Here is a 144,179-nt window from a genome sequence, read left to right on the forward strand (position 1 = left end):
AAGAGGGTGAGTTAGTTATATTCCTTCACTAGGTGCTTTCACATAGATGATGGGACAAGACTCACCATCCGTCTTTGCTTAGTGTGCCCACTTCTGTCGAGGCCCAACTTCTTTCTTCGCTCGTGTACAGGGGTGGGGAGGCTTCCTTCTGGGGTGCAAGAGTCAGAGTGTAGGTAGGAGCTTCACCTAGGTCACCTCAGGCAGCCACTCTGGCTGTTTTGTCGGCCAGGTGATTTCCTTGATTTATGGGGGCATCTCATTTCTGAGGTCCCTTACAGTGTAGGATAGCTACTTTGTCTGGTAGCCATATGGTCTCAGGAAGCTTTAGTGTTTCTTCCTCATTTTTGATAGTTTTCTCTGAAGTGGTAAGGAGGCCTTTTTCTTTACAGATGGCCCCATGTACATGCACAGTAGCAAAGCCATACCAGGGATCGATGTAGATGTTAACTCATTTACCTTTGCTAAGGATGATGGCTCAGGTTAAGGCATACTGAGTCCAGCCCATTGTGCCGACCATCCTTCCGACAAGGCCTTGGCTTCCCGAACTTCCGTGGTTGTGATTACCGTGTACCCTGCTCTTTAGCTGCACTCCTCTAAATAGCTGCTCCCACCGCTGAACAGGGTGATCTCTGGGCTTGTTATACCCTGGTCTTGGAGGTCTGGGAAGCTGGCGAAGACTTCATCCACTACTCCAGAACAGTCATGGTCAGGTTCTCCCTCCTCTGTGGGAAGGAAAGTGGCCAGGTTTAGTGTTCTTATACTGTTTCGAGAGTGAGCCTTGGGTTCTCATAGAGAAGGCCTTGAGATTGTGTCAGCTGAGAAATGGAGAGGAAATGATATCCTTGGGTGCTTGTGAGCCACACGACCGTGTGTGGGAACTTAACATTAAAGGTTTGGCCCAGTGTGAGCTTGTCTGCATCCTTGATGAGCAGGACTGTGGCTCTGATCTCTGAGGTACAGGGGCCATCCTACAGCCACAGGATCAAGTTTTTTTTGACAGCTAGAACACTGGCCATTGCCAAGGCACCATGCTCTGAGTGAGCACTCCTTTTCGTGTATGAAGAAGTTAAAGGGCCTTTCTATGTCAGGCAAACCAAGGGCTGGGGCTTGCCCCAGAGCCAACTTTATTTCTGTGAAAGCGGCCCTCACCTCCTCAGTCCATGCGAGGGTCTCCGAGTTTTGTTCTCCCAACAGGTCATAGTGGGACCTCACTATGGCTGAGCATCTGAGGATTCCCAATGCGACAGAACCCTCCGGCCCCTAAACATTCACACAAGCCTCGTTTGGTTTGGGGCTGAGGCAGTGTGGTGCCACACTTTCTTCCTTTCCGGTCCTCGTTCTCTTTTTCCTTTTGTGAGGAGGGAGCCTAAGTATTGGACCTGCTGCTGACAAATCTGTGCCTTTTTCCACGAGGCCTGGTATCCCAAGTAGGATCAGAGCTGTAGGAGGGCCTGTGTACCTTTCATACAGTCTTCCTGGGTGTCACTGGAAAGGAGGAGGTCTTCTATTGGAGAAGGACATCCCCTGTGGTTTCCTTTGGAAAGTCAGCGAGATCTGAACCTAGGGCTTCCCCCAGAAGAATGGACGAGTTGTTGTAACCTTGGGAAAGTAGTGTCCAGGTCAGCTGCCTCTGACGCTCTGTAACGGGCTTAGTGCATTCAAAGGCAAACAATGATTGACTTTGCGGAGCCAGGCAGAGGCAGAAGAAAGCATCCTTTAGATCAAAGCACGCAACCCTTCTGGCTGACCACGGAATTTGGCTGAGGAGAGTATACTGAGGGTTCGGAATGACTGGGTGTAAGGAAACAGTCACTTTGCTAATGGCCGTCAAATCCTGTACTGGTTGGTGTCCTCCTGGCTTCTTGCCTGGCAAGAGTGAGGTATTCCAAACTGATTGGCACTCAGTTAGAATACCTCTTTCTCTGAGCTTGGTCAGGTGCTCTTGTATGCCCATTCTAGCCTCTAGTGGAATGGGGTACTGCCTTGGTGTCTGAGGTTGAGCTTCAGGGATCAGGTCAACAATGATTGGGACCTGATTCCAAGCTATTTCAGGCGGGCTTTCATCAGCCCATAGCGAGCTGATGTAAGCCTGAATTCTTAGGGGCTACCAGGTAAGGCCTGGGCACAGAACAGTCTCCATTCTTCTTCCCTTGGCAGGGGTATCGCCAAGACCAGGGTTTCCTTCTGCCTGGGGTTTTATTGGAGGCTAGTGTGTTCAGTGGGTTCAAAAGGTATCTGTGCCCCAAGTTTGGAGAGTAGATCCCGGCCCAGGAGAGGAATCGGGCAGTCACGTAAGTAGAGGAACTCATGCCCGACCTTGTGACCCCCAAGTGCACCTTTTTGAGCTTGAGAGAAGGGCCGTTGCATTGCCTGTATACCAGTAGCCCCAAGTATGGTTGCCGTCTTTTGGCCTAAGGGTGCTACCAGGGAAGTAACAAAGGAGTATTCAGCCCCAGTGTCAACCATGAAAGTTATTGTTTAGCCCACCACCTCATTTCAAACATGGGCTCATGGGGGACAAGAAACAAAGAGTCTGGTCCCCCTCAGTCCAATTCTACCCCGGCCAGATCAAGAAGGTTCTCACCTCAAGGTTCCTCCAGATATTGGCTGGGTTTTGAGGTCCCCATCTAATTCGGACATTCTTACAGTTTCCCTTACCTTTGCAGTATGCACACTGGTCCCTTGCTAAGGGGGCTATGGGCTTCCCCCCTTTTTGTAGTTGGGGTTTTCCCATCTTTGCAGCATCTGTTCTTTAGTTCTGCTGTGAGAAAGGTGGCCTTCTTTTTTAGTCTTCACTTCTCTTTCAGCTGCAAATTTCTGTTCGTGAAAACTGTACTGATGACCTGTAACAGCTGAGTGATATTCATCTGGCAAGCCCTCCAACTTCTGGAGCTTTCGTCGGATATCTGGGTAGCCTGTGCCACAACAGAGATATTTACCATCTGTTGACTTTCTGGTCCCTCGGGGTCAAACGGGGTGTATACATGGTACACTTCACATAATCTTTCATAGTAGTCTCCAGGAGACTCCCCAGGGTGCTGTGTGACTGACGATATTTTAGTCATGTTCATGGGATTGTTGACTCCAGCTCAGACTCCCTGAAGGAGGGCTTCCAGGTATCATCAGACGTGGCCCTGTCCTCCTTCTGTGGTGAAATCCCATGTTGGGCGTTCTTCATGCATGCGGCTTGAGCCCAGACAATAGGGTCATTGATTCCTGGAGATGTGTGATCTTCTAGGTACTGTCATGTTTCTGTCATTCTTATTTTTAATTAAACAAAGTATGGAGTAACTGTTGACAATCTTCCCAAGTCTGTCAGTAGGTCTGGAAGAGGGACTCCATCAAGTCAACCATTGCTTGTGGCTTTTCGGAGTATGGTGGAGTGTTGTGTTTCCAATTGAGGTGGTCGGTTGTAGAGAAAGGTAGATAACCCATCATGGAATGGCTGGTCTGGACTGGTCCATCCTCATTCTGTCTTTCAGGCTCTCTTGTCTCCGTTACATGCGTTTGGAGAGTTTTAGGTCTGGGTCTGGGGCACAGTTTGGCTGCTGGCCCATGTGAGGGTGGGTTATCTGGGTCTGAGAGGGGCGGGGAGATGGGCGGCACTGACTGCAGTGGCAAGTGAACTGACTCTGGCTGTGGCTGGAGAGACAGATGCAGGAGGAGTCTCAAGCTCAGGGGGAGGGGGGAGGGAGCTTGAAGGGTTATAAGGAGGTGGAAAGGCAATATCTTCCTCCATATCTCTTTTAAATATTAGAGGAGCAGTGGATCACTTCTTTGGCTCCCTGGTGAGCCTCCAGATAAAGTGGCTAAAACCTTTGCCTGGCTCTGTTTGCTAATGATGAATCACCTTCAAGGCAGGAAATCTGGGGCAATTTCAAGCCAGGAGTCGATGTACGTAAATGGATCAGGGTGGCCTGGGTTCCCAGTGACTATTAGCCAAACCTGCTGCACTATTTGAACATCTAATGTCCCTTCTGGAGGCCATCCTACATTGAATATGGGCCATTCTAGTTCACAAAATTTCCTTAACTTCCTGGGTGTCATTGTCACCCCATGGTAACCTGAAAACACCTGTTAACCTTTTTTTCATCATGACCTCAAAAATCGTAGGCTTACTCTGTTTTCATCCCATTATTAATTTCTTTCTCATATTTGGTGTCACAAAGACAGACAAAGTTAGGGTATACCGCCAGATGAGAGGACTATTCACATACTCCTCTGGTCGCATTCCTGAGGGAAAGTTTAGGTGAGGTTTGGCTATAGTGGACTCGGCTTTGTGACTTGTAATGGGAATCTGATCTGATACCGCCCTAGACCTTATACTCTCACAATGACACAGGGGAGCCCATTCAGACTCCATAGACCTTTGGGGACCTTAAGGGTGCCTGTCCATGAAGCCACAAACTCTAACTCGACTGGCAACCCTGGCTTAGCTGCACATTCTCTCTTTCTTTCTCTCTCTCTCTCTCTCTCTCTCTCTCTCTCTCTCTCTCTCACACACACACACACACACACACACACACACACACACACACACACACATACACACACACACATGCACACGCACACGCACACCAGTGTCTATTACATTTCCTTCCACAAAATTTTCTACCTCTGGGGATTGATCATGTCCCCCTTCCACTCTTTTGGGTATGCCTGACTTCTTCAGGGCCCTGGCCTTACCAGTTCCATGGAGCAGGACCTGCCCAAGACAGCGGAGAAGGAGGCTGCTGAAATTCAGGCAGAGCATGCACTTTCTCCCTTGGGAGCCTTTGGTTTGCCACCACTTCACCATTCTCCCAAACCAGTGGCAACAATGGGCCAGTGCGGTTGGGTTTCCTGGTCAGCAATCTAGTATGTTATGGAACCAGGCTGGAACACTGGAGGAAAAACCAAGTGGCACTCAGAGAGTTTGGTCAGAGAGTTTGAGAGGCCTGAGAAAACTGAAACTTAAAAGCTTAAGTTATGGGAAACTGAAACCTAACCAAGCCTAACTAGTTTGTTCTGCTTCTGTACAATTGCTTGGCGCGCCCATGTATTCCTGATCAATCATTGTTGCTTGGCATATCCGTGTATTCCTGATCAATCATTGTGATACCCGTACCCCCGGTTGTGGTCTGACCTCAAGGCAGGAACCAATCGAATACTGCTAAGTGTCCAACTTTAAACACCAACCAATCGCAGCTCTGTAACTGTGGAAAATTCCTGATTTCCCCATGACTTTTTTGTACCTGTCTATAAAATGGGTGTAAAAACTTCTCTCGGGGCCTCTCAGCGTCACCGGCAATGAGTGCGCAGAGGTCCTGTTTCGAACCTGCAATAAAAGACCCTGTTGCTTAGCTTTGACTCTGGACTCTGGTGGTTCATTTTTGGGGGTCTCTTGGACTCTGGGCGTTTCAAGTTTGGCTCACCAAAGGTCTGAGCGTGGAGTCCAGTGGGGAGGGTAATTTGTAGTCGTCAGCTTCCATATCTGTGGGGGTTTTCGCACATGCACCAAACAAAGGAAGAAGAACCCAGAGGAGAGGTCTCCAAGCTAGAGACCAGAGTCTGAGCCCCGTTGACCATCTTTGGAGTACTTTATTCACTTCTCCAACAAGAGTAGAGCTCTAAATATCACATAGTATATGCTCATTAAATCTTATTAAGTGAATGAGTTCTATTGCTTTTGTGTCGGACATATAACAAGATTTTTGGCAATCTATATAGTAAGAGTCCCCAGACCATCACATTATAGGGATTTCAAGGTTTTCTATCTTCACACAATATTAAGGTTTTGTTACAACCACCATACGCTAACCCTACAACCTCCCATCCTGGATCATATAATGCCCCTGTCTCCTCCTCATTCACAATCTTTTGCCACTGAGTGCAGACAATTCAATAATGTAGTCTTGGTTCAGAAAGCCAAATTCCTCAGTTTTTCTCACTCAGACAGAATTAAATCTGACTGTGAACGTCTGCCAGTAATGTTGCAATAGAGATGAAGAAGATCAATTCAAGTTGACTCCCTGAGCTGATCCTTATAATCTCTTTAGGGCATGAGTACAGTTAAATAGAAATGCTGCACTCAGAAATATGTCTACTGCTTATCCAAGGAACAAAAAGCAAGCATTAAAAAAGTAAGCCGTTTCCCTGCAGAGCAGCTTAATCAGGGAGAGTGAGTGGTGCAAAGTGGGTGAATACTTCTCTAGGGCCTTAACTATTGCAGAGACACAGTTCAACCTATGGGGGTGTATAACAGAAACGTGAAACCTGAGAGCTGCCATTGTTGGGTAACAATGTTCTCTAACTGTGCCTTAGGCATTGACATGATAATCCAAGGGAGACAAGCACTAATTATAAGTGGCATAGACGTGGACAATTTCTACATGATTCAACACCTCTAGATAATAATTAATCCTGTCTGCTCTTTGCACGTGAACATTCCGTTGTTGGTCATTTTCCCCATGACAGAAATAGTCCCCTGTGTTTCCGTGGGCTTGTAAACTTAGCCTTCCTGAATAGGGTTGGAGACATCAAAAGGGCATCTCTTGGTACCTGTTGTTTCATTTTGTTCGATAGTTATGGACCTACCCCTATAAAAGGATTCAGAATTTTCTTAGTATGTCTTAAGACTGAATTGGAAGCCCATTTTCTGTATTCAATTCAACTTAACAAAGAGGGTATTACATGTCAGACATTGTGAAACATATAACTGAAGGAATATTACTTCCCAAAGATTGACCCTCAAAATCAGTACGCCTTACTAATGATGCCTTGTTTTTTGGAAGGTCATGAAGGTGTGGATCAAGGTAAGAATGGATTAAAATTAAATAGAACCAATAAGAAAATATAAAAGGACATTTACACTTAGTAAGGATAACCAAAATTCATGAAATGTTGTTTACCTCATTTATTTATATGTATGTGTATGTGTATGCTTATACTGGGTTGTGGTTAAATATGTGTTCCTTACAGTAGGTTGGGGATAAAATATTTGAGAGACGCTGTGCTAATGCACCTTATCAGGCTGCCTGGTGCCTCTGTACCTTGGGTTCTTGATAGGGCTTAGGTTCATCCGCTTCATGTGCTTGCATGAAATTTGGAAGATATGATGGCTAGTTTTATGTGTCAACTTTACTGGGCCACAGAGGTCCAGATGCTTGGTCAAACATTTTTCTGGTGTTTTGTGATGGGACATACTTGAGTCTGTACAGTGAGTAAAACAGATTATTTTCGTAATATAAGTGCGCCTTGTCTAATCAATTGAAGGCCTGAATAGAATAAGGATGATTCTCCCATGGATACTAGGGAATTACTCTTGCCTGCCTGAATGTCTTTAAACTGGGACATTGGCCTCTTCCCCAGATTCAAACTGAAACAGCAGCTCTACCTGAGATTCAAGCCTGCCAGCCATTGGACAAGAACCACGCCATCAGATCTCGTGTGTTTCCAGCTAGCCAACTCATCCTGCAGATCTTGGGACTTGTCACCGTCCACATTTATGGGAGCCAATTTCTTATAAGAAATAAATAAATAAATAAATAAATTAATTAATTAATTAATTAACACATAAATATAAATATATGTTTATTTAATAAATTCATATTCATATGAATATATAAATATAAATGTAAATATATAAATAAATAAAAATATATAAATATATTATATACTATAATATACATTATATATATATGAGAAAGAGAATTTTTCTCTGTTGAATCTTACTAAATCAGAAGGTGAAAACTATTATCTATTGGTTCTACAGCTGTTTTTTTTTTGTTTTTTTTTTTTTACAAACAGAATGTGGTAGACATTATTCTAAAAGAAAAAAAATAGCACCCAACGTTCCATACCTTAATGCTGACAACCCATGAAAATGAAGACATACCATTTCTATAGTCGTGTTGTATTATAGAGAGAGATTTTCTGGATCAACCTAGTATCATCATGAACCCATGCATCATACACCCATGCAAAGCAGAGAGTTTTCTCTGGCTGGCCATCCCACAATCTGAAAATAAAGACCTCAGTTGTATGACTGCAAGGAACTTAATTGTCCAAAACCCAAATAATCTCAGAAGTAGATTTCTCCAGATAAGAACCCCACCTACTGACACTTGACTCTTACCTAGTGATATCCTAGGCCCAGAACACCAGTGAGTCTGCCTGGACAGACCAGTGAGTCTGCTGGGGTTATTCTGGCAAGACAATTCTGCAGTGCTGTCTTTGGATTCTGGGAGTGCAGTGTACACCCCACTTAACTAACACTTCTCCTGATGTTTTGAACACACAATTCCTCATACTAAGTCACTGCTTGGATAGAAGGTAATTTCTGCCATATGCTACTGAAATTTGACGATTGTACTTCCACGTATCTCCTACTAGTTAAATGCAACGATACCTGTAGCTTATTTCAAACTCAAGTAAAGCAAAACACAAAACTCTAAAGAACGGACCACTCCTTACTTCTTGAAAATACCTCTTCTTTTGTTTTTGATAACATTTGACTCTCCTGGTTTCTCTTATATATTCCCTCTACTAATTTTCATTCTATTTTCCTGCCTGATTTCCATTCATCAAGCATGCCTTGAGCACGTACTAGGTTGTAGGCACTGTATACAAAGAACAGAGGTCTTATCTAGAACTAATAATGGACCTTGTTACCCAGGGATTTGCCACTGTGCAAACAAATTAACTATACTGAGTTGATAACATCTGTAATAGAGGTGGATAAATGTACCCTGGAATTGCAAAGAAGAAAACACATGAGTCTCTGGGGCACCCAGGGAGTGCTTTACAAAAATGAGAGTCACTTGAAGTGAGTCTTCTAGAGAAGGCATATTTCAAATCGACAGAGTAAGGAAGGGCATTGCAGGCAGGAAAAATAAAAAATAAAAAAAAGAGCAAGACACGGAAGTTTGAAAATGTGACACATTAAAGGAGTAGCAAAGTTTCCTTTGGATGGATTTCTTGTGGGAATGGGAGGTTGGTAAAGAGTGAGGATTGGTGTAGAAGGTGACATATGAATTGGATCCTAGACAGTTTACAGGAGATAGTTATTGTGCCCGAATGACTTTGATGACTACCCATTGTATTCAAATAAACCTGAAGACACTTCTTGGCTTAGTTAGAAGGTTGCTCATCATCTGTTTAATTCAATAAGGTTAATCTCATCCTATATTCCTATTCTCTACCAACCATACACTCATTTCCTCATTTATTTATTCAGTCAGAGAGGGTATGTGTGGGGTGCATATCACGAAGAATTTGAAAGTCATTATAAGGACTTTGACTTTTATTTTCAATGAGATGGAAAGTCAGTTGAGTAGTCTAACCAAGTTCATATTTTAGTTTTATTTATTTATTTATTTATTTATTTATTTATTTATTTATTTATTTATTTACTTACTTACTTATTTACTTATTTATGTATTTGTGTATGTATGTTTGTATGTATGTATGTATGTACGTATGTATTTATTTATTTATTTATTTATCTATCTATCTGTTTATCTATTTATTTATTTATTTATTTATTTAATGAGAGTGCCCACAGGGGGATAGAGAGACAGAGAGACAGAGAGACAGAGACAGAGACAGAGAGAGAGTGAGAGAGGGAATCTCAAACAGGCTTCATGCCTAATTCATGCCTAGCACAGATCCTAATGCACGTTCTGACCCCATGAGCTCATGATTTCTGGATCATGACCTGAGCCAAAATCAAGAGTCAGATGTCTAACCACCTGAGCCACCCAGGTGGTTAAACAAATCACTCTGACTACTGTCTGGGGAGCAGGATGGAGTGGGAAGCAAGCATACAAGCAACAACAACAACACAATAAGGAGGTTACCATAGTAATCTTGAAATAACTGTCGCTTGAATAAGGATGCAAGGAGGGCACATAGAAAATTATGATCATGTGTATATTATAAATGTGGATCAAGTAGGATTGCTTGTGGTTTGAATATAAGGTATGAGAAAAACAGATATAAAAGATGATACCAAGTTTGTTTTTGTTTTTGTTTTTGTTTTTGTTTTTGTTTGTTTGTTTCTTTGGGCTGGACCACAGGTTTGTGGTAGTTTTAAGTTGTCTGTTAGCGATCGTGGGTTTTAGGGGAAACATCAGGACTTGCTTTTTTTAACATTGTGAGTTTGAGATGCTTATCAGACATCCAAGCTGCATTTTTGTGAATGCAGTTAGATATAGGCATCTGGAGTTTAAACTAAGAAGTTTCGTGTGGACTCTAGGCTGGATTACTTAGTATGAGATCGCATGAGATCAGCTAGGGAGTGAGAATGGATGAGAGAGAAGACATGCAAGGACTGAGCTCTGGGGTCTCTAACTCTTAAAGTACTGCAAGATGTGGAAAAACTAGCGAAGGAAACTAGACACAGTGGCCACTGAAGGAGTAGGCGAGACGTGAGGAGGGTCTCGAGTCCAGGAAGCCTGGTAAGGAATGTGTTTCAAGGAAGGAGGTATCAAATTGGTCAAGTGGTGATGGCAAGTCAAATAGGATGAGGTCAAATAAATGATCATCAGGGTCACATGGGGGGGGGGGTCACTTGGTTAAGTGTCTGACTCTTGGTTTTACCTCAGGTCATGATCTCATGGTTTGTGAGTCCAAGCCCCAGGTGGGGCTCCATGCTGACAGTGTGGAGTCTGTTTAGGATTCTCTCTATGCCTCCATCTGTCTCATATCCTCCCCTGCTCACTCTCCCTTTCTTTCAAAATGAATACCTACACTTTAAAAACTACTAAAATATAAATAATCACTGTGTTTTGCAAAGTGGATGTCATTGACCTGTGATGAGAACCGTTTCCGTAGCACCGGCGAAAAGCCGAATTGGAGTGGATTCAACAGAGAATTGGAGGAGAATGACTGTAGACAGGGAGGAAGGCAATTCTTTCAAGGAGCATTGTGACAAAATGTGGGAGGAAAATGAGGCAGCAGTGGGAAGGGAAGGGAGCAGGGTCAAGAGAGGGCTTTGGTTTTTCTTTCTAAAATTTGAGAAATAAAAGCATTTTTGTAATTTCCATATTGCTGATGGAAATGATGATATGGCAGAGTGGTGGAGAACTGCTGACAGAAATGTTCTTAACAGGGCGAGAGTGACTTCAGTCTAGTGTCCAAAAGATAATTGGCCCGGAGAGGAATGAACAGATCCTTCATATTAATGTTGGTGAGAGCAGAGCACAAGGGAATAGGTGTAGATGGAATGGTAGATGCGATAGGTGATTTTGCAAATTCTCTTTTCACTGACCTGGTTTTCTCAGTGCGGTAATAGGCAAAGTTATAAGACCAGAGTGAAGAAGCGTTGGGAACAGTTGGAAGTTTGCGGAGAAGGAAGTTGAGAAATAGAGGTCTAGGGGTGTGAGTAAGTAGCCTTCTGACCTCACTTTGGTCAGTGGCCATCAAGTAACTTTTGTGCTGCTTTTCTCCAATTACATTGGATGTTGCTATGCGTAGGAAGTAGATTGAACTCCCTGCGGTTCCCCACTACTTTACCTTTGCATAGGTAAGTTTGCATCTGCCTGAGAAGCCCTGTCTACCCTAATCACTCATATTTCAAATTTGCCTCAACCATTACTTACTTAATCCCACCAGGCAGAGTGAATTAGTCCCTTCTTGGTACTCTTGTGGTACCATGTGCAGTACCCTGTACTGTAATTTTTGCCATATTGTAATAATTTGCGTCCCTGTCTCCCTAGATAATTTGGCCACTCCTTGAGGGTGTCAATTTGGTCATTGCACTTCCTAGTATACAGTTTGACTTGTGGTTAGCCTTTGTTAATTGCCAATTGAATTGAATTGAATTGAGTTGAATTGAATTGAGTTGAATTGAATCGAATGTATTGAATTGAATGTACTGAATTGAATTGAATTGAATTGAATTGAATTGACTTGCATGAGAGAATTAGCAGAAGGGTTTGGCAGGTAGGAAGGGCAGAGCCTAGAAAGAGTGGTGACATTTAGAACAAGACTTGTCTGATCTATAAGGAGGGGAACTCTTGCTCATGAGAGTGGGAAAGGTAACTGTTTACCCACCTGTAGTGGTGGAGTGAATGGAGCCGAAACCCCAAATGGACTTCTGTAAATTGCGTCAACAATTCTTACTTCTATAGTGTTTGCGTTGAGGACCAAAAGAGTTCATATATGCAGAAGGATTTTGTACATAAAAATGTGCTGCATAATGTAAGATACTCTTTCTCACAACGCTCTGTGCCAAGATTAAAGAAATGTGTTGAGTTTACATATTTTCCTAAAAGATAGCATGTATAACAGAGGAAGAGAAGGATGGGTTTAAAAAAATGATTATAGTTATACTCGTCTTGTTGACCTTTCTACTCTTCAAAGTCTCTTTGGAAGATATCATCCTGGTCTCTTTCAGTTACAGATGCCTCTTATTGTCTCTGAGACAATAGCCCTAATATGATCTAATTTGCTAAGCCAGGTGGTGTGGAAGACAGAGAAAACGGCCAGCTCATTCTGCAGGAAGCAGCATATAAGGAGCCCACTGATCTGACAGGCTTGTGTCACAATGCACCAGTGTGGGAATTGCCCAGGCTCAGAAAAGGCCAGTTTTTCGCAACATTATACAACTCAAGAGAACTTTCTAACACAGAGGCAATGTTCACAGTTGCACAGAAATCACATGTCTGATTCTTGATGCTGACTAGAAGTCAGCCAGTTATTTTAACACAGGTTATAACTCTTACTGGTTTCACTTCACTTTCCCTTAAGGTTCAGGTTTCTTAAGGGCAGGGACCATGTTCTGGGCTTTATAACCTCTGCCCACACATGTCTACCATGGTATTTCATGGGCGCTCCGTTATCATCTGTTATTCATTGGGTTTTTTAGTAGGTGTCAGGCAGCTTTCATGGTGACCACGTATTGGCAGATCATCAAGAGAGTGGCAATAGTGGAGCTTTCTCTACTATATGAACCACATGTTACTTATCTTAAAATTCCTGGAACATATGTATGATGTCCTGTATGAATGATTGTGAGTTTATGACACTCATATTCTACTCCTTTTTCCCAACAGTTTAAAATACGTTAATGGCAGTTTACCTTCCTTTCATTCCCTAACTTAAAATATTTTACTTCTTTGTCTTTGGACTACCTGCCTACATGCTAAAAGATGCAGCACTAGAAACCATGATTGCATTTTGATGTGTTCTTAGCAGGCTGCCTTAATTGCCAGCTCTGTTGGGTGGGTTGGGTATTACTGTTGCTTCTGGGAGGATCTTCTGAGATACAAGTATATTTCTTGGGCAAAGTAGCATGTTGAGTCCATCATCATTTGGAGTGAAACTCAGTCTACGTCCAGTAGAGTTAGTCCTATTGGTCACATGAAGGAATGAAAAACAGGCCATATTCGTTTCGATGTCATAACATTCTGGGACGTGTAGTGATGCCCATGAGAAAAAAAAAAAAAAAAAAGAATCAGACAGGGGACTCCATTTAAGAGACGTCTCAGCAAGCAGAATCAAGATGCCAGAATGAGGAACAAAGATAAATGCTGTCTAGGTTGTAGAGGTTGGAGACATTGCTCCAGCAGAGAGAAAGTTCCTTCAGGGTTAAGGGAGAGGCTGGATAGTGATCCTCAGGCCCCTTGTTACCACCTCCAGGCCATGATCTTTCTACTCCCCTGAAATTCCTGCCTTCACCTCCTTAGTCCATCTATTCAATCCCAGAGCGCCACCCTTTTTTTCATGGACATTTCTGGAATCCCTTCCTACTCTTCTTTCTCCTCATGTTGCTCCTGCCTCTGTTGTGGGCAATTTCAGAATCCTGGTAAAATTGCTCTAGCAATGTAGCTTCAGTGTTCTTTAAATTCTCTGGCTCCCACAACCTTAAGAGTCAGTTTCTTCCAGTAGCTAACTTCTGTGATGGTGCTCTGAGCTCTATGATCATCCAGATGTCTCCTGCTAGAATGTGAAACTTAACGTGCCAATATCTCAGAAGATAACCTCCCCTAACCAGGTGTCTCACTACTTGACTTCACAACTTCTCTTCTTCAGCCTGATAGAGACTTGTGGTCCCTACTTCCTCCCTCTCATTTCCCTGTATATCATCCCTTGTGGCTCCACTTCCCTTCCTAATGCAGTGTATACACCTCAGTATGTCACTTTGTGTTGGAACCTCCTAGTCCTCTGCTGCATCGGCTTAGGTGGCCTTGAAGCTTGGATGAGTCCTCCACTCTGTCAGCCCATCCTCTGTCTCACTCAGCCCAGTGGACTGTTACAGGGACTCACAGTCACTAGGGTCACTCACTATGATTTTATGGTTGCTGATGGCAACCTACCCCCAGAGCTTCTTGCCAATCTTAAGCGGTCTTCTCCCCACAGCAGCTATTCCATACCTCCATCATTTCCCTCAACCTATCTTTTTCACCTTTCCCTGGGAAATGACTCTTATTTCATACATAGAACTTAGATTGTAGACACCTTCAAACTCTCACTCAGACCTCATAATCACACCTTTCAACAAAAATTTCAACCCCAACCCCAGTATGAGAGACAAAAATGTTCCTATTCCTACTCTAGATTCATTAATACATTCGGCAGTCACGGAGAGCCAACTGAGTCCTACGAAGCACTGTGCTATATGCTTGGGACATTAGAGATGAGGAGGTAGACCCTACTCACAAGGCGCTTACAGTCACAAGGAGCTTACAATCATGTAGGGGAGACAGATATTATGGTGTAATGATCCCAAGATGCATGGAGCATTAGGAGGGTGTGAAGGGAAAATCCATGTAACTCAGCCTTCAGGGGAAGGAGATGAAGTGTTGTAAGGGACTTTTCATGTGGTGTGCTATCTTGAACTAATCCTTAAAGAGTGAGTAGGTATTAATTAGGCAAGGTTGGAGTAGGAAGGACACAAGAGGTTCAGGCATTACACAGTAGAGAAAAATCACACTGAATATAGGGAGAGTGTATAAATAGGGTAAAAATAGGAAATTGAGTCATTCCGATTCTTGACTGGGTCCTACACTTTGTAAAGAGGTCATCTCACAAAGAACCTCAAACGATCACATTTTCCCAAAATTTCCTTCTGCACGTTTTATTCTTTATCCTAGTGTAATTCCTCTCCTTCCCTCACCAGTATGATTCAATTAGTAACTCACTTCTGTGGATACTATGGCAACCACATTTCCTCTATGCCGCACTCTTCTGTATCTTTGCTTGGCATCAGTGGAGACTCACGATGGAGCTCGTATCTCTACTCCCCTTAGAGTGGACTTTGTAACATGCAAAAGTTATTACATCACTGCCTTCCAAGCTGTGGTTCCCCCACACTGCAGCATGATAGAAAACACCTTTCCCATCCACATCCTGCCCCCAACTTTGCATCCTTACTGGTCCTGGGCCAATTGCTCATGCCCTTAGACCCCCGCATGATCAACTATCAGCAAATTCCTTAATATGCCCTATTGTTTCATACCTAGATGTCTTCCCCATCACCATGGGTATGTTTTGATGCAGCATCTTAATTGGTACATATTTCAATGCAGGCTAAAATAACTATGAAATATCTAACCTATTCTCTTTTTTTTTAATTTCCCAGATAACAAGGGTAATAGATGTTGTTTTTTTTTTTTTTTCATTTTTAAAAGTCTATTATTGAAGTATAGATTACATACAGTTATTTTAGTTTCAGGTGTGTAAAATGGCGATTTGATAATTCTATACATTATTCAGTGCTCACCATGGTAAGTGTAATCACCATTTGTCACCATATCATGTTGTTATAATATCAACTATATTTCCTGTGCTGTACTTTTCATCTCTGTAAGTTATGTACTTTATGACAGGAAGTTTGTAACTCTTAGTCGCCTTTCCCTATCTTACACACCCCACCCACTTCTCTTCTTGTAACCACAAGTTTGTTCTCTGTATTGAAGAATCTGTCTGTTTCTTTTTTTGTTTTGTTTTTTAGCTTCTACATAAAAGTGAAATTATATGGTATTTCCTTTTATCGGAATAATCCCATGTAGCATAATATCCTCTACCTCTAGGTTCACACATATTGTTGCAAACGGCAACGTTTTATTCCTTTTTTTACAATTAAATTATATTCCATTCTATGAACACTACATTTCTTTATGTATTCATCTGTTGACAGACACTGGGGCTGCTTCCATAGCTGGGCTATCATAAATAATGCTTTAATAAACACAGAGGTGCATGCATCTTTTCAAATTGGGGTTTCCCTTTTCTTTGGGTAAATACCCAGTAGTGGAATTATTGGATGATGTAGTATTTCTGATTTAATTTCTTGAGGAACCTGCATTCTGTTCCCTAGAGTGGCTGCACCTATTTACATCCCCACCAAGAGTGCAGTGGTGTTACTTTTTCTCTTACCTTCTCACCAATACTTGTTATTTCTTGTCTTGCTGATACCAGGCATTCTGTCAGGTGTGAATTGGTGTGTCATTGTGGTTTTGATTCAGGTTTCTCTGATTAGTGATGTTGAGCATCTTTAATGTGTCTGCTGATGTAGTAGACACTCTTAATTCATCCCTTTCCCCTTCCCTTTTGATTCTTTCCAGGGTGATGATGACACCGATGACCTCTGACAGCTTAACTCACCATTTTAATCTTCTATCAACAGTCATACATTACTTCAAGTGTCCTGCTTTCCTGCTTCAAGTTACATTGTTTCTAATGCTTTACATGACGTCCCTTTCACGAGTCTTCCTAGGGCACCCCTACTCACCTTGTATTACTACCCACCATCACTCATACTCTTAGAAAGTTGCTCTAGTTACTTATCCTGATCCAACACTCTCTTTCTATGCCCTACTCTAATCTCTATACACACTTTAATTGACACCTCTTACACTTAATTTTTTTCCTAATATTTGTTTGTTTGTTTGTTTGTTTGTTTGTTTGTTTGTTTATTTATTTATTTATTTATTTTTGGATGAGAGAGAGACAGAGCATCAGTGGGTGAGAGGCAGAGAGACAAGGACATGCAGAATCCCAAGCAGCCTCCAGCTCTGAGCTGTCAGCACAGAGTGCCACATGGATCTTGAACTCACAAGCTGTGAGATAATGGCCCAAGCTGAAGTCGGCCACTTAAGCAACTGAGCCACCCAGGTGCCCCAACACCTCTTACACTTTCATGTCTCCAACATAGGACTTAATATATCTGAGGACCGGGACTATCCATTCATTAATTTCTAGCACTTCCTACCGTTTGGGAATAAAGTAGACACTCAATAAAAATTGATGCTCAATTGACAAATAAAGGAAGGAATGGGTCTGAAGACAAAGGGCTCAATAAAGACTTTCGTTCCTATGAATTCAACCCAGAGTAACACTAGAGCATTTGAATTCAACTGGAGGGTCCTTTAGCCAATCATGGGAGAATTTACCATATTCTAAGAGTTGTAAGCTGAGAGACTAAGATTTTTTTGAAGAAATATTAAAGGTAATTTAATTTCCTAAGAGGCCAAGCCTTGAAACCTTAGCTATAAGGACTATAAGATGTAAGAAGATTCTGGATCATGGTGAAACTCAAGTGCAGTGAGAGCCGTGACAACACGGGGAACACACAGTAAGGACCACAGTAGTCCCAGGAAGTGTTGTCCTGTATGAGAAAAGAGGGTTTAATGACCCTGTATGGTGGGAGGGGATAAAGGGTGGGCAGAGTAGAGAGGGGAGGAAGTTGGGATCCAAATTGCAATATTGAAATATCGGAGGAATGTCATTGTCATATTCATAAACTTCCCTATACGTATCCTAAGGAAAACTTTTTTTTCTTTAATGAGCTTTTTAAAGGTAATATACGCATGGTAAAAATTCATATAGTAGCAAAAAAATGTTATTCAATGAAAGTAAATAACATTTATTGAGTGTTTGGCATGTTGGACAGACACTGACCTCTTTCACATATTTTAGTTTAATTATTCCTCATAACAACAAAATGGAGTGCTTTATATTACTACCCCTCTGAGAAATCAGAGGCACAAGAAGATTAAGTCATGTGTTGTGAATGGAGTAGCTGAATTCAAAGTCAGTATTAAAAATTCAGTTCAAAATACCAAACTTGACAAAACCCATAAATATTCAAACTATTTATACCTGTTATCTGTATACCTTCATGAGGGTTAGGTTTTTCCCTACAACACAGAACAAGGAAGAACTATGATTTCAATAGGGTACAAGTGGATTTCTCTCCCAAATAAGTGAAATTTGGAGGTATACAGCTCAAGTCTGATTGGGCAGCTATATTCTATGAAGTGCAAAGAAATCTAGTTCCTACCAGCTCTTGCTGGAAGAATCTCAGTTCACTTTCCATCCAAATGGTTTGGCCCTGGAGTTCAGGATCCAAGGCAGCATGTGAATGACATCAAAGAAAAAATAAAGGTCACAAGACACACAGCTGTCTCAACTTTCTCAGAAAAGCTGCCACATGACACTTCCTCTTATATTGCTTTGGCTGCAAGGGAAGCTGGGGTATGTAGTCCTAATTCCGAGTGCCCGTAGGCACAGCTAAGCGCTGGTAATAACCAGCAAAGGAAGGAGGTGGAGGAATGGATGTGGAAGAGGTTCTTTCTGTCCTACTGATACCACAATTCCAGTTCTAGGAAATTTCCCAAGATTTTTACATTACAAATCATCCTTGATTTGGGATGGAGTCACCTCTAGATAAAACCATTGTGAGTTGAAATTATGCTAAGTCAAAAATGCATTTAACACACATAATGTGCTGAATATCATAGTTTAGTCTAGCCTCTATTATGTGTGTTCAGAATAGTTGCATTAGCTGAAACTATGAGACATCATCTAACACACAGCCTATGTTACATTAAAGTTTAACTGTCTCATGTATTTCAGTGAATACTGTGTTGAAAGCATAAACACAACGGTTGTGTGAGTACAGAATGGCTGTAAGCATATAGATTGTTCACCACCATGATCATGTGGTGGACTGGGAGCTGTGGCTGGCTGCTCTGCCAGGCATCACAGGAGAGGGTCGTATCGCCTCTCATTAGCACTGGGAGAGGTCAAAAATTTAAATTTGAAGTACAACTTATCTTTTAAACCGTTTAATGTTTATTCAAGTTTTGGAGACAAAGAGAGACAGAAAGAGTGCGAGCAGGGGAGGGGCAGAGAGACAGAGAGAGACACAGAATCTCAAGTCAGCCCCAGGATGCAAGTTGTCAGCATAGCCTGAGGCAGGCTTGAACTCATGAACCGTGAGATCTTGACATGAACTAAAGTCAGATGCTTACACCACTGAGCCAGCCAGATGCTCTTGAAAGTACAATTTGTAAACAATGCTATCATTTTCACACCCTTGTGAAGTCCAATAACTATAAGTCAAACAATATTAAGCCAGCGACTGCTAATCCTCCATTCATCCTTGCAGATATATTTTTGATCATCTTATGACTGTCAGTAAGCTGACCTCCATGGACTGCATCGTTTAGGCTTTCTTGTCCTCTGGCTTCCATCCATAGTTGGCAGGTATACTAATAGGTAGCCAGAGAGCAAAAGAAAAGCAGTCATTATATGTACTGTGAACTCTGGAATTTTGGCAGAGGCTTATTCCTCAGTCTATGGCCACATCTCCTGTTAGGTGGCTTCTCTCCCAGCTGTGGGCTCATTGGCTTCTAGTAACACTTGTCCTTTCCTTGTCCCTTGGTGCCTGGGAGAGGTGAAGTCTTCTCTTGCTAGTCCCCAAGAACTCGACCACTTAGATTTGAGCCCGTTTAACTCGCCAGCACCTGTGTTCACAGTTCCTCCATTAAACTCTTTCCAGGTAATATTTTAGAGGCAACACCCACACTCTGCTGGACTCTGGCAGGCAAACATATGTACAAGGACTTTCACTGCAGCATATATAGTCTATAGTCGTAGACTAGAAACAAATTAAATACACATAAACAGGGGACAGATTAAATACCTCCAATGCAGCCAGGGTAGGAATACCATGAAGTATATTTAAAAAATAATGTCCCATTGGACCAGGCACTTTAATTTTTAAGAGGGGAAATGGCATGTCATACCTTTTAACAATCACAAAAATAATGTATCTATAAAAGGGAGAGCTGTAGATAATATCTTGGTACCAGCTATATATATATATTTTTTTTCATGTGAGGTAGGCATATACCATAATATGCATATTATATACTTTGAGACTCTGGAAAAAAAAACCCTACAACCTGTTAAAAGTGGTCTTCTGGGGAAGGATAATGGAGGCCTAGAGAAGACATAGATTTACTTTCATTGAATAACATTTTTTTGCTATTATATGAATTTTTACCATGTGTATATTACCTTTAAAAAGCTCGTTAAAGAAAAAAAAGTTTTCCTTAGGATACGTATAGGGAAGTTTATGAATATGACAATGACATTCCTCCGATATTTCAATATTGCAATTTGGATCCCAACTTCCTCCCCTCCCTACTCTGCCCACCCTTTATCCTCTCCCTCCATACAGGGTCACTAAACCCTCTTTTCTCATACAGGACAGCACTTCCTGGGACTACTGTGGTCCTTACTGTGTGTTCCCCGTGTTGTCACGGCTCTCACTGCACTTGAGTTTCACCATGATCCAGAATCTTCTTACATCTTATAGTTCTTATAGCTAAGGTTTCAAGGCTTGGCCTCTTAGGAAATTAAATTACCTTTAATATTTCTTCAAAAAAATCTTAGTCTCTCAGCTTACAACTCTTAGAATATGGTAAATTCTCCCATGATTGGCTAAAGGACCCTCCAGTTGAATTCAAATGCTCTAGTGTTACTCTGGGTTGAATTCATAGGAACGAAAGTCTTTATTGAGCCCTTTGTCTTCAGACCCATTCCTTCCTTTATTTGTCAATTGAGCATCAATTTTTATTGAGTGTCTACTTTATTCCCAAACGGTAGGAAGTGCTAGAAATTAATGAATGGATAGTCCCGGTCCTCAGATATATTAAGTCCTATGTTGGAGACATGAAAGTGTAAGAGGTGTTGGGGCACCTGGGTGGCTCAGTTGCTTAAGTGGCCGACTTCAGCTTGGGCCATTATCTCACAGCTTGTGAGTTCAAGATCCATGTGGCACTCTGTGCTGACAGCTCAGAGCTGGAGGCTGCTTGGGATTCTGCATGTCCTTGTCTCTCTGCCTCTCACCCACTGATGCTCTGTCTCTCTCTCATCCAAAAATAAATAAATAAATAAATAAACAAACAAACAAACAAACAAACAAACAAACAAACAAATATTAGGAAAAAAATTAAGTGTAAGAGGTGTCAATTAAAGTGTGTATAGAGATTAGAGTAGGGCATAGAAAGAGAGTGTTGGATCAGGATAAGTAACTAGAGCAACTTTCTAAGAGTATGAGTGATGGTGGGTAGTAATACAAGGTGAGTAGGGGTGCCCTAGGAAGACTCGTGAAAGGGACGTCATGTAAAGCATTAGAAACAATGTAACTTGAAGCAGGAAAGCAGGACACTTGAAGTAATGTATGACTGTTGATAGAAGATTAAAATGGTGAGTTAAGCTGTCAGAGGTCATCGGTGTCATCATCACCCTGGAAAGAATCAAAAGGGAAGGGGAAAGGGATGAATTAAGAGTGTCTACTACATCAGCAGACACATTAAAGATGCTCAACATCACTAATCAGAGAAACCTGAATCAAAACCACAATGACACACCAATTCACACCTGACAGAATGCCTGGTATCAGCAAGACAAGAAATAACAAGTATTGGTGAGAAGGTAAGAGAAAAAGTAACACCACTGCACTCTTGGTGGGGATGTAAATAGGTGCAGCCACTCTAGGGAACAGAATGCAGGTTCCTCAAGAAATTAAATCAGAAATACTACATCATCCAATAATTCCACTACTGGGTATTTACCCAAAGAAAAGGGAAACCCCAATTTGAAAAGATGCATGCACCTCTGTGTTTATTAAAGCATTATTTATGATAGCCCAGCTATGGAAGCAGCCCCAGTGTCTGTCAACAGATGAATACATAAAGAAATGTAGTGTTCATAGAATGGAATATAATTTAATTGTAAAAAAAGGAATAAAACGTTGCCGTTTGCAACAATATGTGTGAACCTAGAGGTAGAGGATATTATGCTACATGGGATTATTCCGATAAAAGGAAATACCATATAATTTCACTTTTATGTAGAAGCTAAAAAACAAAACAAAAAAAGAAACAGACAGATTCTTCAATACAGAGAACAAACTTGTGGTTACAAGAAGAGAAGTGGGTGGGGTGTGTAAGATAGGGAAAGGCGACTAAGAGTTACAAACTTCCTGTCATAAAGTACATAACTTACAGAGATGAAAAGTACAGCACAGGAAATATAGTTGATATTATAACAACATGATATGGTGACAAATGGTGATTACACTTACCATGGTGAGCACTGAATAATGTATAGAATTATCAAATCGCCATTTTACACACCTGAAACTAAAATAACTGTATGTAATCTATACTTCAATAATAGACTTTTAAAAATGAAAAAAAAAAAAAAAACAACATCTATTACCCTTGTTATCTGGGAAATTAAAAAAAAAGAGAATAGGTTAGATATTTCATAGTTATTTTAGCCTGCATTGAAATATGTACCAATTAAGATGCTGCATCAAAACATACCCATGGTGATGGGGAAGACATCTAGGTATGAAACAATAGGGCATATTAAGGAATTTGCTGATAGTTGATCATGCGGGGGTCTAAGGGCATGAGCAATTGGCCCAGGACCAGTAAGGATGCAAAGTTGGGGGCAGGATGTGGATGGGAAAGGTGTTTTCTATCATGCTGCAGTGTGGGGGAACCACAGCTTGGAAGGCAGTGATGTAATAACTTTTGCATGTTACAAAGTCCACTCTAAGGGGAGTAGAGATACGAGCTCCATCGTGAGTCTCCACTGATGCCAAGCAAAGATACAGAAGAGTGCGGCATAGAGGAAATGTGGTTGCCATAGTATCCACAGAAGTGAGTTACTAATTGAATCATACTGGTGAGGGAAGGAGAGGAATTACACTAGGATAAAGAATAAAACGTGCAGAAGGAAATTTTGGGAAAATGTGATCGTTTGAGGTTCTTTGTGAGATGACCTCTTTACAAAGTGTAGGACCCAGTCAAGAATCGGAATGACTCAATTTCCTATTTTTACCCTATTTATACACTCTCCCTATATTCAGTGTGATTTTTCTCTACTGTGTAATGCCTGAACCTCTTGTGTCCTTCCTACTCCAACCTTGCCTAATTAATACCTACTCACTCTTTAAGGATTAGTTCAAGATAGCACACCACATGAAAAGTCCCTTACAACACTTCATCTCCTTCCCCTGAAGGCTGAGTTACATGGATTTTCCCTTCACACCCTCCTAATGCTCCATGCATCTTGGGATCATTACACCATAATATCTGTCTCCCCTACATGATTGTAAGCTCCTTGTGACTGTAAGCGCCTTGTGAGTAGGGTCTACCTCCTCATCTCTAATGTCCCAAGCATATAGCACAGTGCTTCGTAGGACTCAGTTGGCTCTCCGTGACTGCCGAATGTATTAATGAATCTAGAGTAGGAATAGGAACATTTTTGTCTCTCATACTGGGGTTGGGGTTGAAATTTTTGTTGAAAGGTGTGATTATGAGGTCTGAGTGAGAGTTTGAAGGTGTCTACAATCTAAGTTCTATGTATGAAATAAGAGTCATTTCCCAGGGAAAGGTGAAAAAGATAGGTTGAGGGAAATGATGGAGGTATGGAATAGCTGCTGTGGGGAGAAGACCGCTTAAGATTGGCAAGAAGCTCTGGGGGTAGGTTGCCATCAGCAACCATAAAATCATAGTGAGTGACCCTAGTGACTGTGAGTCCCTGTAACAGTCCACTGGGCTGAGTGAGACAGAGGATGGGCTGACAGAGTGGAGGACTCATCCAAGCTTCAAGGCCACCTAAGCCGATGCAGCAGAGGACTAGGAGGTTCCAACACAAAGTGACATACTGAGGTGTATACACTGCATTAGGAAGGGAAGTGGAGCCACAAGGGATGATATACAGGGAAATGAGAGGGAGGAAGTAGGGACCACAAGTCTCTATCAGGCTGAAGAAGAGAAGTTGTGAAGTCAAGTAGTGAGACACCTGGTTAGGGGAGGTTATCTTCTGAGATATTGGCACGTTAAGTTTCACATTCTAGCAGGAGACATCTGGATGATCATAGAGCTCAGAGCATCATCACAGAAGTTAGCTACTGGAAGAAACTGACTCTTAAGGTTGTGGGAGCCAGAGAATTTAAAGAACACTGAAGCTACATTGCTAGAGCAATTTTACCAGGATTCTGAAATTGCCCACAACAGAGGCAGGAGCAACATGAGGAGAAAGAAGAGTAGGAAGGGATTCCAGAAATGTCCATGAAAAAAAGGGTGGCGCTCTGGGATTGAATAGATGGACTAAGGAGGTGAAGGCAGGAATTTCAGGGGAGTAGAAAGATCATGGCCTGGAGGTGGTAACAAGGGGCCTGAGGATCACTATCCAGCCTCTCCCTTAACCCTGAAGGAACTTTCTCTCTGCTGGAGCAATGTCTCCAACCTCTACAACCTAGACAGCATTTATCTTTGTTCCTCATTCTGGCATCTTGATTCTGCTTGCTGAGACGTCTCTTAAATGGAGTCCCCTGTCTGATTCTTTTTTTTTTTTTTTTTTCTCATGGGCATCACTACACGTCCCAGAATGTTATGACATCGAAACGAATATGGCCTGTTTTTCATTCCTTCATGTGACCAATAGGACTAACTCTACTGGACGTAGACTGAGTTTCACTCCAAATGATGATGGACTCAACATGCTACTTTGCCCAAGAAATATACTTGTATCTCAGAAGATCCTCCCAGAAGCAACAGTAATACCCAACCCACCCAACAGAGCTGGCAATTAAGGCAGCCTGCTAAGAACACATCAAAATGCAATCATGGTTTCTAGTGCTGCATCTTTTAGCATGTAGGCAGGTAGTCCAAAGACAAAGAAGTAAAATATTTTAAGTTAGGGAATGAAAGGAAGGTAAACTGCCATTAACGTATTTTAAACTGTTGGGAAAAAGGAGTAGAATATGAGTGTCATAAACTCACAATCATTCATACAGGACATCATACATATGTTCCAGGAATTTTAAGATAAGTAACATGTGGTTCATATAGTAGAGAAAGCTCCACTATTGCCACTCTCTTGATGATCTGCCAATACGTGGTCACCATGAAAGCTGCCTGACACCTACTAAAAAACCCAATGAATAACAGATGATAACGGAGCGCCCATGAAATACCATGGTAGACATGTGTGGGCAGAGGTTATAAAGCCCAGAACATGGTCCCTGCCCTTAAGAAACCTGAACCTTAAGGGAAAGTGAAGTGAAACCAGTAAGAGTTATAACCTGTGTTAAAATAACTGGCTGACTTCTAGTCAGCATCAAGAATCAGACATGTGATTTCTGTGCAACTGTGAACATTGCCTCTGTGTTAGAAAGTTCTCTTGAGTTGTATAATGTTGCGAAAAACTGGCCTTTTCTGAGCCTGGGCAATTCCCACACTGGTGCATTGTGACACAAGCCTGTCAGATCAGTGGGCTCCTTATATGCTGCTTCCTGCAGAATGAGCTGGCCGTTTTCTCTGTCTTCCACACCACCTGGCTTAGCAAATTAGATCATATTAGGGCTATTGTCTCAGAGACAATAAGAGGCATCTGTAACTGAAAGAGACCAGGATGATATCTTCCAAAGAGACTTTGAAGAGTAGAAAGGTCAACAAGACGAGTATAACTATAATCATTTTTTTAAACCCATCCTTCTCTTCCTCTGTTATACATGCTATCTTTTAGGAAAATATGTAAACTCAACACATTTCTTTAATCTTGGCACAGAGCGTTGTGAGAAAGAGTATCTTACATTATGCAGCACATTTTTATGTACAAAATCCTTCTGCATATATGAACTCTTTTGGTCCTCAACGCAAACACTATAGAAGTAAGAATTGTTGACGCAATTTACAGAAGTCCATTTGGGGTTTCGGCTCCATTCACTCCACCACTACAGGTGGGTAAACAGTTACCTTTCCCACTCTCATGAGCAAGAGTTCCCCTCCTTATAGATCAGACAAGTCTTGTTCTAAATGTCACCACTCTTTCTAGGCTCTGCCCTTCCTACCTGCCAAACCCTTCTGCTAATTCTCTCATGCAAGTCAATTCAATTCAATTCAATTCAATTCAATTCAATTCAGTACATTCAATTCAATACATTCGATTCAATTCAACTCAATTCAATTCAACTCAATTCAATTCAATTCAATTGGCAATTAACAAAGGCTAACCACAAGTCAAACTGTATACTAGGAAGTGCAATGACCAAATTGACACCCTCAAGGAGTGGCCAAATTATCTAGGGAGACAGGGACGCAAATTATTACAATATGGCAAAAATTACAGTACAGGGTACTGCACATGGTACCACAAGAGTACCAAGAAGGGACTAATTCACTCTGCCTGGTGGGATTAAGTAAGTAATGGTTGAGGCAAATTTGAAATATGAGTGATTAGGGTAGACAGGGCTTCTCAGGCAGATGCAAACTTACCTATGCAAAGGTAAAGTAGTGGGGAACCGCAGGGAGTTCAATCTACTTCCTACGCATAGCAACATCCAATGTAATTGGAGAAAAGCAGCACAAAAGTTACTTGATGGCCACTGACCAAAGTGAGGTCAGAAGGCTACTTACTCACACCCCTAGACCTCTATTTCTCAACTTCCTTCTCCGCAAACTTCCAACTGTTCCCAACGCTTCTTCACTCTGGTCTTATAACTTTGCCTATTACCGCACTGAGAAAACCAGGTCAGTGAAAAGAGAATTTGCAAAATCACCTATCGCATCTACCATTCCATCTACACCTATTCCCTTGTGCTCTGCTCTCACCAACATTAATATGAAGGATCTGTTCATTCCTCTCCGGGCCAATTATCTTTTGGACACTAGACTGAAGTCACTCTCGCCCTGTTAAGAACATTTCTGTCAGCAGTTCTCCCCCACTCTGCCATATCATCATTTCCATCAGCAATATGGAAATTACAAAAATGCTTTTATTTCTCAAATTTTAGAAAGAAAAACCAAAGCCCTCTCTTGACCCTGCTCCCTTCCCTTCCCACTGCTGCCTCATTTTCCTCCCACATTTTGTCACAATGCTCCTTGAAAGAATTGCCTTCCTCCCTGTCTACAGTCATTCTCCTCCAATTCTCTGTTGAATCCACTCCAATTCGGCTTTTCGCCGGTGCTACGGAAACGGTTCTCATCACAGGTCAATGACATCCACTTTGCAAAACACAGTGATTATTTATATTTTAGTAGTTTTTAAAGTGTAGGTATTCATTTTGAAAGAAAGGGAGAGTGAGCAGGGGAGGATATGAGACAGATGGAGGCATAGAGAGAATCCTAAACAGACTCCACACTGTCAGCATGGAGCCCCACCTGGGGCTTGGACTCACAAACCATGAGATCATGACCTGAGGTAAAACCAAGAGTCAGACACTTAACCAAGTGACCCCCCCCCCCATGTGACCCTGATGATCATTTATTTGACCTCATCCTATTTGACTTGCCATCACCACTTGACCAATTTGATACCTCCTTCCTTGAAACACATTCCTTACCAGGCTTCCTGGACTCGAGACCCTCCTCACGTCTCGCCTACTCCTTCAGTGGCCACTGTGTCTAGTTTCCTTCGCTAGTTTTTCCACATCTTGCAGTACTTTAAGAGTTAGAGACCCCAGAGCTCAGTCCTTGCATGTCTTCTCTCTCATCCATTCTCACTCCCTAGCTGATCTCATGCGATCTCATACTAAGTAATCCAGCCTAGAGTCCACACGAAACTTCTTAGTTTAAACTCCAGATGCCTATATCTAACTGCATTCACAAAAATGCAGCTTGGATGTCTGATAAGCATCTCAAACTCACAATGTTAAAAAAAGCAAGTCCTGATGTTTCCCCTAAAACCCACGATCGCTAACAGACAACTTAAAACTACCACAAACCTGTGGTCCAGCCCAAAGAAACAAACAAACAAAAACAAAAACAAAAACAAAAACAAAAACAAACTTGGTATCATCTTTTATATCTGTTTTTCTCATACCTTATATTCAAACCACAAGCAATCCTACTTGATCCACATTTATAATATACACATGATCATAATTTTCTATGTGCCCTCCTTGCATCCTTATTCAAGCGACAGTTATTTCAAGATTACTATGGTAACCTCCTTATTGTGTTGTTGTTGTTGCTTGTATGCTTGCTTCCCACTCCATCCTGCTCCCCAGACAGTAGTCAGAGTGATTTGTTTAACCACCTGGGTGGCTCAGGTGGTTAGACATCTGACTCTTGATTTTGGCTCAGGTCATGATCCAGAAATCATGAGCTCATGGGGTCAGAACGTGCATTAGGATCTGTGCTAGGCATGAATTAGGCATGAAGCCTGTTTGAGATTCCCTCTCTCACTCTCTCTCTGTCTCTGTCTCTGTCTCTCTGTCTCTCTGTCTCTCTATCCCCCTGTGGGCACTCTCATTAAATAAATAAATAAATAAATAAATAGATAAACAGATAGATAGATAAATAAATAAATAAATAAATACATACGTACATACATACATACATACAAACATACATACACAAATACATAAATAAGTAAATAAGTAAGTAAGTAAATAAATAAATAAATAAATAAATAAATAAATAAATAAATAAATAAATAAATAAAACTAAAATATGAACTTGGTTAGACTACTCAACTGACTTTCCATCTCATTGAAAATAAAAGTCAAAGTCCTTATAATGACTTTCAAATTCTTCGTGATATGCACCCCACACATACCCTCTCTGACTGAATAAATAAATGAGGAAATGAGTGTATGGTTGGTAGAGAATAGGAATATAGGATGAGATTAACCTTATTGAATTAAACAGATGATGAGCAACCTTCTAACTAAGCCAAGAAGTGTCTTCAGGTTTATTTGAATACAATGGGTAGTCATCAAAGTCATTCGGGCACAATAACTATCTCCTGTAAACTGTCTAGGATCCAATTCATATGTCACCTTCTACACCAATCCTCACTCTTTACCAACCTCCCATTCCCACAAGAAATCCATCCAAAGGAAACTTTGCTACTCCTTTAATGTGTCACATTTTCAAACTTCCGTGTCTTGCTCTTTTTTTTATTTTTTATTTTTCCTGCCTGCAATGCCCTTCCTTACTCTGTCGATTTGAAATATGCCTTCTCTAGAAGACTCACTTCAAGTGACTCTCATTTTTGTAAAGCACTCCCTGGGTGCCCCAGAGACTCATGTGTTTTCTTCTTTGCAATTCCAGGGTACATTTATCCACCTCTATTACAGATGTTATCAACTCAGTATAGTTAATTTGTTTGCACAGTGGCAAATCCCTGGGTAACAAGGTCCATTATTAGTTCTAGATAAGACCTCTGTTCTTTGTATACAGTGCCTACAACCTAGTACGTGCTCAAGGCATGCTTGATGAATGGAAATCAGGCAGGAAAATAGAATGAAAATTAGTAGAGGGAATATATAAGAGAAACCAGGAGAGTCAAATGTTATCAAAAACAAAAGAAGAGGTATTTTCAAGAAGTAAGGAGTGGTCCGTTCTTTAGAGTTTTGTGTTTTGCTTTACTTGAGTTTGAAATAAGCTACAGGTATCGTTGCATTTAACTAGTAGGAGATACGTGGAAGTACAATCGTCAAATTTCAGTAGCATATGGCAGAAATTACCTTCTATCCAAGCAGTGACTTAGTATGAGGAATTGTGTGTTCAAAACATCAGGAGAAGTGTTAGTTAAGTGGGGTGTACACTGCACTCCCAGAATCCAAAGACAGCACTGCAGAATTGTCTTGCCAGAATAACCCCAGCAGACTCACTGGTCTGTCCAGGCAGACTCACTGGTGTTCTGGGCCTAGGATATCACTAGGTAAGAGTCAAGTGTCAGTAGGTGGGGTTCTTATCTGGAGAAATCTACTTCTGAGATTATTTGGGTTTTGGACAATTAAGTTCCTTGCAGTCATACAACTGAGGTCTTTATTTTCAGATTGTGGGATGGCCAGCCAGAGAAAACTCTCTGCTTTGCATGGGTGTATGATGCATGGGTTCATGATGATACTAGGTTGATCCAGAAAATCTCTCTCTATAATACAACACGACTATAGAAATGGTATGTCTTCATTTTCATGGGTTGTCAGCATTAAGGTATGGAACGTTGGGTGCTATTTTTTTTCTTTTAGAATAATGTCTACCACATTCTGTTTGTAAAAAAAAAAAAACAAAAAAAAAACAGCTGTAGAACCAATAGATAATAGTTTTCACCTTCTGATTTAGTAAGATTCAACAGAGAAAAATTCTCTTTCTCATATATATATAATGTATATTATAGTATATAATATATTTATATATTTTTATTTATTTATATATTTACATTTATATTTATATATTCATATGAATATGAATTTATTAAATAAACATATATTTATATTTATGTGTTAATTAATTAATTAATTAATTTATTTATTTATTTATTTATTTCTTATAAGAAATTGGCTCCCATAAATGTGGACGGTGACAAGTCCCAAGATCTGCAGGATGAGTTGGCTAGCTGGAAACACACGAGATCTGATGGCGTGGTTCTTGTCCAATGGCTGGCAGGCTTGAATCTCAGGTAGAGCTGCTGTTTCAGTTTGAATCTGGGGAAGAGGCCAATGTCCCAGTTTAAAGACATTCAGGCAGGCAAGAGTAATTCCCTAGTATCCATGGGAGAATCATCCTTATTCTATTCAGGCCTTCAATTGATTAGACAAGGCGCACTTATATTACGAAAATAATCTGTTTTACTCACTGTACAGACTCAAGTATGTCCCATCACAAAACACCAGAAAAATGTTTGACCAAGCATCTGGACCTCTGTGGCCCAGTAAAGTTGACACATAAAACTAGCCATCATATCTTCCAAATTTCATGCAAGCACATGAAGCGGATGAACCTAAGCCCTATCAAGAACCCAAGGTACAGAGGCACCAGGCAGCCTGATAAGGTGCATTAGCACAGCGTCTCTCAAATATTTTATCCCCAACCTACTGTAAGGAACACATATTTAACCACAACCCAGTATAAGCATACACATACACATACATATAAATAAATGAGGTAAACAACATTTCATGAATTTTGGTTATCCTTACTAAGTGTAAATGTCCTTTTATATTTTCTTATTGGTTCTATTTAATTTTAATCCATTCTTACCTTGATCCACACCTTCATGACCTTCCAAAAAACAAGGCATCATTAGTAAGGCGTACTGATTTTGAGGGTCAATCTTTGGGAAGTAATATTCCTTCAGTTATATGTTTCACAATGTCTGACATGTAATACCCTCTTTGTTAAGTTGAATTGAATACAGAAAATGGGCTTCCAATTCAGTCTTAAGACATACTAAGAAAATTCTGAATCCTTTTATAGGGGTAGGTCCATAACTATCGAACAAAATGAAACAACAGGTACCAAGAGATGCCCTTTTGATGTCTCCAACCCTATTCAGGAAGGCTAAGTTTACAAGCCCACGGAAACACAGGGGACTATTTCTGTCATGGGGAAAATGACCAACAACGGAATGTTCACGTGCAAAGAGCAGACAGGATTAATTATTATCTAGAGGTGTTGAATCATGTAGAAATTGTCCACGTCTATGCCACTTATAATTAGTGCTTGTCTCCCTTGGATTATCATGTCAATGCCTAAGGCACAGTTAGAGAACATTGTTACCCAACAATGGCAGCTCTCAGGTTTCACGTTTCTGTTATACACCCCCATAGGTTGAACTGTGTCTCTGCAATAGTTAAGGCCCTAGAGAAGTATTCACCCACTTTGCACCACTCACTCTCCCTGATTAAGCTGCTCTGCAGGGAAACGGCTTACTTTTTTAATGCTTGCTTTTTGTTCCTTGGATAAGCAGTAGACATATTTCTGAGTGCAGCATTTCTATTTAACTGTACTCATGCCCTAAAGAGATTATAAGGATCAGCTCAGGGAGTCAACTTGAATTGATCTTCTTCATCTCTATTGCAACATTACTGGCAGACGTTCACAGTCAGATTTAATTCTGTCTGAGTGAGAAAAACTGAGGAATTTGGCTTTCTGAACCAAGACTACATTATTGAATTGTCTGCACTCAGTGGCAAAAGATTGTGAATGAGGAGGAGACAGGGGCATTATATGATCCAGGATGGGAGGTTGTAGGGTTAGCGTATGGTGGTTGTAACAAAACCTTAATATTGTGTGAAGATAGAAAACCTTGAAATCCCTATAATGTGATGGTCTGGGGACTCTTACTATATAGATTGCCAAAAATCTTGTTATATGTCCGACACAAAAGCAATAGAACTCATTCACTTAATAAGATTTAATGAGCATATACTATGTGATATTTAGAGCTCTACTCTTGTTGGAGAAGTGAATAAAGTACTCCAAAGATGGTCAACGGGGCTCAGACTCTGGTCTCTAGCTTGGAGACCTCTCCTCTGGGTTCTTCTTCCTTTGTTTGGTGCATGTGCGAAAACCCCCACAGATATGGAAGCTGACGACTACAAATTACCCTCCCCACTGGACTCCACGCTCAGACCTTTGGTGAGCCAAACTTGAAACGCCCAGAGTCCAAGAGACCCCCAAAAATGAACCACCAGAGTCCAGAGTCAAAGCTAAGCAACAGGGTCTTTTATTGCAGGTTCGAAACAGGACCTCTGCGCACTCATTGCCGGTGACGCTGAGAGGCCCCGAGAGAAGTTTTTACACCCATTTTATAGACAGGTACAAAAAAGTCATGGGGAAATCAGGAATTTTCCACAGTTACAGAGCTGCGATTGGTTGGTGTTTAAAGTTGGACACTTAGCAGTATTCGATTGGTTCCTGCCTTGAGGTCAGACCACAACCGGGGGTACGGGTATCACAATGATTGATCAGGAATACACGGATATGCCAAGCAACAATGATTGATCAGGAATACATGGGCGCGCCAAGCAATTGTACAGAAGCAGAACAAACTAGTTAGGCTTGGTTAGGTTTCAGTTTCCCATAACTTAAGCTTTTAAGTTTCAGTTTTCTCAGGCCTCTCAAACTCTCTGACCAAACTCTCTGAGTGCCACTTGGTTTTTCCTCCAGTGTTCCAGCCTGGTTCCATAACATACTAGATTGCTGACCAGGAAACCCAACCGCACTGGCCCATTGTTGCCACTGGTTTGGGAGAATGGTGAAGTGGTGGCAAACCAAAGGCTCCCAAGGGAGAAAGTGCATGCTCTGCCTGAATTTCAGCAGCCTCCTTCTCCGCTGTCTTGGGCAGGTCCTGCTCCATGGAACTGGTAAGGCCAGGGCCCTGAAGAAGTCAGGCATACCCAAAAGAGTGGAAGGGGGACATGATCAATCCCCAGAGGTAGAAAATTTTGTGGAAGGAAATGTAATAGACACTGGTGTGCGTGTGCGTGTGCATGTGTGTGTGTGTATGTGTGTGTGTGTGTGTGTGTGTGTGTGTGTGTGTGTGTGTGTGTGTGAGAGAGAGAGAGAGAGAGAGAGAGAGAGAGAGAGAGAGAGAAAGAAAGAGAGAATGTGCAGCTAAGCCAGGGTTGCCAGTCGAGTTAGAGTTTGTGGCTTCATGGACAGGCACCCTTAAGGTCCCCAAAGGTCTATGGAGTCTGAATGGGCTCCCCTGTGTCATTGTGAGAGTATAAGGTCTAGGGCGGTATCAGATCAGATTCCCATTACAAGTCACAAAGCCGAGTCCACTATAGCCAAACCTCACCTAAACTTTCCCTCAGGAATGCGACCAGAGGAGTATGTGAATAGTCCTCTCATCTGGCGGTATACCCTAACTTTGTCTGTCTTTGTGACACCAAATATGAGAAAGAAATTAATAATGGGATGAAAACAGAGTAAGCCTACGATTTTTGAGGTCATGATGAAAAAAAGGTTAACAGGTGTTTTCAGGTTACCATGGGGTGACAATGACACCCAGGAAGTTAAGGAAATTTTGTGAACTAGAATGGCCCATATTCAATGTAGGATGGCCTCCAGAAGGGACATTAGATGTTCAAATAGTGCAGCAGGTTTGGCTAATAGTCACTGGGAACCCAGGCCACCCTGATCCATTTACGTACATCGACTCCTGGCTTGAAATTGCCCCAGATTTCCTGCCTTGAAGGTGATTCATCATTAGCAAACAGAGCCAGGCAAAGGTTTTAGCCACTTTATCTGGAGGCTCACCAGGGAGCCAAAGAAGTGATCCACTGCTCCTCTAATATTTAAAAGAGATATGGAGGAAGATATTGCCTTTCCACCTCCTTATAACCCTTCAAGCTCCCTCCCCCCTCCCCCTGAGCTTGAGACTCCTCCTGCATCTGTCTCTCCAGCCACAGCCAGAGTCAGTTCACTTGCCACTGCAGTCAGTGCCGCCCATCTCCCCGCCCCTCTCAGACCCAGATAACCCACCCTCACATGGGCCAGCAGCCAAACTGTGCCCCAGACCCAGACCTAAAACTCTCCAAACGCATGTAACGGAGACAAGAGAGCCTGAAAGACAGAATGAGGATGGACCAGTCCAGACCAGCCATTCCATGATGGGTTATCTACCTTTCTCTACAACCGACCACCTCAATTGGAAACACAACACTCCACCATACTCCGAAAAGCCACAAGCAATGGTTGACTTGATGGAGTCCCTCTTCCAGACCTACTGACAGACTTGGGAAGATTGTCAACAGTTACTCCATACTTTGTTTAATTAAAAATAAGAATGACAGAAACATGACAGTACCTAGAAGATCACACATCTCCAGGAATCAATGACCCTATTGTCTGGGCTCAAGCCGCATGCATGAAGAACGCCCAACATGGGATTTCACCACAGAAGGAGGACAGGGCCACGTCTGATGATACCTGGAAGCCCTCCTTCAGGGAGTCTGAGCTGGAGTCAACAATCCCATGAACATGACTAAAATATCGTCAGTCACACAGCACCCTGGGGAGTCTCCTGGAGACTACTATGAAAGATTATGTGAAGTGTACCATGTATACACCCCGTTTGACCCCGAGGGACCAGAAAGTCAACAGATGGTAAATATCTCTGTTGTGGCACAGGCTACCCAGATATCCGACGAAAGCTCCAGAAGTTGGAGGGCTTGCCAGATGAATATCACTCAGCTGTTACAGGTCATCAGTACAGTTTTCACGAACAGAAATTTGCAGCTGAAAGAGAAGTGAAGACTAAAAAAGAAGGCCACCTTTCTCACAGCAGAACTAAAGAACAGATGCTGCAAAGATGGGAAAACCCCAACTACAAAAAGGGGGGAAGCCCATAGCCCCCTTAGCAAGGGACCAGTGTGCATACTGCAAAGGTAAGGGAAACTGTAAGAATGTCCGAATTAGATGGGGACCTCAAAACCCAGCCAATATCTGGAGGAACCTTGAGGTGAGAACCTTCTTGATCTGGCCGGGGTAGAATTGGACTGAGGGGGACCAGACTCTTTGTTTCTTGTCCCCCATGAGCCCATGTTTGAAATGAGGTGGTGGGCTAAACAATAACTTTCATGGTTGACACTGGGGCTGAATACTCCTTTGTTACTTCCCTGGTAGCACCCTTAGGCCAAAAGACGGCAACCATACTTGGGGCTACTGGTATACAGGCAATGCAACGGCCCTTCTCTCAAGCTCAAAAAGGTGCACTTGGGGGTCACAAGGTCGGGCATGAGTTCCTCTACTTACGTGACTGCCCGATTCCTCTCCTGGGCCGGGATCTACTCTCCAAACTTGGGGCACAGATACCTTTTGAACCCACTGAACACACTAGCCTCCAATAAAACCCCAGGCAGAAGGAAACCCTGGTCTTGGCGATACCCCTGCCAAGGGAAGAAGAATGGAGACTGTTCTGTGCCCAGGCCTTACCTGGTAGCCCCTAAGAATTCAGGCTTACATCAGCTCGCTATGGGCTGATGAAAGCCCGCCTGAAATAGCTTGGAATCAGGTCCCAATCATTGTTGACCTGATCCCTGAAGCTCAACCTCAGACACCAAGGCAGTACCCCATTCCACTAGAGGCTAGAATGGGCATACAAGAGCACCTGACCAAGCTCAGAGAAAGAGGTATTCTAACTGAGTGCCAATCAGTTTGGAATACCTCACTCTTGCCAGGCAAGAAGCCAGGAGGACACCAACCAGTACAGGATTTGACGGCCATTAGCAAAGTGACTGTTTCCTTACACCCAGTCATTCCGAACCCTCAGTATACTCTCCTCAGCCAAATTCCGTGGTCAGCCAGAAGGGTTGCGTGCTTTGATCTAAAGGATGCTTTCTTCTGCCTCTGCCTGGCTCCGCAAAGTCAATCATTGTTTGCCTTTGAATGCACTAAGCCCGTTACAGAGCGTCAGAGGCAGCTGACCTGGACACTACTTTCCCAAGGTTACAACAACTCGTCCATTCTTCTGGGGGAAGCCCTAGGTTCAGATCTCGCTGACTTTCCAAAGGAAACCACAGGGGATGTCCTTCTCCAATAGAAGACCTCCTCCTTTCCAGTGACACCCAGGAAGACTGTATGAAAGGTACACAGGCCCTCCTACAGCTCTGATCCTACTTGGGATACCAGGCCTCGTGGAAAAAGGCACAGATTTGTCAGCAGCAGGTCCAATACTTAGGCTCCCTCCTCACAAAAGGAAAAAGAGAACGAGGACCGGAAAGGAAGAAAGTGTGGCACCACACTGCCTCAGCCCCAAACCAAACGAGGCTTGTGTGAATGTTTAGGGGCCGGAGGGTTCTGTCGCATTGGGAATCCTCAGATGCTCAGCCATAGTGAGGTCCCACTATGACCTGTTGGGAGAACAAAACTCGGAGACCCTCGCATGGACTGAGGAGGTGAGGGCCGCTTTCACAGAAATAAAGTTGGCTCTGGGGCAAGCCCCAGCCCTTGGTTTGCCTGACATAGAAAGGCCCTTTAACTTCTTCATACACGAAAAGGAGTGCTCACTCAGAGCATGGTGCCTTGGCAATGGCCAGTGTTCTAGCTGTCAAAAAAAACTTGATCCTGTGGCTGTAGGATGGCCCCTGTACCTCAGAGATCAGAGCCACAGTCCTGCTCATCAAGGATGCAGACAAGCTCACACTGGGCCAAACCTTTAATGTTAAGTTCCCACACACGGTCGTGTGGCTCACAAGCACCCAAGGATATCATTTCCTCTCCATTTCTCAGCTGACACAATCTCAAGGCCTTCTCTATGAGAACCCAAGGCTCACTCTCGAAACAGTATAAGAACACTAAACCTGGCCACTTTCCTTCCCACAGAGGAGGGAGAACCTGACCATGACTGTTCTGGAGTAGTGGATGAAGTCTTCGCCAGCTTCCCAGACCTCCAAGACCAGGGTATAACAAGCCCAGAGATCACCCTGTTCAGCGGTGGGAGCAGCTATTTAGAGGAGTGCAGCTAAAGAGCAGGGTACACGGTAATCACAACCACGGAAGTTCGGGAAGCCAAGGCCTTGTCGGAAGGATGGTCGGCACAATGGGCTGGACTCAGTATGCCTTAACCTGAGCCATCATCCTTAGCAAAGGTAAATGAGTTAACATCTACATCGATCCCTGGTATGGCTTTGCTACTGTGCATGTACATGGGGCCATCTGTAAAGAAAAAGGCCTCCTTACCACTTCAGAGAAAACTATCAAAAATGAGGAAGAAACACTAAAGCTTCCTGAGACCATATGGCTACCAGACAAAGTAGCTATCCTACACTGTAAGGGACCTCAGAAATGAGATGCCCCCATAAATCAAGGAAATCACCTGGCCGACAAAACAGCCAGAGTGGCTGCCTGAGGTGACCTAGGTGAAGCTCCTACCTACACTCTGACTCTTGCACCCCAGAAGGAAGCCTCCCCACCCCTGTACACGAGCGAAGAAAGAAGTTGGGCCTCGACAGAAGTGGGCACACTAAGCAAAGACGGATGGTGAGTCTTGTCCCATCATCTATGTGAAAGCACCTAGTGAAGGAATATAACTAACTCACCCTCTTAGGGAAAACTGCTCTAGAGGTCCTCTTCAAAAAGAACTACAATATCAGCCAGCTGCTGGCATTATGTCAGGCTGTCAGTGAATAATGTGTAACATGTGCCAAAAACAATGCTTGCTCTGCCCCACAGCCCCTGCCTGGCTCACAAAGGATGGACTTAGGGGTGGACTTTACCAACATACAACCAAATAAAGGGTTTAGGTACCTTCTTGGAACAATCTGCACCAATTTGGGATGCGTCCAAGCATTGCAGACCAGAATGGAATGAAGTCACGCGGTGGCCAAAGTACTTCTATGGGAGATTGGGCTTAACCACACACAGTAATAACGGACTTGCATTTGGAGCGGACATTATACAAACCCTAACAAAGTCCCTTAACATTGCCTGGTAACTGCACACTATTTAACGCCCCCAGAGCTCAGGGAAACGTAGAGCGGATGAATTGCACCCTCAAGGAAACCCTGACCAAGTTCCACCAAGAGACTCACCCCCTATGGCCAGATTTACTTTGCCTGGCCCTCCTGTGTGCCCAATGCCCGCCTGGGGCACTGGATTCTCCCCTTTTGAGTTATTATATGGACGACCCTCCCCCCCCCTCCCACACACACGTTTAGGAAAGCTCCCAGGAGACCTACACCAGATTGCAGATGGAAATGAGTGAGGTTGCACCCTTGGGGTGTTCTATCTGTATTCTAATTCAACCTATCGATGCTTAGAGGCCAACTGGACTCAGAAATGTTATTCCATCTTCTGGACCCCAGGGATATTTGTATACACTGAAGATCAGTTCCTAACAACCTTTAGCCCCAAGTCTCAGGCAAAACGGGCCGTCCTGCTAGCCATTCGGATAGGCTCAGAAATTGTGACAGGAATAGGAACTGGATAAGGGGGCATAGGTTTATGCATAGGACTGTACCATAGACTATCTCAAGAGCTAAATGAAGACATGGAACGGGTGGCTGAACTCTGGTAACCTTAGAAAACCAAATAAACTCTCTGGTGGCAGTAACCCCCCAAAATAGACAAGCCCCCGACCTCCTCACTTCAGAAAATGGAGGGACTCGCATCTTTTTGGGGGAGGAATGTTGCTATTTTTTAAACAGTCAGAAATACTTACAACTAAGGTTAAGGAACTAAAAATGATTAATAATAATAATAATAATAATAATAATAATAATTCAACATTGACAACAGGAAAGTGCCAATCAATGGAACAAATGAGATCTCACAAATTGGGATCCTGGCTTCCTGCCCTGGCAGGGCCCCTCTTCTCCCTAATTTTACTTGTATCCATTGGCCCCTGTATACTGAATACCATGGTACATTTTATTGAAAACACTGTTGCTCGCCAAAGTACTGCAGGCATCTTAGCCTTCTGAGGGTACCAACCTAAAAAACTGAAAGGTGATACCTACTAAAAAGGTGTTTTAAAAGGCAAAAAATAGGATAACGTTGGAGAAGTGAAAGATGGCCAGTGGGACTAAAACGAACTCTGGTCTGTATCTTAGAGACCCCTCCTCCTGATTCTTCTTCCTTTGTTTTCTGTGTGCAGGAAAACCCCCACAGATATGGCAGCTGATGATTGTAAATTTCCTGCTCCACTTGCATTCAGCGCTCAGAAGTTTGGAGAAACAGGGTCCTCTGAGCCCGCCGTTCCACCAAGTTCTGCAACCCAAAGAAGATCTCTGAGTGCCGCTTGGTTTTTCGGCCAGCGTTCCAGCCTGGTTTTGTAACATTATAAACACAGAAGTGACCAAGGCAGACCAAGTCCCTTCTTATACAGTATAAGGAGGCAGAGGACCATTAACTGGTAAACAAGTAATTAACAAGTGTACAAGGGTAATGGGGTGCTGGGACTCAACCAGCTCCAAGTTGTCTAAAGGAAACATATGTTATATCACCCACCTCATATATGGATCATAGTTCTAAGTGTTGTGATGTTTATAATTGATACACGTGATAACTGCCAGGGTATTTCCCCTTTTCCCAAGTTACATTTATTTTGAAGAACTTATGTGAGTTAATGAAAGATACTGGGGATTCCGAGAATCAGTAGATGCTGGTGGACCATGTTTGAAATAGCAGCCCCAGAGGTCAAAAGACACAATATCTAATCATGTTTTTTTTTTTTAACAACTTCATTAATGTTTAACTGATATACACAAACTGTACATATTTAAAGTACGTAATTAGTGGAGCACCTGGGTGGCTCAGTCACTTGAACATCAGACTCTTGATTTTGGCTCAGGTCATGACCCCAGGTTCGAGCAAGCCCTTTATTGAGCTCCATGCTAAGCATGGAGTCTGCTTAAGATTCTCTCTTTCTCCCTTGCCTCTCTCCCCCAGTTATGAATGCTTCAGCTCTCTCTCTGAAAAAAAAAAGCCCTATGGGGCGCCTGGGTGGCTTAGTCAATTAAGCGTCCGACTTCGGCTCAGATCATGATCTCACGGTCCGTGGGTTCGAGCCCCGTCGGGCTCTGTGCTGACAGCTCAGAGCCTGGAACCTGTTTCAGATTCTGTGTCTCCCTCTGTCTCTGCTCCTCACCTGTTCATGCTCTGTCTCTCTCTGTCTCAAAAATAAATAAACGTTAAAAAAATTTTTTAAAAAGCCCTAATAAATAAATTACTTAATTAATAATTAATACTAATACTAATAAATACAATTGCATAATTTGGTAAATTTTGGTTACATATACACCAATGTATACATAACAACAAGGAAAAGAATATGTGTGTCACCACTAAAAATGTCCTTGTATCTGTTAGATATTCCTCCGTCCCCCACATCTTCCCGATTCCCATTCCTAGGCAATCTCTAGTCTGTTTTCTGTCCCTACATATTATCTTGCATTTTCTAGAATAGTATACAAATAAAATTATATAAGACATACTCCTTATTTTTTAGGGGTGGGGAGTTGACTTCTTTCACTTGGTATTTTGAATATTATCCATAGTGTTATGTGTTCCAATAGTCTGTTACTACTTGTTTATCCGTTGTTCACATTTCAGTGGACATTTGTATTATTTCCACATTTGGCGTATTTATTTCTTTTTATTAGAGAGTGAGGGGGGAGGAGAAGGAGAGGGGAGGGTGGAAGGAGAGGTGGGGGAGAGATAGGGAAAGGGAGATGGAGAGGAAGAGGGAGATAGAGAGGGAGAGGGAGAGGGGGAGGGAGAGAGAAAGAGAAAGAGAGAGCAGAGGGAAAGAGAAAAAGAATCTTAAGCAGCCTCCATGCTTAGTGTGGAGCTCAATGTGAGTCTCAATAACACGACCCTGGGATGATGACCCAAGCAGAAATCAAGAAATCAAGAAATCTACCAACTGAAGCACCAGCTGCTCCTTATCCTATTAAAAACAAAGCTTCTATAAACATTCATTTTTTTCTTTTCTTTCATCTCTCTCTCTCTCTCTCTTTTTTTTTTTTTTGTTTGTTTTTGTATGATCGTAAACTTTGATCTCTCTAGGGAAAATATTTGAGAGTAGTTTTGGCTGAATCATAGAATAGGTTGCATGTTCAGCTTTTTAGGATACTGTCAAAGTGTTTGCCAGGGTAGTTTTATCACTTTTACATTCTCATCAGCAGTATGTGAGAATTCCAGTTCTTTCATATCCTAGCTAACACTTTGGAGCCCTGTCTTTTGATTTTAGACATCTCGTAGGTATGACGTAGTAGTTGATCTCATTGTATCTCATTTATCTCATTGTAGTTTATATTTGCATTTCCCCTCATGATGCTCAACACATTTGCATGTGTGTATCTGCTGTACATATGTCTTTTTTGGTAATGTGTCTTTTCAAATCTTTTGCCTTTTTTTGGATTATTTCGCTTCAGAATATTGAATCTTGCGGATTGCCCATATGTTCTAGATATAAGTCCCATTTCACATAGGTGATTTGTAACTATATTCTCCCAGTCTCAGTCTTCTATTTCACACTCTTTGTTCTTTGAAAAGCAAAAGTTTTGGTTTGATAAAATCCAATCAATCATATTTTTTTCTTGTAATGAGTCATATTGTTGGTGGTGTAGCTAAGAAATGTTTGCCTAATCCAAGATCATAATGGTTTCCTACTTTAGGTACTTTTAAAAAGCTATCGTACTGTATTCTAGATCGCATTGGTTCTGATGAGAAGTCTTTTTCCTCCCTTTCTCTGGATTAAAGCAATTTGATTGTGGGGTGCCTTGGTGTAGTTTTCCTCCTATTTCCTGTCCTTGAGGTTCATTGAATTTATTGGAACTATATATTTTTAGTTTGCATCAACCTTAACAACTATAAATTCAAATTAGTTTCATTATTTACTGAAATTAGTTTTCTTGTCTGTGTTCCTTGGAGATACAATTACATGTATATGGGATGATTTGCAGTCACATTTTCTCCGTGTGTTTCATTTCAGATGATTTCCATTGCTATGTCTTTAGGTTCATCAAACTTTTTTTTTTCCTTCACTGTCTATATGCCTTTAATTCCATTCAGTAATCATAGACCAGATTTCTTATTTTAGTCATTGCTTTTGTCATGAGAAGTTTGGTTTAGGTCTTCCATATCACTTGCATGTCTCTATTTAACATGCTCATTCTGCCCTATAATTTCTTGGATATACTGATAATAGTTATAATAACTATTTGAATGTTCTTATGTATGAATTATATCATTTGTGTAATTTCTGGGTCAGTGTCAGTTGAGTTCCCCTTCCTTACGTGTCTTAGTTTCCTGCTTCTTTGCATGCCTGATAATTTTTATGGGTTGCCAAACATGGTCAGTTTTAGCCTGTCAGAGGCTGGATACTTCTAGATGCCTAAAAACATTCTTGGTTTTTGTTTTGGGACATAGTTTAGTTACTTACAAATAGCTTGATCCTTTCAGGTCTTTCTTTAAATATACTTTGGGCAAGGCACAGGCAGCACTTAGTTTAGGGATAATTTTTGTCCAGTACTGACACAAAAATCAAGTATTTTCCAAATGGCATGTACATTGTGAGGTCTTCCACACTGGCTGTCAGGCATTATTCCTGACCCTGTATGGCAGTGGGTATTGTTCCTTCCCCTGGTCTCAGTTTCCTCATACACAAGAGTTTATCAATATCCAATTGAATACTCAAGACAGGCAATCTGTTGATCTCTGGAGTTCTCTCTGTGAACAACTTTCTCTTCTTTGGTACTCTGCTCTGTGAAATATAGCAGTCTTCCTGAATCAGTGACTACCCCCTCCACAATTCAGGGAAAATGTTGGGCTATGCCAGCTTCCTCCTCTCTAAACCACAGACTCAAATCCCCGCCTAGTCAATAAGCTAGGACACTGTAGGAACCATTTCATTTATTTCCCAATATCAGGGATCACTGCTCTTCACTGCCTGATGTCTGATGTTTTGAGAACAGCTTCTTATATATTTTGTCTACGCTTTTAGCTGCTTCCATAAGGAGTATAAATCTAGTTTTTGTTATTGCATTTGACTGGAAGTAGAAGTGTTAACACCAATTTACATTTTAGTATTGAGTCTTACTTCTCTGGCTTTGTTCTTTTATCTTTTTATTCTTCTTTGATGATAGATTTAATGTGGACATATGGAGAATGGCCATTGCTAGACATAGGGAGAAACTAGGGATGAGCTGGCAGATTGCAAGTATAGTTAAAAAAGAAAAAAAAGGAAAGAGTGAGAATATGCAGTCAAATCTTGAAGAAAGGAATTGATGGCGATTGTCAAAGCCATGTGAAATCCCAGCTTCCACTTTAACACCCACAATATGAGAATTCAAACTAATGTCTTCAACTTGGAAACCTTAATCTGCCAGTGAGCTTTACTAATTTCTACTGGTCTTCATAACTCCGTAACAAAGGCCGAGGTTTGGAATTTCTCACCTTTGTTTCTCAGAGAGAAAACACACCAAATTCACCCAGAAAGCAGTGCTTGGGTGAAAACTAGACGTCTTAAATGATTTTTTTTTTTTTTTTTACTGCTTTGCTCAAATGATTCTTTAGCAGTGTTCGCCTTGGAAGAGAACAAACTGTGGCACAGAAGAAGACACATTGGACATGGAGTAGAGTCTAGGGTTGTTGTCTAACACAGTCATAAACAAGTTATGGGGAAGGCACTTGACTTTCCTAGGTCTCAATTTCCTCACCTGGAAATTGGAATAAGGACTCCCATATGAAGGGCCATTGTGAGATTAAATGAGATGATGCATGTGCCAGTTTTACAGAGCCTAACACTTAATATTACATGCAAGCGACTGTGTATTATTTCTTCTAGAGGGAGGGATTTGCATTTCTTTTAGTGGAAGGAAAGAGATGAATATACAACTGGACTATCAAATAAGAGGTGGATAGAGGACTGGCTTACTGGTGTACCTCCTTGTACTCATTCAGCCATCCTGGCCCTGGGCTCCCTCCAAATTAAAGAATCAGTGTCAGAAGACCTGAGATCCACCCGTAGGTATCTGACCCCACACAGAATATTAGCCTGTCTTAGCTGTTCAAATGAGGATAATGATGGCTATCATCGGTGGAGCACTTGTTCCGTGTTGTCAGGTGTTGGATTAAGCACCTTGCCAATACTGTCATTTAAACTTTTTGACGCTTTGTTATTATTTCCATTTTATAAATTAGGCAGCTGACTTTCAGATATGTTAAGTAATTGGTCCAAGGTAACACAAACACAAGTGGTGTGGCTGGGATGGGCACCAGCTCTGCTCCTATGCCAACATGCATGCTCTCACCCATGTTACACTGCCTTCCCATTAGCATGTTAAGGGTTTGGAAAGCTGAGGGCCAACCCTGATAAAGTACCATGGAGTATGTTGGTGCCCTAGCTAAGATCTTTTTCCCTTACCTGACCGGAAACATTTTCATATTAACTGAAACACTAGTCCCTGCATAAGACAAGTTTCCTCAAATTTCTCTTAACGTTATACACTGGTCAGAATATAAAAAGCAACGACTTCAGAACTTGAAAGTTAGCAATAGGAGGTGAATGAGGGAAGGGAAGCAAAACAGGAATGACCGTGTGATGGTTATTATTACGTGTCTACTTGAGTTGGCCGTGGGGTGCCCCAGACTAAACATTTTTTCTCTGGATATTTGTAGAGTGTTTCTGGGTGAGACTAGCGTTTGATTTGGTGGACTCAGTAAAGCAGACTATCGTCGCCAGTGAGTGTGGGCAGCATTCAATGTCCTGAGGTCCTGAAGAGAACACAGGGTAGAAAAAGGAGGAATCCATGCCCCACCGCTTCTTTTCTCAGCCTCAGAAGGTGATCCCGCTTAGAGGCAGAGCAGTGGGTAGGGTTAGGGTTGGTTCTCCGGAATTGCCTTTGCTCCAACAACCCACAGTGATGTGATTTCCCTGCAGGACTGAAATGAGGCCCCATGTGCAGTTATGGGTCAGGGGTAGCGTTGGAAGAGCAGAGCCAAACATATGGGTGGGCCAGACTGAAACTGTCTCAGGATCTCCTCCTCCATCTCCATCATGGCCATGGAAATGTCATGGAGAGAGTGTGACTTCCACACAGCATTTTCCCCAATGGTAATTGGCCCCAATCCGTTATTTCTCTCAGACGTCCATGCTAAGTCCCTTTAGGGCCAGAGCCCAGGCCAGCGTTAGGGTTAGGTCCTAGCTACCTGCATGTAGATCTCCTGGTTTCCCAATACCATTTGTTGAAGAGACTGTCTTTCCCCCATTGTTTATTCTTGCCTCCTCTGTTATGATGTTATGATAGTTATGAGTAATATGGACATTTTAATGATATTGATTCTTCCAATCCATGATCATGGGATAGGTTTCCGTTTGTTTGTGTCATCTTCAATTTCATCATTAACTTATGGTTTTCACACTACAGGTCTTTCACTTCTTTGGATAAGTTTAGTCCTAGCTATTTTACTCTCTCTTTTTTTGGTGTGATTAGGAACGGTGTTGTTTTCTTAATTGCTCTTTCTGTGACTTCATTATTATTATATAGAAACCCTACCAATTTCTGTGTATCAATTCCGTATCTGCAACTTTACTGAATTCGTTTATTACTTCTCGTAGTTTTGGGGGAAAGTTTTAGGGTTTTCTAGCATATTCTTATGTCATCTGTAGATAGTGACAGTTCAGCTTCTTTACAAAGGTAGATGACTTTAACTTCTTTTTTCTTATCTGATTCCTGGGGCTAGGACTTCTAGTGTTATATTAAACAAGAGTGGCAAAAGTAGACATATTTATCTTGTTCTTGATCTTAGGGGGAAAGCTCTCAGTTTTTCACCATTGAGATGTTAGGTGTGAACTTAATATAAACAATATATAAAATAATATTTTTATGTGTTGAGGCATGTCCGCCCCCCTGACTTTGTTGAGAACTTTTACCATGAATACCTGTTAAATTTTGTCATATGTTTTTTCTGCATTTATTGGTATAAACATATGATTTTTACCCTTCGTTTTGTTGAGGTGGGATATTATGTTGATTGATTGGATGAGCCATCTTTGTTTCCCTGGAATAAAAGCCACTTAATCATTTTAGTGTGTTGTTGAGAGGAGTTTGCTAATATTTTATTGAGGATTTTAAAGTCTACTTGGTTTGATATAGGTGTTGCTACCTGGTTCTGAGGTGTTGTTGTTGTTTGATGTTGTTTTTGTTGTTCTTGTTGTTGTTTGCTTTCATTTGCACGGGAAATGTATCTCCATCCCTTCACTTTCAGTCTGTATGTGTCTAGGTCTGAAGGGAGTCTGTGCTAGGCAGCATACGGATGAGGGTGGTTTTTTGTCCATCCTGTTACCCTATGTACTTGGACTGGAGCACTTCAGCCATTTTTTTTTTTTTTTTTAATTTTTTTTTTCAACGTTTTTTATTTATTTATTTTTGGGACAGAGAGAGACATAGCATGAACGGGGGAGGGGCAGAGAGAGAGGGAGACACAGAATCGGAAACAGGCTCCAGGCTCCGAGCCATCAGCCCAGAGCCTGACGCGGGGCTCGAACTCATGGACCGTGAGATCGTGACCTGGCTGAAGTCGGACGCTTAACCGACTGCGCCACCCAGGCGCCCCCAGCCATTTATTTTTAAAGTAATTGTTGACCGTTATGTACTAATTGTAATTTTGTTATTTGTTTTCCGGTTGCTTTTGTAGGTCTCTGTTTCTTTTTTTCCTTACTCTCTTTCTTTCTCATAGATGGATTTGTGTTGTGCTTTACGTGGCTTTCTTTTTCTTTATTTTTCATGTATTTTGTGTTTTGAGTTTGTTATCACAAGGCTTACATATAACATCCCAAGGAAAAGGCAGTCTATGTTAATTTGGCGGTCACTTAAATATAAACACATTTGAGAAATTTAAAAAGACTAACCTTTGGGGCAAGTGAGTGGCTCAGTCAGTTAAGTGTGCGATTTGGACCTCAGGTCATGATCTCACAATACGTGAGTTTGAACCGCACGTTGGACTTTGTGCTGACAGCTCAGAGCCTGGAGCCTGCTTCAGATTCTGTGCCTCCCCTTCTCTCTGTCCCTCCCTGTTAACACTCTGTCTCTCTCTCTCAAACATGAAATAAAACATATATTTTTTTGTAAAATAAAATACAAAGAGTAACTTTTTTAAGTCCCTCCTCCAAATTTTATGTGTATGGTATCATATTTTACATCTTTTTATTCATAATTCTGTAATATCTAATTATGATTTTCCCCCATTAACATTTGTTGCATTGCTGATTAGTGGTGATAAACTTCTTTATCTTCTGTCTGAGAAACTCTTTATCTCTTTTTTTTTTTCAAATCTTAATGATAATCTTTTCAGGTAAAGTTTTCTTGGCCATGGGATTATCCTTTCAGGCCTTTGAAGAAATCATGTCACTCTTTCCCAGCATGCCAACTTTCTGCTGAAATATCAGCTGACAGCTTTAGGTGTTTGTTTGTTCTGATTTGTTTTTTAAATCATAGGTAACTTTGCTTCTCTCTTACAACTTTTGAAATTCTTCATTAATCTTTAAACTTTGACGTTTTAATTCTGATGTGTCATAGTGTGGGGCTCCTTGGTTTCATCATGTTTGGAACTCGGTGCTTCTTGTCCTAGATGTCTGTTTTCTTCTCTAGTTTTGGAAAGTCTTCAGTTATCTTTTCTTCGAATAATTTTGGTCCTTTTTTTCCTTCTGGTGGAATCCCTATTATGTGGATTTTTGCTCACTTGATATTTCCAAAGTATCCCTTAAACTATACTCAATAAAAAAAAAAAAAAATCTTTCTGCTGTTTGTTTTGGGTGCTTTCCCTTAATCTCTCTTCCATATCACTGATATGTCCTTCCGCATGCCATCTTCTACTGTTGATTCCCTCTAGTGTTTTTTTTTCCAGCTATTATATTCTTGAACTCTGATTTTGTGTGTGTTTGCTATCTCTTAATTAAGGGTCTCACTTAGTTCTTCCTTTTCTCTGCAGCCCGGCGAGCATCTTGACCATCATTAGTTTATATTCTTTATTTAATTGAGGCACAATGCTTACCTGCATTTCAGCTCTTTTCTGGGTTTTTTATTGTTCTTTCTTTTGGAGCATATTTCCCTGTCTCTCCTTTTGCTTACCTTTCTGCATTTGTCTCTATAGATGATGCAGAGCAGCTACTGCTCCTACACTTGAAGGAATTGTCTTATATATGATTGTCCCCCTAGGTAGACTCTGTGTGCTAGTTGGTGACATTGGCTGGCTGGCGGAAGCCGTGGCTTGCATGGACTGGGGATCCTGGGGCTTTCTACATAACAGGCGCCCTGTCAGGATACTTAAAGCTGAAGTGAAGGCAGACTGGGGTGTCCCAGGATTCTGTGTGTTGAGGGTACCCTGGCAGGACAGGTGAAGCTGAAATTATTGCAAGTTGAGGCATGCTGGGGTGCTGTGTATAGGTGCCCTGTACAGGGTGGCTAGAACATAAGCAGTCTGGGGGACAGGTTGTCCTTGATCTCTCTATGCAGATGGTTCCTGGGCATGATAGGTGAAGCTAAAGTGGGTACAAGCTGAAGGCACCTGGGGCTGTATATGCAGAGGATACCTTGCCAATATAGTTGAAGCTGAAGTGAATATAAACTAGGGTGTACCAGGACTTTCCACTGAGAGGGTGCCCTGAAGGGGCCGTGGGAGCTGAGGTGGGTTACAGTCCAGGAATGGCTCATTTTATATGCTAGTTCCTCTTTAAAGTGCATTGTTTAAGGGGGGAAAGCATGCCATGGGTGTGTGTGTGTCCAGTGCAATTGGGGCTGGTGTGTATTGTGGGCCTGGAACTTACTGAGGCACCAGGCCAGCTACAGCAACTGGACCCTGCTCTGGTCTATGCTTTTAAAGTGGAAGGAGAATGTGGGGCAGCTGGGTGGCTCAGTGGATGGAGTATCTGACTTCAGCTCAGGTCATGATTTCACAGTTCATGAATTTGAGAACCACATTGGGCTTGATGCTGTCAGTGTAGAGCCTTTCCTGAATCTTCTTTCCCCCTCTTTCTGCCCCTGCTCTGCTTGTATTCTCTGCTTCTCAAAAATAAGTAAACATTTAAAAATGTGGATGTAAAATGTAACCCTGCCATTCTTCCATCTCTATGACCCGGAGAGAACTCCTGTGGCTCCTCTGTCGTTGACAGACTTCTAATGCTCTCTTTTATATGACAGTTGCTCTTTTCAAACTGCAGTGTTTTTTTTTTCTTTCTTTTTTCTGCCCAAAGACAGAGGAGTCTGTTCCTGGTCCTTCCCCAACTGCCCTTTGCAACGTTAGGGGTGAGTGTTTCCTTTGTTACTGTCTCTCTGTCTTGCTGTTGTCTTTCAATTTTCTATGTTTTGTTAGGCACAATCTGTGCATTCAGTCCTCAGCTCCTCAGGAGGAATTGTTATATCAATGGGTGCAATCCCCAGGGAGCTGGACAAATTGGAAGTACACCTTCTGGCTGGTTCACCAGAAACATAGTCAGGGAGTTCAGACACAAGAGCACCTATCTCCAAGGGAACAAAAAAAAGTGAGGTTTGGCTACCCATTACTGACAAGATCGCAATTCAAAGGAACTAGTGGAGGTGAAACAAATGGGAAATTTATTCAGAGGCCGACACCAGAAATGCAGCAGACTCACATCAAAGACTCTCTCTAAGCGCTGAAAATACTTCCAGGTTTATGTAAGGAAAATGTGGGACAAAAAGAGGTAGGTATACACAGGTGGTCACTAAGGTCAGGCTGGTCATTGTCTTGGGCTTGAGGGTGGAGAGTAATTGGCTCAGGCAGTCCTTATTGCTAGAGCGGTAGATTCAGTTCCCATCAGGTGATACTTTGCTTTCAGGATCCTGAATTAAGAGATAAGCTGAGGGTGGGGAGGGGGCGCCTGGGTGGCTCGGCCGATTAAGCATCCTACTTCAGTTCAGGTCATGATCTCATGGTTCATGGGTTCATGCCCCACATTGGGCTCTGTGCTGACAGCTCAGAGCCTGGAGCCTGTTTCAGATTCTATGTCCCCTGCTATCCCTGCCCGTCCCCCACTTGCGCTCTGTCTCCCTCTGTCTCAAAAACAAAGAATCATAAAGAAGGAGACAAGCTGGAAAGAAAAAGTTAATCAATTGGAAATTTTCAGGTCAATATGGAGGTAGATGAAATCTTCTTTCACCTTGGAGGAGTTGAGTTCAAGGCCTTCCTACACAGCCATCTTGAACCGAAACTAGAATAGGGTCCCTCTGAATCCTATTTTGATTGGGGAAAGTTTGGGAGAAATCCAAGGAAGGAGACAATAAAAGCAAGGAATCTGCCAGTTCTGTGTACAAATCGACATAAACACCAGTACTTCCCCTGATTACAAGTGTGGCATGTACAGAAAAAGGCATAGAAAAGGCCTTCAGATTGGAAAAAGTAAAAATAAAAATTATCTCGATTCTTTTATTTATTTATTTTTCAATTTGTATTTTGGAAAGAGAGAATGAGCAGAGATGGGGAGAGACAGAGACAGAGAGAAAGACAGAGAGAGAAGCTTAAGCAGGCTCCATGCTTAGCACAGAGCCCCACACGGGGCTCAATCCCCTGACCATGGGACCATGACCTGAGCTGCTGAACCCAGCAGTCTGGTAGTCAACTGATGGAGCCATCAAGGCGCCCTGAAAACTGCCGCGACTCTTAAATCATGTGATTATCAACATGAAACAAATTCTAAGGGGTATACATCAGTTTTCTAGAACTCAAACATAATTAAATAAGCCCCAGAATACACGGTCAATATATACAACTTAGTTTTATTTTTATACATAAGCAGTGAACAATTAGAATATGAAATGCTTTTAAAGAAACATTTATTATCACACCAAACATTGAAATACTTACATTTAAATCTAACAGCCATGCACAGGATCTGTATGCTAAAAGCCACAGAAGGCTGATTGGATCAATCAAGGAAGATATAAATAAATGGAGAGATATACCATATCTACCCATGGAAGCCCTGCTAGTAAGATGTCAGTTATCAACTTGATCTAGAGATTCAACAGAATCCCAGTCGAAATCCCAGGATTGTTTTGTGGATATCAGCAAGCTGATTCTAAAATGTTTGTGAAAAGACAAAGGAACTAGAACAGCCAAACAGCTCTGAAAAATAACCAAGTTGGAGAACTCATGTTGCACAATTTTAAGACTCAATATAAACCTCCCGTATTCAAGGCAGTGTGATAGTGAAGAAAGATGGAGACACAGGTCAAGAGATAGAACAGAGAATCCAGAAACTGAGCCCATACACAAGCATCCTCACCCAACTTCTGATAATGACATATAGCCAACCTAACAGAAAAAGGGATATAGTCTTTCATCAAGTGTTACTGGAACAATTAAGTGTTCGTATGCAATAGTAATCAATGAACTAAGTAATTATTTGTTTAATTAATCGGTTCATTGATTAATTAATTAAGAGAGACCTTGACCTAAATTCATAACTTATACAAATATTCACCCAAATGGATCATAGATGTAAGTGTAAAGTACAAAATTATAAAACTTTCATAAGAAAGAAGGAGTGATGTTGATTCATTGAATCTTTCAATAAAAACTTTTGGAGCACTTAGAATGAGACAACACAGTCTACACCCAGAGGATCCATTAGTGAACAAAAGGAGCAAGGGTCACTGTGATCTTGGTGCTTAATAGTCCAGTGGTGGGACTGACAAAGATAATGGAAATAGAAACTATGGTAGAGAATAATGAATGGGGAAAAAAAGGAAATACATCTTGGAGAGGATAGAAGAATTGGGGGAGGGGGTGTGAAATACTAGACAGGGTGAAATACTAGACACAGAGGGTCCTGCTGAAAAAGGTGTCAGTTGAATAAATACCTCAAGGAAATTCGAGAACTACCTGCTGACGGGAAGGTGATCTAGGCAGAAGGACCCATGAATTCCCCAAGGCAGGAGTGTGAAAGTGTACTGATGGGAAGCAAGGAGGCCAGTATAGACAGAGAAACGAGGATGAGAAGAAGGAGGAATAAAGAGGTGGAGGTTGTGGGTCAAGGAGGAGAAAAAGAGGATGAGGGAGAGAAGGATGTAAACACTGCCAGCAATAGACAAGGTGAAGCCAAATCTGGTCATACCTGTTCCTCCGCCTCACATTACCGGCTGCAGATCTTTTTAGTTTTTAATTGACATTTACTAAACTGTGTCTAGACCATGAAAAGCTAATTCTACTTGTAGCAACTAATTGAAGCAAGAAAATGGAACACCCTCAATGATCAATAGCAGTGTTTAAATAGGTTATGGCATGCTATGTGGCCTTTAAAATTCATAGCCCTGCAGAACATTTATGACCTAGCGAAATGCTCGTATCACTAGATGACCAGAAATGGGATTCACAGCTACATAGCTAATTTTGGTTAATGCATGTACATATACCTCTTCCCTGGCGATTATACCACAGTGTTAGAGGTGCTTACCTCCAGGGGCACCTGAATGGCTCAGTCGGTTAAGCATCTGGCTCTAGATTCCAGCTCAGTTATGATTCCACAGTGTGTGGGACCAAGCTGCATATTGGGCTCTGCACTGACAGCGTGGAGCCTGCTTATGATTCTATCTCTCTCTCTCCTCCCATCCCTCACTCTTGCTCATCTCTCTCTCATTCTCTCTCTCTGCCAAAAATACATAAACATTAAAAAAAGGGTGTTTAGATATGCTTATCTCCAGGTGTTTGACTTATGACCATTTTTCTTTCTTTTTTTTTAAATTTTCTAAATTTTCTGCAATAAATTTTAAGACTACCATAATCATAAAATAACGTTTCAAATAAATGATTCAGTCTAGTGTCATTTAAATAAATAAAGGGTTTCAATTCATAAATTTATTAGGTACATTCAACATATCAAGGATAATTTCAAATAGTCCAGTGTTAACGTTGCTAAGGTCTAGATTACAATGGGAGTCTAGGGATACCTGGGTAGCTGAGTCAGCTGAGTGTCCAACCTCTGCTCAGGTCATGATCTCACATTTGTGAATACAAGCACCACACCAGACTCAGTGCTATCAGCATAAAACTCACTTTGGATCATCTGTGTCCTCTGTTTGCCCCTTCTCTGTTTGTGCTCTCTCTGTCTCAAAATCAACATTATTATTTTTTTCATTGTTTTAATTTTTTAAATGTTGATCTATTTTTAAGAGAGAGAGAAAGAGTAAAATTCAGGAGAGGGACAGAGAGACAGAGAGACAGAGAGAGAGAGAGAGACAGAGACAGAGACAGAGACAGAGAGACAGAGAGACAGAGAGACAGAGAGACAGAGAGAGAGAGACAGAGAGAAAATCCAAAATCCAAATCCGATTCCGGGCTCAAACTGACAGACTGTGAGATCATGACCTGACCTGAAGTCAGATGCTTGACCAACTGAGCCACACAAGAGTCCATAAAAACTGTGAGTATATAAGAAATTACATTTGTTTGAAAATCATATAATAGGCTTTACACCATATGCTATTGGCTTTAGGAAAGACTTTAGTGAACAGATTCATCAACCCACTGACTCTAATTAATATATTAACTTCCAAAATGTCATCTTCAGTGGGTCTGCTCCAGGACCACATCATATTAAACACGAACAAACAAGCAAGCAAGCCAACAAACAGACAGACAAAGAAACAAACAAAACAAGAACTAGTAGCAAATCATGACACAATGATCCATCCCACGGTCAACTTTTGTTACTATTTTTTTTGGCCAAAGAGCTTATTTCAAAGGATTCTATTGCTTTTAATACAGATGAACTTCTGCAATTAGTTCAGCATATAGGTTTGTGGACATACTGAAAATGTAAAGTAAATACATAATTTTATATTGTATAACCTTAGGCCTCTAACTTCCATGAAACTCCAAAAGGAGGACATTACCAGCACCATCTCCCTGCGATCACTCCCCATTCCTGCTCCATCTCCCTTCCCCAACGTAATCAATATCCTGACTTTGAGCAACAGAGATTAAATTAGTCCATGTTTGAATTTTCTAAAAATATAATGGAATAATATGCATTTCTTTAGATCTGGCTTCTTCCGTTCAACATTATAAGGCTCATCGGTGTTGTTTTGGATAGGTGTAACTCAGGGATTGGTACTTCCACATTATATTCTCTTACATGATTATTTAACAATTTGCTTATCCATTCTGCTGTTGATTCACGTCTGGAATGTATGTTTCCATACTGTACTCATTATTCGGAAGGCTGCTATGAACACTTCCCTTTTACTGTGCTCAGCATGAAGCATATCTACTACAGCGCGTTAATGTTTAGTTAGCTGCCTTAGCCTTAAACCCTGGCTGTACATCAGAATCACCCTGATGTCTGGATGGCAGTTCCACAGATCATTCTAATTTGAGCTTGGGTTAAGAACCACTAGGGTAGATGTTGAAATCCCCAGACAAAAGGAGGAGATGAATCCAGTTTAAGGAATTCTCAATGGGTTCCACTTTCTGGACAATAAAATGCAATGTAAAAATTATTTTCTGGCCATATTGACATCACTTTTCTCCCCCTCCACCTCCCCATCTTTCTCCTTCTCCTTCTCCTTCTCCTTCTCCTTCTCCTTCTCCTTCTCCTTCTCCTTCTCCTTCTCCTTCTCCTTCTCCTTCTCCTTCTCCTTCTCCTTCTCCTTCTCCTTCTCCTTCTCCTTCTTCTTCTCCTTCTTCTTCTTCTTCTTCTTCTTCTTCTTCTTCTTCTTCTTCTTCTTCTTCTTCTTCTTCTTCTTCTCCTCCTCCTGAGGACTCCTCTTCCTCCTCCTCCCCCTCCCCCTCCCCCTCCCCCTCCTTCTCCTTCTTCTTCTTCTTCTTCTTCTTCTTCTTCTTCTTCTTCTTCTTCTTCTTCTTCTTCTTCTTCTTCTCCTCCTCCACCTGAGTACTCCTCTTCCTCCTCCTCCCCCTCCCCTCCCCCTCCCCCCTCCTCCTCCTCCTCTTTCTTCTTGTTCTTCTTGTTCTTCTTCTTGTTCTTCTTGTTCTTGTTCTTGTTCTTCCCTTCTTCTTCTTCTTCTTCTTCTTCTTCTTCTTCTTCTTCTTCTTCTTCTTCTTCTTCTTCTTCTTCTTCTTCTATGGTGTAGCTTACATTTTGACCTACAAAAGACCCCACCCTGGAGATACAGGTTGCATGGATGTAGTGACAACTATGAGGAAATCAAAACAAAATACAGTGTTTTTGTTTTGTACATGAGTGTAATGTGCCAGGATTTTTTCCACACGTTTTACAGGCATTACCAATAATCTCACAACTATACTGAACATAGGCGTTATACTTCCCCTTACAAATTGGAAAAGCAAACTCTGAGGTATCATTTGCCTACAATCGAAGATCTGGCTGGTAGAAGAAATTGATGGGGCCAGGTAATTTAAAAAATCCACAATTTTGCCCAAGGTAACCTCTGGGAAATCAGAAAATGAGCGGCTTTCATAAGTGCAGCTGCCCAGAGCCTTTCGGCGGAGCCGTCTGTGTGGAGCCCGGGCTTTGGCGCCATCACATCTCCAGGATCTCACTACCAGGAGAAACCCCCATTGTTGGGAAGGGCAAGAACATCCATGCATGGCAACTTAAGGTGTTTTAACCCCTGTCAAGATAGTGCAAACCTCTAATTACTTCATTCGGTACTTCAAGGAGCAAATCAAAGCACACCTCGTGGGATTTTCAAAAATCACTCTGAGATGAGAAATCAAACAACGAAAAGTCATAGCAACGCAAAGCAAGAAACACTTTCCAAAACAGAAAGGGCCCTCTGGAAGGGCCAGGCCATGAAGAGGGGATGAGCCCACTTTAATGCAGCAGTGCTCTCAGGAGCAGAGCACATAAAACAAAACAAAACAAAGCAACACAACAACAACAACAACAACAACAACAACAACAACAACAACAACAAAAACGTTAAACAACGTTAAACAAAAACGTTAAAACACATAAGGAATAGAAAACTATCCACAATGATGAAACCGAAGAATTCCTGTCAGACGAAATTCCAGGAAGAAGTGACCGTTAAAGAATTGATCAAAATAGATAAAAGCAGTATAACAGCAAGAATTTAGATTAATTGTCATAAGATTAATCACTGGGCTTAAAAAAAGGCATACAAGACAACAGAGAATTTAGTATTGCAGTGATAAAAGAACTAAAACATAGCCATGGTTAATTAAAAAGGCAATGACATAGGGATTGGTTTTAATCACTGATACAAAAACAGATAAGCTGGAAACTTGGATGTCTATTACCCAAGTTAATAGTTATGCGATTGTAGCAAAAGCTAATTCTAAAAAAACTTCTAAATAATGAAAAACAGAAAGCTAAAATATGTCAAGGTTTAAATACCTAGCATGAGCCGTGCAGCTGTATAGTTGTTTAAAATTCTAGGATATCAAATAATATTATGTGATAGCCTTTGTAACACATGCGAAGTTCACCATTTCTACCTTTGCTCTTCTACATGTGGAGTAATACTTTATTGGGCCTTATAGAATATCTGAAAAAATGAATAGTAAAAATTATAAAGTTTTTGAAAGTATATTTTGCTAATGATTTTGTCATGTCAAACAAAGTTATAAATAGGTGTTATTTCCAAACCCTATTCACGTGCACTCTTATTATGGCTAGACTCCATAAAAAGTTATTGCACAATTGCAATAAACATGATTACCAGTGCAATCTATTTTTTTTTTTTAATTCCATTTGTTCATTTATTTGAAAGCCAGAATAGAGCATGGAGAGTGTACCCTGTAGGTTCTGGATTCTCTCCTTGATTCCACATATCTTATTTGGGCTGCTACCATAAAGACAGTAAAACAATATTATCTGGACAATGAACATGTAAACTTTAGTACACCTCACTAGTATTACAATTTTGCTGATTAGCATATGTGTTTACAAATACACTCGTGTGCACTGGGTGAAGTTAGATGTTTCATACTTCTATCCATATCATGAGGAATTCAATATATTTTAAAGAGTTAGATTCCAGTTACCAAATCTAATGGGGGATAACATGCACAGTTCTTGCTTATTTCTCACTTATTGTGCAATTATGAAGTTAACATAGAGCCCAAAGGGTAAATTCTTTTTAACTACACTTAACTGAACATATATCACTGAAAGTCAAACTTTGGCCTTTCAAAGATGACATGAGACTGAACGCGGAAAACCCAAAAGACTCCATGAAAACGCTGCTAGATCTGATACATGAATTGACCAAACTCACAGGATACAAAATCAGTGTAAAGAAACTGGTTGCATTTCTATACACCAATAAGGAAGCAACAGAAAGAGAAGTCAAGAAATCAATGCCAATTACAATTTCACCACGAACCCTAAAATACCGAGCAAGAAACCTAACCAGAGATGTAAAATATCTGTAAGGTGAAAAGTATAGACAATGTATGAAGGGAAATGATGAAGACATAACAAAATCAGAAACAAACAAACAAACAAACAAACAATCCATTCCCATAGAGTGGAAGAATGAATAGTGTTAAAATGTCAATACTACCCAAAGCAATCTACACATTTAATGCAATACCAATCAAAATTGTACCAACATTCTTCTCCAGACTAGAGTAAGCAACCTGAAAATTGGCACGGAACAACCAAAGAACCTGAGTACTCAAACTTATGTTGAAAAAAGAAAGCCAAAGTGGGAGGCAGCCCAGACTTCCCCTTTCCTATGGAGCTGTAATCATCAAGATAGTATGACATTGGCACAGAAACAGGCACATTAACCAATGAAACAGAGTAGAGAACCCAGAAGGGGCCCCACAAATGTATGGTGAACTAATCTTTGACAAAGCTGGAAAGAGAATCCAATGGATAGAAGACAGTCTCTTTACAAGTGGTGCTGGGAGAACTGAACAGCAGCATGATGAAGAATCAACTAGATGACTTTCTTACAACGTGCACAAAAATAAATGCAAAATGGATGAAAGACTTAAATGTAGACAGGAAACCATCAAAACACTAGAGGAGAAAAGAGGAAAAAAACCCTTTGACCTCAACTGCAGCAATTTCTTCCTTGGCATGTCTCAAAAGCCAAGGGAACGAAAAGGAAAAATGAATTATCAGGACCTGGTCTAGATAAAAATCTTCTGCACTGCAAAGGAAATAATCAGCCAAATTAAAAGGCAACCGATGGAAGGAGTGAAGATATTTGCGAATGACATATTGGTAAAGGGTTAGTATACAAAATGTATAAAGAACTTACCCAAGTCACACCTGGAAAATGTAATACAGTGAAAAAATGGGCAGAAGACATGAATAGACACTTTTCCAAAGGAGACATCCAGATGGCCCACAGACACATGAAAAGATGCTCAACATCACTCATCATCAGGAAAATACAAATCAAAGCCACACTGAGATACCACCTCACACTAGTCAGTGTGGCTAAAATGAGCAACTCAGGAAACCACAGATGCTGGCGAGCATATGGAGAAAGAGTAACCCTCTCTCCCTGTTGGTGGGAAAGGAAACTGGTGCACCACTGTAAGCATGAAACCTACGGACATCACAATGACTCTAAACGCATATCTTTCCCTAATAACACTGAATTTCAATGGACTAAATGCTCCAACCAAACAACATAGCGTATCAGAATGGATAGAAAAAACAAAAACAAAAAACAAAACAAGACCCATCTCTTTGCTGTCTACAAGAGACTGATTTTACACATGAGGACACCTTCAGATCGAAAGGGAGGGGATGGAGAACTATCTATCATGCTACTGGAGGTCAAAAGAATCCTGGAGTAGCCAACTTATATCATGCAAAGTAGAGTTTAAATTGAAGACTGTAACAAGAGATGACGAAGAGCTTTTTATTTTAATTTCAGGGTCTCTCCATCAGGAAGAGCTAAACATTTTAAATGTCTACACACCAAATTCGGAGACACACACATATATAAAACAATCAATTAAAAACATACAGAAACTTGTTGATAAGAATGTGGTAATTGCAGGGACATTAAATTAACCACAGAAAAAAGGATGGAAAATCTCCAAAAGCATGGAGGTTAAAAAACATCCCACTAACGAATAAATGGGTCAACCAGGCAATTTGAGAAGAAATTAAAAGATATAAGGAAACAAATGAAAACGAAATACAACAATATAAACCCTTCGGGATGCAGCAAGGGCAGTCCTGACAGGGAACAACAAAACAAAACAAAACAAAACAAAAAAACAAAACACAACAAAACAACAACAGCAACAACAAACATTGCTATCCAGGCCTATCTCAAGAAACAAGTAAAATCCCCAATACAAAATGTAACAGCACACCTACAGGAACTAGAAGCAGAAGAGCAAGGCACCCCAAGCCGAGCAGAAGTAGAGAAATAATAAAGATCAGAGCAGAAATAAGCAATATGGAGTCTAAAGGAAAACAGGTGAGCACATCAATGAAATCAAGAATTGTGTTTTTGGAAAATACACAAAAGTGATAAACGTCTAGCCTGGCTTCTCAAAAAGAAAAGAGAGGGGACCCAAACAGGTAAAATCACAAATGAAAATGGAATTATGACAACGAATCCCTCAGAAATTCAAGCAATCATCAGGAAACACTATAAGATCTTCTATGCCAACAAACTGGACAACCTGGGAGAAATGGACAAATGCCTCCATACCCACACACTTGCAAAACTCAAACGGGAAGAAATAGAAAATGTGTACGGACCCATAACTAGTGAGGAAATTGAATCAGTTATCAAAAATATCCCAATAAATAAGAGTCCTAGACCAGGTGGCTTCCCTGGCGAATTCTAGCAGACATTTAACGTAGAGATAATAGCTATCCTTCCCAAGCTGTTCCAAAATATGGAAATGAAAGGAAAACTTCCAGACTCATTTTATGAAGCCAGCATTACTTTAATTCCCAAATCAGACAGAGACACAGAAAAAAAAGGAGAATTACAGGCCAATATCCCTGATGAACAGGGGTGCAAAAATTCTCAACAAGATACTAGCAAATCTCATTCAATAGCATATAGAAAGTATTCAACATGATCAAGCGGCATTCATTCCTGGCCTGCAGGGCTAGTGCAATATTCACAAATCAATCAATGTGCTACATCACATTAATAAAAGAAAAGATAAGAACCATAGTACACTGTCAATAGATGCAGAAAAAGTACTTGAGAAAATACAGCGTCCTTACTTAATACAAACGCTCAAGAAAGTTGGGATAGAAGGAACCTACTTGAAACATCATAAAAGCCATTTATGAGAAGCCACAGTAAATATCGTCCTCAATGGGGAAAAACTGAGAGCATTCCCCCTGAGATCAGGAATAAGACAGAGATGTCCAATATCACCCCGTTGTTGAACATAGTGTTGGAAGTCTTAGCATCAGTAATCAGACAATAAATGAAATGAAAGGTGTCATCATTTGCAACGATGAATTCAAACTTCCAATTTTGCAGATAACATGACACTATACATGGAAAATCCGACAGACTCCACCAGAAGTCCTCTAGCATTGATACATGAATTTAGCAATGGTGCAGGGTACAAAATCAATGTACAGAAATTGGTTGCGTTTTATACACCAATAATGAAGCAACAGAAAGAGAAATAAAGAAACGGAACCAATTAAAAATGCACCAAGAGTCAAAAAATACCAAGGAATAAACCTAACCAAAGATGTAAAAGATCTGTATGCTGAAAACTATAGAAAGCTTGTGAAGGATATTGAAGAAGATACAGAGAAAGCGAAAAACATTCCATGCTCGGGGATTGGAAGAATAAATATTGACAAAATGTCAATACGACCCAACGCAGTCCTCACATTATATGTAGCCCCAATTACATTGCACCAGCATTCTTCTCCAAGCTGGAACAAGCAATCATAAAATGTGTATGGAACCACAAAAGACCCTGAATAGCCAAAGTAATACTGAAGAAGAAAACCAAAGTGAGAGGCACCACAATGCCAGACTTTAGCCACTACCACAAAGCTGTAACCATCAAGACAGCATGGTATTGGCACAGAAACAAATACATAGACTTAATGGCATAGAATAGAGACCCCAGAACTGGACCCACATACGTATGGCCAACTAATCTTTGACAGAGCAGGAAAGAATATCCAATGGAAAAAAAGACAGTCTATTTAACAAATGGTGCTGAGAGAAGTGGACAGCAACATGCAGAAGAATGAAACTAGACCACTTTCTTACACCACTCTCAAAAATAAACTCACAATGGATGAAGGATGTGAATGTGAGACAGGAAACCATCAAACACTTGAGGAGAAAGCAGGAAAAATCGTCTCTGACCTCAGCGTCAGCAAGTTCTTAGTTGACACATCTCCAGAGGCAAGGGAACTAAAAGCAGAAATGAACTATCGGGACCTCATCAAAATGAAAATCTTCTCCACAGTGAAGGAAACAATCAACAAAACTAAAAGGCAACTGACCGAATGGGAAAAGATGTGTGCAAAAGTCATACTGGATAATTGGCTAGTATCCAAAACCTATCAAAAGAACTCACCAACTCCACACCCGGGAAACAAATAATCCAGGGAAGAAACAGGCAGAAGACTTGAACAGACACTGTTCTAAAAACGACATCCAGATTGTCAAGAGACACATGAAAAGATGCTCAACAGCACTCCCCTTCAGGGAAATCCAAATCAAAACTGCACTGAGATACCACCTCATGCCAGTCAGAGTGGCTGATGTGAGCAAATTAGAAGACTATAGATGCTGGTGAGGATGTGGAGAAACAGGAACCCTCTTGCACTGTTGGTGGGAATGCAACCTGGTGCTGCCGCTGTGGAAAACAGTGTGGAGGTTCCTCAAATCATTAAAAATAGATCTACCCTAAGACCCAGCAACAGCACTGCTAGGAATTTACCCAAGGGGTAGAGGAGTGCTGAGACATAGGGGCACATGTACCCCAATGTTTATAGCACTACTTTCAACAACAGCCAAACTATGGAAAGAGCCTAGCTGTCCATCAACTGACAAGAGAATAAAGAAGTTGTGGTTTATGTATATACAATGGAATACTACTTGGCAATAAGAATGAAATCTGGCCATTTGTGGCAACGTGGATGGAACTGGGGGGGGGGGGTATTATGCTACGTGAAATAAGTCAGGCAGAGAAAGACCGATACCATATGTTTTCATCCATGTGTGGATCCTGAGAAACTCAGCGGAAGACCATGGGGGAGGCGATGGGGGGAAAAAGTTATAGAGAGGGAGGGAGGCAAACCATAAGAGACTCTTCAATACTGATAACAGACCGAGGGTTGACGTGGGGTTGGGGAGAGGGGAAAGTGGGTGACGGGCATTGAGGAGAGCACCTGTTCGGATGAACCCTGGGTGTTGCGTGGAAACCAATTTGAAAATAAATTACATTGAATGAAAAAGGAAATCCAGGGGTTGCTCTTACTGAATATAAGGATAGCTTTCCATTTTCAGCACTTTATGAGCGTGAGGTAGTAGTAGATTAAGCTGCGTAGATGAAAGTTTTGTTTGTGTGTTTAAGAAAAGGAGTTGAATAAAGACAGAGGCCTGTCACGTGTATCACGTTGACCGTGGCAAGTTTCTCTTCTGATTGTTACCATGACTTATCACTCTTAGTGATTCACATAGTTTGGAGTCATCCTTTCATACGAAGTGGATTTCAGTTCATCATGGTAGGTGGTCTTTGTAGTATTTTGTGAATGAATTGTGTATGTGGTGATGATGGATGGACTATGCTGGTTGCTTTCAAAAGCACTTACACGGACGGTGTAACACGTTTTCTACCCTTGGAATCCCATACGGTCTCTTACTCCCTTGTGTATGCCTTACCTGAAATATTCATGAATTGGTAGGTAGTGAATAGGTTTTAGTGGCACTGAATGCCCTACTGGCCACTCACACAGAATTCGTTGACGCTTTGCTCTTAAGCACACAATGACTCGGTCTTCCCTAAGCTGCATGAAAGTGAGCATGGATACTAACTAGGCAAACTGTTTGCTGCTGCTGTGAAGAACAGCTTCGTGAACTGTGAGCTGTACCAACACAGGTATGGAACCCTAAGCAAGGCACAGTATATCGGTATTCTTTGAAAGGGTAGAGTAGTTATTTCAATTTGGCTTTCAGTGCGTTGCATGACAAGGCATTTAATTAGCTAAAACCCTCTTAGAGTCGTGTTTGATTGCAAGTTGTGTGTACTGTCCACCGCTAAGTGTCATTTCATGTTAGATGGAATTAATGGAGGCTGAAGCACCCGTGCATTCACCTCTAAGACAACCCTCTTGAACTCGTGAAGAATTATGGGCCTTCTCAGGTAAGATTAGGTACAGGTCTTTCTCAAGGGCATAGTCTTAAACACAGCCAAACCTAAGGCAGCTTTGGGCAGCCCACCGTGATAAGATATGCAGACATTGTGACCTCACAAAGCGCCTGGTCTCCTAGCAACTGCGATGTAACTCTCACAGCCTGCCTCCTGATTTGGCTTCACGGTAGAAAATTCATCAGGGCCCTGCGGCGGCCGCGAGACCTGGCAAGCGCGGGCGGCCCCTAGTGGCCTCACATCCTGAGCAGCAAGAAGAAGCTGGGGGCGCTGGCCCCAGGAGGCCCTGGCCCTGGCAGCAGGGGAAGGAGCCTCTAGCGCTGCAGGAGGGGCCGCCCTGGAGGCGCCTGAGGAGAAGATGGTGTACACGCGGAGGCAGCAGCCCCCGGAGGCCTGCCTCCAGACGGGCCGGCCAGCTGCCAGGCGGAGGCGCCACGGAGCCCGGACGGTGGCGGTCGGCCAGAGGAAGATGCCGCCCCCGCCGCCGCCCTCCCGCGAAGACAGCAGCCACCGCAAGCCCATGGCCCCCGGGCCCTCCTCCGGGGGCTGCACCCTGGAGGAGAGTGGGAGGGCGGCCACCCCGACGCTGACCACCTGCCCCACCATTCGCGGAGTGGACGACGTGTGGGTCGAGAGCAGCCTGGCAGAAGCGCGGCGCCAGGCGCGCCAAGTCCTGGGAGTGAACCTGGAACCCGTGGTGAGACTCCGCTGCTTCCCAGTGCCTGGGCGTGAGATGCGGGCCACCGCCGCGCGACCTCTCAGCCCCGGGACGGGTTGTGCCTGGAGGGATGAACCAGGGACAGCCGGGACCGCGTCCCCTAGTACACTTTATGGGCGAAGAAGCACCAGATGGTCCCGGCCCGCGCCCCCGGGATGCGGCGCCGCCTGCTGGGTCTCCGCGGCAGCTGTGCCCCTCTGCTGCCTCCCAGCACCGGGTCTGCGGAGGGAGGAGACCCCTGGACCGCCAGGGAGGTCCCCTTTCTTCCTAACCCCAGATTGAGATGTCTCCAGGACTGTAGGGGCAGATCCATGTGCTCTCTTGTTCCCTCATTGGTCTGAAGTCGTCAGAAGAAGCCATTCCACCCCCACCCCCTCCAAACGAATTTGGTTCCATGCTTGTGTAATAAAGCTAGAATTTCCTTGCTGTTCTCCCACCTCTGGCTCCTCCCGCCTCATTTTCTTTCTTTCTTTCCTTTTTTGACTGCCACTCTTTCTGGACGAAAGATCGAATATGTGTGGAAAGTTGTTGCAATAGTTGGTATTCTCAACACCAGTTGCAATAGTGGGTATTCTCAATCCCACACCTTTCTGAGTTTTAACTGGATTCCAACGCTTTGACCAAGGATACTGTCTAAGAAATTCAAGCGTATCACTGTTAATAATGTAAGGATTTGTATGGCTTTGAATGTCATGGGCTCGGTGATTACAAACCAAAAGATTCAAAGTTTCAACTGTGTACACATTCTTAAGACGTTTCTAAAGATTTTATACTGAAATGTAATGTTGATGTTTACTGAACTCCTAAAGGAAATGGTAGACCCTCGGAAGGTTTTGTTTAGTAAAATTAACTTGGGAAATTCTTTATAAGTGGGTAAAATTGAAAATGCATTGAGAAACCTCACAGTTTCCATTAAAAACCAATGAGTGAATTTCAAAAAATAATAAATAAATAAATAAATAAATAAATAAATAAATAAATAAATAAATAAATAAATAAAATAAATAATTAAATAAAAAACTGGTGCTGGTTATGGACATGGATGGAATCCACTCGGAAATGACTTGGCCTTGTACCAATCTCACATACTGATCTGGGAATCTTTCCAGGATAATTTATTTTAAAATGGAAGTCACATAGTGTAAATGAGTAGGGGTAAGCGTGGTGACTAAACCTGCATACATAATAGCCGTTGGAATTCTCTGAAGTATTACTGATCTAGAGTGGTGGTACATTTTTTTTTTTTTGGCACCAAATAACTGGTGGAGGTTATCTTTGGGCAAAACAGATTTTCCTCACTTATGTTTGTCATTGTTGTTGGATAACAGGAAATATCCACATTACCATGCATCACTCTTATAAATATCATGGCAGTTGGTTAACAGTTTTGCTCCAGGACTCTCCTTTATTATCTTATGTCCATGCACAGTTATGTTAGCAGGTATTGGTCTTTTGTTTGACAATCAAAGACCACAGGGATCAAACAGGAGAGCCACACAGAGTACTTTTCACTTTTATGATAGTGTTTATGTCCTGTGGCCCAGCATGGAATTCTTGATTATCCAAGTGACCTCAGTTATTGGTGGCAGCAAGACTTAATGGTGTTTAGTCAGTGGTGCCGCAGCCAGATTTTACTGCGATATCGGAAGGGCCAAGGAGTGATTTTGTACCACTATTCTTTCAAGTTTAAGTATTTTGCAATAGAACCATCCATCCCAGGCTGAAACATGACCTATTAAATCTTCCATATTACGGTTTCTCCCTGCTTGGCAGCTTTTTAGGGGAATAATGAGAGTTGTGATTCTTTTTTTAATTTTCTTTTAATGTTTATTTATTTTTGAGACAGAGAGAGACAGAGCATGAATGGGGGAGGGTCAGAGAGAGAGGGAGACACAGAATCTGAAGCAGGCTCCAGGCTCCGAGCTGTCAGCACAGAGCCCGACGCGGGGCTCGAACGCACGGACCGTGAGATCATGACCTGAGCCGAAGTCGGACGCTTAACCGACTGAGCCACCAAGGCACCCCGAGAGTTGTGATTTTGACTCTTGAGCTTGTAGAGTTCAAATGGCATAGCTTCCTAATATACAGTTTTCAGTAAGCCTCATATTCTTGTTTTCACTACTCAGTGGTAATGTGTTGTTACAAATACTGCCACATGAGTAAACAAAAGTGAATAATTATTTAAAAGATGCAGAGGGTTAAATTATACTCGTTTCATAGGAAGCTTATATAAATTTTCGTTACTAGCTTCCATGGCCAATGGTATTTCAAATACAGAGGTTTTTCTCCCCCACCCTTCCCAAATTAACTGTTTTAGCTAATTAGCCCCTGAGGAAAAGATACATATTTGTACAACTTCCCTATTGTATATAATTGTATAGTAATTAAAAATGAATCCAATGACCATATTTGAATGTAATTTCAACATATAGCTTACCGAGGTAGCTTCCCAGAGGGTTTTGAAATTAGATGTAGCTGGGAGGATAACTTTGCTCAGCACAGCTTTGAAACACAACCATTGACACCATGCAGTTATTTGAACTTAACTGAGAATCTTAGTTTTTCCCTGCTATACCTTGTTACTTTATTGCACTTGAACTTGCATTCATGCTTTGGGTTATCTGGGCTATCTGATTTCGGTTTGGATCTGAATGTCCATCCTAAATTCAATATGTTGTTTAGCTGGTCCCTTAAAAAATATTGCCATTTCTAGTTTAAAAAACAGGATATTTAAAAAAAAATTGTTTTTGCTAAATTTTTAGCAAAATTTAGTAGGAAAATGAAAGTACTTTATGTATCCTTTTGGGCAGACCGTGAAAAGGAACTTGACACGGTGGCTTTTCTGGTGAGGCATTCATTTGCTGTCTTCTAAAATGAGTCTGCGCTTAGGTTGTACAGGTTTTTGAAATAAGTCCCATAGTCTTTATTCATTCTCGTACCTTTATATCTCATATGACACAAGAAGGAGAAAGTTTATGACCTTGCTATGCTTGAGTGCCTATATGTGGTGACTGTCACCTCAAATAAGCTTTTGAATTCCTGATGTCATTTTTATCCCCCTTCTACTTGTCACCCAGCAACTAAATTTTCCTTACAGAACCAGTAATGTTATAATTGTGGAGAGCAAGCTTCATTGTTGTTTACTGTCACTGTTGTGCTGTGTGTTTTGTCCAAGTTGGAGTACACAATTGATCCAGTATAATTTAAACCGGTGGCTTACACATATTCATTTGCTGTGTGCAAACAATAGTACTAGTGTTCTGAACACTGTTGAATAAAAATGCATGAAACATATTTGGATACAAAGAAACCTGAGCAATTTTGAACTCATAGTTTTTTGGTGTTCCAAGGATTGCCATGGAGCTCTTAAAATCAGTGGTTTTAGTGCATATATAATTTATATATATATATAATATTTATATCATTTAGAGGGTATATATATTATATAGTGGATATATATATATATATATATGTATATATATATATATATATATACACACACACACACACACATACATATATGAAATTTGCTTTATTGGTGTATTTAAAATATTTTTGGTAGATTGTCATGTCTTATGGGAATTAGAACTCAGTTGTTTGTCATGGAACTGAATTGTGTTCTGGGACAGTTTAATGTGCACATATGATTAAGATTTACAATCTGGTTGTACTTTTCTTTTTAATGTATTAACTGTAAATACGTGTTAGGGAATGTGCAGTGTCTGGCTCTTGTAATGATGTTGGAAAGTTTTGAAATGGAATCTTATGTTTGCATGTGAATCGCAAAGCAATGTGAGAAATTTTTATTTCTTTTGTTTACGGCAACACCCTGGAAGCCTGGAGATATGGTTTTTATGCTATTTTGGGAGTCAACAGTATGTCAATATAAAGACTGATGATCTAGTGAATCTCGGAGACAATGCTTCATGTCAGAGTCCAAACCATTACCCAGTTTGCCACAATAAACACGTTAAAACTGCATCAAAGTTCATTTTGAGTCCTGACTCCAACCCCCTTCTAGTAGTGATAGAAAGCCTAACACTCACGTATGTTTACATTATAAAAGAACATAATGTGCTGCATAAGAGTAGCAGCAGTAAAGCCTGTCCTAGAGAATAAAGTAAAGCCAGAATTTTCATTACAGCCTAGCGGGTAGAGGTAGAGTGCTAGCAAGGGCAGGATTCATAGTATTATGTGCCCTGGATTTGTCTTTGTGTCTGAGTTCCTATCCATATTTGGAGGCAGCAGCATACTAACTGTGGATCAAATTGCCTGCGGTGGGATGAAAGATTGACCACTTGAAACCGTTAGAACTGTACGTAAGTTACAGAAATGCTCTGTACTTTAGCTTCCTGAAAAACCACATGTGGTTAGTAAAATAAACTATTGGACTACTGAGAGGATTAAAAAAGGATGTTAATGGGTGAACACATAGAAAATGCTTTATAAATGCTATTAATTGGAGGCATGTGGGCTGAAAATAAATATATATATGCTGAGAGGTACTTGCGAGTTTAACATCCTGAAAATAGAGTGTGGTCTGAGAAAGCCAAAAGACAAATGATGAGAAGGTAATGTATGAGTGGGTTTAGTTGAAGAAAGAGACAGCAGGAGGTGAGGTTAAGTTGATTTATTAGGAAGTTTTCACTCTTGGAGGTTTTCTAGACTTTTCTAGACTTCCTTAGATATTTGGGGTCTTTTGTCCTTTGTTCTGAAATATATTTAAAACATATTGTTATGTATATTAAACTATCTGAGAATTTATACAAATAATAAGAGTTACCGATCACAAACTTGCCAAATGTCAACATGAAATTTTCATTTTGGGTAAGCTCGGTAATGTTTGCTTTAAATCCATGTGAGTTTACATGTACAAAACTAAATCTGAAGCAATATGTGTGAGTTTTGTACTTCCTGTGTTAAAGGAGACCAGTAAGTGCAGTAGTTAGATTTGAAATAGCAGAACGTTGCTACCATAGGGAAAAGATAGCCTCACAGTTGAAGCATGGACACACTCATCTTTAGATTTGGGTCTAATGCCTGTGACTTAGCTCTGATTCCACTCCCACCTGCAGAAGGAATAACAACATATTCTAGGTTGGGGAGCAAGTCAAAGTTACAGTAGCTGAAATTAACAATAAAAGAATTTCCCTAGATGGAATTTATCTGGTGGTAAGAAGATCAAAACTGAGCCTGGCTGCAGAGTTTGCAAGAACAATGACTTATCGTCAGCACTCCCTTGTCTTGGCAATGGCTCCTTACACTGAAATTTATAACATGCGGGACATATCCAGAGCCCAAAAGGAAAGCAGTGTTCAGAACAAGATGGGACAGTATTGCTCTCAAACAAATTTGAATAAATATTCTTGGGGACTCAAAACTGAACTTCTCTTACTTTGAAAGGTATTCATCGAAATGTTAATGTTGAGATTCTTCCAACTACTGAAATAAGTTATGTAAAATGTGTATGTATATATATATGTGTATATATGTATATGTGTATGTATATACATATACATATATACACATATATACACATGTGTATGTATATATACATATATATACACATATACAAATATATATACATATATACATATATGTAAAGAAAGGAAGGAGGTTATCATGAGTCACTGGTCCATAACAATTCTGAAGTTCAGCTGGCCCAGGTAGGCAGTCCTTTCATTGGGTCTTAAGGCCTGGGAATGATTTTCCATGGCTCTAGCTCCTCTGGGGTTCTGGCTTTCAACCTCCAAGTCATTCTTCCCTTCTCATGAAAGGTAGCCTGTGTCTACAGCCTTATGGTTGTCTTGGCCTACTTACTTATTGTAGGAGTTTGTGGGTCCAAAGCCTTCTTTCATTTTACTCTCTGGGATTAAGTAAACCCTTCTCTAACATGGACGTTTTCAAACCTTTATAAGGAAAAACACTCCTAAACTTCAAGTTATGTTGTAACAGAGAGACCCCTGTGCCCCACAGTTTAGTCTGCGAGGGTATGCTTATGAGAGAGAACACCAGTATTCTCCAAGACCCTTCTTCATTTAGGACACTTTTCTAGCATCTTTTCCCCAACGTCATCTGCTGAGTGAGGTTGGTAATAATTTCACCTTCAATAAGAGTGACATTATTGATGTTATCTGTGCTAACAAAACATGAAATTGTATTTGAATGGCATTGAGTAAGGGCAAGTAGTATCGGTTAGGGATGTGTTCAGCTGACACAGAAAGGCTGCCACCAGTGGCATGAACAAAGACAGTTTTACTTACAAAGAGGCTGTAGGCTGTGTCCCATTAAGGCAGCAATGTCATCTGCAGCAGGCTGCATGGAATGGCAGAGCTGCCAATTTCTTTACGACCTACTACACAATTTTGGAAAAAAGGGTAGCAGCCATTAATATAATAATACCAATATTTTTACCACTTTCCATCTTCAAGATGCATCACATGTGTGAGCATTTCAAGCAAACTCATAGGACTTCTAGAATTTAATACTTGTGAGTCACGGAGAAACCAGTTCTGTCTTATCAAATCACATTAAATACTCATGCCATTCAGTATCCTCTCAGATGAACCGTTGGAAGGTGTTCCTGTATTAGCGTTGTATTTCTGTTGGCAAGAACCTTGCCTCCTAGGAGGCACTATAACTTTCATATCTATTAGTAATTGCCAATGAAGTAAAAACCAAGAGTTTTCTTTGTCTTCTTGTTGACACGTTATAATGTATACTAAGTTACCCCGTTTCCTTGTTTAATTTCTTCGCATCATATACCAACTGCAATATCATCACGGAACAACGGTGGCCCCGAATGTAGCATCATTAGCTTTGGAAACTTCAGATATGGCCACGGTAACAGTTAGGGTGGACTCCATCCAGTTCTTGGCCACTTTGTCTTGTCTGATTCTCCCCGTTTATCTACCTCCCACCCCACACACCTAGCCCCAGCAGCACTGAGAATCTTGTTAGTCAGTGAATCTCCAGCAGATACAGATGCAGACCATTTCTCTGGATAATCTTTATGGTTGACTGTGGCCTGGGTAGCAGGACTGGTTCAGACAGAAACACCTGATTTGGGTGCCATCAAGCAGTATCTGTGCCCTCCCTGAGAAATGGGACAGTATGCATTTCAAACCCTTCAAGTCTCCCTGCAGACTTCTGTGTTTTGTTGCTTTCATCCACCTACCAAAGCAAGCCAAACTTTATGCTAAAGAGAGTGGGCCTCGTGTGTCCTTTGCAGATTGGAATGCTGTTACTAGTTTGGGTTATCTTAACAAAAACTGGCAAATTATCTAAAAATGTAGAATTCGGTGTGAATTCAGAATCCATACCTGTAGTAAGCCTCCATGGTTCCGTTGATTAGGGAGAGGTATCAGACCTTACTGTAAGAAACCCTGCCTTCGAATGCTACAGCTCTATGGGCTTTCAAAGCACTATTTCTAACCTGGTTATCAAAAGTCGTTAAGTCTTTGTGAGTATACATTCAGAGCTTTTTTTAAGATCTGGATCGTAGTCTCCAATTTTTCATTACCTTCCTAACACATTTATTCCCAGAGTTCTCTTTATTTTTGAATCGTTCTGTTGGGCCTTTCACCACACCTGTCAAATAAAAAATTTCCTCAAATTGAATATATGAACATTTAAGAGCAGTCACGTGTTCAGTGCCCAAATATTTTATGTTTTCCGTTAGGAGTTTATTCTGTCTGTGGATGGTGAATAAACAAATGTCTTTTTTTTTTCTTTTTCCCCCACATAATTAAGTAGATGTGCAAGGCAGGATGCTAGGTACCTGTCAAGGGTAATAGGACGTTCAGGAGTGTAAATAAGATTTCTGTCATCAAAAAAAGAAAAAGAAAGATTATTTGATGAACTAAGATAAGCTAAAAAGCTTAAAGAACTTGATGAACTAAGATAAGCTAAAAAGCTTGATGAACTAAGATAAGCTAAAAAGCTCTACTGACATGATGATAAAGCTCATCTTTAAAGCTTGCTTTGTGTACTGATATTATTCCTTTTTTCTTGAAATCTAAAGACGCTTTTCTCTTTGGCTCTTAACATGAAATGAAAAGACATTTTCCCCCTATATGTTCTTCTGTCGTTTTTAGGCTGAGCTTTTACAAAAGGCTTTTATGTATTCATTGCTTTTTATCTTCATCCTTTGTCCGAAACAAGCCTTGAGATGGGGAGTGAGGGGGACTATTTCTAACCCAAGCTCAGAGGACTTAACTTCTCATAAAACCCATCAATTGATGAGGCATTGAACTCGTATCATGGTGTTCCTTGTGCAGCCCATGGGCAGGATTCCACTGAAGTAATCGATAGCATCGTGGAGACCCTGTCTCTGGAAGGAACTAACAACAAATAAGGATTTGACCTTATAGGCAGATTTTCCTAGAAATCTAGGAATCAAGAGGGCCAGAAGTGGGATGGTGGGAGAGGGACACTGCAGATGTGCTGAATACCCAGGTTCGCTTGAAGCCAACTGAGCAGAGGAAGGTTCTGTCCTGGAGGAGCTTGGCTCAGCAGGGATCAGCTCCCAATTGTTATGCACTTAGTGAAAATACACTCATGAGAGCCTACATGAAGGATGCCTCCAGAACTCTAAGAGGATTCGTTCCTTTCTTATGTCTTTTTTTATGGAAAGTGTCTTGGCGATGCTTACTTCACCTTTGTGTGTCCACAGTTCTTCCTCCCACTAGTTGTGTTGCCATGAACCTCCTTACATAGCCCTTGCTCCCCTCCTAGACCATGTGTTCCTCATGGGCAGGGCTCACCTTAGCCATCCGTGTGTCATTACTACAGTGCCAGCCATGTGCACAGGACCCTGTACATACTGAATGAATGCAATGTGTTTATGGGGTTTCAGTTCCCCATTTTTACAGAAGAACTAGCTGTCTCACTTCAATTTTATGTGTAACAGCAGCACTCTATACTGGGGATTCTCTCTCACATTCTCTCTTTTTACAAACACCTGCATAATCAACTTTTGATGAACTCTTACCCTTTTGTGATCAGATGAATTGGGTGGAACCTTTGCCATCTTGACCTACTATCTTATTTGCAACCCAACACCACTTCAATTCCCTATCCTACAGTAAATTCTTGCTTAGCAAGAGGCACTATAGTTCAGTGACTAAGAGGGTGGCCCCTGGAGCCAGGCTGCTTGGCATCTAAAATCCTATTTTGCTCTATTTCTAGCAGCAGACCTTTGGATAACTTACTTTTTCTCTTTGTTACTCAGTTTTCTCAGCTGTAAAATCAGGCACAACCTAGCACCTTCACCACAGAGCTCTGAAATGAATTCAGTGAGGTAACAAAGGTAAAACACTTGGAATAATGCATGGAACCCCCTTCACTGCGAGTCAGTAAACACTCGCCTTTATTAGTGATGTAACTACGTTTTTGACAAAGTCGCTGCTTGCTTACTTAAAACCTCCACATTGTCTGTGTTGAATGTACAGAAGAGGTGAACTATGGAAGGGACCATGTCAGAGTCAGGCTTACTTGGTAGAATGAGGTCCAATTCCCTGATGCTGGTGATTGCAAGAGGATACTCAAGGGCACATAGAGGCACAGAGAGGCACAAGGCCCTCGGTACAAACCCATAACAAGATGATCAGAAAGCCATAGGAAAACAGAGGGAACAAACTAATTTTCCTTTAGTTCCCACCATACACCAGTACAGTTCTCTGCAATTCACACACGTTTCCCTCTCAAGCAAACATAACAGGCCTGTGGGAAAGGTATTATTATTCCCATTTAACACGCAACTAGACTAATGCTTAGAAAGTTTAAAAAACTTGCCAAATATCACATCTATGTGGCAGAGCTAGGATTTGAACCAGCATCGGTCACATCCCACTGCCTCTGGCAATCTTTAGAAACATCTTTGGAAGAAGTGAAATACGTTCATCATAATCATGCGCTGAATAACATAGGACTGGGTACTATAGGCCCATGCAATCCCAAGGCGGGAAAAATATTAATTTACGAAGGCTATTTTGCTTACTGTTATATTTCTCAGAGTGCACAGCGTAAGTGTTCACTCTTTGTGAAATGAGTGAGTTTACGAGGGAATGGACAGAAGTGTGAATACCTATGCTCATACGATTACACCGTGTAGTTTGGTTGAGGATCTCGGGACACTCTGCCTTACATCTTAACTCAGCAGAGTAACGGGAACGTTAGAGCTGTCATAGCAGGTGAAAGAGAAAGTTACTTATCATACCACTTGTCCCAAATTACTCGTAGGCCAGTTTAAAAAGTAGCACACAAACATAAGACAGTGAGAGAGAGCCAGGAAAGCTCAGAGAGAGGGAGAGAGAGAATCCCAAGCAGGTTCTACGCTGTCCGCACAAAGCCTGATGCAGAACTGGAGCTCGCAAACCATGAGATCATGACCTGAGTCGAAAGCAATATAGTCACATGCATAACTGACTGAGCCATCCAGGTGCTCTCACCTTTGTTAAGATTGAAATTCCCAGGTTTTTACGTAGGTAAATGACAGATCTTACAAACAACAACAAAACAGATTAGAAGGATGGTTCAAAACCAAGGATTGCAAGATTGCAGTAAGGACATAATATGTGGGAGTTATCGGGGTGGGTGGGAGGAAGAAAGGGCCAGGGGCCAGATGGAGGGTCTGTAAATGGAAGCCGACATTCTAGCAAAGGTGGAGACTTGTTACTTCCACTCCTTTACTCCCGAACGTGTTGTCCCCAGCATGTGGTGTCCACTTACCATATGCTTCAGGGCTGGAGGATGGATAAGCTGCCCATTGTAATCAGGAGAAAACATTCCACCCACAGTTTTCACTAATTGGCCTGTTCTATAATGTTTACCCTCTTACTGGCATTGCTAAAAGCACCTACTTTCTCTATACCACCATAGAACAGGCGGATTTTCCCTTGTCTGCCTTTGCTCGCTTGCTTGTCAGTTTATTGGTCCACCTGTGGCTTTATTCACCACTCACCGAAAACTGACTGAGGGACTCTGTGTGCCAGGCTCTATTCTTGAGGTATACCCCTGCCTCCGTAGTGGTGGTGGGTAATTCTTGACCTCTGGGCTTTCAGCTACTACATCAGGTGGGGCTCTCCATCACCTTCTGTTGCTTTTTCATTGTCATTGGGAAGGTGTCTGCCTGTTTCTTCTCTCTAATTATGTACACGGTAGAAATCAGTGCTTTGGGGATATGGATGACTGCAGTGAAAAGACCCCTGGACGTGTCTTTTCCCTTGGGGAATTTGCATATTTGTGCATATTTGTGTCTCAAAATCTAGTTTATCCTAGAGGTAGACATTTTAAACAAAGCAAACACAGTCCAGAAGGGGCTCAAGAAACAAAATCGTTGGATGTGTCCCTGAACCTGGTAGCAATGCAGGTGGGCTAGAGGCTTACAGATGTGTAGCTAGACTGTTGTTGGAAGACAGCTTCACTGTGCATCTTCAGCCAGGAAGTGGTACAGCTGGAATGAGAATTCTCCTAGTGTGATTCTTGGCCTGGTGTTTTCCTGCTGACTCATTGGCCTGGGAGGGCTGAGACCTGTTGGAACTTTGTTACGTTTTGCTGCAGAATCAAACACTAGCTAGGTTTGTCAGGTAGTTATAGAATGGGCTTTTACAGCAAGGTAGGGTTGGGGTCAGGGTGACCTGGCAGGAGGGAGGAAACTGCACAGGCAGGAGAGTGGGACTGACAGAGGCTGTTTTCTTCCACTTTGTTTGGGCAGACCTTAGTGAGGATGTCTAGTCCTGAGTACTGGTGAAGCTTCTGTACTGGCCATGGAGTTGGGCGGGCACCTTAGAGAGATTCCTGACAGTCTGGGGGAAGAGTGTGTGTGTATGTGTGTGTGTGTGTGTGTGTGTGTATGTGTGTGTGTGTGTCAAAGAGAGAGAGTGAGAGAGACAGAGACAGAGAGAGTGAGAGAGAGAGAGAGAAAGAGAGAGAGAGACAGAGACAGAGACAGAGATGGAGAGAGAGAAGTCCCAGTAAGGGAATGTGATATTTATTCGGATTGCCTCTTCAATTCATTTTCAAAGGATTCAAATCACAGGGAATTTCTCTTAATACTAAAAGTATGTACTGAATTTAATCCTAATAACATTAATAAGAAAATAGGATCTAGAATTTGATGTCCATCAATTTATAAATAAATCCTTCTGGGGCAGAAGGGTCAACATGGTGGAGAAGTAGGGGGAACTGTACAATCCATGTCTCTCAAACAAAGTGCTGAAGCCAAAGTATTTTGAACCCCAAAAGTCTGCGAGGAAAACACACTGAATACTCCTGAAGGAAATGAGACAGCTTGAGAAATGACAGGTGGCTGATTGTGAACTGGGTTACATAAATTGGGCCGAGTAGGAATGGAGGGAAGAGATCCCCTTCTGCGGAGAGACAAAAGTAAGAGAAAGAGTGGCTCCGGGAGTGTAGGGCTGTATGTGGATAAGAAGAGAACCTCGGACTGGGACTGAGAGGGATCTTATCTCTAACTGTGGGGCTTTCTTGGGTCTGGGGCTAGGCTCCATGTTTGCGCACCTGGGGAGGAGAGGAGCCAGCATTGGTTTCAGGGGTAGATCAGGGGCACAGTCCACAGAAGGAGACAGTAGCACCTCCCTGGAGGGCTGTGCAATAGAACAAAGCCTGCCTGCCTCCACCACCCCCCGGATCAGTGGCTGGGTCTAGGGCGCAGTCTGCAGTAGGAGAAAGCGGCCCCCTCCCTGGGGGCGTCGCTGTGGGACAAAACAATGCCTGCCTGCATCCACCATGCCCAAGCTCAGCAGTGAGGTCAGCAGCGCAGTCCACGGCAGGAAAAGGCGGGGCTCCCTGAAGCACAGCAGCACAAAGATAGCCAGGAAGACATTTGTAGCAGCACAGAGAGGCACTTCCCCAGTGCCAGAGCACACGGAACGGGTCTGCGAATCCTAGACAAGCGCTATGCCAAAGGAGTCAGCGGAGCAAGAAGGACCACCCTGCGTGTGCCTGGGCACAATGAGGACAACTGGAACGGAGTACACCAGGTCATGGAGAAGAGGCTGGGCATCACCGTTTCCCCACCACCATCACCACCACCACCACCACCACCAAGGCGGGGCCTCAGGGATCAGTCCGAGGGTCCATAGCGGAGGTGGGACCAGCCTACCCCAAACCATGCCCCTCTGTGCTGGGTACCTGCTTATCTGATGGAGCAGGGTAGGCGCTGTGGAACCAGGCAGGTCCATCATCCGGACCAATGATGTTGCATAGACTGGATTAATTCCGGAACAACTCTTGTTAGTTAGACATATTCTCCCTTCCTTTCTCTTCCCTCTTTTAGGTCGATAACTCTGCTTGTTGGTTCGTTTAAGCGGACATTTATAATCCATTCCCTGGATACATTTCCTACCTATATTTGTATACTTTCCTTTCTCTCTCTCTGGAATCATCAAGCCATCTAGTTTCTCTGTCTGGGTAAACTTATCTTCCTTTTGTTCCCCCATCTCCTTCCTTATTTTCCTTTCTCTCTCTCTGCATTAAGCCATTTAGCCTCCCAGTCTGGTCAATATATATTTTTTTTCCTTTTCCCCACTCCTGTCATTTCCCTCTTTATATGTGTTCTTCCAACAGCAACGCCTCTACCTTGTTCTTTACTTGTAGCTGGTGTTTCTGGTTTGTTTGTTTTGTTTTGTTTTTTATTTCAGACTGTTTTTCTGTGTGTGTGAGTGTGTGTGTCCATTTATTTCTTTTAGTTGCACGTTTCCTTCCATGTCACTGTTTCCTGTGTGTTGGTTTGTTTGTTTTCCTTTCCAGGGCTACCTCAAGGGACAAATAAAAGCACTCCTTGTGGAGGGTCAAAAACATCATGACGAGTAGAGAACTCAAAGAGCCAATGCCACAACAACAGAGAGCCAGTACCACTCTCCAAGAAACACTACCTGCAGGGCTAGAACCTGCAAAGGGCGTGACCCCCATTTCATATAGCAATTCTTGCAGGTGCAGAGCAAATAACAAGCTTGTAAACCTCATAAGAGAGAGAAAACTAGCCAAAATAATGAAACAGAAGCATTCCCCTCAAAAGAAGTTCCGGGAAGAAGTGGACAGCTAAAGACTTGATCAAAACAGATATAAGCTACATATCAGAATTTAGCATAACAGTCAAAAGATGAATCATTGAGATTGGCAAAGGCATAGAAGACAGCATGGAATCCATTATTGCAGAGATCAAGGAAATAAAAAGTATTCATGAAGAATTCAAATGGTATAAATGAGGTGCAATTTAAAATGGAGGCAGCCACAGCGCGGATTGAAGAGACAGAGGGGAGACTAAATGAGTTAGAAGATAAAAATATGGGGAAAAGGAGGCGAGAAAAGATAGAGAGAAAATTGAGGATCGAGAGGGGAGAATAAGAGAAGTAAGTGATGCAACCAAGGATTTCCAGAAGAGAGCAAAAAGTGGTGTGAAGATGACCTTGAACAAATCATAGCTGAGAACTTCCACAATCTGGGGAAGGAAACCGGCATTGAAACCAAACGAGCACAGAGAACTCCCTTCAGATGTAACTTGATTTGATATTCTGCACAACATATAATAGTGAAACTGGCAAAATACAAGCATGAAGAGAGAATTCTGAAAGCAGCTAGGGATGAATGGACGTTAACGTACAAAGGTAGAAGTATTGGGATAGGAGCAGACCCATCTACTGAAATCAGACAAGCCATAAAGGAATAGGGGAATCTTCAATGTGATGAATAGGAAAAATATGCAACCAAGAATCCTTTATCCAGCCAGCCTGCCATTCAGAATCAAAGGAGAGGTAAAGGTCTTCCCAAACAAACCAAAACTGAAGGAATTCATCACCGCTAAACCATCCCTGCAAGAGATCCTAAGAGGGATTCTATGAGGGAAATGTCGCAAGTATCACAAAGTGCCACAGACACCAGTACAATCATGAAAAGTACAGACATCACACTGCCTCGGAACCATAGCTTTCCATAATAACACTGCATGGAAGTGGAATAAATGCTCCAACCAAAAGACATAGGGTATCAGAATGGATAATACAAAACAAGACCCATCTATTTGCTGTCTTACAAGAGACTCCTTTCAGACCTGAGGACACCTTACTATTGAAAGTGGGGGGATGGAGAACTACCTTTCATGCTACTGAGAGTCAAGAGGAAGCTGTATTAGCCATACTTATATCAGAAAAACTTGACCTTAAATTAAAGTTTGTAGCAAGAGATTTTTTTTTTTAACATTTTTTATTTTTATTTTTGGGACAGAGAGAGACAGAGCATGAACGGGGGAGGGGCAAAGAGAGAGGGAGACACAGAATCGGAAACAGGCTCCAGGCTCCGAGCCATCAGCCCAGAGCCTGACGCGGGGCTCGAACTCACGGACCACGAGATCGTGACCTGGCTGAAGTCGGACACTTAACCGACTGTGCCACCCAGGCGCCCCGAGATGTTTAAGGGCATTATTAAATAACTACAGTGTCTGTCCATCAGGAGGAGCTAACAATTATAATGACTATGCAGTGAATTCGGAAGCACAAAAAGATTTAAAACATTTAATCACAAACATTAACAATCTCATTGATAAGAATGTGGTAATGGCAGGGGGCTTTAATATTCAACTTACAACAATGGACAGAAAATCTAGACAGAATCAGGAAAGAAACAATGGTCCTGAATGATACATTGGACCAGAAGGACGCGTCAGATATTTTAGAACTCTACATCCCAAAGCAGCAGAGCATACTTTCTTCTGGAGTGCACGTGGAACATTCTCCAAGAGAGACCACATACGGGGTCACTAAAAGCCTTCAATAAATATAACAGAATTGAGATGACACCATGCACACTTTCAGATCACAATGGTTAGAACTTGAAATAAACTACAGGAAAAAGTCTGCTAAACGTCTAAAAGCATACAGGTTAAAAAACATCTTACTAAAGAATGAATCAATCAAACAGACAGAGAAGAAATTAAAAGACATAAGGAAACAGATAAAAATGAAAATAACAATCAAAACTTTTTGAAAACAAATTTACTTAAAAAGATGGTAAAAGGGTTACTGAAGCCGAGTTTTGCATACTTGAGACAGCATGTAATGCACTAAGGAGTCAGAGTGCTTGGGGTAACGGCCATTTCCATAACTTTCTTAGTTCTGTGACCTTGAGCAATTATCACATCTCCTTCAGCCTCAATTCCTTCTTCTGTACACAGGGTCAATTGAGATGCTTTATCAGGTAACCGTGCTTGCCACAGGGAAGTGATTGGTAGCTGTAAGTTCATTGCTTTGCCCCTGATATTCCCAGGACTCCTGCCAGGGAGCCTGGAGGCCTGTGTGCTGGCCTGAATCTGCAGCATTTTCAGGCAAATTGTTCACTTTGTGATTAAGTCTTCCATTTCACTGAGCCCTTGATTCACCCCATTTGTTCTGGCATCTGCCGCCTTGCTTGGGTTCCCTCCTCCTTTTTAAGACCCTTACTTGGTTTTGTGTGATACAGTGATCACACCACCTGAGCATCAGTTATTCGCAATAAGCGTGACTCCTCTGAGTAGCTATGGTATTCTGATTATTCCCACATACAGCTAGTTTCTGCAGCTCTGATTATCTGCTAAATTATACCAATGCATATTTTAGAAGACTCTTTTGTTGTTGTTGTTGCTGTTTTTGTTGTTGTTGTTGTTGTTGTTTTTGTTGTTTAGAAATCATTTGCTTCAGGTTCATCTAGTCTATCCAGGAACACCTGCAATAACATTGAGATAAACCTTGGTGTTACCTGTTTTCACTTTTTAACGCCAGTGGATTTTGTTTTTGGTTTTCTTTTTCAGGCTCCCTTTGGGAACTTCTATTTCTTCCATCTTCTCGCTCATGTTTCCTAAATAGACAACGGATTGTTTGCTAGTTGCTGTCTCTGGGACGTTGTTGCTGTTTGCCAAGTGTTAGTATTGGCATGCCAGGCCTGGGGTGTTCATTCTTTCACAGATTTTTGTTCCAGGTCTTCATGACAAAGGCAACAGAATGAAGAAGGTACTGAGTTGAAGCAGTTAGAAATTCACTTCAAGTAGGACTGCCAGAGGAAGTGGGCACTGCATTTAGAGGAGGAGACACAGAAATGAACCACAAGTGAGCAAAATGAGTTGGGTGTAAGAGAAAAAAAAATAATTCCAGCATGATAGTCAAGTTTTCTCTGCTTTTATTTGAACTATGGGATAAATGTGTAACGTACTACAAACCCTTATGATTTGGGCTGCTTATTTTGATTTTAATGTTTGTTCGTTGGTTGGATGGTTGGTTGGTTGGTTGCGTGATTGGGTGGGTGGGAGGTTGATTTGCAGTGTGTGTGAGGAAGGGGAGGGGATGAGAGAGGGGGAAGAGAAAATTCCAAGCGGGCTCTGTGCAGAGTGTGACCTGGGGCTTGAAACCACAAATGGCGAAATCATGACCTGAACTGAAACTAAGATTAGGTCACTCAACTAACTGAGCCACTCAGGCTCCCCTTGGCTGCTTATTGTATTTGCACATTGGGTCTTCGTGTTACAAATACCATAGGGAGTGGTGTACATGCATGATCTAAGGAAGGTGCAGCTATTATTTTTTTTCCTTATAACACTTTATTCAGGAGTAATATTTCATAAGTTTGTTAGAAAGACAGTGTGAAGATTGTAATTGGGAGGAAATCAGGTAAGGAGTCATTGCAGTTGACCAGGAGAGGTGAACATGACAGGAATTAGTGTGGACGCAGGAAATGGAGACATGAGGACAGATGTGTTATTTTTTTGAAAATGATTTTTGTTGTGTACTTAACATTATATAAAATAACTCTTTTGGTGCATGGTGCTTTGAGTTTTAAAGATTGTATATACTCATGTAAATGTCACCCCAGTGATAATACAGAAGAGTTCTGTTCCTGGGACACATAGGTGGCTTAGTCACTTAAGCATCCCACTCTTGATTTCGGCTAAGGTCATGATCTCACTGTTCTTGAGTTTGAGCCCCTGCTCACGAACTTCCCAGATCCTACTTGGGATTATCCCTCTCTACCTCTTTTTCTGTGCCTCCTCCACTCTCACTCTCTGTCTCCCCCCAAAAAAAATTAGACACAAAGAGAACAATTCCTTCAGCTCCCAGAATTCCCTCGTGTTGAATCACTATCACCCCACCCCTGAGGCCTGGCAACTATATATCTCCAACTTTAATATCATATAAATGGATCCTTATTGTAGGTAACTTTATGAGACTGGTTTCTTTCGTTCAACATCATGCCTTTACAATACATCTGTTTCTTAGTGTTTCCCTGTACGGATATACCAGGGTTTGTTTAACCATTCATTTCCTGAAGGAAATTTGTGTTTTTCCATTTTTGTCAGTTATGATTAGAGTTGCTGTAAACATTTGTGTGCATGTTTTGTTTTTGTTTTTGTTTTATAAACATAAGTTTTCACTTCTCTAGAGCAAATGTCTAGGAGTCAGATTTATGGGTCACATGCAAGTATTAGGTATTGTCTTTAAAAATATATATATATTTCATGGGCTCCTGGTTGGCTCAGTAGATTGAGTAGCTGACCTCAGCTCAGGTCATGATCTCACGGTTTGTGAGTTCAAGCCCCATGTTTGGCTCTATGCTGACAACTCGGAACCTGGAGCCTGCTTTGGATTCTGTATCTCCTCTCTCTCTGCCCCTCCCTGCTCACACTCTGTCTCTCTTTATCCCTCAAAAATAAGATTGAAAAAAAACATTTTCAATATGTGTATAGCAGTATTTCAGGGCAGTTTTAATGTGTTTCCCTGAAGCCTAGTGTTGTGGAGCATCGTTTTGCACACTTCAACATATGATATTCTGGACACAAGACCTTTCCTGGATACATGATTTGGGAATATTTTCTCCAAGTCCATAGATTGTCTTTTTGTTCTTTTCACAGAGTCTTTTACCAAGCAAAAGTTTTAGTACTAATGAAGAGCAATTTAGAGATTTTTTTCTTTTATATGAATCCAATTTATACACCTTATAACTTCAGATGTACTTTGTACTCCTTGTTCATATATTTGCTATTCTATAGCAGCATCAGAATATTTTCAGTTTGTTGCTATTGGTTGCACAAGTTGTATACTGCACAGTTCTAGGAGGCATGATTTATATGAACTATAGTGCGAATGGTAACCCTCAAATCTGTAAAATGTACAACTTGTACACACATGTATTATCTCCTGGAGGGTCTTTTCTACTGTACAGATTGGAGTCATTGCTGTGGTTCTGTTTTACTTTCCTTGTCATTTATTTATTATGTGGAGTGTATACTGAAGCCAAATTTAAGAAGCTCCTGTTTATGAGCTATCTAAAGGTAATTTATTCTCACTGATTCTCAACTAGCTGGGGCCTATCCTTGGGGTACAGCAACATCTGGCTTTCAAGCTTGTTCCCTTAATTGAATCTATTAATGTGCATTCATGGAAACTGGAAACTATCTTCAACCAGCCAGTTTTATCTAGATACCCATGATATTAAAATTCACCTCTAAACAAATGACTAAACCTTTAATATTTGTAGAATCATCAGGATTTGAAAAAAAAAAAGGAACAATATAAAAAAGATAGAAAAAATCAACAGAATATAATATAAAAACAAAAATATCATTTGCAGGGAATACTTTGGCTCCATGTAATTCTCTATTTACTCTGAGTAGCTCTAAGTTGGGGTATGACGTCCCTCTGACAATATGAATGTACATTCAGTGTTACAAGATGTTTGTTTTGTCAATACTTAGTTCCTCTGAAGATGGAATCACAAATTATTAACTGATCAACAGTTAGTGTTGTAGCAGAATCAGGAACAATTCAACAGAACAGGACTTTTCTGGGTGTGTTCTTATAGAATTATATAATTATGTCCATTATTACTACAGGTGTCTTCACCTACCTGGCCTCTTCATAATCAGCTACAGTAGCATTTCAGAAAGTATCCCATTCTTCCGCACTGAAATGTTGAAACATTTTTTTTTTTAATTTTTGTGTCTACATTGATTTATTTTTGAGAAACAGTGAGACAAAGTGTGAGTGGGGGAAAGGCAGAGAGAGAAGGAGACAGAATACGAAGCAGGCTCCAGGCTCTGAGCAAGTGGTCAGCACAGAGCCTGATGCAGGGCTCAAACCCATGAACTGTGAGACCCTGACCTGAGCTGAAGTCGGACACTCAACCGACTGAGCCACCCAGGCGCCCCATGAAATGGTGAAACTTTTATGATGCTAGTTGTAGGCTTTTTTGGTGGGGAGTTGTTTTTGTTTGTTTTATAAAAGTCCTTTATCAAGTTGATGAAGTCTCTCTGGACTCATAGTTTGCGGAGAGAATGATTTATTTACTATGAATGGAGGTAACAAATGCCTTGTCTGCATCTGTTTTTAAGACCATCTAATCATTATCCTGTCTTTCTTCTTTAGCCTATTGTTGTGAGGGGTTAAACTAATTGATTTTTGAATATTGAACCAGTCTCCCATACTGGTACTAAATCCCTCTTGGTTATGGATGTATAATTCTTTTTACACATTGTGGGATTTGATTTGCTAACATGTATTGGGTATTTTGTGCATGAAAATGCAAGACACTGGTCTCCAGTTTTACTTTCTTATAATGACTTTACCTTGTTTTGTCAATGCTGGCCTCCTAGAATGAGGAAGTTTTCCCTCTGTTTTTATTTTCGGGAAGAGATCATAGGACATTAGCATCATTTTTTCCTGTAAATGTTTGCTAGAATTCTTCAGTGAAACCATGTGGGCCGGATGCTTTCTTTTGGGAAGGTTATTCGTCCTTGACTCTATTTACTTAATAAATATAGGCCTATCCAGATAATCTTTGTTTCCTTATGTGGGTTTTAGTAGTGTGTGTCTTTTATTTGTTTTCTATATTTTTCTAAAATGTTTTCATTTCTTTCTGAGAGAGAGCTGTAGAGTGGGAGGTGGGAAGGGGCAGAAAGAGAGGGAGACACAGAATCTGAAGCAGGCCCCAGGGTCTGAGATGTTAGCGCAGAGCCTGACACAGGGCTCAAACCCACGGGCCAGGAGATTATGACCTGAGCTGAAGTCAAACATTTACTGACTGAGACACCCAGGTGCCCCATCGTGTGCATCTTTTAAATAATTGATCCGTTTCATCTAAGTGATGAAATTTGGGGGCATAGAGTCATTCATAATATTTTCCATTATCCTCTTGATGTTCATGGAATCGGTAGCAGTTATGTCTCTTTCAATTTTGATATTAGCCATTTGTGCCTACTTTTTTCCTTGGATAACCTAGTTAGGTGTCCTTTGCCTTTATTGATATTTTCAAAGAACCATCTTTTGATTTCTCTATTGATTATCTCCAGTATTTTACTATCTTTTATTTTATTGATTTCTGTTCTAATTATTATTCTTTTTAATTATTATTATTTCTTTTCTTCTACTTCAGCCTTCAACTCTACCTCCTCCCCTATTTTCCTAAGGTGGAAGTTTAGGCTACTAATTTAAGGTCTTTCTCCTTTTCGATTTTGTTACATTTATTTCCTTACTTTGAGAGAGAGAGAGAGAAAGCATGTACGTGAGCAGGGGCATGGCAGAGAGAGGGAGAGAGAGAATCCCAAGCAGGAACCCAATACAGGGGATTGATCTCATGACCATGATAGCATGACCTGAGTGGAAACTAAGAGTTGCATGCTAAAACGACTGAGCACCCAGATGCCCGAAGATCTTTCTACTTTTCTAATAAATGCATTCAGTGCTGTTCATTTTACTGGAAGCCATGTCTTCAGTGCCCCCCTCACCAAGCCCTGCACATTTTGGTAGGTTGTATTTAATTTTCATTGAGTCCAAACTACTTTGAAATTTCTCTCAAGATTCCTTCTTTGATGTGTTATTTAGAAGTATGTTCTTAAATCTCTAAACATTTGGGGATTTTTTCTGCTATCTTTTTATTATTGCTTTCCATCCAGTTCAATTCCAGTGTGGCCTGACAGCATACTTTGTATGGCTTCTAGTCTTTGAAATTTGGTAGGATGTGTTTTATGGCCCAGAACATGTTCTGACTTGGTGCAGGTTCTGTGGGAACTTGAGAAACATGTTTATTCAACTACTGTTGGACAAAATATTCCATACGTATCAGTTAGATCTAGGTGATTACTGCTACTGCTTAGTCCAGCTGTAGCCTTACCTATATCCTTCTAGACCTGTCAGTCACTGACAGAAAGGTGTTGAAGTCTCCACTATAATAATGAATTTTTCTCTTTCTCCTTGAAATTCTAAAAGTTTTTCCATCATGTATTTTCATTCTCTGTTGTTAGACATAGAAAATTAGGGATTGTTATGTTTTCTTACAGAACTGACCCTTTATCTCTCTAGATAATCTCTTTATATAATGACACTCTTTATCTCTCTAGAGTTTCCTTGTTTGGAAGTTTGCTTTGTCTGGAATTAATGCAATTACTCCAACTCTCTTTTGATAAGCATTAGCATGATAAATCTTTCTTCATCCTTTTACTTTTAATCTATCGGTACCTTTATATGTCATGTGAATTTCTTCTAGACAATATAGAGTTGCATCTTGTTTTTGGATCTCCTGTGACAATCTCTGAGCTTTAATTGGTATATTTAGACTATTCACATTTGATGTGAGTATTGATATAGTTGGAATAATATCTACCATGTTTGTAACTGTTTTCTATTCACTGCATTTATACTTTGCTTCCTTTCTATCTTCACCTTTTTCTGCCTTCTGGATGTTAATGCAGCAGTGGGTATATTCCATTTTCTTCTTTCTCTTAGCATATTCATTATACTTTTTTATTTTCAACAGTTGGAGTGGTATCCCCTTTATTTGCATTTGCATTACTCATTTATAACTAGTCAAATTCCTCTTTCAAATCACACTGTACCACTTCACAGGTAGTGCAGCTACCTTATAAAACTTTCTCAATTCCTCCAACCCATGCCTTCTAATATTGAGGTCATCTACCTCCTTATCCATATGCTATGATCAACCGAGTATATTGCTGCTGTTATCACTTTAAACAAATTGTTATCTATCAGATAAGTTGGGAATGAGAAAAATAAAATATTTTTATCTTACCTTCCCTTATTCCTACTCTAATCCTCTTCTTTTTTAAACATAGATCTGAATTCCTTATCTATAACCTATATCCATATTCCTTTTTCTAAAGACCTTTCTCTTGAGAGAGACAGGGGGCACAAACGAGCAAGGGGCAGAGAGAGAATCCCAGGACAGGCAGAGAGAGAGGGAGAGATAATGGGATCTCACGCAAAGCATGGCTCATGCTCACTTGCAGTGGGGCTGGAGCTCACTTGATGTGGCACTTGAACTCACAAACTGTGGGACTTGAACTCATGAATGATGAGATCATGACCTGAGCTAAAGTCAGGTATTTAACCACTGAGGTATCCTCCAAGGAAATTTTTTTTTTTTTTATTTCTTACAAGGCAGATCTGCTAGTGATAAAGTCCTTCCTTTTTTGTTTGACAACGTATTACTTGTTTTTGGGTTGTTGTTGTGGTTTTTCTTGTTGTTGTTCTTGTTGTTTACAAAGGTGAGGGATTGTAAAATTCAGATGCTTTTGGAAAGAGTAACGCACTCCATGCCTAACGTCTTTTTTTAATGTTTATTTATTTATGTTGAGGGAGAAAGGGGCAAGGGGGGGGGAGAGAGAGAAGTCAAAGCAGACTCCATTCTGATAGCAGAGAGCCCTATGTGGGGCTCAATCTCATTAAACATGAGATCATGACTTGAGCAGAAACCAAGATCGGATGCTCAACCGACTGAGCCACACAGGCACCCCAAAAAGTCTTTTTTCTTCAGTTTGAAATACACTTTTGCTGGATATAGAATTTTCAATGGGTGTTTTTTTTTTTTCCTTTCAACACTATTTTTATTTTTATTTTTATTTATTTTTATTTTTATTTTTATTTGTTCTTCTACCCTGGCTATGAAGAAAGGGATAGATGGGGTAAGAGGAGAGAGAGTGCTGCTGGCTGGTGGAAGGGCATGATCTTAGCCTGGCTGGTGAATTGCTGTCTGACAGACACACTAAATGGAGCACTGAAGCAAACGTGCAGTCATCTGAGGGAAGATGCAGGAAGAGCTGAAAGTGTAAAAGGACAGTGGTATCACTGAGGTATTTGAGAAAGGGGATGATGTGAAACATGCCAGTATTGTGTTGGCTCAAAAAGCACATCTGCAAGCAGTCTTGTATATTCACAAAAACACTTTCTACCTACCTGGCATTGCGGCTCTCTGTAGTTTTATGATGCCTGTATTTTTCTTTTTTTTTCTTTTTTTTTTTTTTTTTTAGTAATGAAAGGAAAATGTTGAATTCTCTAGTTTCCAAACTCATTTCTGGGACATCATTTTTTCTTGGAAGTTTTTGAAAACCATCCAGTACTACTCAAGGGAAGGTGAGACTTTGCTTCTATGGTATAAGGGGAAGGCCCCAAAGCCCAGTGTGGTCTGAGCCAGTGAAACCACTGAATGTATCTGTGGTATCAATCTAAGTATGCATGTCGGAATGGTAGCTGTTGCTGCTTTAGCTGTGGATTTATTCCTGAATGAAACCAGGAGATACTGTATGTGGAGAAAAGTAATTAAGAAAAGCATGTGTAACAAGGGACATGTTTCAGTTGCATATCCAAGATCAAATGTGTGTGTGTGTGTGTGCGTGTGTGTGTGTGTGTTTTGTGTGTTTAAAGTTTTTATTTATTCTGTGTGAGAGAGAGACAGAGAGAAAGAATGCAAGCAGGGGAAGGAGAGAGAGAGAGATAGAGAGAGAGAGAGAGAGAGGAAGAGAGAGAACCTGGCAGTGCAGAACCTGACGCAGGGCTCCCTGTCACTAACCATGAGATCATGACCTGAGCTGAAATCAAGAGTCCGATGGTAACTGACTGAGCCACTCAGGCGCTCTGTCTTTATTTTTTAAACATATGAACTCTTGAGTCATAGTTCTCCTTGGGTTTTAGCCATTTTCTTGTAGCAAATGTATTCTGAAATACAGAGAGGTTTGTGTGCTTCAAAGTGAACAGTGGGATGATGTATTTTTTTTAAGGTAGTATATCAGCTCAGAGGGGGCACATGGCAGAATGGCTGAATATGAGCCTGGAGCCAGATGACCTGGGCTTGAACCCTGGCTGACTAGATGTGTGACCCTGGGTAGGTTATTTAACCTTTCTGTTCCTTCAGTCTCCATTTGCAAAATGAGGCTAATGATTCTATGCCCCAATGTTCTTGGATTGTGGCCGTGCCTGGCACAATTGTTAATGGCTTTCCGCTTTGATTCCCCAAAGTATCTTTATTTGGACAAGAAATTATATTGTTGCCCTCACAATAAGCGAACCTGTGTCAGAAGATCCATTTTGAAGATTAAAAACATTAAAAACAACACCTGCTCATAATATGTGCTCAGCAAGTACTAGTTGCTATTATTAGCTATGACAACCAGAATACACGTTTTAACTATCCAGTTTCATGCATTACCCCAGAAGCAAGGATTGTTACTGTAGACCTTGAACTCTGAAAGTGACATGTTTTGTTGGAAAATGGAGAATCACCACAGTGTGAGCAAATTTAATACAGTTTTGAAAAATTCTCTTCCAGTTTAACCTAGCATGGGTGAAACTAGTAGCTTGAAAAAAATGGCCGTTTTCTTTCATTTCACTAACAGGGTAATCACCACCCAGGACATGCTGGTGTTACAGAGAAAATACCATGGGGGTCGTTAATTTGGGTTTTGTGTTTACTGTGCTGTTCTTTCCAGTCTGATCCCTAGTTTTCTTTCTTTGATCTTTCTTTGGGCAATACCTTCCTTTTCCTCCCCTCATGTAATGTCTAAAGTCAATTGCTGTCCCTTCTTCATACATCCTTGTGCTAGCGGATAAAGAAATTATACATAACTGAAAAAGCTTTATTTGCAGTAATGGTTTCATGTGCCTACTCTTAAAATCCTTTGACGTGTTTGAGATTGGGTAGAAAAAAAGTGGGTTAATTGGGATATGACTTTTCTTCATATAGGCATCTTGATGACAGTTTCTGCCAAGCTTGTGAGGTAGTCACGCTAGACAGGCACAGAAGTGGGACGGACCTCGACTCCTGGCCCTGCCACAGGCTAGCTGTGTGACCTTGGGCACTCCATTTGTTTCATCTCTCTGAGATTCAGTATTTAGCATGCTTAAAAAGGGGGGTAAAGACATGTGCTGCTTCCCAAGGTTAAACATGAGGCTCAAATGAGATGATGAGTTAGTGTGCTCTAAGCAAATGTTGGCCAAGAGTTCCTTTCTTTAAAAATCAGTTGATGTGATTGGGACTCCTTTTGTAAGATCCATGAGCAGAGGCTTGGAGGAAAAGAAGATAAAAATGCTGCTTCTGTTTGTGTGTTTCTGAGTTGCCTGTGGCTGTAGTACTTGGCTATCTAACCAGGTGCTGCTTCAGCATGCATGAAATACTGCAAATGGGTGACAAGATGGTTTTTCTTTTATCCTAAACTTCAGGCTGTTGGAAGCATATCTGTGGAAGCCTGTGTGATCTGACAGCTTGAAGGCTCCACGAGAAGTCAAGTGTGCAAGGGAGCCCAGCTTTGAGCCAACCAGGGAAAGGATGGCTTAGCTCTCAAAGGAGCGTGCACGTTTCTCAGGTGATAGAGTAGAGAATAAAATGTGTCCCTTTAAACTCCACATTCCCCTGCTCTTCAACTTCTAAGAAACTCTTTGGCTACTAGCAGTCTGGGCTCTGGAGCCAGCATAGTATTTTTCTTCTTTTAGTTTCTCCTGGTTTATGATTTGCTCCCCTCAACTGAAAAAATGTTTTTATTATAGAAAATTTCAAATATGTAAAAGTCAAGAAAATAGTATATTATACCCCCATGTGCTTAGGATGTAGTTTGAAAAATTATCAAAAACTCATGTCTAATCTTGTTTCATCTGTCTTTCTACCCGTTTTGTCCTTGCTCCCGTCTTCCCCTGGTTTATTTGAGACAAATCCCACACGTTGCATTTTATTAAAAATATCATGATGTTTGTTTTTATTTTTAAAAAGTTTTATTGTTGTATAATTGGCATAACTTGCAGGAAACTAAAGTGTGCTATTTGATAAGTTTATACATCAGTGTGGATGAGTATACACACAGATCAAAAACTATATACACACACATATCCATGAAACCACCACAGTCTAGATAGTGAACATATCCATCACCGAAAAGTTTCCTTGTGTCCCTTGGTTATCCTTTCCTCTTGCCCCACTCTGCCACCCATTACTGAATTGCACTCTGTCACAATATATTAATTTCTTTTTTTTTAGAGTTCTAGATGAATGAGATCATAAATGACGTACTTTTGTTTTTGGTCCAGTTTTTTTTGTTTTCTTGTTTTTTGTTTTTGTTTTTGTTTTGTTTTGTTTTGTTTTTTCCCGCCGTGGCATATTCTTTGTCTATTCTACCAATATCATCATGTGGTGACTAGGTACCATTTAGGAACCTGCACGTCTGGGATGCAGATGGGATACCTGATGAGACCTAGACTAATCTTACAATCAGTGTTAGAGCTGTAACTTGGACCCAGGCAGGTCCCAGATGGTACTCCTGGGTGGCCCAGTTGGTTAAGCCTGCTTGGGATTCTCTCTCTGCTGCTCCCCTGCTTGTACACTCTGGGAGAAAGCCGGGTGACATCCCGGAGGAGGAGACTGAGCAGGTGCCCCGAGGGTCCGAGCTGACTGTGCTAAATTCATTAAGAGATAATATTTTCATTAAGAGATGGTACTCCAGGTTGGCTCAGTTGGTTAAGCCTGCTTGGGATTCTCTCTCTGCTGCTCCCCTGCTTGTGCTCGCATTCTCTCTCTCTCTCTCTCTCTCTCTCTCTCTCTCTCTCTCTCTGTCTCAAAACAAATAAAAATGTGTTCTTTCTAAAAAAAGAGATAATACTTGAGGTGGATCTTGCAAGATAAATAGAAGTTTAATGGACAGTAGGGAGTGGTGTATAAGGTAGAAAGAATGTAGTATCAATGCGGGGACATGAGAAACTTATTGTCCTGGGGGCTGATGATGAGAAATAATGTTGGGAATTCTGGTATGGCCAGAAAGATGTAGGGTGTAAAAAAATACCTGTTTTGGTTATCCAGAGCAGCTTTTTCATTGATAATATTAATGAGGTCTTTAAAAAGTCTCATTGATATGTTGAGTAAGTGCAGGAGATCCCATTTCTGTTTTCTCAGTTCCAAGGATCTCAGATGGGGAGCTTCTGAACAAGCTGATCTCAAAAGCATTTTCTGATTTCAGCCAACCTAGGTTTTGCCATCCAGGAGTAAATTCACTGCTCCCACCTTTTCTGCTCATCTCTGAGTCCCTTTCGTGTTAAAAGAGATCTGCTTGCTACTTTTAAACTGAATAGTATTTCCAAACCTGTCCCCACTGTCAGTAGTTGAAAGGCTAATAGTCAGCTAGCATCTGAATACCATTGGAGTGGTACCTCACTTATTTGGTTCATAAAAGGATGATGGTTGTAAAAAGGAAAGTGAATGATGTGGTAGTTTAGTCATGTTTTGGAGGCTAACTCTTGTTTCCTGCTTTAAAAATGCATTTTGCTATTTCCTAGTTAAGAATCGATTATAATGAGAGGTAGTAAATGCAAAATAAAAGGCGCTTTTAGGTTTTAATGCACAGTGCTGTTGTTGAGAATCAGTGAAACAGATTGGTTTTTGTTTTTGTTTTTGTTTTTTAAATGAATAGGTAGTTTGTGGATGTGAATTTCAAAAGGTACACGTGTTCAAATCCCTTCTTTCCTCCTCAAGCAACTTTAATTGTTCTTTAGTGGCCCCTTTTATAAAGGGAGTCTATGCTTGTATTAGCACATATGAGTGTGTTATTGTTTCTAGGATTTTGTTATGGAAATGCTAATTAGTAAGAGTAGAGAGAATATTATCTCTTGCCAGTCAGGATAGCAAGGAGTGTGTGTGTGCATGCGTGCCTGCGCACGTGCCCGCAAGTGAGCAGATAATCTAAATAAGTGTTTACTTTTCACCTAAAAAATAATAAACATGCACATTAACAAAGTTTAACCCATACTGAAGAAAAAGAGTAGTTAAACAGAAACTGACTAGGCCCTTTGGATTTAACAAAGACTTCAAGCAGCTACTATATTTAAAGAACTAAAGGAAAATGTATTTGGATTTAACAAAGACTTCCAGCAGCTAGTATATTTAAAGAACTAAAGGAAAATATATTCAAAGATACAGTAGGAAACATGATGTGAGTCCACCGAGAATCACAATAGACAAATGGAAGTGATTTTTAAAAAAGTGAAATTTATGGAATTGAAAAATACTATAACTCAAATAAAATTTCACTAGATTAACTCAGTAGATTAGAAATAGAAGAAGGAATCTGTGAACTTGAAGGTAAATCAAGGGAAATGTGCCAAGCCAAAGAATAGAGAGGGGAGAAAAATTGGACACCAATCAGTAGAACACCGTATGACAATATCAGGTGCTCCAACATAATTATGTAACACATGTATAATAGGTGCCCCAGATGGAGAGGAGGGAGAAAAAGGGACAAAAATATTACTGAACTAGTTGTTTACATACCAAATTTGATGAAAATTATCTGAAAGATCCAAAAAGTTGAAATAACTTCAATTTGGATGAACTCAAAGAAGAACACACCTAGACAAATCATAGTTACACTATTGAAAAATAAAGATATTATTTTGAAAGTAGAAAGAGGAAGCTCCTTATCACATATAGGGCAAGAATAATGTGACTAATGGCTGATTTCTCATCAGACACAATGGAAGCCCGAAGATGGTGTACTGATAAACCCGAAGTGCTGAAAAAAACATCAACTAAGAATTCTGTGCCCAACAAAACTCTCCTTTAAAAATGAAGATGAAGAATTTAGGCTGTTTCAGTCGCCCTGCTCCTCTTCGCTGGCTAGGAATTCACCACGTGTGGAGAAATGGTCTTGGCGGCCAGACAGCAGGCCCCGGGTTTCACAACTGAGGTCGAGCTAGCAGGCTGAAGAATTGTACTTCAGGTGTGAAATGGCATCTGTACTGTTGAACTCCATCACGGGGAAACCCGCAGAAATGCACTGGGGAGGCAGTGTGGGGTGCGTCTGTACACTCTGGGAGGAAGCCGGGTGACGTCCCGGAGGAGGAGACTGAGCAGGTACCTCGAGGGTCCGAGCTGACTGTGCTAAATTCTGCCTGCTTGGCTGCACACCTGGATTTCACACATTGGTCCTCGGCACATTGAAGCTCTGTGTGGCCAGCGTCATGGGATACCTGGATCAGAAACCGTGGCGGTGGGGACACCCTTCCTGTGCACGTGCCGTGTACCGGGCTCCCAGCTGAGCATGCACAGAGGTCATCCTCACTTTCAAACTGATGATGGGCAAGCTGAGACATCAACTGCCCTCCAACGTCACCCGTGCACTTGAAAGTGGCTGAGGCGTTGGGCCTCGTCTGGGCACGTGCTTCCCGGATCACTGGCTGTGCCATCAGGCATCTGGGAACAAAGACTGGTGTTGGCACTAACGGGTGACAGGGGTTTGGACACCTGCTTGGCCTCTCTGCACCTCAGCCTTCTTGCCCACAGGTGACACCATAGGGGTTCCGTTGGGAAACAGAGACGGTGTGAGTCTGTGGGCTCTAAGGGGTCGTTTTCTTCTCTGCACCCCCACCACCTTCTTGGGTGTCTTGGCCCTTAAGGAGATCAGGAAGAAATGGAGAGATTTTGCCGTGGGATATGATGGCTTAACAGGGCAGGATTCGGAGACTCGGGAGTTTGGCCCTAAGTTTGACCACGTGCCGACCAAGGGGTGCAGGCCACCTTTTGAGGTTCTGCCTCTCCCTGCCACCCTGACCGCGGTGTGAAATCCAAGAACAGGCACAAAGTCATTATCAAGACTTTCAAAATAAGATCATCAAGGAAGTAAATAAGACTGGGTCTCCAACAGAAGAACCCCATCCCCTTCTCCACAGCTTTTGGGGTCTTAATGGCCAGGTAAAGCGGTTTGCCTTTGGGCAAGCTTGACCGCCCGCTGCCCATGGACCATCGAAGAGGCACAACCACACAGCTTGGAATCCCTTACCGCCCCTGATACGCCACACTGGGTGCCCCCGCTGGCCGTGCTCCTGCCTGACCTCTGCATTCTCAGACGCTCAAAGACGAGGGACGGTGCCGGCCGCTACGAGGACGGAGTGTTTCCTCTGTGCACCAGACACAGGAGGCCAGGTGCATGCTCCAGCCTCAGCTTTGCCACTAACCGTCTGGTCAACCTCCGTGAGTCCTGTTCCCCGGCGAGACAGCTTCCCCGCCCCAGAACTGGGCACAGCGATTGGAGGAGGCCTGGAAAGTTAGAAGTGTGTGTGTTTTGTTCAGCTCTGGGATTCCCAGCACCCAGGCCCGGGGGCCCCAGATGGTCCATAAGCCTCCTTCCACTTTGCTTCCCTGCTTAGGTGCTCCAAGGAGGCAGGGACTACATGTCCCATAGAGGGTGCCCTGGACCACTCCCCCCACCCATTCATCCATCCGTCCGGGTGTCATGGCTGACTGTGTGCCTACAGTGTCTCCGTCCCTACCCTGGCCCGGAACACCACACTGGCCCCCAAGTTGCTTATAGTTCAGTGCGTGTGGTGATGAGGAGGAACCAAGCCTGTCTTAGTTTCTGTGGGCATTACCCATGTCTCCTGGCCTGGCTCACAGAAAAGAGCAGTCTATTGGTTGTCATAGCTTGGAAGTTGAGGGATGGCCTGTCTTCAGGCACAGCTGGGTCCAGGGCTCTCAGTCGTGAAAAATACGCAATCAATAAAGTTCTTTTCTGTCCCGTTCTGCTCTTCTGGCGGGTAGACTGAGCCTCCTTGGCTGTGGGCTCTTAGCAAACATCACACAGCATCTACAAACTCCCCTGCCAGCTGGTGACGTCCTCACGCACAGACTAAGTTCACACACTCCTCAGCAGGAGACGGTGATTCACATCACCCCCCCTTGTCCCCTCGTTTCAGCCAAGGCCTCGCTTTGTACCCTGTCACTTGCTGCCCTCCACTTGAAGGTGCCAAGTCAGTTTTAGGGACAGAAAGCCAGTTCAATGCATTAGCTCTATGACCAGAAACACAAGCTGCAGGCATGGCTGGATCCAGGAGCTCTCATGATATCACTGGGGTTCTAGCTCTCTCTGTGTCTTTGCGCCGTTTCCCTCTCCTTCTCCAGATAGGCTGTCTCTCCGTGGAAAGGAAAGATGGCTGTGAGGGACGATGGCCCTGAGGCACCAGGACCAGGGCAGGGCAAATTTGCACAGATTCAAGGAGACGCTCACTCTCAGGGTCATGCCTGAGAGCTACGTCCCCCCTTACACTTTGTGTCCCGGCTACCCCCCTCCCTCGAGCTAGAGCCAGCCCTGTGCTCACTTCAGCAGTGGGGCAGAAAAGAGCTCTTGGTTCAAGCAGTTTCCATAGATGATAAGGGAACTCTGGTAACAAGTTTGACTGGCCCTGCTTGGGCACACGATCCCACTTGCAGTACCGCTGAGCAGACAGGACCCCTGGGCTCCCGGGAGCAAGGTCTTCTGCGTCACGGTCCCTTGGGAACCACAAGTACCGGAGGGTCAGCCCCCAAAGCACAAGCTGGATGGGCAAATGTAACACATGGTCTCTGGGGTTCCACACGAACCCGCGAGCACCTAAGTGTACCCTATCTTTTATTACCTGGTACTGCTACGTGCTTACAGATCTCAGCCCTTCAGTCAAACACGGAATCTGTGAGGATGAGAGCTGTGCCTTACGCCCCCACAGCGCTGAACAGAGAGCCTCGTGCCTCCAGGTGCCCACGGAACCTTCCTACTATGACTTGATTCTGCACTGGGGCTGCTGAGGAAGTAGACTCTTATGCTGCCTGATGGGAAAGTTTGATGGCTCCCCCTACTGGCTAGGCTAATCCGCATCAGGGATGGGATGACGCTATTTCCACGGATGGCCTCTTATGGGTCACATGTGCATGCGAAACACGGCCTCCTCGTGGAGCTGCGAGAACCCGACTCTCTCTCTCTCTCTCTCTCTCTGTGATCCCTGCTTCGGAGAACTCCGGCCGGTGGGGGAGACGCTGTATTCTACCTTTGTGCTTTGGGAACACCAAAACCGGGCCTCATACATCCCGGAGACCCCTGCTTCTTCTAGCCAATGGGAAAACTGGGCGAATGGCAGCGTGGTGGGCCTCTGGGCCTCCACTCCAGAGTTCTTGGATCAATGAAAAAATATCACTGCCTGCCTTTGCTCTCGGTGAGCAGCTTGGGGTCTCGGCTGGGTCCCAGGGAAGGCTCTCCTTCCTAAGGACACCAGGGTCGCAGCTTAACAAAGGACGGGTCTTGTCGGTGGGAAGCAAGACCAGAAAACAGCATGGTGGGGAGCTTGGCAGATACTCAAGATGCTTGGCAGATGCTTGGCAGATTCCCACCTACCCTCATTTTATTTGGAGAGACCAGAAAGCTTCTGAAGCCGTCCGCCCTCTTGAAGTGAATGTATTCTTTAGTTATTCATTATAATTGCCTTCGGAATGTGCTCACTAATCTTAGTCTCCTAGTTACTTAATGGTTTTGATTGGCTGGAGAACACTTTATCTGGGTTAATTTACTATTCATAGTACAACGATGGAGTATTCATTTTGCTACCCAGATTACAGCGGTAAATGGAGTTATATATCATCCACAGGAAAGCTACATGGGAGGTTAGTGTTAAAACGCCTTTCAGGCATCTTAAAGTAGAAAACAACATTCCTGCCCAAACTTTTTCACGCGCCGCATTTCCTGCCCGAACTTGAAGCTGTCCGTGGCCCTTCTGTGAATGCATGTGCTTCTCAATGCCTGGGAAGTACTCGCCCTGACCCCTTTGAGCGGCTCTCTCTGATTCCAGCAGGTGTGGGATCTCAGGGAAAGCGTGTCCCAAAGGAGGCAAAGACGGGAGCAGCCAGAACTCCTGGGAATGTCCAGGTTTTCTTCAACATATTCCAAATGCTCTTGGAATTTCCTGCAACCCTTGCTCAGAACCTGACCCCCTGCCTACTAGGCTGTCCAGAGTCTGGACCCCCATCCCAGTCCAAAATCTCATTCCTACCTTCCTGACTTCTGATGTGCAGACTCTATTTAGGGATTCCATTCTGCCAGGACTTAAGACCTGTCCTGGTCGTATCTAAATGTCATTTTCCCCCCAAACCCCAAAGGACTTGGCCCTCCTGCTTGTGCTCTGAAATCAGGATCCTCTACCTAAAATTCTTTAGAAGAATGGAGACAGACGGTGTGCATAATTTAACCGGTTGAAACCGGCTTTCTCCAATCCCCACCGGAACTCTTAATACTTACACTGGAGGCCACACCATGAAATTATAACCCCCTTCTGCCTGTCCGCTATATCAATGTCTGGACCCAGGAACCCTGCCTCCTCCTGGCCCTGGAAGGCTATCTGCTTGATGTTGTGAAGCTAAACAGGAATGGGGAGAGGTCTACTTGCAGAGGTAAACAGAGGCTGGGCATCCAGGAGGGACCTAGACACACTTCTACGGACTGTTCTCCAACACAGAGAGTCAGTCACTCATTCCTGGGGACCTCAGCAAACCGCGAGAGGTACGGCTGATACGGGCTGGGGAGCCAAGAGTAAATGGGATGGGAACTGAGAGCCTCGCACATCTGAGAAGATGACCCCAGACCTGAGGTGTCTTCTGTCCAAAGGGAACAAACTCTCTTCCAGGACAAGGTGGCAGTGGAGCTGAAAACAGCATTTGCTTTCCCAGATATAGGCTCTGCAAACAACCACTTGCCTTCCTTATCAGTGCCTAGAAGCCAGAGTTCACTAGGAGTTAAAGACTGAGCTGGTGCATGACGATAGGTATGTACATAAAGCACATTGTAGCACTGCTGCCTGGCCTGTAAAACCCCCACCCACCAAAAACAAAAAGAACTAGAAACTAAGTGGATGTTCGTCACTGGGGCAAAGGTTGCTAAGTTATTATATAGCCACAGAGCAATGAGTGTGCAACAATTTTTGTAAAGGGTCTTGACTCGGAGAGACTCCTAAATGAATACGCTGTCCAGCCCATCCCTCAAAGAAATGGTGGAGAGAAGTGGAAAGAAATAGTAAGTCGAAGGATTTGAATAAAAACGTCGAGTCGCCATTTGCCACGGGTTAGACCAGGCCAACAGGGACTCAGGAGACTTTTACTTCCTTCATGTTATTTTTGTGTGCTCTTATGACTTTTAAGTGATCAACACAAATTATTTATAAGCAGAGGACAGCCACTGAGGGTGTGGGAGTAAACACAAGATGTATCTAACAAGAGGGCAGAGAGGAGCCCATGGACGGGGTCTTATGCCCCTCAGGCTGGGCCCCCAGAACTGTGTTGTAGACACAGGTGTATAACCTGCCTGTCTCTTCCAGAGTGAGGCTCTCCGGAATTCTGAATATTCAAGAGACAGAGATAAAGGGCCGGAGGCCCATCATGAGAATACAGAATGTTCGCTGACTGCAGAATGACCATTTTCCCATCCAACATCTTGCCCTGAGCTGTCAGCCTCTCTACCAATGATCTGGGTATGTGGGGGACCTAACATCTTGCACAAACTGAAGTACGGTCTTCATTTTGCAAACAAGAAAGCCCGATTCCCTTCGGGATAGCAATCTGAAGCAAACAGAAACAGCTGTTTGAATAATGAGCTCTGTTGTTGGCATATTCAGGAGGCAGGAGGCAGCTGGTGATCAGATACGGACATCCCGGACCCTGGCTTGGCCGCCGCAGGCAGTATGGGAGGGCAGTGGGTGGGGGTGGAGGGTGTTGATTGGCATCTGGGAAGCCTGCACACATCTCCCCGAGGCCTTCCAAGGTCCCACGCCATCTCGGTGCCAAGATTAGCTCACCGTGGTGAGAATGATGGTGCTTTCTTGATTTTCAAGAAGCCACCACCTCAGACCCGACTTGTCCGCGGTCCCCTAAGCCAGCCCTCCCACCTTGGGGGAGCGATTATGGGTCTGAAGATGCATCTCAGTGGATGTTAACTGAGACAAATGTTCCGCTCTGTGCATTTTCCAATTTTAATCGAAGGAAAGTAACTAATTATCTCGGAGAAGCAGCCATTATACACTGGCTGCAGGCTGACCTTTAGCAGGAGATGCCTTAGGGCTTGTGGGGGCAGTCGATATGTTAACCAGTCATTAAAGCTCGAGATTTCCAAGGGAAGGAGAACATCTGCAACCCAGGATGGGCCCCAGCACTGGCTGCAGCTGGAGGGGAAGAACGAGCCTGTCATATTCCTGGAGAAATTGATCGGACCCAGTGTTGATAGGTAATGATGTACAGCATCTCCCGGGGCCCCCATACCCGGGGGAAGCGGGAAGCGTGTCTGTGCCCTGCGGGCAGAGTGGCATGTCAGCTCATTTGCACAGAGGACTTTGTTGGCCCAAATCAGACAGGTGTGGGGGTATATGGAGAACAAGGCACAGCGTAAACAGATGTCTCTGGCACTTGGAGAGGCTGTGATACTGCGTGTGTGTGCAATACTGTACGCGCACATACATTTGTGACGCAGGTGAAGGGCCAGACCCTCCTGCCGGGCCCATAAAACACAAGTGAACTCACACAGCCTGGAAACACACCCCCAGGCCAAAATACAGAGTCACTTCTAACACTCATGAGACCAGTATTGCCTAAAATGATTTCCAAAGCAGAATTCCATGATCGCCGCAAAGGACAGCATTAACAACAATAAAAACCGGGGGACTGAACATCAGCAGAGCTCATGTGTCCCCTTGAGTGATGCGACCCCTCAAAGGGGGTGACAATGGGTGGGAATGAAGCAGAGCAGTGCCCGGGTCTGGCTGGTTTGGCAACGGGCGACAAGTTCAAAGGGCACTCTTGCCTGGACATGGGATCTACCCAGTGACCAGAGCCACCCACCCCATAGTCAGCAACTCCAAGGGAGGGTCCCCAGGCTTGGCGCTTTCTTCTGAATGAGGTGAAATATTTCCCCCTCCTCCACACAGGTAGTCCAGGCCAGACCTTCCATGAGAATCACCTGCTTCTGAACAAAACCAACCAATCAGAATCACCAGAACCCCTCCCCTCCCCCCAGGTCCCTGATCACGTGGCCCAAATCAACCAATTAGAATCGTGGGAACCCCTTTCCCCTCTCCTTTAGAGAAGTGATTATATTTTTCTCTCCCTCTTTGCTGTCTGGACAAAAGCCAGTCTCCTTTAGCAGAGAGGGAGAGGCACAGGGTAGGGGGAGTGGAGGGGGTAGATATAAACCCTTATCCGAGGGAGGCACCACACAGGAGCCACAGCCCCTCAGCCCAGCTCCATCTGTAACTGCTGGGGTCGCTGCTCTGTTTTCTGGAGCCAGATGCCCCTGATCCCTGACCGACAGGACTGGGTCTGTCTCTTACATCCAAACTGACCCCAAGATGCTGAAAGAAAGTGGAATGTCGTCAGGTTTGTCCTCATTGCTCGCCTGTGCTGGGCAAACCCTATCCAGGAGTATTAATCCAGCTTTTCCTTTCCTTTCCTTTCCTTTCCTTTCCTTTCCTTTCCTTTCCTTTCCTTTCCTTTCCTTTCCTTTCCTTTCCTTTCCTTTCCTTTCCTTTCCTTTCCTTTCCTTTCTTTTCTTTCTTATTTATTTATTGATTTTAAGAGAGAGCGAGCAAGGGAGGGGCAGAGAAAGAGGGAGAGAGAATCCCAAGCAGGCTCCATACTGTCCACACTGAGACCAACGCAGGGCCTGAACTCATGAACCCGGAGATCATGACCTGACCCAAAACCAAGAGTCGACCACCTAACGGACCGAGCCACCCAGGTGCCCCTAATCCAGCCTTTCTTGTCCCTGACAAAGCCTCCAGGCCTTACTGTGTTCACCCCACAAATGAGACCTCCCTCCGGGATGGGAAAGAAAACACAGGAAATAAAAGACAGCTAGTAGCTGTGGGAAGGAAGCAGGTAAGTGTTTCAACACTGTGGGACCACAGAGGGCTTCCTTCCCTGGGGGCTCTGTCAGGTCAGGTGCCAGAACCCCCTGGTTGTGCCATGGGATACGGGCCACTAGACCTCTCTGCTGGCTGGTTATCTTCACTGCTCTGAGGGGACTGGACCTTCCTTCCTGCTTAGGGCAAGTGCACAGCTTTCCCAAGAGAAGTTCTACCATGACGTGGATTCTCAATTACCAGGAGTTCATGTGGTCTCATTTTTCTCACCGACCGTTTTACTGAGACAGGCTGTGTATGTCACCCCGCCCCTCACCCTGCAGGGGACAGGCAGGTTCGTCATCCCCATCACACCAGAGGGGAAGCAGGCTGGCCCGAGCTGTTGCAGCACTCGGTGTCTTTCCTGGTCACGATGCAGAAACGGTGGTGTCTGCTCTGGCCACTGTCCTGACCAGATCGGCACCAGCAGGTGTGGCCCCTGCACACAGTGGCCAGAGATGGGAGTCAAGATCCTGTATCTGACATAACGTTATCTCCCCCAAATTAAATCTGTGCATAGCATGCTTGCCCTGGTTGCAAAACTGTTTCTACAAGCGTGCGTTCGAATCATGTCTTCCCCTTACAAAATCAAGAGCAGGCTTTCTCTTTCATCAGTAACTAACACTTGTGACCTGAAGCGGTGCACAGTGCTTGGTTTGCTAACTGATGAGGAAATGAACAATAGTAATATCTGACCTTTAAAGGGCATCGGATGAGTCATAAAAAACATTCAGCAAGAAAATACAGCACAAAACTGTCTGCCTACAACTTCACCCCTTGGTCTGTCTTTCACTGTCTCCTTCATTTGGAATGCAAAACAAAACAAAATGTTTTCTCGGGTGTGGAAATGTGCCAACAATCTTCCAGATCGGACGTGTTCCGCTGCCTAGGGACAGGCCGGCCGGGGAGACGGGGCCCGAGGGGTGTGGGCTCCAGGCCCGATGCTGCAGGACTCAGGGACTGTGGTGTATATGTCCCCGGCACAACTGTGGGTTCCTACCCTGTATGGTGATGAGGACCCGGGTGCTTGTGGCCGAGCAGCGTCATTTGCAGAGTGAAATGAGGCCGTGCAGAGTCTGGCCCCCTGAAAACATGGAAGCCATGTGAGCTCCGTGACATTCAGACCCCAAACACCCAGGGGAGGGCCCGGGACTCCCAGCTGGAGAGCCAGAGCCCAATCCGTGCCTCTCAGGCCATGGGCTTGGGAAGCAGCTGGGGATCATATGACAATGCAGATTTTGAATCAGAGGCCAGGGCTGGACCACAGTGGGATTTCTCATGGCTCCCAGGCGAGGCGGGAGCTGCCCGGCCGCTGGCCAGACTGGGAGCAGCTAGGCTGGAGACAAGTTGAAGCAGGCCCTCGTCCGTCTCAGGGACACAGGCTGGGCTGCACGGTCCTTGCGCTGGAGCTGAGCTGGGGACGCCATGTACGAGTGAGCCTCAAACACACTGCCTTCCCCTGCCCCCCCTGCAGTGCACCTCCCACTACTTGCTGTCCCATTTCTGTTCCCTTACTTCCCCTCTGCTCCTCACCTCCCAGTCCCACTCAGGTCTGGGGGCCTCTCACACTGCCAGCACCAGTGAAGCTCTGCAGAAGGTTCTGAATGGCACAAATGTAGGCTCAGGTGGTGACGTTCACCATGACCCCAGAGCCCCACGTCCCCAGGTGGCTGTTCTCACTGGGATGCCACCACACCATCTGGATCCAAGGTCACAGATGCGACTTCGCAGTGTCACTCTGGTGTGACTCCTGGGGCCCCGGGTGTGCAGCGAGAAACGTGGGACTAGGGTCTCCTAAACGTGGGGACCACCACTGACCCAGCCACTGCCCCACAGTGCACGTTCCAGCCACCCCATCTCCCCACTCCCCTGCCCCCCAGCCCCGCCACCAGCAGGGCCGGCCAGAAATGCCAAGCAAGGAGGGGGACCTGGATCACATCCCCGCCAGGGATGAGTGGGCATCAGGGGCTATGCCCCCCTGCCCCCTCGCCCCTGGGGGAGCTCGGAGGTGTTTCACAAGGATCTTCGAGTCTGATACAAACAGACTGGGTTTGGGCCCCTGCCCAAACCCTATGATTCTTCTGGCATCTCTTTGTAAGTGAACTCTTGGACCCAAGTCCTTGTCTGAAGGCTTGCGCCCAAGGGCCCCAATCACAGAGCCCCTGGGGCACCTGTCAGCCCCCGAGCGGCAGTGACACTGTGTCCCGGGTCTCCCACTGGCAGGTGCTTCTTTCTGGCAAAGGTTCTAAGAGAAGCGCCTTCAGGCGCCTGCTTCTGGCTCATGGAGTCCTCATGTCTCCCAGGGGTGGGGGGTTTCCCTGTAGGCTGATGCAGTCTTCGGGCCCCAGAGCAACATGCCGAGATGCAGACAAGAGCAGATTTTGCATATCTGCACATCCCCTAATTTCCTCACCGGGGACATGCTGCCCAAACCAATAAATCCAATTGCTCCTTCAACGTGTTGTCACGTACGCGGGGCTGGCTGCGGGTTTCAGAGGAAGTGTGTCAAGTCCACGTTTGCAGAGCATGAAAGGGATGTGGAGGCTCCGTGGCAATCAATTTTTCGTAAATAATACACACGTGCAGCCTCATCACGTATTCAAAGAAGCAATCAAGTGGTCGGGGAGAATGATCATTTATTCTGTTGGATTTCTTCAGAATGAAATCTGGGACAGATCAAACAAAAAGGTTATAAAATAGGAATTAGAGGTAATGAATGCCTGCTTGTTGCCAAGGAATCTGAGCACCTCGTGCATAATTAAAGCGGGTGAGGTCAGGGGCAAGCTCGAGGTGACTTTGCGAGCAATCCCTCTGCATTCATTCATGGGGCAGCAGTGACATCGGTTTACAGTATAAGGCTTCATCATTTGAAGTGAGCAGAATTCGAAAGCTTCGTATTAATGTGTTGTGATGAGCACATCGTCAGCACAGGACGGCAGACGGGTGGCTGCGGTCTTCGTGTTTGGATTCCCTGAAGTTTTCCTTCTCTGCCCTCTTCCAGCTCAGGCAGATGGGGCTTGCCTGTGTTCTAAGGTCACCCCTCCCCTGGGGGCAATGACAGAAACTTTCCAGTGTTTGAATGGCATCTGTCTCATCAGCAGGCAGGGTAAGGACGAGGCGGGAGAGAGCTGGAGGTTCGTGAGGGCTCTTGGATGAACGGTTGGTTCTAAACTACCAGGTAAGTCAGAACCTTCAGCCTCTCACCGTCACATTCCCTACAGGAGCAAACTGTCACAGAGACGTGGGTCTAGGTGCACGTCAGTAACAGGTGAGAGTCCAGGCACGTCTGGCATTCAGACTCAGCTGGGTCCAAATTTTAAACAAAAAAATGTTTTTAACGTTTATGTGTTTTTGAGAAACAGAGAACAAGCGGGGGGAGGGGCAGAGAGAGCGAGACACAGAATCCGAAGCAGGTTCCAGGCTCCGAGCTGTCAGCACAGAGCCTGACACAGGGCTCGAACGAATGAACCATGAGATCGTGACCTGAGATGAAGTCAGTTGCTTAACCGACTGAGTCCCCCAGGCGCCCCTGGGTCCAAATATTGATTCCACACTCTTCGTGCTGTGTGTCTTGGACAGTTCCTGAACCTCTCTGACCTCTGCCTTCACTTACAAAATGGAGCTAATAGGTCGGTGGGAGGAATAAGTTAGAAGGTGGGGGAAGGACTTAGCACTCTGAAGGCACATGAAGAAAACCGTTACCGAAAAGAAGTTCTCCCTGCAATTCTTGTCATCGTCTGGCCAGGTGCCTCCCAAAGCACTAGGTCCTTCCTGGGTGCCCTGCACTCTGCTCACCGCAGAAACACCAATTCAGTTAAACTGCCTGTAACATGGGAAGCCTGCGTGGCAAAGTCGGGTAAGCGTCCGACTCTTGATTTCGGTTCAGGTCATGATCTGTCAGTTTGCGGGTTCGAGCCCCACATCGGGTTCTGTGCTGACAGCGTGGAGCCTGCCTGGGATTCTCTCTTCTTATCTCGCTGCCCATCCCCTGCTCATACTCGCATGTGCAGGCTCCCCCCAGCCTCTAACCCAAACCTAACTAAATAAACACAAAAATAAATAGTCCGTAACACTGAAGAAGCCGCTGAGCACTGACACAATTCCCATCCCACAGCCTTCCAAACTCGGCCGTGCCTGTGGCCGGAGTTGCCACGTCAGGCTCCCCGGCCTCCAGCACTTCTGCCCACACTGAGCTGGCGGGGGGCGCAGGACAGCCTGTCAGGAGAGCAGCAGGAGGGCTGTGCAGCTGGGGATGCTCTGCCACTGAAGACCTGGGACCCTCACTCATACAGGCGGAGCCCAGGGGTCCACGCCCAGGGTGGTCTGGGCCGTGCAGAGGCACCAGAAGCAGTGGTGGGCGGTGCAGGGCATCTGGCCCATGAAAAGCCTCCATCACGCAGCCTCCCTGAGGCCTCCAGGGAATGCAGTGGCCTCTGTGCTCCCACTCTGCTGCCTTTCTGGGGTGAACAGGGGTGCGAGGCCCTTCTCCTGGCAGGACGGGGAGAATGACGCCATGCCTGGGTGGCTCCTGCTCCGGGAGCACAAGAAACTTCCACCCAAGGGCCTCCGAAGTCAACAACGACTGAGTAGGCCACCTTGGGATCACCTGGATCCCAGATACGTAGTATGAACAGCTAGCTCTCAGCTTCCAGGGACTCTCTTGCCTGTGAATAAAGAGGCCCCACTCCGATGGCAGCCATACAGAGGGAGTCACCGGGCCCATCTTCCTGCACGTCTGGCTTCGGAGCACCCTTCACCCGTCCCCCGGGCTGGCCTCCACCAGCAAGTGGCTGCAGCATGTCGCTGCCCTGACACACAGCAGAATCCCAAAGCCGAGGCTGGGTGTGAATGCTTGTGGAAGATCCCAGGAGGCCTCGTGTCTCCAGGACCCCCAGTGCACACGTGCAGGCATGTGCCTGGCCCCCCAGGTGCGGCTGGCACCCCTGGAGCCATGTGGGCCTCCAGGCGGAGGGGCGGATGCGGGCGGAGACTCTGCGGGGAGAGAGAGAAGGGGAGGTGAACAAGGGACAGGTGGTCAGCAGTGCCCAATGGCCCCTTTTCACACTCGGCTGTCGGAGTCTGTGTTTGGATTTTGGGTGGTTCAAAGAGAATGCCTACTTTCCTTCCACTAAGTCATTTGAAATTAAGTCCACAAAGTGAGTATCAATCTTTGACTTCATCGTGACAGGCTGTCCGTAAATTAAGGGCGTAAACGTGATGGTGATTTCTTTTTGTTGTTGTTGTTCTCATATATTTTTTGCTACCTCCTCACAGATGCATAAAGGATTCTCTATGTACTGGCCCCAGAAGAGCCTTTTTTTCCAAGAGAAATAGAACATCTGGAGGCACCCAGGATTTCCGGTCCCTAGAAAAACCCACCCCAGCATCCTCACAGCACATCAGAGACAGCCAGCCATGCTCGTGGCCGTGACACTCAGCCACATGTTGAAGAAGAGCAACAGTGAAGTGCCACACAGAACTGTGGGGACACTCGCAACCTGTCGCCCAGCAAACCACAACGACCTGCCACTATCACTCATCACACCTTCCTCTTACTTGCTGAACTTGTATTAAAGCTCCTAAGAGCCATGGTCTGGGAACAAGAGACAGAGAGATGGGCCAGGTTTAGGAGTTCCCTAGAACTACTTATAGGGGTCACTGCTTCCTTGAGAGGAGTATTGGCTTTTCAGGAGAAACTCAGACAAATGTTGAGAGAGAGGGAAAACAGGAAACAGCGAGGGCAGAGGGTGAGGCTTTGTGCCACACAGGCGGTGTCAGTGACACATCTGTAGCCCGATTCCATGTCCAGTAAAGTGAGTCCCTACCACTGCTGGCCCCCTCTTTGCAGAAACAGTGTCAGGACCCTGGCCATTCTTTTCTTAAGTTTTGTATTTATTTTTGAGAGACAGAAAGCATGAGCACATGTACGTGAGCAGGGAGGGGGCAGAGAGAGAGGGAGAGAGAGAAACTCAAGCGGGATCCGTGTGCTGTCAGCACAGAGCCCAATGGGGGTCCCCACCCCACGAAGCTGAGACCATGACCTGAGCCAAAGTCAGATGCTTAACTGGCGGAACCACCCAGGTGCCCCGACCCTGGCCACGTGGTTAAGGGAAGCAGATAACACTCTTTAGTGATGTTGTTAGCTTGTCACCTAACAGGACACTCTGCAGACCCAAGGTCCCCAAAGCTGGGGTCTGAAAGAGCAAGGGGTCTCCTCACAATCCCGCATCCTGCTCAGCACCAAAGCGGCATTCCAAATCGTGGGCGTGCCCACCCTCTGGCTCCACTCCCCACCTCCTCCGGGTGGCCACCTTCACGGGCTCCTTCCTGCCTGTCTGGCCAGAGAGGCCCTCTCCTGCCCCAGTGTGTATCCTCTAGATCTATGTCCTCCTGTGAGGTCAGAGTTGAGCCGTATTTGTCCACTAACAGGCCCAGCATCAGCCCCAAGTTTTGGACCAATACATGTTTTTAGAATCCTGTCTTCCTTACGCCCATACCTATCAGCGCAATTCCACACTTTCAAAATGCATTTTCAGCTCAAGTATTTCTTGCTCTTAGCAAATCCCTTCCCACCCCCACCTTGTGAAATTGAATTTGCGTTTACATTCTAGCAAGGTGCAATGTAATCCATTTCACAGACTGAGTTCCACCAAATTTGAACCCTGGGTCAGTTTCCACCATTTGGTGGGATCACACATCCTCATAAAAACCACTGTAGGTTTCAGCAAATCACAGACGGGGTGCCCACTGGGAGGGGCTGGGGATGGAAGGAATGTCACACAGTTTCCATAAATAAGACCATCGGGGAGACTGGGGGGCTCAGTCAGTTGAGCATCTGACTTTGGCTCAGATCATGATCTTGCTTTCGTGGGTTCGAGCCCCGCATTGGGCTCTGTGCTGATAGTTCAGAGCCTGGAGCCTGCTTCGGCTTGTCTCCCTCCCTCTTTGCTCCTCCCCTGCTCAAGCTCTGTCTCTCTCTCTCAAAATAAATAACGATTGGAGAAAAATTAAAAAAAAAATATCTTTATGTTGTCTTGCCCATGTTTTGGCCCCGCTCCCCATTACCATGGCGAATTGAAAGTTTTTAAAAGGGTGGGCACTGATGTCATGCAGTTTTGTTCCTTTCCTGGAGAAGTATCACATCAGGCACACTGTGGGGTGCTCCCCGAGTCTGCAGCAGAGGGTCACGTTTTGGTTTGTGGGGGGATGAGTATATTGTACATCCCACAGATGTGCAAGAAGACTATTGTTAACAGGTGCATTTTCACCTACATATGTTGAAATCGATGGGCCCCACATCTGTACATGGGGCTCGAGGGCACCAGACGGGAAGATTCATTGACGAGGGGACCATGCTTGGGCTCTCAGGGAGTTCTGAGGTGGAACCAACCCACAGGGGACCATCTTATTCTACAGGTTAATATTCATCAAATAGAAGCACCCAGCTCTATCTGGACCAAAACTAATGGGTCTTGATTTTTTTTGCATCTTTCTTGCTATGAGAAAAGGCAATTAGTTTCAATCTGGGAAACACCCCAGGGTGACAATTTTAGGTGCCTTCAACCACCAAGCTCACCTTCCTCCCCATTGTTTCCAAAATGGGGCAGGATTAAGCAGCGTGCTCCCCAGTGGCTCAATGCCAGCCCCTGTGTCCTCCCTGTGGGTTGGATACCGCCTTTGCGCTAAGCAGCAGACCTCCCTGGCTTCGCTCCGATAGGTACACGACATCTGTCAGGGCAGGGGCCCTCCCGTGTAAGGATCTTAGCCACAACAGGCCTGGAGATGTGTGGACACGGACCTTCGTGGTGTGGGCACTATGATCCGGGATTATGTGTTACATCCATAGCCACTGCTGTTTCCAGACAGAAAGATGATATTGCCCAGGGCTGGTAAAGCTTCAAAGGCACGATTGGATGTAAATTTCCTCGAAACGTCCATATCCTCTGAATGATAACACCACTAATGTTGCCTTAAAAAAAAAAAAAAAAAAAAGAGGTTCTGAATGCAATGTTCCCAGATTAAAATATAGTATCTATCTTTCTTCACAGGATAGTTTATCTCAAAAAAAAAAAAAAATCTCCAAGCTACATTTTGGGAAGCAGACTCAATGGCAGTCCACAAAATGTATCTCTTAGGAGAAAGACAATGAAAATACAAATAGAAGTTGTCGCCATCAGCACAGAGGAGGAGGGCTTCACAGAAGTGCGGCCGTCAGCAGCTTTGAAGTCTGGGCTCCTCCAGGCACCCTGGATGGCTCTCGCACTGCGTGGCTGCACTTGGAAGACAGAACTGCACCCCAACAAACATGCCTTGACTCTCCACTACGCTCACCTCGCGCCAGGCACTTTGCCGAGTGCCTCATTGCCCATACCTAACGCAGAAATGACCGGCAGCGTGAAGCGCGCGGGATCGAGAATAGAAACGGCGACGCTGCCTTAATTGGAGGCACAAAGCAGCCGAAGACCACTGTGTCTCTGTCTCTGCTGTGCGGTCTGCAGATCTTTGTGAGGAATGATGCTTTTAATCTTCAAAGCCTCTATGGCATGCACACCACGACTGTCCCCATTCTGCATGTAAGAAGCTGAAACACAGGAAGGTTGAGAAACTTGTCTGAGGTCACACAGTGGGAGACAGAAACAGGGTTGAGATATTGGGCCAGTGCTCTTCTCACTCTGCTAGCATGTCTGGCAGACCCGCACAAGGGTATGAGTGCACCCCCAACACACACACACACACACACACACACACACACACACACACACACACACACACACACGGCAACAATTTGCATCTCCAAGGCCCAGGTCTGGTAACATCTCTCCCCCTGTGGTCTCTAATCAATCCCTGAATCTTCTTTTAAACAGTGTTGCCAAAGCCAGTGGGGATCACCTGACACTGCTCTAAGAATCTGATGAAAAAATTAAGGATCCTTTCCCCCCAAAATGGACACACCAGCTGGCTTGGAATCCCATATCCAGGACTACACGGACCCCGTAATGCTGAGGTGTGAGGCCCCAGCTAAGAACTTCTACCCTAAAGGACGCCCTTGTCCGACCTCTCTGGTAAAGGCGTGAAGCCTTTATTGGTTTGATTTAGCTTGCCTTGTGCCAGTTCATCTTAAATGACCCTGAGATCCACCATGGCGAAAGTCTATTGATTGCTATTAGATTTTTTCTGTTTTCATCCTGATTCATATTCAAAACTGAATTAAGTTCTGTGGAAAAACACCCATCAAATGCTTCTCAAGGAGTAGAAAGCCATTACTATGGCCCTGAGATTCCACCCTACTATTTTTCTCGACTCCCCCCACCCCAGCTCACTCAGCTGGAGAAGGGAACATTAACTAATTGGATAATCAGCATGCAAAAGAAGGAGACCAGGATTCATGCAGCCAGCAGGGCTGAGTCTGCACTGGACCCAGGCCTGGGGCGGGACTCCGGTGACCTCACATCTCCCAGAATCTGAGGGATCAGGGAGACCACTCCACGTCTCCACCTATGGCTTAAATTGCCAACTTGAGAAATTGCACTCCTCATTGCGTTACATCCAGATGAGACGTCTGATGTGCTCACAAGCCCTGAAGGTGAACGCACGCCCCATGCTGCGTGCCTTCCAGAGAGAATAAAGGAGATGACTGCCTGTTGCGGCGGGAGGAAGTGGGTGCAAGCCTGACTCACCCCTGATGCACCGCCAACCACTCTGGGAGCAAATTCCTGCTTGGCTTCTGTTCAGGAGCTGAGCTGCTCTCTCCCTCTTTTTAATCTCTATTTTTTCATCTTTTAATTTATCATCACTGTGTGATCGCTGCCTTGCTGCTAAATTTGTAGTGAGGTGCTGCAGACTTGTGCCCTGTGTCTGAATGGGCTTGTCCCCACACACCCCCCCGCCCCCCCCCCTGCCCCCCGCACGCCTGGAGCCCAGAGAGGAGCCTGGCTGTGCATCCCCGAGAGGTCCCGCAGCAGCTTGCGTTCTCTCCCCTGAACAGACACAGTGCATTCACCATCTAAGGATCCGCCTTCCCTATTCTCAAATAAGAAATGAACAGTGGTTGAAATTCAGCTTTGAATCTCTCTGGTTCGAGTCAGCTGAGCCACTTCAAAAGGCTGTGAGTGCAAAGGAGGTGTGCGATTTGGGGGAAGCTTTGCAATGTTTCAGACTTTGAACTGAAACACTTCTCCAGCAGGCCTCTTTAGCCCGGCTCTCCCCATGCTACCAGCCAAGGCACCCCTTAGCCACGGGGGAGCAGGGAACAGGAGGACTGGGGGAAGGTCCCCAGTCCCTAAAGCAACACCCCTTTAAGATTCCTAATGAGGACACCCTTGGGGCTCAGGCTGAGGCTGTGAGAAGGAGCCTGGCTTCCTAAAGGGGGAGCATGTGCCGGCGAGGCGCCACGGTGTGGAAGTCCCCAGAGACAGGCACCTCCCTGGGAAGGCAGGGCATCATCCATGTCCCAGGTGTAGAAGGGGCATCAGGCCACAGCCAGAGGGGGCCGTGCCTCCCTAGCCTACGGTCTCCCTCTGTCCTCTGCCACCAGCAGGCCACAAGCTGTGCCTCTACACCCACCCAGCCTCAACCCTGCAGAGGGACAGAGGAATGTGACCCAAGTCTGAAACTTTACATGAAGAGACCAAACATGCTAAACTAAATTCAGTAAGTCCTTGGTGTGTGAGCGTAATTCGTTCCAGAAACACACTTGGAATCCACAGCACTCATAGATCAAGGTGAATTTCAAGAACCATCGGCTAAGTTGTGATCATGGAACGTTCAGTGCCACCTACGACTCGTATGGCAAGACATCGCTCGTTTATCAAGCTAAAATTTATGACAAGTGTTTGCTCTTCTTGCAGAAGACTCACAGCACAAGTTACTTGCAATCCAAGGCTTTACCGGATGTAAATTATTTCTTCAGACCGAGCTCACTGGGCTGGGCTGAAGGTTCCCCCCACTTGCTACATGGCAAATGGGGGACCCCCGAGGACACTGGAGCAGCCGCTTGCAAAAACAGAGCAACCACATGGTGTGTGCACATCTGAGTGAGGTGTGAGACAGTCTGAGACCCAACGCCCACACACCGACCAGGAGCAGGGCCAGCGGGGACCCCCTTACTGGGAGGGCACAGGCCGGTGGGCATCTGTCCTGGCATGCATGGCTATGCTCCTTTCCCTGGTAACAGTGGAGACAGGGAGCATGGGAGGGTTTGTAGGGTACTTCTCCCCTCTGCCTACTGGGACTTGAGCTTTCTTGGTGCACAATGTACTCTCCCAACTGGAATAGAAAAAGGGAAGAAAGAAACTCATTAAAATCTACATGTGTAGGAGGAATATGTTCATCTTGGCTTTTAGGTTATAGTTAAATTGTAGTAACTTGTAGTAATGTGTGTCCCTCCAGAGTTCCTAGATTGGATCCCTAATCCCAAATGTCACTGTGTTTGAAGGTAGGGCCTTCAAGGAGGTAATCAAGGTTAGATGACGTCACGAGGGTGGGGTTCTAATCCAACAAGACTGTGCCAGGAGCACAGGCACCAAGCTCAGAGCATGGGCTCTGGGAGGACACCGGGAGCTGATGGGAAGCCACAAGCCAGGAAGGGACTTTCACGGAGACCTACTCTGCAGGCACCTTGACCTTGGACTTCCAGCCTCCAAAACCTTGAGATACAGATTCCCTTTGTCTGAGTGTCCCGTCTGTGGTATTTGGTTCTGGCATTCAGAACCGAGACAACGGGCTTTCCTGAAACTTTCTTCTACTCTGTTCTCAAACGAGTTAGGAGCTTCCTTTGGTGCTTGGTATTCGCCATCACCCTGAAGGAGCACCCCACCTCAAGGTGGAGCCCCCAAATACATTTGTTAGTTTTGCGGCAGAAACGCCACCTGCTCTAGATGGAAGAGAGGCAGGGGACAGAACAGGAAGACAGATGGTGGCCCCAGAGGCTGGGGGTTCTGCATTTTGACTGCAAATGAGCAGTCGATGAGCTTGCTAAGTACATGCACGTAACAGCCAATCAGCACCAAACCTTTCTGGAAGAAATGTCTACACCCTTCTGCAGAGTGGAGGGGCTGAATGGGGACTGGGGCTAGGCACTTCCTGCACGTGTAGGCTATAAGTCATGGAAAGAAAGCTACATTTATACACACACACACACACACACACACACACACACACACACACATATGTACATATATATGGATATATATATGTTATACATATATATAGACACACACATATATATACTTATATATGTATATATAATATTACATTTATATATATTTATTATATATTATATATAATATTATATTTATATATTTATTATATGTATAAAATATATTAATAAGAGACCTTAAAACCCCAAACCAACATTTTCGTCTTTTGTATCTGAGCAACCAGGAAGCTGAGTGTGCATGCGGGTGCCCACGCGTGTACGTGCACACGCACACACGCGCGCGCACACACACACACCCCCCCCACACACACACTTTTTAACTTGTTATTGTGAAACAACAAGCCCCACCAGGGCTCCAGGTGGAGGAGGAGGGGTTGCTCGGTCACATTTGTAAGGAAGCGGCTGTCGTTTTCACTGGGCTGTGGTTTCCCCGGACGTGCACTGTGCCCACCCACCCCAGTCTCCAGCTCAGTGCCAGCAGGGAATCTGCAGGGAGCCTTCTGATTTCCAACCTGCAAAGGCCAACGCTGGTGAGGGCAAGGAGGAGAAGTTCGGGTCAGACCCCGAGGGAGAAGAAACCCAGGCATCTGGGGGGGCAAATGGATCAGGATAAGCTTCACCTCCGAGAGCTTTACGCCAAGAGCAGTTACGGGGAATAAGGGAAAAGAGCTTCCCAGGGCTTTCCAGCAGGGCCAGAAGCAGCCATGTGCTAAAGTAAGTTTGTCTCCGGGGGCCACAGGGCCTGGCTGCTGGGGAGATGGGGAGTGATGCGTGGGGAGCTCAAATGGAAAGAGAGGGCACTTTCTGTTTTCTCACTATCTTTAGTTAGTTTGCAAAGAATGTATCGATACCACCACTTTTCACAGCACAGGTTTGAAGGAGTCAATGTTACTGCTGCATCACACAGCCATGGTTGGGGTCCTGTCTCCTCTGCTTCTGTTCAACTCAGGGCAAGCATCTGGGCCTCTGTGAGCCTGAGTCTCAGCTGTCAAACAGGCACAATAATGACACAGCACTGGCCTCCTAGGGCTGCTTTGAAGATGAAAGGGACAGTGTCCATTATGGCCACTATAGCACATGGCCTCATAGGCCGGGAGTGCTAATTGGGTGTTAGCCCTTGGTACTGACACCCTTTGCATCAAGTTTCCTTGCCTCTTATGTTAGTTTTGGCTTCAAGTTTGCTAAACGGTGTATCTTTGCTCTGGGGAAGTGTTTGGTCTAAAGCCCAGGCAACGAACGAACAGCCCTCTGTCACCTAGGCTGTCAGGGGACATGTCACTGCCTCTCAGAGCCGAATCCTGCCAGCCCTGCCATGCACTTCTCCAGGGTCCCCGGCACACGGGTCTTCTACGAGGCCAGCTGTCGACACACACTGTAGAACATTCACTCAGCTCTCAGAAAGGCCTCCTGAGTGGGCTTCTCGGCAAGGGCTCCACTCTGTAAATTCCGGAGCAGATGGAGAGAGCCCTCATCCTTCAGCCAAGGGTTGGAGGCCATGGAGGCAAACTCATCTGATGGTGTGACTCAGAGACTCGCTCATCCACAAGCACTCTGGGTGCAGAAGCAGTCTCTTGGCTGCTTCCAGCCCTGGGCCCATCTGCTACTCCCTGGCCAGGTTCCCGACCGTGAGGGTGGAGGTTCCAAGCCAAGGGCAGCAAGCGTCCCCAGCCAACCCAAAGCCCTCTCCCCCCTAACTTTCTCTGTGGTGACCACAATGCGATAAGCAGGTGCACCTCTCCTTATGCCTCATCACATGTCTGGACTTCCGGGAGACCCACTCTTGAAAAGAAGAAAGATCGAGGGCTGGGTCTAGTGGTCACCAAGAGAGCATTCGAGTACCCACAGCTGTAAAATACTGAGCTCGATTCCAAGAAATTGTCTGTACCTTTGCCAGATGTGAATGGACTGTTGCCTGAACAATCGTTTCCTTTTGTAAGAAGTGGAGAGCCTTCTGGAATCCTGGAATTCAATCTCTACAAGGAGCCTCAGACCTGGAGAAGGTCCAGTCTCTAAGTTGGCAAAAGACATCATTCAGGACCCCGGGCAGTCACAGGGCTTCCTGCAGCAGCGCTGTTTTTCATTTTCCATCTGGCCACCCAGCAAGTAAAGGGTTGAAGGGGAAAATTCTGGAGCAGACATCTGAGGCACGTGCTCTCTCTCTCTCTCTCTCTCTCTCTCTCTCTCTCTCTTTTCTCTCTCTCTCTCTCTCTCTCTCTCTCTCTCTCTCAGATATATATATCTGTATTTTCTCTCTCTTTCTCTCTCACTTCCCACCATGTGCCCATGTGACAGGCAAGTGCCTCATGCTCCTGCTGAAGTTGAATGGGAGCACGTGTCTAGAGGGCAGGAAGCATAACTCAGCATTAGCTCCAGGAAGGATTGCGTTTTATAAAAATTCCACCTTCCCTGTCTTTCACCAGCTTCTTAGAACGTGCAGGAGAGAGAGGAATCTCCCAGAAGTTTCCAGGGCACAAAGCTATGAGGAGTACATTCACTATGAATTTGTTAATTGCATCAGAGATCAAGGCCAGCAAGACAAACTGCATCAGTGTTAGAATACTCCCGACAGCATCCCCTAGGCTCTGCTGTTTGCTCAACTAGACACAGACGTGGGCTGAATGGTCTGGCCTGACCTTGCTGACTCACCTAGCCCTCTGCTGACACCATCCATCTGTGCTGCTCTGTTGGGAAAAAAGGCTCTCGAACCAGCAGTGGAAAGTTTCTGTGGGTGGTGATGCTTCCACCGGGCGTTCAGAGGTGCTGGTGGGAGACATCCAAGAGCAAAGAGAAGACTTTGTGGGTTCAAGCTGTGGTGATTTGGAGTGACCCAGGATCATTGCACCCCAACCACTCAGTGTCATTTCCTTCCTTCTGGTTAACCTTACCTGGCTCTGATGTGTTTATAAGATGCTCTTTGTTGAGTGTCTGTGGTCTGGTAAGGGAAAGAGGGGACACGGTGTCCCCACAGACAGATGTTTGCTTGACCTGGAAGCCTTTTTCTGGCAAAGGTAAACCTCTCCCTGAACAAGGAAATTTGTGAAAGAAAAAAGGGGGGGAGCCAGGATCACTGAGGTTCTAGACCATGCCCCTCCCTGCAAAGGGTGAGCACTGTAAGTCCTTTCTAAGTCCTACCTTGGGGAGGCCTCACCTGCCAGTGGCTCTCCTGTTGTTACCTTTGACAACTGCATAAGAAGCAAAAGCCCTTGGCCAGGCACTCAGAAGAAGGCCTTTTTAAGGCCTTGGACTTAGGGCTTTTGATCTTACAGCACAGACTTACCTACTCATTCTGGAAAGCTCATCAAATTTTTCAAGGCATACTGGGCCATACTAGAAATTCCTCTGTAGCCAGCACAAGCCATGAGAACACATTTTATAAATCTGTGAATGACCTTACAATGTCTTCCCTTGGAAAGAAGCCGAAAGGATCACTGAAATAAGCGTCCAGGCTTTGTACTGGCCTTGATTTGAAGTAAGACCACTGGGAATTCACACCAAATGAAGCTTCTCTGACTGTTCACAAGCAAGACTTGCTTCTAGATTTAATTTCCAAAGGAAGGAAATGCATCCTGAAGACACACTTGTTAGTGGAGAACATAAGATTATATAGGTGGTGGTCTTGAAACAGTATTCTTCATCCCCTGCCTCCAATGACATGCAAATCTAAAATCAGGTGGATAATAGAACTAAATGGAAGGGGGATGTCATATAAGCCTAGGAATAAAATACAAAGATATATTAAAAACTAATACTATATACTGGGGAGGGCAAGCCTTGCTAAATTAAGTCATAAAGTACAGAAACAAGGAAGGAAAGAAAGACGTGTTTGGTTACATGAGATTCTTAAATTTCTCTATACTATGCACATAGTTTGACGGCAACAGATATGGAAATAACCTGAAACATACACAGAAAAATAATTGGTGCCTGAGATAGAAAATTTTCTATAACTCAATAAGAAAAATCCTTTCAACACAATAGAAAAAAAAATAGTCTAGGAATGATTCTTCATAAAACCAATCTAACTTGGACTGAAAACTTCAGCTTAAGACCAGGCAAGGTGGCCTCCTGTGCCCTCTACCAAACCCAACTAAGCCAATGGGGGGGGGGGGTTATTGACAAGCCACCCTATTGTGGAAAAATGCCTCGGTGACAGTGAGAGTGCAGCACTCTAATTGGAAAGACTCCGTCCCATGAGGGACACCCCAGGAAACACACACAACTGCTTCAATAATCCTCCAACATCCAGAGTATGTGTCACATGCCGTGTAGACCTCAAGGAACGCAGTTATTTCTACCTTGATGTGACTCATTTGGGTTTAAAGACATCATCAGAGAATATCCTGAAGTCTCTGACACCGATGGGCAGTTGAAATGAAAGCGTCAATGGAGCGCCTGGGTGGCTCAGTCGGTTAAGGGGCCGACTTCGGCTCAGGTCATGATCTCGCGGTCCGTGAGTTCGAGCCCCGCGTCGGGCTCTGTGCTGACAGCTCAGAGCCTGGAGCCTATTTCAGATTCTGTGTCTCCCTCTCTCTGACCCTCCCCCATTCACGCTCTGTCTCTCTCTGTCTCAAAAATAAATAAACATTAAAAAAATTTAAAGAAAAAAAGCGTCAAGAACGACTTCTCCTGCCTGGACCCGTGCCTCCAGAAACACAAAGGGAGGCTCAGCACAGCAAGACCGAATGACTGGATGTTCTCGTTCCGTGAACTGTGGGGAAGAGAAAGTGCTGCTTGACTACGAGAGACACATTCACTGCAACCCGTTCTCTACTTAGTCTCTTCTCTGTCAAGGCATTATCCATTTTGCATGATGGAACTGTCATCAACAGATTCAATAGAACCTATATTGTGGTCCTCCATATCTATTTTTCAGGGACACAAAACCATTCAGGATTGAGTTTTGATGCCTTGGGCACTATTTCACACCTGGCTCGTTCCCCACTCCTACCACCCATCCACTATTTCCATCTTTTAGATTCCTGAATGGCAAATCCAAAGCCCCTGCAATACCCAAATCCAGCTGGAAAGTGAAAAATTAACTCTGCTTTCAAAATGTCAAATGGTTTTTGTGTGCCATGTGCTTAAGGCTTGCAGCTATAAAGCTTGGGAAAGAAATAACTTGGACACAACAATGTCTATAGTGTATTCCGACTCTAAAATGTTAGGATCTATCCAACAATAGAAATTGGCTAAATAAAGTATGTTATAACCATAAGATGGAATGTTATCTGGCCATTTAATTTGATGCGGGAGAACATGAAATGACAATAGGAAAATGCTCATGATATAGCAAGAAGGAAAGCAGATTATAACAGCCTATTTACTGCATAATAACAGTTTTGTGAAAAATGCAAATAACAACCATGAGTGTGTGAACACACCCCTATGCCCGTGACAAAAAAGTCTGGAAGGATTGGCATTAAAAACTCACTGTGGCTACTTGTTAGTAGTGGGAACACGGGTATGTTTTATTTTTCCCATAGTGCTTCTGTGTGGCTGAAACCTTACTAGTAAACAAATACTGTTTTTCTAATCAGAAAAAAAAAATAGGCATTTAAAGTATAAAATAGCCAAGATGCATAATAGAAAAATAATTTCATTGCTTTGGAAAACTGGCCATAATAGCTCAGCTTTTTACTGTGGTAAAATACACAAAACATAAAGTTTATCATTTTAACCACTTGAGGGTGTACGACACAGTGGCAGTGAAGTACTTCCACACTCTTGTGCAGCCACCACCACCATGTAGCTCCAGAACATTTTCATCACTCCAAGAGGAAATCCCGTACACATTGAGTTCCCACCCCACTATACACCTGTCCCCTAAAATCTACAAATGTGCTTTCTGTATATGGATTTGCTTATTCTGTACGTTTAATGTAAGTGGAATAACACAACATGTGGCCTCTGTGTCTTTGCTCACTTAACACAAAGTTTTCAAGATTCATCTGTGTTATAGCATGTATCTGTATGCCATCCCCTTTTATACCAGAATGCTATTCCGTTGTATGGCTATACTACACTTTATTTATCTGTTCATCCCTTGATGGGCATTTGAGTTGTTTCCACCTTTTTTGCTACTGTATTTAGTACTGCAACACACATTCGCATAAAAGTTTTTGGTTGAACACCTATTTTCGATTATTTTGGATATATACCTAGGAGTGGAAATGCTGGGTCATGTGGCAATTCTAGGTTTAACCTACTGAAGATCATCCAAAGTGTCCTACAGAGTGGCTCCATCACTTGAAATTCTGATCAGCAATGCACAGTGTTCTAATTTCTCCACATTCTCACAAACACTTATTTCCTATTGATTATGATTATGATTCTACATATCCTAGTGGGTGTGAAGTGGCATTATCTCATTGTGGTTTTATCTGCATTCCTCAAATGACTGTTCATGTTGATATCCCATGCATTAATTGGGCTTTTAGTCTTTTTGTTGTTGAATTGTAAGTGTTCTTTATATATACTGGATACTAGACCCTTTTCAGATATGTCATTTGTAAATTCTTCCTCATTCTGTGCGTTCTTTTTTTCATTCTGAATAGTGTCCTTTGATGCAGGAAAGAGTTTTGAGATGAACAAGTATAAGTCCTCCAACTTTGTTCTTCTATTTCAAGATAGAGTTGACTATTCTATGTGCCTTGAATTTTCTTACAAATGTATGTCCAGCTTTAGTACTTTTACAAAAAGCCATTGAGATTTTGATAGCTATTAAAAGGAATCCATAGATTGTTTGGGGGAGTCCTACAATCTCAACACTATTGTCTTCTATCACATGAACACAGGGTGTCTTTATATTTAGCTGCCTTCATTTTTTCAGCAATATTTTGTAGTTTTCATTGTACAAGACTTGTACCTCCTCAAATTATTCCTAAGTACCTAATTCTTTTTGATACTGTTGTAAATGGAATTGATTTCTTAATTTCTGTTTCAGACCGTTTATTACAGAAATACAACCGATTATATCCTCTATAAATAGAGACAACTTTCCTTTTTCCTTTCCAATGTTGGTGTCTTTTTATTTCTTTTTCTTGCCTAATTGCTCTGGCTAGGACTTCGCATACAATGCTGAAAAGATGGTGAAAGTGTGAATTCTTGTTTCATTCAGGTGTGATATTAGCTGTGGATTTTACATAAATGTTGTTCATTACATCGGGGAAGTTCCCTTTATTCCTTGTTTAGTTTAGTTTTTGTTTGTTTTTACCTTGAAAGGGCACTAGGTTTTACCAGATGCTTGTTTTTTTTTTAATCTGCATTTATTGAAATGGTTATGTGATTTCTTTTCTTTCTTCATTCTATCAATGTTAGGTATTACACTGATTGGTTTTGGTATGTTGAACTACTCTTGCATTCTTGGAGTGAATCCCACTTGCTCATGGTGCATATTGCTACTATTGCTACTTGCTTTGGTTTGCTAATGTATTGTTGAGGATTTTTGTGTTTTATTCATGGGCACATTAGTTGTTGTTTTTTTTTATGTCTTTTGCTGACTTTGGTATCAGGGTAATGCTGACCCTATAGAATAAGTTAGGAAGTATTCCTTTCTCTTCCATGTTTTGGAAGAGGTTGAGAAAGATTGGTACTGATTGCTTAGAGGTCTGTTAGAGTTCATTGGTAGTCACGTGGTCCTGGGCACTTTTTGTGTGCTTGTTTGTTTGTAGGTTTTTGGTTAATGATTCAACTAGTTCAGCTTTTAAAAGAACCGTATTAAAACATAAATTGAAGATTTTCCTTCAAATGACCAATTCAGTCACTTTTAACTTTGACCCTGATATGAAGCCCATGTAATTTTGCAATTTGGATGAAGAACTTCTTTATTTAACCAAACAAATTGCTTCCAAGTTTATGCATATTCCCATTGGCAATTAGTTCATAAAATCTTGGAAATGTAGGTTTCCTCTGACTTTTCATTGCACATTCAAGCCCTCTTGTATCTGTGGACCCGCTTTAGGGTTAACGGCTTACTTACTACAAAAGAGACAAATAAAATATGAATAGCTTATAATGTCAAAGTATGGAAGGTAAGTGACTAAAAATGTAATTCCAACTTTTAGATGTTAGTAGCTATCAGAAGGCCAAAGTCACACTGTAAACATCACTCCATTCATTCATTACGGAATATAGTATTTATTCTATGGAATACCATGAATGCTCCACTTAAATGCCTGTGCTGTTCATAACCCCATGTGAAGATTATATGTCCCTGGTCTCTGGGGTCCTTTCCACCCATCAGATTTCTTACCCAAAAGAGCGCTCGCTCTTCATGGGGATGATCTATTAAAATGCCTTTCAGCTTTGCTCACGTTTATTGTTGCTGTTGTTTTGTCATTGCAATTGTTTGGTTGCAGTGATTTTTACCCGTCCATCCCATGTACTTCCTGACTTCAGAAAATTCTTTCTGAGTCGAATTGTTGGGTTCACACTTTTTATAGTCCAAATAAAACAATTCTGAAAATATATCTTATACCTGTGGCTACAATGGAATTTATGGGAAATTCAGTTTCATTACAGAAGCCGGACTTCCTACAAAACTAACCATTCACCTAGACACCTAGACAGTTGCTCTGAGAGAAGATATGCTTTGCACAAAAACAAGATGCAACTGAAGACACAATTCCCAAATAAGCAAATGAGGTAGTTCATGGGAGGCTGATGGGTGAAAGAAGTGAGCTCCCAAAAATCTGCTTCCTAGACGTGGGGGTCACGGCCAAACCAAACTTTCCCAGACTCCGTGTATTTCTCTGTAAGATGGATATGATACTAGTTCCTACCATGCTGGATTGTTGCGGGATTGAATGAGAGAAACCAGCTAAATCCGTTAGCACTATCTGTGGCAGGTAGTGAATAGTCAATACACGCTAACTGGTTAGAAGTAGCATCAGTACAAACAGAATCAAGAACATTAATGTTCTGCATTTTTCCGCGTATCAGATCCTCCGCAAATGTAAGCCAGTTACCGCTAGTGCCTTCGTGCTGAGCTTCTCAGCCAATGTACTCACATTCGTTCAATCATTCCTTCCTTCCTTCCTCCCTTCCTTCCTTCCTTCCTTCCTTCCTTCCTTCCTTCCTTCCTTCCTTCCTTCCTTCCTTCCTTCCTTCCTTCCTTCAACAAATGTCCAGAAAATAAATGCCTGTCGGTGCTAGCCCAAGTACTGATGACGGAATAGTACCAGGTCTCTGACCTAATTGTTTGCAGCAGGGGTCAGCAAACTTATTCTCCTAATGGCCAGAGAGCAAATATTTTAGGATTTTTGAGCCATACACCTCTGATGGAAGAGGCATTCATTTCAGCCATCGTCCTGCAAGAGCAGCCATGTGTCGAAATGAATGGCCATGGCCGTGTGCCAATACAACTTTGTTTACAAAAACAGGCAGTGACCAGCCTTTGGCTTGAAGTAGACGATTTAGAGATTTTCAGTATAGAGTCTAACAAAGGGAATCGTTAAATAAATACAGTCAAGTATGAGAAATACTCCGATGGTCTCAAAGAAGGCCAAAGAAGTCTTCCCAGAAGAAGCAATACTTAATCGAGTACCAAATGGATGCACACAGGACAGTCAGGCAAGGAGGGAGAGAATAACATTGTCGGCAGATGCATGGTGTGTGCAGGGCTGGGAGAAGAAAGAGAAGTCAAGAGACCAAGACGTAGAAACAGAGACGGTTGGACAGGGATGATATCAGAGGAGCACCTCAAACTGAACAGGGCTTGAGTGCTGGGGCTGTTGGGATGAAGCTATAGAGGGGTGAGGACCAGGTTGTGAAGGGTTCTGGCACTGGGACTTGTCACACCTCACCACCTGGCACACATCTCTGATGAGAGCCGTATAGGGCTGGCATCTCTCCATCTGCAGCCATTCCCGGGGCCAGGCACCTTCCTGACAGACCCCAGTAAACAATTGTCTATAATACCCCAACTTCTGAGTATCCTGAACATGCCAGTGAAATCTCAAAAGAGATCAATTAAAAGAAGGGCTAAACATTCAAGGAAGGTGACTTCGTTTTCAACAGAAGAAAACTTTTTGACAGTGAGATAATTGTATGCCATAATCTTTCAGTTTTTTAGGATCATGGACTAAAAAAAAGTAACTTCATGCTCATTCAGGATAAGAAAATAGATTTGCAAGATTAGCATCCTCTACGTTCAGATGCACAATTTCCATGTTCATCATTGGCCAACACAACAGCCCGTTCCCAAGGAAGAGTAATGGTTTGCTTTACTTGATGTTTTGAGCTGTCACATCTGAGGGCCAGGCCCCAGGGGACGCACATTGCCCCATCACTTGGAAACAAACCAGTCTGTCCCCTCAGTCAGTCGGTCACCCCATGAGGCAACTCAGCACTGAGGTGGGCTCACACTACAGTGCCCTTCATCCTTTCCAATGGCTCTGGAAGGTGAGGATGTGGGTGTAGGAACATGAAGAAGACAGAGAATTCAAGAGCAGATAGTCACACTTGGATTGAAAATAGTCCAGTGGTGGCCGGTCCTGCCTCATAATAAGTAAACACTCAGAAAACCAGCATAGACCTCTGCATATAGACCCATATGAGGGGAAATGCAAAAAAATTCTAGCACAGAAAGCTGGCTTTTCTCCCAAACATCAAAATCTGAACATGTTCTCAAATATATACAGTAACCTATTCTCTTCTGTATTCTACTATTACCTTACATTTTAGCCTGAATTTAATTCTTAGTTCAGGATAGCTTATGAACTCAAACATGCTCGTAAACAAATGTTCGAAGGAGAAGGCACAGCAGAGATGGTTTCAGCTCTTAAAATTCTACATATAAAGAGCGATTAGTGCATTAAACCTACCCTAACATTTCATTCTCTTAATGGAATTCATGTTGAATTTTGATAGCAAGAAGTAAGAGATTTTATTTTCATGAAAGCCCATTTCTATTGCATGACACTAATAAATGGCTAAATAAACACAGCATCACCAGGAAATAAATCCCAATTTGAAGTCTGAAAGGGGACTCCTATTTCTTGAATATCCTGAATGTCAACTTTTTGATGGGAAAAATAATACATAGCAGTGACTGTACACATAGGTCTATACTGGGTATCTTGGCCGTGTGTCCCGAGTTTCATTTGTTGAATCCCTATGTTTTCTGTTCCAGAGCGTCTCGTGGCATTTATTATGTTCTCCTAAAACCGCAGCTCATGAAGGCGGTGGAAAGGTCACTGTTTCCTGGTTATGTTTTTTTAAAAGAGTTTAAGTTAATATATATGTCCTCCAATAAAAGATGATGTTTCATGTGCATTTGTTTCTGAAATTGAGGCGTATCTCTTTGTGTTCTCCAGGAGCCATTTTTCAGTTTCCGAATGTTTCCTGAAGTTTCCCTACAGCAGGGTGCTCCCCTGCACATCTGTAATGAGGGCAACTTTGTTCCCACCTTTGTCTATGGACAGGGACACAAGCAGCGAGGCTCAGACAGCACAGGGCTCTCAGGAGACTCTCTTCTGAAGACAATGGTACAAAGACCTTGCCATGGAGAAAGACAGAAGGTCATAAAAATTAGTGGCCTTAACACCCTTAGTTAAAAATATAAAGGAAATCATTTATCTTCCCTTAAAGTTTTATACTAGTCCGCCTGTTCTAAAACAAGAGAACTCTAACACTGAGCTTCGCAGCAACCAGGAAATGTTGCTATTTATTTTATATTTTGGACTTCTGGTAAGATGGCATTTTTACATACTGGTCATTTCAATTTTAATTGTTGGTGAGATTTTTTTTCTCAGCGTGGAGGAAAATGACCATCTGTCCTCTGGTTTCCCTGAAAAAGGAGCAAGAAAAGGAGGGCTTCATTTCTACAGGCTGGCTTTCTTCCAAAAAGGGAAAGTTCTCCAAAGTGTTGCGCTGCCACTTGGGCAAGAGAAGGCAGGGAAGTGCTGGCAGACACAGGGCAGGGGCCTGGCAGGCTCTGCTATCAAGCAGGGGGACCAGCAGGCCCATACTAGGAACCTGGGAAGAACAGAAATGCCCAGGGGAGCTGAGGGTCAGGGAAGTGTGCAGGAGGTGGGTAAAGGGAGAGGGACTAGGAATTCAAGACCAGGGAACAAGTTGAGGAATCAGGCCAAAGGCTCAGTCACAGAAAGGACACAGAAGAGCTTACAGAGTCTGACCAGGGAGGGGCAGGAGCAGGTGGGAGGCCAGGTGGGGATGCTGAGAGGGCATGAGATTCAGAATCAGATGGGTCAGGGTCAAATGTGCTGCAGGGCATGTTTCAGGAGACTCGTGGAGCCCCTGCCACACATCAGCACAACTCAGACTTCCATGAAGCCTTTCCAGCTTTCCTGATGTTCTTGGTCTCTTGCTCTGAGCTGTGACAGTCCTTCACTCTGCAAAACTTCCCCACAGGCTCACCCATCTCCACCTGGTTTCTTCTTCATTATCCCAAAGCTCTTTGATCCCCAGGTACTACTTGCTTCATGACTTTTTGAGCCCAGGGACTGGTCAGGCGCACGTGTAACTGGATCTTCGCTATGGAAGACAGAGGCAAGAAAGCAACACGGTTCCCTCAGGCCAGGACCCAACTCTGTTTTTACACTTTTATTCACTGAAATTGAAAACACACACAGTACCACTTGACGAATTTTCTCAAATTGAATACATTCACATAACCAGTACCCAGATGAAGAAACAGAATGTGATCAGCACCACCCAAAAGCTCCCCGTAGTCCGTCCCCTTATGCTGTCACAAGGGTGACTACTGCCCCAGTTCGGGAAGGCTTTGAGCTGAACTTGCAGACATACCCATAGTGCACTGCTCCCAGAACCACAGCTGAACATCCAGGGGACGCGGGGCTGAGATGCCGACCAGCGAGGATCAAGGTGAGCATCAGCCCGAAGACCTGAATCAGGCCTTGAGTGGCATCCTTCTTTCATTACGAGGCTCTGGCTCAAAAGGCAGCTATGCGACACCGAGCTTCACAAGTGCAGGGAAGGACAGCGGGGCACTTGGTCTTGCTCAGCGGATCAAGCCAGGGGGCTGGAGAGTGACTTTTTCTTAGGGCTTCCAATTGCTCAAGACACAGCTTACTACAGCTCTTCCTGAGCCAGCAAACACATTCTACCAAGTCTCCTGCCTATGACTGTGAGTAGGTTGTTTCTTGGTGAATTAGCCCCTTGGCGTTCACACTGAACAGAGAAGGAAAATGTTCCTTTTTGTCCCCCCAAGCAAAAGGATGCAGAAAGCATCCTCAAGGGCTTGTGCTTAATATCTTCAAGACAGAGAACAGGTGTACTGCCTTCCAAATGTCAAGGAGCCCTGGACGAGCTGTGGGCCCCCATTGTGCAGCTTTCTTTGGTCCAAGGGATGCTTCAGAAATTCTGAAAACAACACCACATTGCAAACAAACACTCTGCACTTGGAGAAGGGAGTTTTGTTCTCCAGGTCAGGGCAGCTCGCACCAGCCCCTTTGTCCTTCAGGGAAGGGATAATCATTACCACAGTTCCTACAAGTCGCCGTGTGTGATTATCTCAAGGGCACTTGACAATTTCACCGCCTGTGCGTCCCCAAGGACTTTGTGTGCATGAACAAGGGCTCCTGTGTTTCCGCAGCCTGTGGATGTGGTCCATTGGAATCAACTGAACAAAATCAGACCTGTGATAGGGACCCACGATCTGAGCTAGAGTCAACCAGGTGCCAGGGAGGCGGAGGGCCCTGGTGAGGGAGGTCATGTGCAGAGCCACTTGGGAAGGCTGATTCATTTGGCTCGGTGGGCTCTGGGAAACCAGGGCACATCCAGCCCTCACCTTACCCACAATCCTGCTGTGCCATGAGCGATGTGAGTCTGTAACAGAGCCCAGCAGCTCACCACAACTGTGTTAGGCCCTGGAACGTTGTCTCCTTAACCTCCACAACATCCCTATGAGGAAGATACTACTGACCCCATAACATATGGGGAAAGTGAGGCTTTGAGGGATCACACAGCAGGAAAGCACCTCAGCGGGATCCACACTGGACTCGTCTGCCTCCAGAGCCTGGGCTCTTCACAGCTGTGCTGTCCTTGGGGTGGTAACACCAACGCTGATCCTTGCACCCATGTTGGAAGGACCCACTTTCGTGGAACAGTGTCTGCTCTCACGCTCCACGTCACACTCGGCAGTGTCACCACCTGGCCATGTTGCAATGTCACAGGCGGGAACCTTGGGTGGTAGGAAAACGACACAGCTCTTGGGGAGAAGCGTCCTCTGTTGCTCCTGGTGTGTCAGGCTGGTTGGGGACCTGCTTCTCCGATCTCCATTTACTCTTTTCTATTGAGGTGACATTCACATAACTTAAAACCAACCCTGTTAAAGTGTCTAATTCAGCCGCATTTAGTACACTCATAGTGCTGTGCAACCACCACTCCTATCCAGTTCTAAAACATTCTCACCCCAAAAGGAACCCTGACCTATTACACAGCCACGCCATTCTCTCCTCACACAGCCCCTGCCAACCACTCATTCTTCTGTCTCTGTGGATTTTCTATCAGTGGAATCACAGAGCATGTGACTTGGGTCTGACTCCTTTCACTCAGTACTACATTTTCAAGGTCCATGCACGTGGTAGCATGTCGATACTGTCTCTTTTATGGCTGAATAATATTCCATTAGATCGTGCCTCTTAAAAGCGAAGTAAGAGGTAATGCGGTCTCAAAGAAAGAGCATTGACTCAAGAATCTGTGAAACTTTCATTCTTCTCATGGGATTATGATTATCCTTCTGCATCAGACAGACCGACCTGGGTGCACATGTCACCTCCTCCGCCATGTGGCCTTACTTGAGACACCTAATTACTCTGAGCACCAGCATCCCTGCCCATTGGATAAGCGTAAGTGACCGTCCCTAACTCACAGAGCTACAGTAGTAGCAAAAGAGGAAAACACATATCCAAAGATTGTCAAATTGCCTAACGTGCCATCACGGTACCTAAGATGATACCTAGTTTCTCCACTTATTGGTGGGAAAACTGCCCCACTTACATATATAAGTTGGGAACTCACCTGTACACGGCAGATGTGTGCCTGAGTTGCCCATGTAAATTAAAAGAATCAAATTCCCTATTCACTAAGCAAAGGAATTCTTTTTTTTTAATGTGTACTTATTTTTGAGAGAGAGAGAGAGCATGAGCATGGCGGGGGCAGAGAGAGGGGGAGACACAGAATCTGAAGCAGGCTCCAGGCTCCGAGCTGTCAGCACAGAGCCCGACATGGGGCTCGAACTCACAAAATGCAAGATTGTGACCTGAGCCGAAGTTGGTGTTTAACCGACAGCGCCACCTAGGTGCCCCAAAACAAAGGAATTCTTAGGTGGACAAAAACTATTACTGAAGAAAATCTGCTCTAAGTTCCGTGGGTGGGTTAGCCACCTTTTAAATGAACGTTTTCATCCCAGAGTCCAGCGCAGTTCTTGGCTCAGAATAGGCACCCAGCATAAGTGTTTGTGTAGGCATCGGCAAAGAAGGAAGAGGTCTTACACCGGACATATTTCGAGGAACGTTCTCCAAAACCCCTGGTTCTCAGACAAATGGTAACTGGCAGCCAAGTTACAGGCATAAGTATCCTTGTAGTCAATCCAACAACAACCCCTCTGGGGGTGGGCAGTACTGTGGCTTCTGGATGCAAAGTCATCATCTCTGAGGAGCAGTGCTGATAATGGGTAGGCAATGGATGGCTCAAATCACAAACTCAGACATGGTGAATGAGGGCTGAGCAGCGTTTACAATGAGGTGAGCCCAGCCATGGGGCTCACTTGGGCACAGTCCATCCATGTTCTCTCTTCTGTCACTGGAATACTTAAAAAAAAGAAAACAAAAAACAAAAAAAGAAACAAAAAAAATAACAAAACCAAAACCCTGCCAAACTTAGTTATTGCTCACGAATGAAGGATCCAGAGCAGAGACAGTCTCAATTAGAGGTGACTTTCAAAGAGCCCTTGGGTTCAAAACCAAGGATCTACCGGGACACCTTCTGCCACTACCTAACACTGCAAAACACATTAAAGAATGCTTGAGGCAATTCTGGAAGATAAGTGGCCTGTATTTCATTCACTCACAGAGCAATCTGATCTGCGGAATTTCCACCAGTGATAATCCATGCACAACGTCACGTTCCCTCCAATCCCAGCACCGTAATCCCAGCAAGCAGCGACTGGGTCCCCTTATGGCAGAGTTCAGGCACATAATAAAGGGAAACAGGAATAAGGAAAAGTATCAGTAACTGAAAAGTAAGGAACAGTGTACCTGGAGGTGCAAAACACACAAAGTACAACAGGAAAGAAGACTTTCTGCATGCCTACTGCGACAGGAGATGGGTCAGAACTCATCGGAGTGCTGAGGGCAAGAAGTGGAGGGGCTGTTAGCGCTAGGGGCTGATGGGAAGTCCTGGGGGATCGGTGAGGGCTTGTTGATGGACGGGAGGTGTCTGGCATGCGGAGTCCTTCCTGAGTTCACGCATGTCTTCTTGTGTGACTGGGCATCTGTGTTTGACACCTGGAGCCCATCAGCGTTAGGTCCCCACTCTCTCCAGAAGATGCCATCGCAAAGGTCCTCCAGCAATTATTTTCCTGGGTTGGAAGGACATCCATCTCCGTGGGGTAGGGAAAGCATTTACAATGATGACCTGTCTGAAGTAAACTCTCTAAGAGAGGTCCAGTGGCTGGCGCCATGAAGAAGCCTGTCCACGGTTCAGTTGAGGTGACCATTACGGCCACGTTGGCCAAGGGCTTCTGAAACCCTGCTCCCGGTGCCAGGGCTCTCTCAGAAAAGGGCCTTCTGAGACTTTTCGCCATGGGCAAAAGTGCTGAGGTCTGGAAAGCCCCAACAAAATTTCTTAATTTTGAATTAAATTTTTGAAAGCAAAACATCACTTTACCAAACTGTTTACCTCTCTGACGCCCCCCTGAAAGACTGAGTGGAGACCCAGTTTCTTCATTTCCTGAGATTTAAATAATGCTACAAGCCCGGACGAAAGAAAGATGTCCAGATACTGACACCAGTGGACACACAGCATCTCTCAGATATTTCAAAATACTTCTAAAGGCTAGTGAACTATATTGGGCAGAATGAATACATAAGCATCGCCTTTGCGACTGAGAGCCAGCTCCTGAAAGCCTTCTAGCATCATCAGTATTTAGCATTGATGGTCTTTGGTGGGGCTTTCTGGACAGCAATTACCAATTCTGGAAAGCAAGACACACTGCCCCCTAGCCACAATGCGGACACCACAGCTCTGCGAACAGCCACACGACGGAAATCCTCCAAAGTCACCAGACGGCAGGAGAAGCAGCGAGTGCCGAGGAAAAAAGGCAGGTTTGGGCCAGGCCGCGTGTCTTCTGCTGTTTGGACTTCATGCTGAAGGAGCACCAGTGGGGCTAATTCCCCGAGGAGCTGCACGTACCCATTGCCATTTGGCGTGGCCACCTCAGTGTTCTCAAAATCAGGAGATTTTGCATAGAAATCTGGGTTTCCAGGTTCTCGTGGAACAGCACAGGGATCAGAGGGTGTGCACGCCTCGTGGCCTCACAGTCTCTGCACACCTCTGTTTCCCACACCTGGTCTCCTGTATGCACAGGCTGGATGTTTGCACAATAATCCAGCCCTAACTTGGTGGCATTAAATGACACCAACGATTTATTGCTGTTATTAATTCTCACAGTTCTGGGGATCAGCTGGAACGAGCTAGGTGGTTTTCACTTGGGGTTCGTTAGGCGGCGACGGTCCCACAGTGGCGGGCGGTGGAGAGAAGCTTCCTCACTTACACGTCATGATGGGCAGCCATCCTCCGCTGGAATCTCAGCAAGGGCTCTTTGGGGGAAGGTCCGCACTTGTGTTCTGCAAAGCCAGGCTTGCAGGAAAGCAACTTGGTTCTAAGAGTGAGTAACCCGATAGACGGCAGGGATGCTCTATTCACTTTCCTAAACGGGCCTCAGTGTCAACCTTGGCTGTATTCCATTAACGACCAGCAAGGTCCTCGACCACCCACGTGAAAAGGAAAGGGGCATCAGACCCCTCCACTGACTAATGGGAGAAATGACGAATTTGTGGCCTTGTCTTGAAACCCCTGTGGTCGTTCCTCAGGTCACAAATTACGTATATTCCTCCCACACGCCAAATCCACGCACTGTCCCCCATACCTGTCAAAAGCTGTTATCATGCATTAGGCTCAAGCTGGAGGCCAGGACCCTGACCTCAAATCAGGTCCAGCTTTGGATGAGGCTGCTCTTGGATCACTCCTCTGGTCCAGCTCTCTTTGCAAAGACCCCTGATCGTGCCCACAGGAGGCACGGGGCCACCACCCCATCTGCGATGTTCCTGTTAATCGGGTGATGTGGCGGGCCATGGAGGTAAGCTGCCCGGTCCTGCTGCCTTCAGTGGCTGTCCCCAGTCCCTGGCTCTGCCCGCGGGCTCCCAGTGCAGACCTCCCAAGTGTCCCTCCCTGGCATGAATATATAGCTCACATCTACAGCAGCTGGTTTCTCTGTTTGCTTCCTGAGCCAACATGTTTGGGATTCAAAACCTTCTTTTCTTTTTTTTTTCACTCTGTCTTTTCCCATTAGTCCTCGTGGGCAGCATTTCTGTGCACAGAATGCTCTTCAATACCCTGCACATCTTTTGTGAAACTTATTGGAGTTCATGCCATTTGACAGAAGCCATGCCTGGAAATCTGAGCTGAGGTGGCCTGGTTACGATGCCCTGGGGGTGGCTGGGGACATGACAGTCCAAAAGGGAGGGCCTGGGAGGCCGTGGTCTGTGCAAAGTGTCTTTAATCTTTCTGCGTCCCCAAGGAAATTTTAAAGTCAGATCCATAGCTGTTTCTTTACACCATGATTTTGAACAACAGACTCCCGGGTTTGGTTTCCCTGGAAGCTATAGCTTGAGTTGAGATTTGTGGGCTCTCTGAGAGGGCTGGGATGAGGAAGTACTGAATCTGGGACCCACCGTGTCCCGATTCCTCTCCATCTGATAAATTATTTTAAAAGCTCATCTCTTCCTTCGCTCCTCTGACTACAGTCAGCTGGAAAAAAAAACGAGGGTTCCTGTGAACACATGGCCTGAAAACTCACTTGGTAAAAAACTGCACTAACCATTTTCTGTTTTCTATGAGCAACGATGCTGGCCACGCTTTCTGGAACAACATAGTAAGGGCCTTCTGTCTGCTTCCAATCTCCCTTTACGCCCCCCTGACAGTCTCCTCTAGGCTCGCTGCCTCCCTCGTGCCACACCAGGCTGTTTTATTGAAATACATACTGTACCTTATTTTCAAGGGGTGCACTCTGTTGGTTTAATGCAGGATATATTGTGAAATGATCACCACAGTCAAGGTGGTTAAAAACCCCAACATCTCACGATTAGGATCACGTGTGTGAGGCAAGGACACTTAAGACCTAGTCTCTTAGCAAATTTCAAGTGTACAGTATAGTACCATTAACTGTAATCACTATGTTGTTCATTAGATTCCTAGAATGTATGCATCTTTTTCTTTAATGTTTTTTTTTAATTTATTTTTGAGATAGAGAGAGAGAGAGAGAGAGAGAGCAAGTGGGAGGAGGGGCAGAGAGAGAGAGGCACAGAATTTGAAGCAGGTTCATACAAGGAAGGTAACTGTGGTGAAGAGGAAGGTACTTCAGTGTAGAAACAATGACATGGTCCCTGGGTGGCTCACTTGGTTAAGTGTCAGACTTCAGCTCAGGTCATGATCTCAGTTTTCAGTTTGACAGGCTTTGTACTGACAGCTCAGAGCCTGGAGCCTGCCTTGGTTTCTCTCTCTCTCTCTCTCTCTCTCTCTCTCTCTCTCTCTCTCTCTCTGTAAATACGAAATAAGCATTAAAAATGAAGCAATGATACTTTTTGCCACATTCATTATTACGATGTTACAAAGAAACCTTCTCTCTGTCTTAGAAGAACCAGTTGGCTGATTTATTAAGGGGGAACATATGCTTTCAAAGTTAAAGGTTCCGTATTCAGAAGATTACAGGGGAAGGAAGAAAGAAAACTCACATCAAAATGGGCAAGAGAATTGGGTCTCCTTGACCAGACTATGGATTTCATGAAAACAGGGTCAACATGTGACACATGTGTGGGTGGCAAAGTAGATGTCACAGAAGCAAAAAAAATCAGTGACCCAGAAGACACAGTGATACCAGCTCTGAAGAATGAAACACAGGGACTAAAAACATTCAAAACATAAAATGGAGTATTTAGCTACCTAATAATTTTAAGAGTCTACAATAAGAAGCAGTTCGAAGAGAAACATATTTGAAGAAATGATGGTGAAAAATTTCTAAATTGGATGAAAACTATAAACTCCCAGATGGAAGAATCTCAATGGCCCTGAAGCACAAGAAACATGAAAACCACACAAAGGTACAGCATAACTAATTTCTTCAAAACCAGTGATGGAGAGAAAAATCTTAAAAGCAATCAGAGATTCTAGACTAAAAATAGCTCAGAGGTTCATCGTCTAAGTTGTAGTTAACAAAGAGCACATGTTCAGAGATGGAGATGTTATCTAGGAATGAAAAAGAGAAAACTTCAGATAAATGTACAGATTGTGTTAGAATCTTTAAAAACACACCCAGTTGATGGGACACCTGGGTGGCTCAGTTGGTTGAGCACCCGACTTCAGCTCAGGTCATGATCTCATCATTTGGGAATTCAAGCCCCGTGTCAGGCTCTGTGCCGACAGCTCGGAACCTGAAGCCTGCTTCCAATTCTGTGTCTCCCTCTCTGTCTTCCCATCCCCTGCTCACGCTCTGTCTCTGTCTCTCTCATAAATAAATAAACATTTAAAAACTTAAAAAATAAATAAATAAAAACATACTAAGTTGAGAAAAAGACACAAGATATTTTCAAAAGCAAAAAAAAAAAAAAAAAAAAAAGCATTCAGGGAACAAAGAAACATTCCATAAACAGGAACAAAGGTAAGTCTAAAGACCCCAGGGAAGAAGACAGCAGAGAGCATCTCCACTGAGGGAAAACAAACACAAGCCTGTCCACTTAGGATACTAATCAGAACAAAAGCATATTTCAGAAGTGAAGCTGGAATAAAGACACTTTATGTGTAAAAGGAAGGCTGAAAGGATTTGTGATGAGCAGACCTGGTACACGAAATAGTAAAGGAAGTTCTTCGGGAAAGAGGGAAATGATAATAGATGGAAACAGGGATTTACGTGAAAACTAATGAAGACCACAAGTGAGGAATAAGTGAGAAAATATATATTTACTCATTATTCAAGTCTCTTTAAGAGACTTTTAGCTCCTTAGAGAAGAGTAACAACACTGAGGCGTGGTATTTGTAACACACGCGGAGGAAAATACACAACAATAGCACAGAATCTGAAACTCGACCTGATTCACATCACTTACCCAGAAATGAATAAAAATGAATCGTGGGTAGAAAATATAAGGCACAAAACTAAACCTTGAAGAACTATACTAGGGGAGAAACACTTGGGGATTTAGGGTTAAGCAAAGATCTGGACACCAGCATAATTTGGTGGACTTCATCCAAATTAACCACTTTGCTCTTCAAAAGGCCCTGTCAAGATAACAAAATGACAAATTAGAGACTGGGACACATATTTTCAAATATATTTCCAACAAAAGCCTTATTTTAAACTATATACAGAATCTGTGAAAATCCAATTGGATTTAAAAAATCCAATTAAAAGCTGAGCAAAAGATAGGAACAGACATCTCACTAAATACGATACAAAGATGTCATATCAGCCCATGAAACAATGTTCAACCTCTTTTCCACTAGGGAAATGGAAATTAAAAGCATACTGAAATTCACACCATCAACACAACAGAAATTTTAAAAATAGTGAGTACACCAAAAGCTAGTAAAGATTTGGAGAAACTGAATTGTTCCTACATTGCTGGTGGGAATTTAAAATGGTGGAGTTACTCTGGAAAATAATTAGAAAGTTTCTTTTAAAATTAGTGATGGAATTATCAAAGATCGAGCAACAATACTCCCAGGAAATAATTCTAAACTTATGTTCATGTAGATACTTATAGACACAATTCATAGCTTTATTAGCAACAGTCAAAAATGGGAAGTTACCTAAATATCCTTCAGTGGGTTAATTGTTAAACTAACTGTGGTATATCCATACCATGGAATATTACTGGGAAATAAAAAAAAGGAATACTAGCAACTCCTTGGGATTAATCTCAAGGGATTTACTCTGAGTGCAATAAAGCTCATCTCAAAATAGTTACATACTGTATGATTCCATTTATATAACAGTCTCAAAATAACAAAATTATAGAAATAGAGAACACATTGGTGGTTTCCAGGGTTAAGTTAAGCAGGTGCAGGTAGAAAAAGAAAAGTTCCTGTAGCAACATCAGGGCAACATGAGGGATCCCTGTGGATGTAAATGTTCTGTACCTTGGTTATACCAATGTCAATATCTTGGTGGTTATATTGAAGTATATTTTTGCAAAGTGTTGCCTTTGGTGGAAACTCAGTAAAGGGTACACGGGACTTCTCTGTATTATTTCTGACAACTGTGTTATTTCTTACAATCTCAAATGTACATGTATCTCAAATACAGTTTTTATTTTAAAAAGATATATTGGGCTTTATCAGAATTAAGAACATTGCTTTCATAAGACCACTATTAGGAAAATAAAATGTAAGCCAACACACAGAGTAGGAGGAAGGATTTCCAAAACTTTTACCTGACAAATTATTTGTTTCCAGAATATGTAAAGAATACTTACAATTCAATAATAACAAGATTAAACAAGCAATAAAGGACACAAACAGGTAATTCACCAAAGAACATGTATATGGTTAAAGACACAGGTAAAAGAACATTCAACAGTATTGATCACTAGAGATAGTGAAAATTAAAACCACAACGGGATACCAGTGCACAACTAACATAATAGCACCAAACAGAAAGACTGAGAATTTCGAATTTTGTAGAGTGTTGGAATACATGAAATTCTTAAATGTTGCCAGTGGAATGGAAAGCATGTTAGCTATGTTAGAAAATTCCTTGTGAATTTAGTATAAACATGCATTCAATCAATGACCCAACAATTCCATTTCTAGGTTTTTAAGAAAAATGAAACTGTGTGTCCACATAAAGAGTTCTACATAAATGCTTTATTCCTTAGAGTCAAAACTGTTAAGCAACCCAAATAGATGAATAAATTGTGGTTTATGTACACAATGAAAAACTACTCAGCAATAGGAAACTATTGACACGTGCAACACAGGAAGAATTCAAATGCATATCATTAAGTAAAAGAATCTAATTTCAAAATGCTATATAGTGAATTATTCCATTTATATAATTTTTAAATATATACATTTCAAAAGAATTAAATCATACAGTGTAGGTTCTCTAACCACACTGGAATTAGGTGAGAAATTAATGTCAATCATGGATAAAGATGTGGTTTATATACACAAAGGGATACGACTTGGCAATGAGAAAGAATGAAATCCTGCCATTTGAAGCCACGTGGATGGAACTGGAGGGTATGATGCTGAGTGAAATAAGTCAGTCACAGAAAGCAGCATATGTTTTCACTCATGTGAGGAACTTGAGAAACTTAACAGAAAACCATGGGGGAGGGAAGGGGAAAAATAATTTCAAACAGAGGGAGGCAAACCATAAGAGACTCTTAAATAGAGAGAACAAACTGAGGGTTGCTGGAGAGTGGGGGAGAAAGGGAGAATGGGTGATGGGCATTGAGGAGGGCACTTGTTGGGATGAGCACTGGGTGTTGTACATAAGCAACAAATCATGGGAATCTACTCCCGAAGCCAAGAGCACACTGTATATACACTGTATGCTAGCCTAATTGACAATAAATTATATTTAAAACAGAAATTAATGTCAATCAATAACCTGATAAAAACTCTAAAATCTTATAAATTGGAGAACACACTTTGAACTTTTTTTTTTTTTTTTTTTTTTTTATTTATTTTTGGGACAGAGAGAGACAGAGCATGAACCGGGGAGGGGCAGAGAGAGAGGGAGACACAGAATCTGAAACAGGCTCCAGGCTCCGAGCCATCAGCCCAGAGCCTGATGCGGGGCTCGAACTCACGGACCGCGAGATCGTGACCTGGCTGAAGTCGGACGCTTAACCGACTGCGCCACCCAGGCGCCCCGGGAGAACACACTTTGAAACAAGCCAGAGAACAAGGAATAAATCACAAGTGAAACAGAGTATTTTGAATGATATAACACTCTACACCCACTAGGATGGCTAAAAGGAAGAAGACAACATCACAAGCTTGGGCAAGGAAATGGCTAAATTGGAATGATCAGACTTTGCTATGTGATTGTAAAATGGAACCGCTGCCATTTTGGAAACCTTTTGACATTTTTCTCAAAATGTTAAACATAGAGTTCCTAATGACACAAGCAATTAATTGCACTCCAAAGTATGTCTAAGAAAACGGAAAACATATTTCCACACAAAAACTTGTACACAAATTTTCCTAGAAGCATTACTCATGATCGCCAAAAAGTGGAAACAATCTGAGATGTCCATCAACATATCAGAAGATAAAGTGTGATTTCCATACAGTGGAACATAAAAAGAACTGAAGGGCTAATGAAGGAATGCAGGGCTACAACAACATGGATGGACCCTGAAAAAATTATGTAAAAGAAAAGCCACATTTTCTATGACTATCATATGTAATGCCCAGAATAAGAAAATCCACAGAAACAGAAAGTAGATTGATTAGTGGTTGCCAAGTGTTGGTGGGAGGGGACGAAAGGGGAATAACTAAGGAAATCAATTGACTTACCTGAGGAAATTATAAGTAGGACAGCAATAATTAGTAAAATAGGAAATAGACAAAAGGAGAAAGAATTTTAACAAATTGAAAAGTTTTTCTTTGGAAAGAGTAATAAAATTGCTAGACCCCCCTAATAATACTGTATTAATTTATTTTAATTTAACTTTTATTTTTTTAGTTTTTAATTTTAGAGAGAGAAACAGAGCATGAGTGCAGGAGGGGGGAGAGGAGAGAGGAGAGAGAAAGAAAACCTTAAGCAGGCTCCAGGCTCAGTGTGGATCTCACTACGGGTCTTGATCCCACGACCCTGGGATCATGACCCAAGCCAAAATCAAGACTCGGATGCTCACCGACTTACCCACCCAAGTGCCCAATACTGTGTTGATTTTAAAAAGAGAGAGAGAAAGAGAACATAAGTTATTGACATAAGGAATAAAAATATGTACATCCTTACAGACCCTACAGACATTGAAAGGACAAGGGAAGAGTCCAAATATCCATCAATGGATGAATGGATAAAGAAGTGTTATTATACACACACACACACACACACACACACACACACACACACACATACACACAATGGAGTATTACTTGACAGTCAAAAAGAGTGAAATCTTGCCATCTGCAACTACGTGGATGGAACTGGAGGATATTATGCTAAGTGAAATTAGTCAGAGAAAGACAAAAATCATATGACTTCAATCATATGAGGACTGTAAGAGACAAAAGAGATGAACATAAGGGAAGGGAAGGGAAACAAAAATAATATAAAAACAGGGAGGGGGACAAAACTGAAGAGATTCATAAATATAGAGAACAAACTGAGGGTTTCGGGAGGGGCAGTGGGAGGGGGGATGGGCTAAATAGGTAAGGGGTGCTAAGAAATCTACTCCTGAAATCATTGTTGCACTATATGCTAACCAATTTGGATGTAAATTTAAAAAAAAATAAAAATAAAAAATAAAACACATCAATAAAATAAATGAATGAATGAATGAATAAATAAATAAATAAATAAATAAATAAATAAATAAATAAATAAATAAATGGACAAGGAAATGTTTAAATGGTTTTATGTCAATAAATTTGACAACTTAGATGAAAAAGAAAACACAACCTACCAAAACTGTCACAAGTAGAAACAGAACATCTGAATAGTCCAGCAGGACAGCAGTGCTACTTTTCCATCCGAGGACCTGTGATTCTTCCCATTGAAGGTTTCTACAGAGCAGTGTTGTCAGAGCTGTGCATTTGAATATCCTGGGAAGCTTTCGAAGATACCGAATGTGCGTGTCACCCTTAAAGATTCTGATGCAATTGAGCAGAGTGGGCCCAGACATGGCAATTTTTAAAACATTTCCAAGGTAATTCTCATGTGCAGCCAGGGTTCAGAACTCAAGTGTACAAAAACTTCCATCTTCTAAACAGTTGTGGGTCCTGGCCCGGCTCTGCCCCTAATCACCTGTGATACTGACAACCTCCGTTTCCCTGTTCCCTTGGTTACTCTTCTGCATAAAACAAGGGAGGTGGATTCCATCAGTTTACAAAGTTGTTTGTGCAGTGAGACTTGAAAACATCATGCCCAGGGGACCCCATCTTGGAGGGAGCTAAATTAAGAGTGTCTGTGATTGAGCAGAAACAGCCAGGAACAACGGTCCTCCCCCAAACTCCCTGGAGGCACTTCTGCAGAGTTCTGGGACCTTGGGCAAGTCACGGGCTTCTTGCCTCTGATGTGCCCTGTAGCCGGACAGTAAGTCTCCGCCCACCGATGGGGTTGACTTTGTAGAACGCGAAGGTGCCTCCAGCTCTCCCCACACTGCCATCTGCACCTCTCCATAGTGAGACCTTCTGACGCCTCCTTGTAGCTACTTAACTGACGGTCAAAGGGGGTTCCTCTCTTTTACTTCCAGAGGCGCCCACAAGCCATGCTCAGAGGGTGCATTTATTTATTTATTTATTTATTTATTTATTTATTTATTTACGTTTTATTTACTTTTGACACAGGGAGAGACAGAGCCTGAACGGGAGGGTCAGAGAGAGGGAGACACAGAATCCGAAACAGGCTCCAGGCTTTGAGCTGTCAGCACAGAGCCCCACGCGGGCCTCGAACTCACTGACTGCGAGATTATGACCTGAGTTGAAGCCGGACGCTCAACCTTCGGAGCCACCCAGGCGCCCCTCAGAGGGTGCTTTAAAAAAAAAAGTTTTTGAGGGGCACCTGGATGGCACAGTCCGTCAGGCATCCGACTTTGGCTCATGTCATGATCTCCAGGTTCCTCGGTGCGAGTCTTGCGTCCAGCTCTGTGCCAACAGCTCGGAGCCTGGAGCCTGCTTCGGATTCTGTGTCTCCTTCTCTCTCTGCCCCTCCCCCACTTCCTCTCTCTCTCTCTCTCTCTCTCTCTCTGTCTCTTTCTCTCTCTCAAAAATACATAAACATTAAAAAAAATTAAAAATAGATAAAATAAATTGTTCACTAGAATGCCCTGGAAGAACAAGACGATGAGGTTTCAGGCCAGCGGGGAAATTTGGTTTGGCTCTGGCCAGCAGGGGTCAGGATGAGCTGTTCCACAGGGGCCCAGTGAGGCTCCTGGTAAGTCCTGTGTACTTCTGCTGCGTTCGGAGAAAGTGCGGGCTCTTAGTCAGCAGCTCGGTGTCCAGTCATCTGTCATGCGGAATGCTCACACAAGTGTGCGAAAGACAAGAGAGGCAGGGATGCTCAGGCAGTGTCTGCCGCTATGCCCCTCCCATCACCATCACCCACGCGGACCGTGACCTTTCCCACCCTCGGCCTCCACTGGTTCTTGGCTGGAGAGCTCTTCTCATTCCTCATCCAGAGAGCATGTGTCACTTCCTCCAGGAAGCCCTCCCTGATATCCCCGACGAGGCCATATCCACAGACACATCTAGCCTACAGATAATAGTGGAAGCATTAATCTGCAACTCCCCTTCTGGGTAGACGCTTAGGAAGGATGCTGCCTCTGGCCAAACATAGCCCTGGGGACTTATGGCTTGGGGAGGGATGGTGGTGCCCCCAGCAGGTGGATACAGCCCTACATTAGGGCAGAGGGTTTGGTCAGCAAAGTGTGGGCTAGATTTCAATCCCCTCTCATTATACCCTCTTGAGAAAACCCTTGGTCAGTACACAGACCACACAACCGTGCAGGTGGCTCCCTTCAGAGCTTCCGTGACTCATTCCCATAGCACGCTTTTTGCATGTGCTATGAACACGTATTTGCAGCGTCTTTGCAGGCAAAGACATGTTTAATTTTGCTCATATTCTATTCCTAGCCTAGTTCTCGATTCTTAGTAAGTGGTCAAAGATGTACACTGGACAACCAGCAGACAAGGAGATTTGGAACACGAGGCATGTGGTAGTTTTGTCTGAACGAGCCTCTAACTTGTGGAGGCTGAATGATTTTCAAACCCAAAGGACAGGCTGTGTCCCAAGGGGAAGCCTCATAAAGGAGAGCCTTTTCCTTCAAATATGGAGACAGGCAAGAATCTACTCCATTTTGCTTCCAAAGCCTGCATAGCTCCTCCTTGTAAAAAATACCAACAGAAAGAGCTTCTGGGGAATCTCCTCACTGAGCGTGCACATGGCTTCACATCAGCCCCAACCATCCCCTCGATCTCTGCCATCGGAGAGGTGACTTTAAATTACCTAAGAAAACTGGACATTCTTACGTTATTACAAGAAAGTAGTGAAAATTTGGAGGGGCTGGCTGGCTTAGTCAGCTAAGCATCTGACTTTGGCTCAGGCCACGATCTTACGGTTCGTGGGTTTGAGCCCCGTTTCAAGCTCTGTGCTGACAGCTCAGAGCCTGGAGCCTGCCTCGGATTCCGTGTCTCCCTCCCTCTCTGCCCCTCTCCCACTCGCACTCTGTCTCTGTATCTCTCACAGAAATAAGTAAATAACAATTTTTTTTAAAGTATTGGAAATTTAAACAAAAGGATGCGTACCCCCCAGCAGCTTTTCAAACATGCAAACGTCCCTTGTTTTCTTTCACAAAGTGATGGGGCTTGGTGATATTCCTGTATTGGCGTCAATGCTTTTGCCTCATCACTGACAGCTTACTTATTTGTACTTATTCATCTCATTTGACCTGGACTTGCCCAGTCTCCTGTGCATCAGGGGGCATGGTGGTGGCTATTACAACCGTGCTACGATAAACATCGTTGACTGCCCATCTTCGCATACATATGTAAGTATCCCTTTAGGACACATAACTAGAAGTAGAATTTCTGCATCTAACTGTGCAGATACCTTTACATTTGAAGCAATAGTTGGCAAGATCTACGGCTTTAAAGCACTAGCTTGACGCATACAATTATGCCGTGTGTCTGTGGGTGTCTGTGCACACATGTTCACGCACCTACCTATTTATACACACATTCTTCTTCCTCCTCCCCATCACAGGGCCTGATGCAGGCACCTGACCCCAGCACACTAACAATAGACACTGCCTCTCAGAAATGGGGATGGTGGCCTCTTTCCCTGGGCTCAGGGGACCCATTTCAGCCTTCCTAAATGGTCGTAGGCAGCATCCTTCTGCCGCCTCAATCTCCACGGCCTCAATGTCTTCAAAAGTCACCCTCATTCTTCACAGACATTCTTGATCTTCAGCTCTCCTGCCCACCTTTACTCCACAGGGTTCACGCTCCAAAGGAGAACAATGTCTCTGCAGAGAAATGCTCTAAGCAGTTCAGGAGGGAGCAGGTGGAGAGGAGAGGGAAGA

The sequence above is a fragment of the Panthera onca genome, chromosome Y (assembly GCF_046562875.1).
Source record: "Panthera onca isolate mPanOnc1 chromosome Y, mPanOnc1 haplotype 2, whole genome shotgun sequence".
Taxonomy (NCBI): Eukaryota; Metazoa; Chordata; class Mammalia; order Carnivora; family Felidae; genus Panthera; species Panthera onca.